Source organism: Eretmochelys imbricata, chromosome 1 (genome assembly GCF_965152235.1).
Source record: "Eretmochelys imbricata isolate rEreImb1 chromosome 1, rEreImb1.hap1, whole genome shotgun sequence".
Taxonomy (NCBI): Eukaryota; Metazoa; Chordata; order Testudines; family Cheloniidae; genus Eretmochelys; species Eretmochelys imbricata.
Genome location: NC_135572.1, coordinates 21,638,917 through 21,783,095, shown reverse-complemented (window position 1 = coordinate 21,783,095; position 144,179 = coordinate 21,638,917). Strand labels below are relative to the sequence as shown.

The 144,179-nt window shown below is 45.7% G+C and overlaps 2 protein-coding genes across 10 annotated transcripts; one reads left to right on the top strand and one right to left on the bottom strand.

Moving 5' to 3' along the window:
* Positions 1-68,824: 68,824 nt before the first annotated feature.
* CCDC90B (coiled-coil domain containing 90B) lies at positions 68,825-97,470 on the top strand. Of its 9 annotated transcripts, none has more exons than XM_077807747.1 (11): positions 68,825-68,960; positions 73,873-73,992; positions 75,353-75,401; positions 76,568-76,671; positions 79,180-79,281; positions 84,101-84,142; positions 84,225-84,296; positions 84,382-84,435; positions 86,160-86,274; positions 87,651-93,101; positions 93,132-97,470. In XM_077807747.1, exons 2-10 carry the CDS (start codon positions 73,963-73,965, stop codon positions 87,704-87,706), a joined length of 624 nt encoding a protein of 207 aa, XP_077663873.1. In that variant the 5' UTR covers positions 68,825-68,960; positions 73,873-73,962; the 3' UTR covers positions 87,707-93,101; positions 93,132-97,470. The 9 variants fall into 9 exon arrangements, with proteins under 9 accessions (XP_077663873.1, XP_077663849.1, XP_077663825.1 ...); XM_077807723.1 differs by having other exon boundaries at positions 76,568-76,674; XM_077807730.1 differs by lacking the exon at positions 68,825-68,960 and adding an exon at positions 69,990-70,063 and having other exon boundaries at positions 76,568-76,674.
* Positions 97,471-99,061: 1,591 nt separating this feature from the next.
* ANKRD42 (ankyrin repeat domain 42) lies at positions 99,062-128,058 on the bottom strand. Its single transcript, XM_077807670.1, has 12 exons — positions 128,019-128,058; positions 125,171-125,334; positions 123,256-123,363; positions 122,139-122,258; positions 121,278-121,413; positions 118,172-118,372; positions 117,040-117,165; positions 113,046-113,151; positions 112,123-112,292; positions 109,133-109,259; positions 103,274-103,436; positions 99,062-99,157 (listed from the first exon to the last, which is right to left on the bottom strand). The coding sequence occupies exons 1-12, from the start codon at positions 128,056-128,058 to the stop codon at positions 99,062-99,064; spliced, it is 1,557 nt and encodes a 518-aa protein (XP_077663796.1).
* Positions 128,059-144,179: the final 16,121 nt, after the last annotated feature.

The window sequence follows — 144,179 nt, the reverse complement described above, 5'->3', positions numbered from 1 at the left end:
CTGCCTCTGCCGCCCCGGTCTTTTAAATAGCTGCTGGAGCCCCGCCACTTCCCCAGGGCTCCAGTGGCTATTTAAAGGGCCAGGGCAGTAGAAGAGGGGAGCCCCGGGCCCTTTAAATAGCCCCCAGAGCCCCGGGCTGCTGCTGCTACCCGGTGGGGGGGGGCAATTACCTTACAGGATAGGCTGGGGCTGGCTCTGACCCCCCCTCAACCCCACCCCTTCCGCCCTAGGCCCCGGCCCTTCTGAGGGTCAGAGCTGGCCCCAGAGTACCGGTAAATCACTCAACTTACTTTCACCCCTGACTAAAATACCCACCTGCTGAAGTGAAAAAACAGATTGACAGAGCCAGAAGAGTACCCAGAAGTCACCTACTACAGGACAGGCCCAACAAAGAAAATAACAGAACGCCACTAGCTGTCACCTTCAGCCCCCAACTAAAACCTCTCCAGCGCATCATCAAAGATTTACAACCTATCCTGAAAAATGATCCCTCACTCTCACAGATCTTGGGAGACAGACCAGTCCTCGCTTACAGACAGCCCCTCAACCTGAAGCAAATACTCACCAGCAACCACACACCACACAACAAAAACACTAATGCAGGAACCTATCCTTGCAACAAAGCCCAATGACAACTCTGTCCACATATTTATTCAAGTGACACCATCATAGGACCTAATCACATTAGCCATGCCATCAGGGGCTTGTTCACCTGCACATCTACCAATGTGATATATGCCATCATGTGCCAGCAATGCCCCTCTGCCATGTACATTGGCCACACCGGACGGTCTCTACACAAAAGAATAAATGGACACAAATCTGACATCAGGAATCCTAACATTCAAAAACCGGTAGGAGAACACTTCAACCTCTGTGGCCACTCAGTAAAAGATTTAAGGGTGGCAACTTTGCAACAGAAAAGCTTCAGAAACAGACTCCAGGGAGAAACTGCTGAGCTTGAATTAATATGCAAACTAGATACCATTAACTTGGGTTTGAATAGAGACTGGGAGTGGCTGGGTCATACACATATTGAATCTATTTCCCTAAGTTAAGTATCCTCACACCTTCTTGTCATGCACATTGTGTAAAGAGTTGTCACTTTGGATGGGCTATCACCAGCAGGAGAGTGAATTTGTGTGGGGGAGTGGAGGGTGAGAAAACCTGGATTTGTGCTGGAAATGGCCTAACCTGATGATCACTTTAGATAAGCTATTACCAGCAGGACAGTGGGGTGGGAGGAGGTATTGTTTCATATTCTCTGTGTATATATAAAGTCTGCTGCAGTTTCCACGGTATGCATCCGATGAAGTGAGCTGTAGCTCACGAAAGCTCATGCTCAAATAAATTGGTTAGTCTCTAAGGTGCCACAAGTACTCCTTTTCTTTTTGCGAATACAGACTAACACGGCTGTTACTCTGAAACCTGTCTAAATGAGCCATCTTAATTATCACTACAAAAGTTTTTTCTCTTGCTGATAATAGCTCATCTTAACTAATTAGTCTCTTACAGTTTGTATGGCAACTTCCAACTTATCTGTATGTATATTTATATATATATCTTCTTACTTTTTGTTCCATTCTATGCATCCGATGAAGTGGGCTGTAGCCCACGAAAGCTTATGCTATAATAAATTTGTTAGTTCCATTACCAACCAGCTGATGACAGGGGCCTGTTGGCACAGAATGCCCTCAGAATTGGGGAACTGTAGCAGTCTAATAGCCCCCTTCTCTGCTGCACTGAATCAGTCTCCAGGTCTTATGACTCAAAGAAAATCTTCAGATGTAAACCAAAGCAGTGCTACCTGCCTGACAGTTGGAAACAATAGCATTGTGAAGTGTGAATTGTCCCTATTCCTTACTCATGTCAGTCAAATTACACATATGCTTAAGCATGTGCAAGATCAGGATCTTAGACTTAAACTGTTTGAGGCAGGGACTGTCTTCCTGTGTTTCTACAGCACCCTAGCACAATGGGGCTCCAGTCCCTTGGGTGCTACTGTCATACAAATAACTGTTCTGTATTGTGAGATTTGTATGATCAACATGTTACCACAATATATTGCTTTGTATTTCTATTACCTATGCTTTGAATGCATTAGATTTGGGATAAGGCTTAAGAGCGCTTTAGGGACTTATTCTTGTTGTTCGTACAGTGAAATACAATTGCAGATTTCATGTAACTGTTTGACAGCACAGATTTAGTTTTAACAGTGATATGTTCAATTAATTTTTAAAGCAGCTACTAATAGAACTTGCCTGTAAACTAGCTGTTTAGTTTAGTAGGATAAATAGTGACAGGGTTGTTTTTTCCAATTAACCCAAGAGTATCATAACAATTATGTATGAGTATTTGCTGTTGTATTTCATTTCCTCTGATGTTTGAACGATTTCTCTGTTTTTCATTTTGGATCCCTGCAGGTGACTCTCGCAAAGTCCTTCTGCACCAAATAATGAATTGAGGACTGGCCTGGGAGTCAGACCTGTGTTCTATTCCAAGCTCCGCTATGGAGCTGCTGTGTGTTCTTAGGCAAGTCACTTCACCTCTCTATACGTCAATTTCTCCTCCCAGCCTTGTCTCTTTGGCTCCTAAGCTCTTTGGGGCAGAGACAGTCTCTCACCAGGTCGATGTAGAGTGCTGAATGCAACAGGCTGCCACTGTTGATTAGAAACTGTAGGTGCTACTGTAATGTAAATAAAACCTACAAAGACTGTCCCATGTATAATATTTGGTTCCCAATTTGCATAATGCAGTTTGTATTATAGTAACTCTCTTTGTATGCAGCTTAGTTGTTGAACATTACTATCCACTGATCTTTTCAGAGTAAGAAACATTTTTTAAAAAAAATAAAGGAGTGAGGGAAAATTATGGAAAATGCAGCAAGGTGTCCTAATTAGCTGTAATGTCTTTCAGATGCCTGTGAAGTAACAAATGATGGAAAGAATATTGCTGGGTAAATTAGCAACTGCTCAATACAGCTCACACTATCCTACTCCAAGGGAGCTTACCTAACAGGGACACGCTCAGTGTAGAAAAAAATATAAAAGGGCTGATTTTTCTCTCACTCAGGTCAGTTTTACATTGGTGTCCCTCCATTGACTTCATTGCAGTTACTCCGTATTTCTCTGGTACAAGTGAGATCAGAATCTAGCCCAGGGTTATGTAAATTATAAAGAGAATGTCACCTCATGAACCCAAAACATTATTTTGAGTAGATTGCTAATGCACAGATAAAAGGGTAAAGGGAATGAGGCTACAGATGCTTATTAGCAGGTGCTGCCTCTCTTGCATTCACTGCCATTAGTACAGTAAATGTTACTGAAACTAAACATTGTGAAGGTTAAAATTTCTCTCTTTGAAAAATTATAACCATGACCAAAATCAGACTTTTACTGACTTTCACCTATCCTATGCTGCTAATAAAATAATAATGTGCTTGCATTATAGCAACTTCCATGCCAAAAAATTCCTTAACTATTAGCTTTGGGGAAATATGCCACACACACCCCTGCAGTGCAGTCATCTCCATGGTATAGGGCAATTACCAGACAATAGGCTGAACAAAAAAGCTAAAAAAAAAAAGGATATATTTTGGCCAAAGACATTTTGGCAAACTCCGTACTCTTATGAAAACTGTCGCGCAATCTCTAAAGACCTTACAGAGCAGATAAGATCTCCATTTGTAAGGTCTTGTCCAAAAGTAAACTGCACAGAACTCAGTTTAAGTACTTCAGAAGGCTGCAGGGCTCAGATTAGGGTTGCCAGTTGTCTGGTTTTTGACAGGAACACCCGGCCAAAAAGGGATCCTGGCGGCTCTGGTCAGCACTGCTGACAGGGCCATTGAATGTCTGGTTGATGGCGCCACGCAGTAGGACTGGCAGGCTCCTTGCTAGCCTCCGCACCGCGCAGCTCCCAGGAAGCAGCCAGCATGTCCTGTTCCTAGACTTAGGGGCAGTCAGGGGGCTCTGCGTGCTGCCCCTGCACCGTGCCCGCAGGTGCAGCTTCCATTGACCAGGGCAGGGCAGGGGACGAATTAGCATGACTCGTGAGCACTCAGCAGGTGCTGTTCAGGGGTCGTGGCGTGCACCTTTCCTGCTGCTGCCAGCCCTCTTCTCCTCCTCACACTCCTGGGCTTAAACTGCAGCGCGTGCCCCTGCAGCGACCCATGGTCTGATGCCCCATCGCCAGCATCCAGGAGTTCGAGGTATGTATCCCCATCTCTGAGTGCTGGGAAATGGGGCTGCTGGAGGGGAGGGAGGAGAATGAGATCGCCCCTCTCGGAACCCTGTGGGCTGTTGGGACTCCTGCACTGCCTCCCCCGTAGGGCCCTGAGAAAGTGTATGAAAAAGTGTCTCTGTGTAGGCAAGTGTGTGCATGCAAGCATTGTATAAGTTTGTGTGCAAGTGTGTAAGAGACTGTGTCTTTGTGTAGGGAGGTGTGTGTAGTGCCGCATGTGTGTATACCTGTGTGAATAAAATTTGCAGCCTAACTCTTTGACTTTTATTCCTTTTGCTGGCTTGTGCACACAAAAATTGATGAAATAAAATATGTGTGTATTCATTTCATAACAAATTTTTAAAAGAGAAGGAAACTCAAAAAGAAATGTATTATCTCTTAAAAAGTGAATGTTGTTGACTAGTAATTGCAGAAGAGCCAATGTATCGTACATTTCTCCCCAGGCTACATTATGAACTTTTTCCTGCAGACTCTCTCTTTTTATGTGTATGTCCAGCACCTACCACCCTGGAGCCCTGATCTTAGTTGGGGCCTCTAGGCACTAAACAACAATTGTAATAATAAATAATGCGGAAGTATATGTGTTAGTGCGTGCTAGATGTGTATACATGAATACACGTGTGTATCTGCATGTAGGTGTGGGAGTCAGTTTTTACAGATTTATTTATATAGGTATCTGGACAGGTGTGCATTTCTGTGGTTGTGCTCTATGGATATGTATTTGGGCTTCAGGAGTTGGCCTTTAATGGATCCATTGCAGCTATAATAATGTGTGGTCCTAATTCCACACATAAAATTACAATATAGGCATTTATGAAATAAAAATATATTTATTGGTCTATCATTTCCACAACTTACCACCATTGACAAATGTGAACTGTAGTCCACTTTCTCATCAATGGAACACAATTGGTGCACTAATGTTGCACTATGCAAAACATTTATCTGGATGATGTGGCATGAACAGATCAGGTTTTGTACTTGTCAAGAACAATTTTTGACAAGTCATTAAGAAAATAGAGCTAGGGGTGGAGCAGCTTCTTAGTTTCCCTTTTGGATTACCCATTATCCCCTGAGAAAGTAAAATAGATCCCCAGTTTCTGTTTTACAAGTTATACTCTTACTAGCTGTCGTACTCCCCTGCATTTGAAGCTTAAATTCACTTTGACCTATTCACCCTTTTATCATTCATTCGTTTTGGAGAGCAACACCAGCATGTAGGAGTGTATGTATATGGCATTGTCAAGGTTCCTCCCCCACTCTGAACTCTAGGGTACAGATGTGGGGACCTGCATGAAAAACCTCCTAAGCTTATCTTTACCAGCTTAGGTCAAAACTTCCCCAAGGTACAAAGTATTCCACCCGTGGTCCTTGGAATGGCCGCTACCACCACCAAACTAATACTGGTTACTGGGGAAGAGCTGTTTGGACGCGTCTTTCCCCCCAAAATACTTCCCAAAACCCTGCACCCCACTTCCTGGACAAGGTTTGGTAAAAAGCCTCACCAATTTGCCTAGGTGACTACAGACCCAGACCCTTGGATCTTAAGAACAATGAACAATCCTCCCAACACTTGCACCCCCCCTTTCCTGGGAAATGTTGGATAAAAAGCCTCACCAATTTGCATAGGTGACCACAGACCCAAACCCTTGGATCTGAGAACAATGAAAAAACATTCAGTTTTTTACAAGAATAGAAAATAGAAGTAAATAGAAATGAAGAAATCCCCCCTGTAAAATCAGGATGGTAGATATCTTACAGGGTAATTAGATTCAAAAACATAGAGAACCCCTCTAGGCAAAACCTTAAGTTACAAAAAAGATACACAGACAGAAATAGTTATTCTATTCAGCACAATCCTTTTCTCAGCCATTTAAAGAAATCATAATCTAACACATACCTAGCTAGATTACTTACTAAAAGTTCTAAGACTCCATTCCTGGTCTATCCCTGGCCAAGCACAGCATACAGACAGACACAGACCCTTTGTTTCTCTCCCTCCTCCCAGCTTTTGAAAGTATCTTGTCCCCTCATTGGTCATTTTGGTCAGGTGCCAGCGAGGTTACCTTTAGCTTCTTAACCCTTTACAGGTGAGAGGAGCTTTCCCCTGGCCAGGAGGGATTTCAAAGGGGTTTACCCTTCCCTTTATATTTATGACACGCCCCCCAAATCTCAGCTAGGGTGAAACACTGGCTGGGATTTCTTCCTGGAGCTCTAGGAAAAACAGAGTTAATAAGACACATGCATCTCTAAATATACTACCAAGTACATAAAGACTAACAATATTTTCCACATCTCAAGGACGATTTTAACCAGTTGATTCTGGGAAACTTTCACGGGAGAGTGCATCAGCCACTTTGTTAGAAGCTCCTGAGATGTGTTGGATGTCGAAATCAAAATCTTGGAGAGCTAAACTCCACCGAAGAAGTTTTTTGTTAGTTTCTTTGACGGTGTGAAGCCACTTTAGTGCAGCATGGTCGGTTTGCAGGTGGAAACGCCGTCCCCAAACATATGGGCGTAGCTTTTCCAGAGCGTAGACAATGGCATAACATTCTTTTTCAGTGACTGACCAGTTGCTTTCCCTCTCAGACAGTTTTTTGCTGAGAAACACTACAGGGTGGAATTCTTGATCAGGTCCTTTCTGCATTAAAACTGCTCCCACACCACGCTCGGATGGATCTGTGGTTACTAGGAACGGTTTGTCAAAGTCTGGGGCCCTTAGTACAGGGTCAGACATGAGTGTCGCTTTAAGCTTGTTAAAGGCCTTCTGACACTTTCCGGTCCACTGAACAGCATTTGGCTGTTTCTTTTTGGTTAGGTCTGTCAGTGGGGCAGCGATTTGGCTGTAGTGCGGTACAAATCGTCTGTAATAACCAGCCAAGCCTAAGAAGGATTGAACCTGTTTCTTTGACTTTGGGACAGGCCACTTTTGGATAGCATCCACTTTGGCCTGTAGGGGGCTGATAGTTCCTTGACCCACCTGGTGTCCAAGGTAAGTCACTCTGTTTAGGCCTATTTGACACTTCTTAGCCTTAACAGTTAGTCCTGCCTCCCTTATGCGCTCAAGGGCTTTTTGTAGATGTTCCAGGTGGTCTGCCCAGGAATCCGAAAATATGGCCACATCGTCAAGGTAGGCGACTGCATATTCTCCTAATCCCGCTAGGAGACCATCTACAAGTCTTTGGAAAGTGGCGGGTGCATTTCGCAGCCCGAAAGGGAGTACATTAAATTCATACAGCCCGAGATGTGTGATGAAGGCTGACCTTTCCTTGGCAGATTCATCTAGCGGTACCTGCCAGTACCCCTTTGTTAAGTCCAAGGTAGAGATGAACTGGGCCCGTCCCAGTTTCTCTAACAGTTCATCTGTGCGTGGCATTGGATAGTTGTCTGGGCGAGTTACAGCATTTAGCTTACGGTAGTCCACGCAAAAACGTATTTCCCCATCTGGTTTGGGAACTAGAACCACTGGAGATGCCCATGCACTTTCAGAGGGGCGGATTACACCCATCTGTAACATATCCTGGATCTCTCGTTCTATAGCAGTTTTAGCTTGAGGAGACACCCGGTAAGGTTGGACCCTAATTGGGTGAGCATTACCTGTGTCAATGGAGTGGTATGCCCGTTCAGTCAGTCCTGGGGTGGCTGAGAACGTTGGCGCGTAGCTAGTGCACAGCTTCTGGATCTGCTGTCGCTGCATACGCCCAAGGGTCATGGAGAGGTTCACCTCTTCCACACCACCAGCACATTTCCCTTCGTAGTAGACACCTTCAGGCCACTCAGCATCATCTTCTCCCTGGGCTGTAAACTGACAAACCTTTAATTCTCTGGAATAAAAGGGCTTTAGAGAATTAATATGGTACACCTTAGGCTTTCGGTTGGAGGTGGGGAATGCTATGAGATAATTAACAGCTCCCAGGCGCTCCTGGACCATGAATGGCCCTTCCCACGATGCTTCCATTTTATGGGCCTGGAGCGCCCTTAAGACCATGACCTGGTCTCCTACTTTGAAGGAACGCTCTCTGGCATGTTTATCATACCAGGCTTTTTGCTCTTTTTGAGCATCCTGTAAGTTTTCTTTAGCAAGGGCTAAAGAGGTTCGGAGGGTGTTTTGTAGGTTGGTTACAAAGTCCAGAATGTTAGTTCCTGGAGAAGGTGTAAATCCCTCCCATTGCTGCTTCACCAACTGCAATGGCCCCTTAACCTCACGGCCATATACAAGTTCAAATGGGGAAAACCCTAAACTGGGATGTGGTACAGCTCTGTAGGCAAAGAGCAACTGCTGCAACACTAGGTCCCAATCATTGGAGTGCTCATTTACGAATTTACGTATCATGGCCCCCAAAGTTCCATTAAACTTCTCCACCATGCCATTTGTTTGATGGTGGTAAGGAGTGGCAACCAAGTGATTTACCCCATGAGCTTCCCAAAGGTTTTTCATAGTTCCTGCCAGGAAATTAGTCCCTGCATCTGTGAGGATGTCGGAGGGCCAACCTACCCTGGCAAAAATGTCTGCTAGTGCCTGGCATACACTTTTAGCCCTGGTGTTGCTTAGAGCTACTGCTTCCGGCCATCGGGTGGCAAAATCCATGAAAGTCAGTATGTACTGCTTTCCTCTGGCTGTCTTTTTCGGAAAAGGACCCAGAATATCCACAGCTACTCGCTGAAATGGAACTTCAATGATGGGGAGTGGTTGTAGAGGGGCTTTGACCTGGTCTTGGGGTTTTCCCACTCTTTGGCACACCTCACAAGACTGGACATAGGTAGAAACATCCTTGCCCATTCCCTCCCAGTGGAATGACCCCCCCAAACGGTCTTTGGTCCTGTTCACCCCAGCATGGCCACTAGGGTGATCGTGGGCTAAGCTCAAGAGCTTGGCCCGGTATTTAGTTGGAACTACCAACTGTCTCTGAGGATGCCAGTCTTCCTGGTGTCCACCAGAAAGAGTTTCCTTGTATAAAAGTCCTCTTTCTACAACAAACCTGGATCGATTAGAAGAGCTGAGAGGCGGTGGGTTGCTCCGTGCCACCGTCCAAGCTCTCTGGAGGCTTTCATCTGCTTCCTGTTCGGTCTGGAACTGTTCCCTTGATGCTGGGGACATCAGTTCCTCATTGGATTGTGGACCTAGGCTTGGTCCCTCTGGAAGCGATATAGGGGATGGAGCTGTTTCTGTTGACTGTGAACCGCTCTCCGCTGGTGCACTAGGTTGGGATTCAGGCTCCGGCTGAGCCTCTTGTGTAGGGTTATCGGCTGCTGCCAGTTCAGGTTCGGTGGGGCCCTCTGGTGTTGAGGTTGCAAGTACTGGATTCAGTGCTGGCACGGGGTCTGGTGTTGGTTGTTCGGCTGGTTCCGGTTCTGGGACTGGTTCCGTCTGGGTCTCTGGGACTGGATCCACTACTGCTGTTGCAGACATTGGCCTGGGGTCCGGGTCCATCACCTCTGACTGGGTCCTGATAGAAGTTTCTGGAACAGAGCTAGGCCTCACGGCTTGTTTAGCCTGGCTGCGGGTGACCATTCCCACCCTCTTGGCCTGCTTCACATGATTGGCCAAGTCTTCCCCCAACAGCATGGGGATGGGATAATCATCATAGACTGCAAAAGTCCACATTCCTGACCAGCCCTTGTACTGGACAGGCAACTTGGCTGTAGGCAAATTGAAAGAGTTGGACTTGAAGGGTTGAATCGTCACTTGGATCTCTGGGTTGATTAAATTGGGGTCCACTAAGGAAGCATGGATAGCTGACACTTGTGCTCCGGTGTCCCTCCACGCGGTGACCTTCTTCCCGCCCACACTCACAGTTTCCCTCCGCTCCAAGGGTATCTGGGAGGTATCTGGGCCTGTGGACCTCTGGTGTGATTCCGGTGCAATGAACTGTAATCTGTTGGGGTTCTTGGGGCAGTTGGCCTTTACATGCCCCAGCTCGTTACATTTAAAACATCGTCCAGCTGACGGGTCACTGGGGCGAGGAGGGTTGCTGGAGAACGGGGTGGCAGGACGATAAGGGGTCTGGAGGGTTCTTTGGGAGGTAGGTGGGGCCTTGGGCGGCCCCCGGTAATAGGGTGTGGTCTGGGGTGGTCCCTTCTGGTCTCCGCTCCAACTGCGACCAGTTTTCTTCTTCTCTGCCACCTCCACCCATCTGGCTCCAATCTCTCCTGCCTCGATTACAGTTTTGGGTTTCCCATCTAGGATGTATCTTTCTATTTCCTCAGGAACACCCTCTAAGAATTGTTCCATTTGCATTAGGAAGGGCAAATTTACTGGAGATTCAACACTTGCTCCTGATATCCAGGCATCCCAATGTTTCACAATGTGGTAGGCATGTCGGGTAAATGACATGTCTGGTTTCCACCTTAGGGCTCTGAACCTCCGACGAGACTGCTCGGGTGTTATCCCCATTCTGACTCTCGCCTTGGATTTAAACAGTTCATACTTGTTCATGTGTTCTTTAGGCATTTCAGCTGCCACCTCAGCTAAGGGTCCACTGAGCTGCGGCCTCAGCTCTACCATGTATTGGTCAGTAGAGATGTTGTACCCAAGGCAGGCCCTTTCGAAGTTTTCTAGGAAGGCCTCAGTATCATCGCCTGCCTTGTAGGTGGGGAACTTTCTGGGATGGGAAGTGGTACTTGGAGAAGGATTACTAGGGTTTGTTGGGATATTCTGCTGAGCCTTTATCTTCTCCATCTCCTCCACATACTTCCTCTCTTTTTCCTTCTCCTCCAGTTCTTTGTCCCTCGCTTCCATAGCTCTCCTGTGAGCAGCCGCTTGGTGTTGTTCTGCTTCTCTCGCTGCCTCCCTTTCTTGTTCCTTCTTCAGCCGCATGAGTTCTATCTGTCTTTCATGTTCCCTTTGTCTTTCCTCAGCCTGAAATTTGGCTAATTCGAGCTGTAGTCGAGCCGCGGATTTTGCCATTCTAACCTCTCTGTTTTTAACTAACTTTACACCCGAGGTTTAGAAATAAACAAACAAAACTTGGCTGTAAAATTTTGCTGTGCTGGAATAGAATACCTATTCTCTGATAGTGATTGTCAGCCTACAGAAAAAGACAATTCCCTTGTCTCTGCTCTGGGCCCAAATTAAAGCAAAAAAATTCCAACTACTTGGAAACCTGCTTATCCAGCCCAAAGAAAAAGCAAATGGGTAGAACACACACCCCCTATTTACTTTTAGGAAGAAAAGAAAAAAAAAACCTCTTGGTTGGAAGACTGTGAATTTCCCTGCAGGAGTTAAGTACCCTGCCTCCAGGCAAAGAAAACCTGCAATTCACAAGATAATCCCCTTTTGTCTCTGCTTGGCCACAAAGCAGAGAAAAACAATCTGCTTTCAGTTTCAACTGCTTTCTGGACTTCCTTTCCAAAGGAAAAAATAATTTCTTTTAAAATCTGTATTTCTAGTTCAAAAAATCTCAACTGGATCTCAAAATGATTTCAGGTTAATCCCACCACTATGCCACCATGTCAAGGTTCCTCCCCCACTCTGAACTCTAGGGTACAGATGTGGGGACCTGCATGAAAAACCTCCTAAGCTTATCTTTACCAGCTTAGGTCAAAACTTCCCCAAGGTACAAAGTATTCCACCCGTGGTCCTTGGAATGGCCGCTACCACCACCAAACTAATACTGGTTACTGGGGAAGAGCTGTTTGGACGCGTCTTTCCCCCCAAAATACTTCCCAAAACCCTGCACCCCACTTCCTGGACAAGGTTTGGTAAAAAGCCTCACCAATTTGCCTAGGTGACTACAGACCCAGACCCTTGGATCTTAAGAACAATGAACAATCCTCCCAACACTTGCACCCCCCCTTTCCTGGGAAATGTTGGATAAAAAGCCTCACCAATTTGCATAGGTGACCACAGACCCAAACCCTTGGATCTGAGAACAATGAAAAAACATTCAGTTTTTTACAAGAAGACTTTTAATAGAAAATAGAAGTAAATAGAAATGAAGAAATCCCCCCTGTAAAATCAGGATGGTAGATATCTTACAGGGTAATTAGATTCAAAAACATAGAGAACCCCTCTAGGCAAAACCTTAAGTTACAAAAAAGATACACAGACAGAAATAGTTATTCTATTCAGCACAATTCTTTTCTCAGCCATTTAAAGAAATCATAATCTAACACATACCTAGCTAGATTACTTACTAAAAGTTCTAAGACTCCATTCCTAGTCTATCCCTGGCCAAGCACAGCATACAGACAGACACAGACCCTTTGTTTCTCTCCCTCCTCCCAGCTTTTGAAAGTATCTTGTCCCCTCATTGGTCATTTTGGTCAGGTGCCAGCGAGGTTACCTTTAGCTTCTTAACCCTTTACAGGTGAGAGGAGCTTTCCCCTGGCCAGGAGGGATTTCAAAGGGGTTTACCCTTCCCTTTATATTTATGACAGGCATTGATGAAACAAATACTGGAACACTGTATCAGTTTCTGGTGTCTACATTTTAAATAGGATGTTGAAAAATTGGAGGGTATAGAAGAGAGCCACAAAGATAATTTGAGGACTAGAGAAAATGCTTTACCATGAGAGGCTAAAAGAGCTCAATATGTTTAGTTTATCAAAAAGAAGACTGAGAGGGGACCTGAGTACGGTGTAGAAGTATCTTCATGGGGAAATAATATCAGATACTATAGGGCTCCTTAATTTAGCAGAGAAAGGCATAACAAATGTCTGGAAGCTGAAGCCGGAAAAAAATTCAAATTAGAAATAAGGCACACATTTTTATCAGTGAGAGTGATTAACAATTGGAACAAATTACCATGGGAAGTGGGAAGTTTCAATTGCCACTCTCATTAAAACTGTTTTTGTTTTTTATTGTTTGTATCTTCTTTACACTTCAGAAGAAGTTTAAAAAGTTTAAGTTTACAGTCGTGTTTAAAATCTCTCCCTGGTGAGGTGAAGGGTATCTGAATCACACATTCCATCTCCCACACTCAGACTGTTGCAGCTCCTGGCCTTCTCCTGGTGCCTGTTTGGGCCTTGCAGTGAAAATGAGTAAGTGAGCCAGGGTTGAGGAGAACAAGCGACAGAGGGAGGGGGGATGGAGTGAGCAGGGGAAGGGGCGAAGAAGGGGTGGGGCAAGGGTGTTTGGCCTTCTGGAATTAGGAAGTTGGCAACCCTAGCTCAGATGATGCTGCCATGATAGGCTCTAGGTCAGTGTTTTTCAAAGTTTGGATTGCGACCCAGTACTGGGTCGTGGCATGTAGGGCACTGGGTCGCCTTGCTCAGCACCCAAAGACCCTAGTGGCTCTGGTCAGCACCACTGACCAGGACACTAAAAGTCCCATCAGCAGTGCTGCCCAGCTAAGTCAGGCTAGTGCCTACCTGTTCTGATATCGCGCTGTGCCCCAGAAGCAGCCAGCAGCGGGTCCGGCTTCTAGGCCAGGGGGGCCACTGGGCTCTGTGCACTGCCCCCACCCCGAGCAGCTCCGCACTTCGGTTCCTAGCCAATGGGAGCTGGGGGGACAGCGCCTGTGCTTGAGGGCCGTTCAGAGCCACTTCCGCGCCTCCGCCTAGGAGCCGGACCTGCTGCTGGACGTTTTTGGGGCGCAGCACGGGCCATGGTGTCAGGACAGGTGGGAAGCCTGCCTTAACCCCCGGCTGTGCCGCTGACTGGGAACCAGCAGCATCCCAACCCTGCAGCACAATCCCCTGCCCCAGCCCTGAGCCTCCCTCCTAACCTGGAACTCTTCCTGCACACCAAACCATTCATCCCTGGCCCCACCCCAGAACTTGCACCCCCAGCCCAAAGCCCAACCCCCTCCCACATCCCAACTCCCTGCCCCAGCCCTGAGGCCCCCCCAACGCAGAGCCCCTCCTGCACCCCATACCCCTCATCCCCTGCCCCAGCCCAGAGCCATGATCCCCTCCCACACCCCAACCCCCTGCCCCAGCCCAGAGCCCCCTCCCATACCCTGAACCCTCATTCCCAGCCCCACCCTGCAGCCCTCACCCCAAGCCTCTGCCCCAGCCCTGAGTCCCTCTTACACTCCAAACCCCTCATCCCCAGCTCGGCTGGGTCACAGGCATCAACAATTTTATTCAACTGGGTCCCCGGAAAAAAAGTTTGAAAACCACTGCTCTAGGTTATCATTCATTTGGGAAGCATTGCAAAAGGGAAACATGGTGGTGCATTTGGAGGAAATGAGCCAGATTGTGGCAGGTACTGATCTGTATTGGGAGCAGTCTGGGTGGTTCTGCCCCAGGAGGATCACTGGCAAGGATTGTGCACAATCAATCTTGGTGCTTCCCAGCACAGATCTAGGGAGTTTGGGGGGCACAGCCTGGCCTACCCAGACATACCTACCTCTCTTCCCACAGACCACCTCAAGGACATGCAGTGCAGGTGCTTTCTCTTTGAGTTTGAGGAGTTGAAGTGTTCCCAGCCCTGGCCTAGAGGGTGAAGTGACATTTCTTGTGCCCACCTCAACTGCATGCAAGTACCTGGGAAAATCTGGCTCAGAGTATTAAAAATCCTAAAACTGTATAGAAATGCATCAATGGGTGAGTCAGAACCAGGTGTTATGTGATATTTGTCATGCACCTTTGACCCCACATCTTCTCATTAATCATCTCCCCTGGGATTTGACAAACTTCTGAGCCGCTCCAGACAGCTGCCATTGATCTACTGCTATACTGGCCCAAAGAGGAGGACAGGCAGTAGTCAGTCCTGGGCCAGTGGCAGATTTAAAGTTTGATATTACATGTCCCCACGAGCCTGGAAAAATTATATTCCTGGCACCAGAATGGGAGATTCCCAAGGGGGGAAGCAGCATTTCCGACCCTAAAACTGTGACATTATTCTGGATGGAAGATCTAATTTAGGTTTATTTTTTACAGGATTCTAAAATGTGCTAGTTATAATTTCTTACAGTCGGACTCATGGCAGTTAAGGCACCTAGCTTTACAGGCAGAGCGATATGAGAAATCAGACCCATAAAACTCTTAGAAGCATTCTATAACAGTTCTTCTGTTAAATGCATGGTATATACAGAATACAGGCTTGTATAGGAAAAAGGCTTTATTGGCATGTGTTTGGGGCACCCTGCATCTTTCCATCCTAGCTTCACCACTCAAGTAATGCAACCATTCCTAAGAAGAGCCTGTACAACGGTTTTACCATGCACACTTTCATGCATTCTCTCTTTAGTAGGAATAATGGGGGTGATTCACCTCTCACTTACACTAGGGAGTAACTCCTCCGGCATCAGTGGAGTTACACAAGAGTAAAATTAGTTTGAGATGAGCAATGGGCCCCAAAAGTGCTTTTTTTCAGCTGAGGTTAACTGAAATTGCATGAGAAGGAGAATTCCAGTTCCCTGGAAATTTCACCCACACAAAGGCTCTGGAACAGGGTATCAGGGTATACTCATTAGACCATCAAAGCAAATGAAAGTGTTGCATGGAAGGCTGTTGCATAAGACAAACTTGCCTAGGGCTATCTGCAATTTATGGTTCTGATATTTGTAGACGCTCAAACCACTACACTATTTACTTGCATTGTTCATTTAAACAAGCACAAACAGCAGGGTAGTTCCTGGATCCAAATTCAATACCTTTTTTTAAATGTATCTTGACTGACGAAGAATGAGCTGTCATAGACCAAGCATTGCCATCAAAGCTGGAAAATGTGTATTGTTGACACTTGCCTGAACAGCTGCCACAAAGAGCCTAAAAGGGAAAATAATTAAGTGTCACAACATGGCCTAACATTGAAATGTGATGTGTCTCTTTTTTATTGTCTCAGAAACAGAATAAATCTGGAAGACGGCCTGAGTGGCAATGAAGTTAAATGGGGATAGACCTTCATGATTGTAGAGGGAAAACAGCTGATGATTTTGATTCCCAAGAACAGGAAAGAAGTCTAAAAGAAATGCTTTTTAGTCACTTTGGCCCTCTCTAGGGGGTCTTCTCCGTGCAGGGCTGTTGATCAAGAAGCAAGTCAAATTACCCTCTTGAAGGTGTAGCTGTACATACCCCCTTCGGCTGTGATCTTATCATAGCTCATAAGCTAAGCAAGGTCAGACCATAGTGCCTAGTCAGCAACTGGGTGGAAGATCAAAGGAAAGCCAGGGTTTCTAGGAAGCAGTGCTGATTAAGGGGTGGCTCTGTTTCCTCAGAGTTGGTAATGCCCCAGCACAGCGTTGGGGGGTGCTGTACTTTATGGAAATGCCTTGTGTAAAACTGCAGTCTTGATCCCCAGTTACTGAAGTGTTGGATCATATTAAAGAAGTTCTGTATTAAAATCACAAATGAGTTTGATTCCCCATAGTTTCAATTCCAGGGTATTACTAATTAAGAGGTCTCTTGGTTTTTGGTACTGTTTCTCTCCCTCTATGTGTGAAACTTGCAAGCTGCTAATTGTGTTAGTACATTCTAAGACAGAGTCTGTTCATGCTCAAATAAATTGGTTAGTCTCTAAGGTGCCACAAGTACTCCTCTTCTTTTTGCGAATACAGACTAACACGGCTGTTACTCTGAAATCTGTTCTCAAAGCAATTCACAGAGAGAGAGACTCAAAGCAATACTCTAGCAACAGAAACAGCACCCAGAGACTCCCGGCCCTTTTGTTGTATTAACAATTGTGATTAAAATAGAGATAGAGGATGTATGTGGATGGATGCTTGGTGTGGATAATAACTGAATGATCAGGGAGGTGCTAGCCTAAGAATCCAGTGTCCATCGGCTGAAGAAGGCGTCAAGTGGAAATAACCAGAGGACCCCCGGAGGGCAGGCTGGAATCCAGCCAACAGCCTCAAGAATGGGAGAACCAAAGAACAAGATAACATCTAGCAGCAGGGAGCTGTCAGGAATGTGCTATCTGCTGATTGATTCAGCAACAGCATGATGAAGCAATTCCCATAGACTGGCATAGGAAGAAATTCCTATAAAAATAGACTCTAAAAAGTGAGAACTTTGGGGTCTGATTCTGCAAACCAACTTCCAGGAGCATCAGATGAGCATCTGACAAAGCCCTGCTCCCTCCTCATGTCCAGGCCACCTGGCCAGTGGCTTGGCATGAGCAACTCTAAGGCTGGTAACTATGATAACTACCTTGCAGAACCTGTGTGTGTGTGTTTGTATGAATGAATGTGTTAATAAATATGAGATTGAATGGAATGTTATAGCTATAACTAACTGCTTACTAGGATTCTTTCTGTATTCACAATAAATGTGGTATTCTGCCTTTTTCCCTTTAATAAGATCCTGCTGGTTTTTATTTTATTGGTATAACAGAAGTTCCCATGGCATTCTCTGCTAGGACAGTTTACAGATTAGCCTCCTTCCAATATGGGTAGTTATACAGAGCCTATCTAAACCCAACCTGCCGCCTTAGTTAGATGGGGTGTCTGTCTCTGATTTCCCACCCTCTAATCTCCAGTGGCAGTCTTCCAACACCTCTCCCTCCTATTCATCACTGATTCGGTGAGCTTCAGTCCATGAAGTGCTCTGCTTTCTCCTTTCCTCCTTGACTTCACTCCACTCTCAACTCCAGAGCCTTCACCTTCAGCATTACACTTGACCCTTTTTTCCTCTCTCACACCACTCCACCTCTCCCTCTACCTCCAGCCTTGGCTTGCCTGCTGCATTCAGTGCCTCCATTCCTGCATCCATGCTACTGCGTGCTTCCTCCCTCCCAGAGCCACACTCATCACTCCCCACAAAACAGGTCTCTGTGATCCCTGCCTCCAGTACTGTCTTCTACCTCAAATTAATCTCAGGTTCCTGGACCCATATCATGTGCAGGCAGTCTGCCTCCGAACTCAATTGCATCTGTAGTGCAGGCATTATGGGTGTCCCAAATGACAGAACAGAATGCCGGTCACCGTGCCCACCACGCCACCAGTGCCAGTCCATGGCTCAGGGGTGACCTTCCTCAGTTCACACCCACCCCTCACTCAAGGGAATCTTAAACTCCACACAGGCTTTCATGAGTCCAGTGACAACAGCCCTCCTTAGGGTCTGGCTTATTAACTTAAAGTTTAAAACTAAACACACATGTCTTCCCTCCAGCTGGGCACAGCTCAAATGTCCTTGGCCTGACAAAAGCCCTTCCTGCCTGAGCAGGTCACTCCCAGGCCTTCCGCACTGGGGCAGGAAGTCTCAAGCTCCTCCCTGCAGGAAACTTTTTCAGTCTCCCTGACTTCCTGAGCATTCCCTCTGCGCTGAAGCTTCCTGCTGCTCTCTAGAGCACCCTCAGCTCCACCACACCCAGCAGTTTCTACTAATTAACCTCAGACCCCATCCTAGGTGCGGCAGGCCAGGCTAATTGGATGGGGCTGGCCAGCTCTAGGCCAGGCTACCCCATCACAATACCTCAGACTTCATTGCACTTGCACAGTTTAATTAGGAGATCAGCAGGTGAAGGAGCCTTGCTGTGGCTTAGCTCACAGACCCCTGTGAGACCCAGAGATGCACCAAGGAGCACTGACGAGGGCCAGTGGAGAGAAGCAAAGAGAGGAAATTAGAAGGGTGGCTACACGTTGCATAACAAATGCCAAGTGACGGTATGAATAGATGGCAGTGCAGGAAGCCCTATATCTGTGCTGGCCAAATTAAGCCATTTGGACAGGGCTTTTATGTGCATAACTTACTGCATAAAGAGACTGTCCATCTTGTACACAGACTGCTTGGCTACATTTGCCAAAACTGATTGGGGGTTACAGGTCAGGAGCCTTCCTGGTTCCCATCAAGCTGGTGCCACACGACTGCACACATCACCGCTGAAACAGAAAAAGAGTGATGTACTCCTTCATGTAAAGCTCCTTGCCTGGTACTAGATGACAGCACATCTTTGATGTGCTCATCTTCTCTGACTCCTTGTTGATAGCTGAAGAATCATGATGTTGAAAACATCTTCATAAATCTTATAGTAGGTTATTAGACAACCCAAACCTGTGCCATGTTGGGCTGAATGTTTTCAGTCACACAGGCTAGCTGGAGGAAACCTTACCTAAAGGCACTGAGTCAAATTCAACTGTGGCCTAAGTGGGTCCAACTCCATTGGAATCACACAAGGCCAGATTTTTGAAAGGTATTTGGATACACAAAGATGCAGATGTGTATCTACTTGGATTTCCAGAAGCACCTAAGATGGAAGTAAGCAGGCTTTTCAAGAGCACCTATGTGCTGGTCTTCATTTTAAGGCACATAAATACCTTAAAAATCTGGCTGATATTTACCCCCCATTCATTCTACTCTTTCTTGTTTTTCATGTAACATTTTAAGATGGCAGATGCTATGTGGAATTTGTTCTTATGTTTTTGTTTTGTTTTGCCGACAGTCCAGCCTCAAACCCTATCAGAAGAGAACCTCTGGACAGAGTCCCTCAGGCCCGGTTGTTGAACTTGCATTCCTTGTATAGCCACAACCCACTGTCTATCAGCTCAGGGTGACCAACTTTCTGCAGGCTATATCATAACACAATTCATATGACCCTTCATAGATACAGAGTTATATTAACAAACTATTATCTGTCATACAATCAGAACACAAACTGCAAATAATGCAACACTTAGTATGGAAGAATGAGTAAGCAAATTATAACTTTTGAAAATAAACTTTGGAAAGAGCAGCTAGACTTTCTCTGATAGCAGGAAACTCTTTAGCTAGGTGGCTTACACCAGGAGCAGAAAGACTGCATTTCATGGCTCTGCATCTACAGTTGAGCAGCACTTTCTGAAGGGTGATTCCACAGTGAGATGTGCCTTTCACTGGGGTTCCCTCACAGCCTTCCTTCCTTCATTTTTAAAAAGAACATTAAAAGTCCTGGTGCACGCACTGTCCCAATACAAATGGACCAAACTGTCCACTGGAGTGACTTCAGATTCACATGTGTAACTGGGAAGAATTTGGGACCTTTGCTAGCACTCTCAGCAGGAAAGCCGAAGACTGAATGGGTGTGGAGAATATCATCTCACTCTGTAAAAACAGCCTCTTTAGGTCCAGGGGGTTAAGCTTGTACCATTGTCCATGCTGTACTTCTCCTGTAGGGGTGGCATTCAGAGAGATAGCACAAAGCCTATACATCTCTTATGTCCTCAAAATAATGTTTTAAATGCGTTGTGCTGTCCCGGGATGAATGGTCAGGCCTGTCATTCTGGCACCATTGACCAGCACTAAATTCACACACAAAGGGGCCGGATGGTGCTTGACATCCAGTGTTTTCCACTCAAGAGACTTTTTCAAGAAGAAAGTAAAGGCGCAGTACATCTTAACCGGTATGAATAGTCTGGCTCCAATGACGCTGTCAGCTGAGTAAGGACAGCAGGATTGGGTCCCCCTCCTGTCACCTTAAGAGAAGATTTGTAATTTTTCCATCTTTTTCCTGTTCATTGGAAAGCTGCCATTTTCATTTCTTCCAGCCTAGTGGCTTCTGCGTTTTCACTGCAGAAATGCTACGGGATGTAAAATAACAGCCCAGGGAGAGAAGCAGGAGGAATCGAGTCTGGATCGTAATTGAATGTTTCAGACACAATTGCCACAACCTGCATTTTCTCAAAGGAGGAATTCCTGCTTCATGCCATGGACTCACTCATGTTTCAGTAGCCGAGCGAGTTACCTGGGGTGGGGTCTAGAAATATGGGATCAAAATCCAGTTTAAAATTCCTTTTTATTAAATCTCTGAAATGAAGTTTCTACCAGTAATTCTTCTGCGAGTAAGTGAAAGTGGGGATTTCACCCTAGATATACATGTGCCTTGTACATGAGAATGGATTCTTTTGAATGGCAGCGCCCACTGAGGTTGTGCCCACGCCCCATGCCTCCTCATGCACCCATGTCAGGGCAGAAAGCATGGAGGAGCCATCATTCTCCCTCAGTTCCCTCTTACGGCTCATGGCCATGAGGCAGAACTCAGCAAATGTCCAACCTGCTACTTTAAAACTGTTTTTTCACAACTTTGTGTCTATCATCTTCACACTCCCTTCACACTGTGTGTTCCAACCATCACGCCTCCTTTGCAGTCTCTTCATGGCAGGTTCACTTCTCACCTGCCCCTCCTACACTCTCCTCCCCTGCCCTGTCCTCCTCGTCCTCTTCCTTTTCTTTCCGTTTAGCTGATACCCTCCCCAGTGAGCCCTCCCTCCCAAAATATAAACAGTGGAACTAACATGACATGGCTGCCTGTGTGCTGTACCTCCCCTCCCCCCATTGCCCAAAAACGTCCAATATTTTTGGATAGTGGGGAAGGACAATACTTTGTCCTTAGGAATGCCTTTTGTAGACTTTGATTTTTCCTGCACTGCTAAAACCACCAGGGACCCTGGGGTTGGTTGGGCATAGAAGTGATCAGAGCACTTTGGGAGTACCTGTATCTCTTCTCCACTCATTTAGACGTGGGAGAAAGAGTGGCCCGGGTTTGCCATAGTCCTTTGGCCAGTTCCAGGCTCCCTTCGTTAATAGAGAGGGTGATGCTGGCTGGCATCGTGGCACTCAACATACCAAAAAGTTTGAGACTTCTCTTGTCTAAATGTAGACTCAGTATCCAGGGTCTCTGCAATATGGGACAGCTTTAAAAAGCTTTAAAGTCGTTGAACAGTGGTGTGGGGGCCGATGTCACTGCCTCATCTGGCAATAAGGACAATTCTTTGGGTGGAGATGGGAGTAAGGTTACTGTAGTCTCTCTGTTGTTTCTTGCTCATGACTCCCATGTCTGCTTCTAGTGTGGACAACCTGGCTAATGATGCCACAGGGGAAAAGGTTCTCCTTCTCTTTCTGGACACATATGAGGAGGATCTGCTCCTGGACATGTGAGATGACAGTCGCCAATATGGCCAAAATAACATGCCACATGGGTACTGGCTTGGTTGGCACTGACCATCCCAGTGCCACTCATGCCCCATCTGGGACAGAGCTCTGACTAAGGGCTCCCCATGGACTAAGGGTTCCATCATGGATACTGGTACCAAAGTTAGTGCCAAGGCTCTTGTTCTTTGTGCTGTTCCTGATCTGATTGAGAACTCAGAGCTCCATCCTTTAAGCAGTGAGGTATCATGTCTTCCTTCCGTGACTTTTCTTCCTGGTTTGAAACCCTACTTGGGATTTGTCTGGATCTGTGATTGAACATCACCCTTATGTACGGGCACAGGTGCTGGCTTTACCGCCTGGAGTATCTGTGCTGGGCTAGCTTGGACAAATATCGGATCTGTCGGTGCCAAGGCTGTTGGTGCTGAGGTTTTCCGCGCTGAAGACTTTTCCAATGCTGACATGGTCAGTGTTGAAATCACCTGTGCTGGTTCTGCTGGTGCTCTGTTAGTCTTCTTTCCATTTCCCAATCCCAGGGTATGATGTGTACTTGAGGCAGTGCTGACTAGAGCTGGCTTATCCAGCCTCACTCTGGTAGAGAGACTGTCACCTCAGGGTCCAAAGTGACTGGCATGGACTGTTCTAGCAGGTATAGCTTGAACTGAGTGCCTCTGGATTTGCAGGGCAAGGAAGAAAAGAGCTTGCACACAGAGCATGTCTGGGATGAGGGTCTTCCCTCCACTAGGAGAAGAGGGATTGGTTATGTCTGTCCTTGACAGGGATGAGCCTGTCCCAAGATGGGCAGGATTTGAAACCAGAGGCTTTGAAGTCTGCCATTATTATTTGTATGATAATAGCACCTATGTACCAGTCATGGACCAGGAACACACTGCACCAGGTGCTCTACAAATACAGAGAAAAAAGATATTCCCTGCCCCCAAAATTACATGGGAACACAGAGATGCCCCAGCAGAGGTAGAGAACTCATCCTACCGCTTTCAGAGTAACAGCCGTGTTAGTCTGTATTCGCAAAAAGAAAAGGAGGACTTGTGGCACCTTAGACACTAACCAATTTATTTGAGCATAAGCTTTTGTAGCTATAGCTCACTTCATCGGATGCATACTGTGGAAAGTGTAGAAGATCTTTTTATACACACAAAGCATGAAAAAATACCTCCCCCCACCCCACTCTCCTGCTGGTAATAGCTTATCTAAAGTGATCACTCTAAAGGAAGATGATGTCTGTCTATATCTGTACCAGTTTTTTCATGCAGTTGATAGATTTCCGCTCCATACGGCTGAGGCTGACAGCCAGACTATCCACAAAGAAAGAAGCCCAGGTCCAACTCACATCATCACAGAACTGAGATTGTGGAAGGTGTTCAGCTGCACCTGTATTCCTCTCTTTCAGCTTTCCAGGTATCTCCAGGTTGAACAGGTCCCTGCTTTCACTGTGTTATTCCCAGAAAAAGACAGTCTGCCTAAGCACAATTCTTTTCACTTCTCCTCAGAGACTAATAACAGTGTATTTGCCTACAGTTATAAGTTACAACACAGTTCTTTCTAAAGAAGCATATTTTATTCTTAAGGTGAAAGCACTACAGAGAAAAATTATTAAAAACAATAAAGAACCTACATGCCTGCTAATAACCTTACCAACGATCACCCCCTCATTCCACCAAGGACTCTGGCAGGAGTATTTCTTTAGCCTCCACCAAGGGGTTTTCAAGTTCATCATACCCCTTTGCTCTGAACAAGAACAGCTCATGACTCTGTGAGTCACTCATTTAATGCTAAAGGAGCACTCAAGGAAGACACGGCCATTGCAAAGAAGCTCAACGAATTCTTTGCACCAGTCTTCACTGCAGAGCATGTGAAGGAGATTCCCACACTTGAGCTATCCTTTTTAGTGACAGATCATCCCCTGGTTCTTGTCACACAGACAGAAAGCAGAAGACCAGAAGTCTGAAGTGCAGACAATGTCATGTTTATTGAGGTTAGTTCTAAGCAAACATATTCATAGCTCTACATGCCAGCAGAGTCTGTTTCCCAGTGTTTCATTCCCAGCTCTGACACCGCAGAGCATATATCCCATGTCCCCCCCAGCTCTGACACCACAGAGCATTTACCCCATGTCCCCTTTCCCAGCTCTGACACCGCAGAGCCTTGCCTGTGTCCCCGTTCCCCATTCCCATTTCCCTATTCCCCATTCCCCCCTCCTCCTCTTAGCAGGCCCAAATATACCTGCAGTGCATGCCCCTAGTCACACCACCTACAACTTATCATGTTCCATTTTGGAGGGTCATGAGTTGGGATCTTTGTCTCATGTCTTTTGTATCCCATGGGAGGGGTAAGGAGTGAGGCTGTGTTCTGGGCAAAGCCAGGCTTTTCTTTGGCTGTTGTGCTTCTTATGCCTCCCCCCAAACCCCCTTGCCCCTCCTAACTGGTTTCTTGACCATGGCTTAAGAAAAGTTCTATCTCAGTCTGACAAACAAGCCTATATACTAACACTGTCCCAGATGGAGGTGTCAGTCGAGGAGGTTTTGGAATAAATTGATAAAATAAACAATAATTCCCCAGGACCAGATGGTATTCACCCAAGAGTTCTGAAAGAACACGAATATGAAATTACAGAACTGTTAACTGTGGTATGTAACCTAACACTTAAAACAACCTCTGTACCAGGTGACTGGAGGATAGATAATGTAACTGATTTTTTTAAAAGGTTCCAGATGTGATCCTGACAATTACAGACCAGTAAGCCTAACTTCAGTACCAGGCAAATTGGTTCTAAATTAGCGGTTATAGCTCAAGAAAGGGATCTTGGAGTCATTGTGGATAGTTCTCTGAAAACATCTTCTCAATGTGCAGCATTGGTCAAAAAAGTGACCAGAATGTTCGAAACCATTAGAAAAGGGATAGAAGATAAGACAGAAGATATCATAACACTACTATATAAGTCCATGGTTCACCCACACCTTGAATACTGTGTGCAGTTCTGGTCACCCCATCTCAGAAAAAGACATTAGAATTGGGAAAGGTACAGAAAGAGACAACAAAAATTATTGGGCTATGGAACAGCTTCCAAACGAAGAGAGAAGCTCTGGCCAACATAGAGCTGTCTACACTGGTGCTTGGGTCTGTATAACTTTACATTGTTCAGGGGTGTGGATTATTCACACCCCAGGAGTGAAATAAATTATACCAAAGTAATTTGTAATGTAGACATAGCTTTGGATTCCCTATGCTCTCAAGACTGCCAAGTGCATTCCAACCTGAATTGTAAACTGATGACACACAAAGGCCCTGATCCTGCAAACACATGTGCTTGACTTCAATGGGACTATGCACATGAATGTAAAATTAAGCACATGTGTGTTTGCAGGTTGGAGCCAATCCAGATCCCCATGAAATCAACTGTTGTCTTTCCACTGACTTCAGAGTTGGACAAGACCCTGAAGGTACTGCTGTAGTGAAGTACTGCAACATCCCCAACTCCCTGTTTAGAAAGTTATAAAAATTAAAGTGAACCTATTGATTGTTCATCACAAAAAAAATTAGTTCTATTTACCATGAGTTCAGTATTTGATGTGACCAGGATCTCCTTGGCTGTTGGCCAGTCAAAATGTAATCATGCCCAAGTGAGTCATAGAACAACTTCTGCATATCTTGCAAACAAGCAAGCTATAAGGAATGTTTGTCAAAATAGCTAATATTCACAAAAAAATTAGTTAAATTCATAAGTACAAGTTTTCACAGTGGAAACATAATTCTGAGAGTTACATGCATCTGATCTGAGAGCAAGCATACCACATGACCTACATGTCCAGTCAAACCAATTTGAAATCCAACAGTCTCAGTGAACTGTTTGAAAACAATTTACAGAGCAAAATCTATTCTCTAAAATTATGCAGCAAATGATTTTAACTAAGGTATAAATTTTGAGAAAATTGCAACCAATTGACAAATAAAAGTTGTAAAATCCATTGCGTAAATTACTCATTATGAATTGCTTGCCCAGCACCTGTGGCTACCCCAGTGATGGATAAAGCAGTTCTAGTGAATAAATATGGGCTCCTGCGCCATGAATAAAGCTCCTAGGCTCTATGATAGTACAAATAAATAATTTGTGAAGGACTTTGGGGGGGAATTGTAAGATATTTGTATCTTAAATTCTTTAAAAATGTCTTGAAAGCACAAGTTTCATACAAAGGACAGATCAGGGATGCCTTGAGACAGCTTTGGTTTTTATTACACTCTGATGTGCTATTAAACCTCATTAATGCAACTCTTCTTGTGCTGGCAGCAATGAGCGCGATACTGGTAAGAGCCCCTGAGGTCTGAGATACAGATGAGCAACATTGTTTTTCAGTGAGATCAGCTTCTTAAGCTAACAGCTCACAAAACAAAGTGAAGGAACTCTGCCAGCGACAGCCTGGAAGCCAGATTAGCAGAGAATGTGCTTGCAGCAATGACATAGTCCTTTCTGTACCTAAACCCCATGGTGGATGGGTGGAGGTCTACATGTACTGTTCAAGACATAACACATGCTGGGACACCAGATCTTTGTTTGTTTTAAATCATTTTAATTTTGTTTCCTCTAAAAATATGACAGAGCAAATTCCCAGGTAATGTAATCTTTTAAATATATCATTACAATGCAATGAATAATGCAAACTTTAAAAGAGAACCTACCTCAAAGTACAGTTCTGCTCTAAATAAATGACCCATGGCTTCCATGTCTGTTGCTGAATGATTCTATATTAAATTTGCCCACTTAGAAAAAAAATGTTTTACTTGTAAACTGCGAGCATTGCAACGTCAGACTGGGATCGGGAAGTCAAACTGTGTGGATTTCGTTTGTTTTTTTTCATTCATCCATCATCACCAGTAATAAACATTCTGCAAATGGAACTTAGTTAACTCATCTGTTGATGATACACAAGCCAGAATAGAATGCAGTTCACTTTCTTGTAGCTGGATGAATGCTGCAGTGCTAACAGGGGTTAAAACGTATGTGCTTCCTTCACTTATTTAAAACAGAGCACGGAGAGGGTTGAGTGTCTGGTTTTTACATAAATCACTTTTTTTATCACAGCTTCACTTTAAAGAACAATAAACAATGTTAATTATTGAATAAGCTGCTGTCTAAATAACTCTGCATTTTAAGAAAAAATGTGGAAACATTATGTATGCCTGAGGAATACATAAACTAATTCCCTTCTTCTATTTAGCTAGAGCTTAGAGAGATTTTTCAAAGGCATAACTGGCAGTTAGGTGCCTCCCATTGATTCTCAATGGGAATTAGTACCTAACTGCCATTGGTGACTTTGGAACCTCTCCCTTAATCCTGTAAAACACCTTACCTCGCCTATTTTACAGCCACCTGGCTAGTTGGTGCTATTGGTCCTGTTTTAACTCCCATTTGTGAAAAGGAGTGCTTGATTCAGCATGAACCTAAGATAGGGTCAAAGAGGGGATGTGACCCTGTTTTTGTTGTATTTGCCTTGACCTTTAGAAGGTGCCTTTACCCAATAAAGGACTTAGACTGCATCCACCAGAAGTTGGAGTCTCAGGGTTGAGTTAACGTAAGAATCACCTTGTAACTCCTGTAGACTCTTCCCGAAGCTGAGTGAGTTCTTTCAGGCCTTGGCGTCATCAAGACTTGTTCTGGATGACTCCAGTGCCCATGCTGGCCAACTGTCCTTGTAAAAACCATTTGTGTCCTCCATGAGATCCTCTTGGGTGGCTTCTGGCTCAGCTCATATCAGAGGGCACATGTTTGATTTTACCCATAGAATGAGAGTGTAATCCATATGTGTGAAAATAACATGTTTGTCAAGGTCAGATCATCCTTACCGCCACTCTGAACGAAGGCCTATCCTCACTGCGGTGGGTGTGGAGGACCTTGAACAGTCTGCCCTAGAAGACTCCTGAGCCCCACTGGGTTCCAGGCATCTCTGAGGATTTTCTTACTCTTCCATTGACTCACCGCTGATATTTGAGTGGAAAGTTGTGATGACTTGGCAGCCACAGACAATGGCAAGTGGGAATTTAGCTGATGTAGCGGGCTTGGAGCAGCTATAAAACCTTTCATCACTCACTCCCAGCAGATCTGTTCTGCACATTGGTCTGTGCACAAGTTATAGGATTTTACTCCAAAACCCCTATTGGGCTGGACCTTGGACTGCTGAGCTGGGCTCAACCAGCTCTGGGATGTGTGCACAAAGTTAGCTGTCAACTACCTTTACATGCACCCCCATCCTATGTCCAGCTGGCCAATGAACCATTCTCTGGCATAACTATAGCAGCCATATGGCTGCTCTAATTTACAGGGGCTGCCACAGCCCCAATTTAAAGGGCCATTCTGACAAATGGGATTATGGAGGCCAAGCCCCTTTTCTCCTGTACATGCCCTATTGCTGGGGAGAAGATGGTACAGAAGAAGCGATGATTCCCCTATGCAGTCTGAGGATTTCCCTACACAGGGAGAATGCTCAGGGGGCTGGATTTGACTGCTTTGTGTTACTGGAGTGACCCAGAGCAGAGGCCAAAATCTGACCCACTGTCTTCAATAAGAATTTAGTGCAAAGAATGATTGCAGGGTCAGGACCAGTTTCCCTCAAGTTCTTGCACACCCAAAACTCCCATTGACTTCATTGGAAACTTTCAGCACACAGCCATGAAAGCTCAGACCCCATGCTAGTGGAAATGAGCTTGCTATTGTTCCGTGATACCATTATTTACTGTGTTCGTGAAAATGCAAAAGACATTGTTAGTTTTCTTTCTGTGGCAAGATGCTCAATTCAGACTCCATTTCCGTGAATGTAAAATAATGGGCAATAACTTTCAATGAGTATCCTTACTGCAAAACTAAAGTCAGAACCATATTAGAATTAGCCTTAGTCCTCTCTTTTCTCAAACCTGAACATTTCTACACTATGGTAAAATTTTGTTCCCAATTGATCCGTTCTGATTTCTGTATATTGATAGAATCAACTAGCAGAAACTTTCTTTTAAAATCATGGAAATATTTCTGTGTATAGAAGGTGTCACAGTTATTCTGCAAACCTTCCAACCACTCCTTTAATAAGTCAAATAGAGGAACTAACTTGATGCACCCCGTGCAAAACAAGCCACCTGATAATGAAGTGCACAGATGCTACGCTGATCTCTATAAGCGCACACATAGGTGGATCCTTGTATTCCTCCCTCCCATCTCCCATGCCTGATGCTATTGTGCCAAGTCTTAGACAACTGAAGCCTTGGTCACGCAATTGGAACTGTGTGGGCAGGCCACTGCACATGGACTAAGTCCCACTGATGGCAATGGGGGTCTATACAGGAGCAAGGGTCCACCCAGATCCAGTTGCAGAGCTCAGGCCCTTAATTGTAAGCTCCTTGTGGCAGAGCCAACAGCTCAGATCCTTGGCTAAATCAGTGTGCCACCACTGCAGTCAGTGAAAGATTGGGGGAGGGATAACTCAGTGGTTTGAGCATTGGCCTGCTAAACCCAGGGTTGGGAGTTCAATCCTTGAGGGGCCATTTAGGGATCTGGGGCAAAAATTGGGAATTGGTCCTGCTTTGAGCAGGGGGTTGGACTAGATGACCTCCTGAGGTCCCTTCCAACCCTGATAGTCTATGATTCTATACTCCCAGCTGAGGAGCTGGCCCTGATCACATATCTATGGTGCTATGTACTATGTTCAACATAAGAGCCTAATTAATGCCCATTTATGCTACTCTGGCAGAATAGAGGGGGCAGAAGCAAACCCTAGAGAATGTGCCCTACACCAGGCCCTCCCTGGCAGGTGTGGAGCTGGTTTAAAGACTCTTTGCTAGCCCTGCTCCCAGTTTCTGGTGTTAGCAGGTAGATTGGGGGCATGGTTGGAGTGCACTGCCCTATGGTCATTCTGTGCTTCCCTGGGCCCACAGGAGTCAATGGGAAGCACAATATAAGTTAGAGCAGTCCCAAGCTCCCTCTAATTTACACCAGAATCATACAGGTCCCTGCATGACCCCAGAACATAAGAAGCAAAAGATGTCTTAAAGCCGTCTTTGCCCTCCACCTCCATCCCTACCCCACACCCAGGAGTAGAGTGATGGAGAATCATGCCCAACAGTGATAAATACTGTAATGTCTTGTACGTACACACACAGCTTGCTTCTCTCCCTAACACTATATGTTGTTGTTTGTTTCAAAATGGAAATTTGGAACCTTAATGAGTTGGCAATATCCATTTAAATTCCCCCCCAAGCGAGAAAGTTAATTTGTGCAGCATCTGTAGCTTTCTTCCATGTGCATCTATATTAAGACATAAATTTAACAGTATTTACAAGTGTGTGTAGAAATACTAATAAGTACAGTATTTGCTGTTAAATTCATGCCTTAATACATATGCGCCAGGGAACAAGTAATGGTTGCGTAAGCCAGAATGTGATGTTATGATTGCCAATTTTAATGTAAGAATTCCAGTTATGGTTCACTGAGCAACTATAATTTGTCCCCTTTGTGCATATGTATTGACATTATTTTAATAGTACTGTACTTATCAGTGTACATATGTCTTAATACATGCACAGGGGGACAAGTTACAGTTGCTGGGTGAATCATAACAAAACTTGCATTAGAATTCATAATGTAACACTGTATTAACAGTGAACTTGGGGGGAGGTGTGACATATCAGGATACAATTCAGACCGTGGGGAGCTGTGTCACCCCTGCCCTGCAGCCTTACAATGCTTTGTTGAAGTAGCTCCCACTTGGGCCGCTCACAAACAGCCTTTCAGCATGCAAGCCACACCCTGAGTCTTTGTATGTAACTGCAGCCTGCCAGTCACACTTGGGTTACACTCCGTTTCTCATCAGCCTGGGTTATACTGCAAGGGTGATCCCAACACACCCCCAGTCTCAGCTTTACCCCCAGAAATGTATGTCTTGTACTGCCCAGCCCACTCCTGGACAGTACAAAATATTTTAAGTCCATTATTTCTTAAAGGGACTAATATGCCACTTTATTATCTCAGGTTTCAGAGTAGCAGCCATGTTAGTCTGTATCCACAAAAAGAACAGGAGTACTTGTGGCACCTTAGAGACTAACAAATTTATTAGAGCATAAGCTTTTGTGGGCTACAGCCCACTTCATCGGATGCATAGATAGATAGATAGATAGATAGATAAGTTGGAAGTTACCATACAAACTGCGAGAGGCTAATTTGTTAAGATGAGCTATTATCAGCAAGAGAAAAAAACTTTTGTAGTGATAATCAAGATGGCCCATTTAGACAGTTGACAAGAAGGTGTGAAGATACTTAACATGGTGAAATAGATTCAATATGTGTAATGACCCAGCCACTCCCAGTCTCTCTTCAAACCCAAGTTAATGGTATCTAGTTTGCATATTAATTCAAGCTCAGCAGTTTCTCGTTGGAGTCTGTTTTTGAAGCTTTTGAAGCTTTTCTACAGGCCATTATCCTCTGATCCCACTGAGGATTACCAAAAGAAACTACACCATCTGCTCAAGAAACATCCTGAAAAAGCACAGGAATAGATCTGTGCAGACACATGCCTAGAACCCCGACCAGAGGTATTCTATCTGCTACACAAGATCCATAAACCTGGGAATCCTGGACGCCCCATCATCTCAGGCATTGGCACCTGACAGCAGGATTGTCTGGCTATGTGGACTCTCTCCTCAGGCCCTATGCTACCAGCACTTCCAGCTATCTTCGAGACACGACTGACTTCCTGAGGAAACTACAATCCATCGGTGATCTTCCTGATAACACCATCCTGGCCACTATGGATGTAGAAGCCCTCTACACCAACATTCCACACAAAGATGGACTACAAGCCGTCAGGAACAGTATCCCCAATAATGTCACGGCAAACCTGGTGGCTGACCTTTGTGACTTTGTCCTCACCCACAACTATTTCACATTTGGGGACAATGTATACCTTCAAGTCAGCGGCACTGCTATGGGTACCTGCATGGCCCCACAGTATGCCAACATTTTTATGGCTGACTTAGAACAACGCTTCCTCAGCTCTCGTCCCCTAACACCCCTACTCTACTTACGCTACATTGATGACATCTTCATCATCTGGACCCATGCAAAAGAAGCCCTTGAGGAATTCCACCAGGATTTCAACAATTTCCATCCCACCACCAACCTCAGCCTAGACCAATCCACACAAGTGGTCCATTTCTTGGACACTACTGTGTTAATAAGCGATGGTCACATAAACACAACACTATACTGGGAACCTACTGACCGCTATACTTACCTTCATGCCTCCAGCTTCCATCCAGGACACACCACAAGATCCATTGTCTACAGCCAAGCTCTAAGATACAACTGCATTTGCTCCAATCCCTCAGACAGAGACAAACACCTACAAGATCTCTATCAAGCATTCTTACAACTACAATACCCACCTGCTGAAATGAAAAAACAGATTGACAGAGCCAGAAGAGTACCCAGAAGTCACCTACTACAGGACAGGCCCAACAAAGAAAATAACAGAACGCCACTAGCCATCACCTTCAGCCCCCAACTAAAACCTCTCCAGCGCATCATCAAAGATTTACAACCTATCCTGAAAAATGATCCCTCACTCTCACAGATCTTGGGAGACAGACCAGTTCTTGCTTACAGACAGCCCCTCAACCTGAAGCAAATACTCACCAGCAACCACACACCACACAACAAAAACACTAACGCAGGAAGCTATCCTTGCAACAAAGCCCTGTGCCAACTCTGTCCCCATATTTATTCAAGTGACACCATCATAGGACCTAATCACATTAGCCACGCCATCAGGAGCTCGTTCACCTGCACATCTACCAATGTGATATATGCCATCATGTGCCAGCAATGCCCCTCTGCCATGTACATTGGCCAAATAGGACAGTCTCTACACAAAAGAATAAATGGACACAAATCTGACATCAGGAATCATAACATTCAAAAACTGGTAGGAGAACCCTTCAACCTCTCTGGCCACTCAGTAAAAGATTTAAGGGTGGCAATTTTGCAACAGAAAAGAGACACGGAGTCTATGTGGAAGGATGTTCCCTGCTGTGTTTTTCCACTTGTTTGAACTTTCTTTGTTTCCCTCCCTGTTTGATGACTCTGTTTACTGCTGAAATGCAAATTAACCACAGCCCACATTCCTTTGTTTAGGATAGACCGATTTGCCAACTTCTGTTTGGGCAGGGCTGTGGGGTTTGGAAGCTGTGTTAATAACTCCATATGGGGGGATTTTATAACTTCATATACAATGTTGCCACACATGTTTTACCAGGACAATACTGACCAGCAAATTATGAGTTTTCATATGATACTTCACCAGGCATACTTTGTACAAAGATTATTACACTAGTGTGGAGGGTGTGAATGTGTGTGTATTCTGTCACAGGAGGGTATAATTGAATATGGTTTATTAGCCATCTTTCCTCTCTCTGAAAAATAACCATCCATCCTTAATTTACAGTTATACTTGTCATAAGACATCCTGCTTTATAATGTGGCAAGCAAATAGAACTTTTGCATTTAATAAACTAAATTATTTACAAGCTGGGGAGGGAGTCTCCCAATCAAGGGTTAAAAACACCGCCAAGTGTTGCTGCCAAAAAACAAGTGGAGTGAACAAGTGAGAGAGTCACCTGGTCTTAGAGTTGTACCTTGGAAGCTGTTGCTGCAGTTTGCAAGTAAGTGGGCTTACTGGGGCGCTGGAACGTGGGGGGGGGGGGTCAGGAGGGCCATGGCCCCCTCATTTTTAAAAGTGGGAGGGCTATGCTGGCCCACTTTTTAACATGGCCATTTTGGGTGGGGGTAGGGGGAAGCATTGCCCCCCAAACTGCAAGCCTGGGGCAGGTGCAGAGTGGCACCGGTGGGGGCTGCATTTCATGGCGGTGGAGCTGACAAGGTGATCAGCTCCCCTGCTGCAAAGTGCAGCCCCTGCCCATGGCACCAGCCTCTTCCCGGTGGGGGGTGAGGTGGGCCTTAGCCCCCCCTTGCCCTGAGGACCTTCCCCTCTCCATGGCCCCACCCCGCTCCTCTTCTTCCCCCTAGGCCCCACCCCCTGACCAGACCAGAAGCTGGAGCTGGGCCATGGTAAGAGCCAAACAGGGACCCTGGGCTGCTCTGTGGAGCCCCAGACCATCCACCTGCCCTGAGTGGGGGGCCAAGGGGCCCAAAACAGCCCCCAGCCTGTGTTCCCACCCTCTGGGGCATGCTGCCCAGCGCAAGAGAAGGGCCTGGAGCCACCCACAGTGGCCCAAGCTCCCTGGGCAGCTCTTATCATGGCCTGTCTCCAGTTTCTGTCCTGGCCAGGGGGCAGGGCCTCAGGGAAGAGGAGGAGCAGTGGGCAGGACCACAGAGGAGGCAGAGCCTCAGGGGAAGAGGAGTAACGGCAGGGGAGAGGCAGAGCCTTGTGGCCCCCCATTTCTATTGAGGTTCTGGCGTTCCTGGGGCTTATGCTGTGTTTTTGCACTTTAATATCTAGCCCTGCTCACAGCTTTGTTGTGCAGGAACACATTTTATATGAAGCAGCCTAGACAGTGTATGTTGTATCAGTGTCTCTCTACGCTCATTTCTCTCTCCGAAAAGGAAACAAACCCACACCTTGGACCAGATCTTTGGCCCACACAGCCCAACTGCAGGGCTCAGGTGCAAACATAATATAAAGCTTACCTTTGCACTTCTACAATCCAGGCCCCCTGGCAAAATTTACAGCAGCTTGAAGGCTCCTCTGAATTACACCATCCAATGGCTCCACGAAACTGAAGTGGCACTCAGAGTATTTCTGGGAGGTAAGGAAGCCCCGACATGGTCCCTAGACTTCAGCCAAGCCCCCAATGCAGCAGGAAGGGATGTGGCATAACAAGTGTTAAACTGACTACGTCACCTACAATGGGGTGAGCCTCTCAAGGCCAGATGTGCTGGTTCTATAGTCAGGACCAGCCAGCATTGTGGTGAAAAACAGCTACATCCTGCTGAAGCATCAGCTCCATGAGTCCAAATCTTCCTGACTGCTCAGGAGCTGTGACAGGATCCAGAAACAAAGTCCCAGGGCCTCGTTCTCCCTTGCTGTGCACCTTTTGTGCAGCTATTTACACCTGTGCGAAATGAAAGTGGAAAAACTATCATCAGTGGGAGTGAGTTGGGAATTCTGATTTGGTAGAATTTTACATCCGCTTAGCACTGGTGCAGGGCATTTTCTAATGCTGTCTATATGTCTCACTGGCTACACATGGAGAAGTTAGTTCAACTATTTTTGGACTGGCTTCCTCACTTATTGATTTGTGGGCATGCAAAATGCATTTGTTCCCAGATTATAGTGCTGGAAGAAAGATGTAGCACTTGGCCTTGCCGCACTGCATGATCTTAATTTTTTACATTTCAGGAGCTGAACATTGTCATGCCATAAATTATCTTGTCAGTTGTGATACTAACCACCACTGAGCTCATTCATTATGCATGGCACCCCCTTTGGATTTAGCATGGAAAACCTGCAGATTGAATTGCAAAGTCTGTGGAAATGGGATGAGTAGCATGCACAAGCACATCTTAATGGAAGTGCAACTAAACTGGCTGGTTTCCGACTGCTTAAGTTAGCTGGCCTAAAACTTCTGACATTACAATATCTGCCTTAACGGCAGTAAGTGTAACATAACAGAAAAGGAGGACTTGTGGCTAACAGATTGATTTTTCCACTGAATGCATCTGATGAAGTGAGCTGTAGCTCACGAAAGCTTATGCTCAAATAAATTTGTTAGTCTCTAAGGTGCCACAAGTACTCCTGTTCTTTTTGCGGATACAGACTAACACGGCCGCTACTCTTAAACCTGTAGCATAACAGTATCTCAAGTAAGTGTAGTTCATTGCATTGCTTGTACATGTCATTGAGCTCTGTTACTATTCAAAGGGAAACTCCATTTGTTTAGGCCTCAAATGTAGCTGCTTCTTTATTTTATTTTTTTTTGTTACATTTTTTAGTGTTTTACAAAACCTATTAGAAAATTTTTTCTTTTTTTTTTCTTTTTTAATTTCATTGAAAACTTTACTTTTCCGAATTCTGAATTCCCTTTACAGTGTTACAAACCCAGCATTTGGACTCCTGTAGCTTAGCTTCATATTCGAGTGAAGCCTCGTGATCATTTTCCACCCCTTCTAGTTATCCCCTGCTGCAGAAATCTCTTTGCTGAATGAACACCTTTTTTCTCCAATTCCAGATGTGGTTTGCTGAAGCCACCACTTTTTGATACCTTGTGCAACAGAACCCAGTGAATGGCTCATATGTTTCAATACCTCACTCAAGTTCTCTACAGAGAAAGTCATCTCTTCTAATCTCTCTGTAACTGAAACTAAATTCAGCAATTAAGAAAGCCCTTGTGTTAATCACAAACAAAGATGACAAATTTCACAGGTCAGTTGTGATGAAAATATAATTTCATAGGCTTTTCACAACTGACTAGAAAAGCCAGATGGACAATTTTGCTGATTATTCCTGGTAGAAGCGAGTGGGGAAGAACCAAATTGGATGCAAAGGGGAACCCAGTCAATAGTGAGAACTGCCCCACTTTTGTTAGTTAGGTTATTACTTTTTTTTTCTATGAATTTTAGTGCTGGTGGAAGATACTGGCCTGACAGTTCTAGAGCCCCAAATCCTCTGCTTATCCCGAGAACAGGGACAGCAGCTGTGCTAAGGAGCTCCTTCACCAAGGAGCCCCAGACTTTACAGATGTAGAGGAGTGAGAAAGTACTTTATTTTCCACAGCAGAACAGTTCAGACTCGCTGCCTCACCCTGTTGTTCACCAAATATCTTTCCTCCCTTCATTCACCTTAGAATATCCATCAGCTGCAAAGCCTTTCAGTGCTGACCTCACCAGTGCCCAGGACACTGGGCCCAGTGGCCTCCCTCATACCCTCTCTTCATGCTGGGAACAGCAACAACTGCTAGGAAGACCTTGGATGGGGTGGACTTTGGAGAGCTCTTTGCCCAAAGTAGCCAGCACCAGCTGCAGCTAAGAGCTCAGGGGATATGTCAGGGCCTTCCAGCGCCTCTCACCCTCAAGCTCCAAAGGGAGCCTCCTCACATGGGGAGCAGCAGCTGAAGGGAGCTTGTACTGCATAGACTTTAGAAAGCCCTAGCCCCTCACATCTCCTTCCCTAAGCCAGCCTCCCTCTCTCTGTTGATTGTACTCCTCCTCTTCTTTCATTCCCCCTTCTACCTCCCACCACTTCAGTTTGCGCACACACCCTTTTCCCACTCCTCCTTTTACTCCCACAATCCCTTCCCTTCCTGCCATTCCTCTCCCCAACTTCAGCTCCAAGTGCCACCAACAAAATACACAGATTCATAAATTACATAATGTAGAAGGAACTTGTGCCAGTCAACAGCCCACCCCAACCCCAACCATTCTGCTTCTATGTTGCATTCCTTTCCTCCCACCTGTAGCCTGTTTGGGGCAGGATCTATGTCTTCCTCTGTGTTTGAACAGCACCCGTTGGGGCACTTCCACAAAGTGTGACATTAATTAATAATTATGATAAGCTGGGTGACAGATATAGCAATTTCCGGCAATATCCTGGACAAGCCTTATTGAATTAAGTTTATATATCACTGTGAGCCACGCATTTTATGTAATCCTGTGGGTGAGGGGACTACAGGCTTCAAAGCACTAAGAACAATGGGTAGCGGTTAGGCAAATTCACTCAGGTTGTAACACCTCCAAAGAGGTACCACACCTGGAGAGAAGCTCACGTAAACTGATTCAAACTGGATCCTCTAGGGACCAACAAAGAAAGGGCTTTTGGTTAAATAGCCTGAGTTAAAACTGACTCGGGGCCTTCTCTCAGATCTACCCAAATGCTAATGCTAATAAGCTTACCAGTGGCCTCTCGGATCCACCCAAACGGACGAAGGAGAGCACCATAATCCTTAGGGACCAGAGCCAGAGTTCTTGTGGAGATGGAAGGTGCGGGGAGTCAGCTGGTAAGCTTTTTTAGCATCCATATTGGTTCTTTTATTGTTTTTAATGTGTTTTCTCTGTAATCTGTTTACATTAAGAATAAATGTGCTTGCTTGGAATGAGCTGTGTGTGCAGTTACAACTGTCCACAGCCTCTGAGGAGAAAGCAAAGAACAGGATCAGGCCTGCTCAGGGAGTCTGGCCTGCTGGGAATTCACAGTGTAGTCAGGGAACTGTGCGGCCTGTAAATACCCAAGTCAGGAGGGAGAGAGACACAAATCTCCACCCAAGACAGGTGATAGCTGGAGAGTCAGAAGCCTAAGAGTGAGGCCCTTGCTGGACCATGGAGGGGTAATACAGATGAATTTCCCTCCACTGTGACAATCTGCTTAGATACAGTGATGAAAACATCACAAATACATGGGCCTGGAGACTTGAATGTCCTCTGGTGATAATTCAGTGGAGAGCCCATCCCTGGTGGTCATGCCATTTAAACCAGTGGAGTTGCGTCAGGAAGGAATTGGCACTTTGTGTTTGAACTTTGTCTCATTTAGGGCCCTATCTTGCACCACTGAAGTCAATGGGAGTTTTGGATGGGGTCTCTATGCACTTCTGAAACAAATAATGAACGGTTCTGGATGAAAAGTGGCACATGTCACTCCCTTCCCTATTAGCAGGCGTGCCACTTGTGCATAGACCCCATTGCGTGCAAAACCAGAAGGAAACTAACTGACAGCTTTTAATTCATTAAATAAGAGTTTATTGTTCTGTATTTAGCATTGTGTCAAACTAACTCCTTTCCTTTACCTGGTGTTTTTTTTAAAGCTTTTATTCCCAGTTTTAGATCTCATTGTAAATTAACTGATCCCAGCTCGCATTTGATATTCATGACACAGATAAATGACAAATGTCTCCTAAAACAGGATCAGTAGAAACCTCTGTGAATCACATTAGTCTGCAAGGGCTCTTTATTTCCCAGAGCAAATAAAAAATGGCAATTGTACGTGATCTGCAAATTGGAGAATGAAAACGCTGTTATCTTTAGAATAATATGCTAGCTGCCCCCACCAGTCAGGGTGAGGGACTTGCAGCAGCTTACTCACTTTGGACTTCTTTATTGCAGTGCCTGGATCCCAAAATGATCAGTACTGTAGAAAAACCTGAGGCATAGACAGGAGCAGAGGAATTGCCCTACTGGATCAGACCAGTGGGATCTCTACTCTGGTATGCTGTCTCCAACAGTGGACACTACATAACGCTTCAGAGGAAAGTTCAAGAAACCCTACAGAGGACAGCTATGGAGAAGAACGGAAGAACTTTCTTCCAAATTTAATATGTACCAAGACATTCCCCAGTACTCTAGTCTTGTGAGATCTGCCAGTGCACCAGGTAGCCAAGTCACTGACTAGTTCTCACAGTTACTATATACCCAACTATCTATGGTTCTTAGGATCCAGTCCTCTATCACTACAGCTTATGTCTCAGAACCATGACCCCCTCTCCTGGAGTGACCTTCTTGGAAGGTGGCTTTTATCTAAGGAAGATTGTCCTCTGCCCTGCTCCCACCCCCATTCGAGCTGGGTTGACTCCTATCAGCTTTCTTAAATATGAAGATTGGACCTACCAGTTCCCAGGTCGGCCTGCTCCACAGTGTCTGCTATATGCCGTTTCTGCTCCACCAGTTCAGCAACTCTGGCCTCAGGATGCTGCATTTGGGCTCTGAGGGCCATGAGTGGCTTGCACCAGGTACATACATACATACATACATGCATTAACTGACCACCCGCCAAGTAGTCGGAAAGCTTTAGATAGTAGCTCAGGGCTCCAAAGGTGAAGGCACCTCAGTGATGTGTAAGAGTACAGCTCTCTGTCCCACTCTGGTAGCTGGGACCACCTAGAGATTATGACTGCTATTTGCTGTGAGCTATCAAAGTTGGGTCTCTTAGCTCCAGGCAGGAGGACGTCATGCTTTTGCATCCACAGGTCATAACCAGTCAGTTAAAACCCCCTCGCCAAAACTTAGCTTCTAACTGAAAGATATAACCCAGTAACATCATAAAAGCCCCAGTAAAACTACGGAGATGAAAGACTAGTAAAAGATTAATTAGGACTGGGAACCACCTAGTTTATGGCTGGAGTAGATACCTGGTGGAACCCCTGAGAGAGGGCCGTGAGAGCAGCCTCCCCTCCTGGCTCTGGAAGGAATTGCCCACCGAGTTTTGTACTCCGGTTTATTGATCTCCTACAAGAGGGGCATGAGTATTGACTTTCCTTTGCTCTGCTATTTTTTCATGTAACCCTTCTAAAACTTAAAACACTCTTGTTACAATCAAGCTTGGCTGTGCAGTGTAAATGCACTGTTCAAACATCAGCAAAACGTTTCTGCCACAGGCAGCTTAGGAAATGTTTTTATGGCATAGCAACTTAGAATTACCGCACAGGCAGGCTCCTGAGCTGAGCTGTTTAACCTACTCTTTACCTGCAAAGCTGGAACTAACATATCTGGCCTCCAGTTGCTATAAATTGAAACTGCTCTGGGTCCATTTGTCGTGCACCATCTCCTACAGTGGATTTACTGCTGTGCCATACTCAGAGAGTAGCTGATTTTAGTTTATTTTAAGTTGGAAACACAGTTTGGAATGCATTTCCTGAGCAAGCCATGAGGAAACATAATTTATGAGCCAAGTTGGCCATGAAGGGTCAGTTATTTAAAAACAATGATCTGCCCATACTAAAAGGGACTGTGAAGTTTGGCTGTAAGGCCGCGTTAGGAAGCTCATCACATCTATTTAACTGCATTGCTCTTCTCTCTCATACAGCTGCCCTCTTGCTGCTGTGATTAGACTTACGGTTGATCTGTCTGTAGACCAGGCTCTGGTTATTCCATCAGGTCCCTTGTTTATTTCAGATGTCTGGCTTTTTGGAAACATCAGTGATGGAGCCCTGATGTGTCTCTGAGTATTTGTATAAAAGCTCCCAGGAACCAGCTGGACACAACAGTGATTCTGGCTGGGGAAATGGAAGACATCCACAAAAATAACAGGACTAGGAAGACAAAAAATAAGGGAAGGAGGAGGCTAAAATTGAATCAAATATCATGGTCAGAGTCAGAGGGATAAAAACTCTCCTATCCCAAGCACATCTCCATGCCAGGAAAGGATAGGGTCACTGTCTCCAAAGAGTCAAAAGCGTTATAGGGTCTGTTGATACAAATATTATTGGATAAGCTCACCCCGATGTACACACATGCAACTCCACTGAAGCAAATGGAGGAAGACTGGTCTTGCGTTTAAGGCACTGGTCTGGGATTCAGGAGATCTGGGTTCAGTTAACATCTTTGTCAATCTTCCCATTTGACCTTGGATAAATCCGTTAATCTTTCTGTGCCTCTGTTCCCCATCTGTAAAATGAAGATGATCAGACAGAGATGGAAGGGGGCGGGGGAGAAGTATTGTCTGTTAGAATCACCAGGGCAGAAACTGTTTCTTACTTTGTGTTTGTACAGCACCTAGCACATTAGGGCCTGAATCTTGGTGTAATTTAAGTAATAACATCTGAATTTGGCCAGGGGTGTCTATTTGACTTTTTTTAAAAAGTTCCTGAAAATACTGCAAAACTAAATCTCATTGGTGAGTATATTTGAGGAAGCCATATGAATTGCAGTAAACAAAGCTTCTGTGTCTTCCAGAAGGCAGAACCTGGCTATAAAGCTCTTGTTGGACACACAAGTGTCCTACATTTTACTGTAAATATAGTTAAAATATAGGTCATTTTCTGCAATGGATGCATGTCCTCATTTATACACCGGGTGATCCTACCTCTGAGTAAAGAGTTCTAGGGAAAAAAAGATGAGACTATTGGAATATATTCAAGTGGCTCCAACCAGTTATTTATTGGAAGATGGAGATCACCCCAGGCTTGCAAAAAAGAGATGAAATTTTACCTGCCCATGTTCAGAATCTACTCACCAACCTTTTACCATAATGATGACGATGAGTCAGGAGACCTGAGTTCCATTCCTGGCTCTGCCATTGACCTGTGGTGTGATCTTTAACAAGTCACTACATTTCTCTGTGCCTCTGTTTCCCCACTCACTCTTTGTCTTGCCCATTTAGAATATAAACTCTTCAGGGCCAGGTCTGTCTCTAAATGTAGTGTCTATCACAGTAGGGATTCTGATTAAGGCTGGGGCTTCTAGGTGCTATGGTAATACAGATAAATAATAGTAGTGTGCTAGGTCTATATTAATACATTGGTTGTGCAGTTGTATTTATTGCCAAAGGACAAGATCAACAGCAACAAACAACGTGTCAGAATCATTTGAAGAAAGTATTGCCTTCTTTCCCCATCACAGGGGCTCCTATGCAGACTAAAAACAGATAAACAAAGGACAATGAGATTCTCTATATTCAAAGAATATCTCAGTCTCTTCTGGGGGAAGAAATAGGTTTGCTTGTAATTCTACAGGGATTTAAACCCAGTGACTTGTAAAGCCATCAGCTGTGATCTACTTTAGTGACTTCTGCAAACTTCACTCCGTCCTCTATTCTGAGTCATAGTCGTTCAGTTTAGACTTTTCAATATGACCAACCCAGCCTGCTTCCCAGAAGGATGCTTTAGGAGTGCAATCTTGTAATGCTGTTTGGTACTTTTAGTTAGTGTTCTTCACCCAAGCAAGGCTGGCTGTCAGGAGTAATTAAAAGTTAGAGATGGAAAAAAACCTATAAAATAATTTAATTCACCCCCTTATCAATGCCCAGCTTTTTCCTACAGTGTATTTTTTAATTCTCTTTCCTGAGGGAGCTTCCATGACTTTTCTTGTCAGGTTCTTTGAGTCTTCCAAGAAACTTCTTATTAAGACCTTACTTTAATTTTATCTCATTACTACTAGCACCATGAGTTATGCCCTCTCTATTCCTCTTTGCCGCAAGTACTAGGACCAAGAGCTTCTTCAAAACAGGTAAACTTAAAGTCCCAACTTTGCGGGAATTTTACCATGGCTAGATGATGCGTACTCTTGGGGTTGGTTTTCCCACAAATGCTGGTTTACCTATGTCAGCTAATGGGACTAATGAGGCTTAGCTATGTAGATTCCCTAGCACAGAGCATTTACAGTCGTGGTAAAGTCAAACAAAATTGCTTCTTTGGAAATTGCCTAGGTACGCCAGCAATTCCCAATGGACTTCTTAAGTTCCAAGATACAATTTTTGTCAAAAGCAAGGGGGTGAGGGTGGGGAGGGATCACAATATAAACAGTATTTCAGGATCCTTCTTTCTGAAGCCTTCGTTCAATACTCTGTATAAGATTTGTCTCTGGTCTGCTACAGAAGCACAAGTTGGCCTTGTACACGCACACATACACACACAACACCTGTGTTAAAAGAAAATTATTCAGGGTGCAAAGTCAAGCACTCAAAAGTTAGAAAGTGCCAGAATTAAGGTTGCCTGTGTCCAGCCCGACTGGCCCCTAGTCCCAATCTCCCTCCTCAGGGTCCTTGTCCAATCTCAGTATTGTCATCTTCACCTACCCCTAGCTCCTTGTCCCTGCCTTTTTGCCCAGCCAGTCCCAGATTTCCCCCTGCACCTCAGCTCTTCGTCAGATCTCTCTTCCTTCTCCCCTCACTTTCAATCTCCCACCCCATTCATTATTAGTCCCGATCTCCTTGGCCAACCAGTCCTAGTCTCCCTGTGGCTGTTCATCCAATCTCAGTCTCCCGCATCAACTGGATCCCAGTCCCCTTCCCTGTCCCCTGGCTCCCCATCTCTGCACCGGTTCCCAGCCTCTCCTACGCATCCCAACTCCCACTCCCAGTTCCCCTCTCCCCTTGCCAACCTCCCATCCCATTTTCCGCATACACACGCCCCAACCTCCTTGTCCCAATCCCTTCCCATGCCTCCCTTTGCTCTCCACCCAGGTTCACCTCTTTTCCTGTCTTCACTGAATCAGGCAGCTTCCTACTGTCTGTGCCCAGCAGGGAAGTCACTGGTGTTCTGGGCTACTGCAGGCCTCGCTGGCTCTGGGGACCTGAACTGAGAGATATTGCAGGGAAAGTCTTCCTCAGCCAGGGCGTGGAGCATGCCAACTTTTGCTGATGAAGTCTAAGAAGGGTCTCAACTGGGGTTCAAGGCCCCAGGGGGTTCGCGAGCCCTTTCAAGGGGGCCCCGGGGCCCCGCAGCTGAAGCGCTGATCCCTGGTGCCTCCTGCGGCCAGTGGCAAGTGAAAGTCTGTCTGTCCACCTGGGAGATATATTGTGAGATTTAACAAAACGAGGGCCAAATTTTCTGCTGGTATAAAATGGTCACAACTGGATTGATTTCAGTGGAGTTTTTTTCATTTACATCAACTGAGAATTTGACCCTAAACTGTAAAGCATTTTGAGATCCTCAGATTTTTCAACAAATAAATCAAATACTGCTTTGTTATACTAGTGAAAATCCACTGAAATCAGTGGAATTGCTCCCCATTTACCAGTGTGAATGAGAACAGAATTTGCCTCTCTCTCTCTGTGTATTTTTGTGATGAAATCAACTTCTGGGTTATAGCGGTGTAGTTACCACTTTAGTAAGATGTGAACTGAAGGTCAGTTTCAGGTTCCTTATTTTGGAATTTTACGCCCTTGCATATTTAATTAACTTTTGTGTAAGATGACAGAAATGTTCCACGTAAATTGCTGTACCTGACACAGAAGAGAACAATGACCTCTTTTAGCTTTGTTATGCAACCACACATATGACTTGCTACTGTCATTGCTGAAAGACTGTGGCATCTTGCAACAGGCATTAGCAGATCTAGCCATCAAGGCAATGATGAGAAGACAAATCTCCTTACAAGCAAATGCTCGAGAGCGTAGTTAATAGCCCAGTGGGTTGCAGGACATACAACTGTGATGAGCATCTAGACCTGAGCAGCGGCTATAAAGATATGCCTCCCTGACATCTAACCACTCCATAGTGCAGTACCCCAGCATGTTGATGTCTGCTCCAAACTGGGTTTGAAACAAAGGCGTTACCTTTTTGAAGTTTGCCTTTTAAATTTTAAAAGACCTCAGTGGCATTTGCATGAACTCGTAAAGAAATACTTTCTCTGCATTTCCAAGCTCATAAATACTTGACCGGTATGAGAAGAGCTCTTAATCCTGTTATAATCTATTCAAGCAACGATCTGGGAAAATAATGGCATGCAAGCTGTTCCCATGATACACAGCACTGTAGTGTAGGTGGATGCTGTCTGCGCCTGCATTAAAATGCATCAGGGTTTATGTATTCCAGGAGAGTTTAGAAGCAGTGTGAGTGCAGCGCGTATTGAACTGAAGGCAAAGTATTTTGGACTTTATTAGCATTTACTAGTGACTTCTGGAGCCCTTGAAAACTACTTCCCCTGGAAACATTGGGAGCTGGGAACTATTTCCATGATGACTTGTAAACAAGGTCAGAGTGCACTATATAACTGACTTTTATATGCTCATTTATGAAGTGATGCCAGATTCTCCTCTCGTCCTTGCTCCTTCGAGAGCCTGGCTAGGCAGGGGCTGCAATGTGCTGTGAAAGCCTGCCAAAAGTGCTAATGTCGGGATGCAGAGTGAGGGCAATGGCTGGTCACTGGGGAACAGATGGGGATTGATTCAGAGAGACAGGAAGGAGTACAGATGTGTAATTCTGCCAGAACATATGCCATCACATTGTGCAGCTCAAACAGGGAGTGTTCTTTTCACAACTAGTTTTCCTCCTCATAATTTTGTCACCTTCAACCAGACTGTGATGGGGTATAAAACCCCATGCTGGGCCTGGAGGAGTTAAAAGGCAATACTGGCCCAGGTAGGTCTGTCACTCTGGACCTGCCAAGCATGTTCTAACTGGAGGAGCAAAGGAGCTCAGAAGCCCAGGTAAAGGGTGGTGGACAGGCTGCAGGAAAGAAGAATCCTTCTCTGAGGCCAGGTCTATACTTCCTTTGGTATAACTGTGTTGCTCAGGGGTGTGAAAAATCCACACCCCTGAGTGATGTAGTTATACCTAACCTAACCTTGCTGTGACCAGACAGCAAGTGTGAAAAAACAGGACAGTGGGTGCGGGTTAATAGGCGCCTACATATACACAAAGCCCCAAATATCAGGACTGTCCCTATAAAATCAGGACATCTGATCACCCTAATCTAACACTCCACCCCACCCTTGTAGATAGCACTATGTCGATGGGAGAACTTCTCCCACTGACATAGCTATCGCCTCTCACGGAGGTGGAGTAACTAAGTCGACGGGAGAGAGTGTGTAGGTTAGACCTGCCCTGAGAAGCCAGACAGAAGGTTGAGCCTCAGAGGGGACCACAGAGGTGGATAAGGCCACAGGCAGAGCCTTCTCCAACCACCACCCACTTTGAGAACCAGCAGGTCCTGCAAGGCCCTGCTCATTTGGACTCTTTTTTTGTGTTGAGAGGCTGACTGGACTATAGGAATTGCTTAATTTGTACCAGCGCTTGCCAGAGCTGAGCCATGGCACCTCTAAGCTTGGCGGTTCATAGCTCTGGCACCTCTGGAGTTGCTGCATCAGTTATGAAAGTTAAAAAATTGCTTGAGCCCTGGCACCTCTTTCATTACAAATTAAGCACTGACTATAGGGGCCACGCCCCAGACTGAAGGAACCCATTGGTGAAGAAAACTTGGATTTACTACAGGAAGAACCCTGCCAGTATTGCTTCCCACAGGGCTCTGGACTAGGGCCTAGTAGAGACAGAGGGCCCGGGTCCCCTTACCACACCCCCTTAAGGACTGACAGCCAGATGCTGGTGGAAAGCCAAAGATTCTCAGCTTAAACTCAGGAACATATTTCACTACCTCCCTAACAGAGGGCAAGGGGCTGGAAGTTGGGTGCACTAAGCAGTAGGCTGCCCTGCCTTCTGAGCCGCCTATCATATCAACTCTGGAGTATCTCTTCAGCTGATGCAAATCAGCTTAGCTTCATTGACTACAGTGACTCCATTGTCTTCAATGGACCTACGATTATTTACACCCCCTGAAGCTCTGACAGTATAGATTATATAACACCATTGTGTTTTACCTTCTTTCTAATCCTGCCTGTGATCGGGTGTATTATTTCAGTGCCATAACCCGTCGTGTTCTAGTGAACATGAGTGGCTCATGGTGTCACAGCATGGAGTGGAATGATGCAAAAATAGATGCATCTGGTTTGCTCCCAGCTGGTGCCCCAGCTAATGTAATTATTGATACAACGAAAGGCGGAGTTAGGGCTTTTCAAACTAATATGATTTTCATATAGCAAACAGTGCCCCCCATAGTCTGACCAGCCATAGCCCATTGATAGCTCGCCACTCAGATTAAGTCTGAAAGGAATAGCACTAATCTGAGCCAAGGTGCAGCACGTCTAGCTCGTGCTGTTAGGTTGGGGATGTTTGAGGACCAGTCTTTCCTACCCCTAGGTTACAACCCAGTATACTCTCTGTGTGGTCCATGGCTGCATGTTTGATTTTATTTGTTTAAAATATTCTTGTCTAGCCAAGGTGTGGCCTGTGATATATGTTAGAAAGAAGAAAACTCTCCAAAAGGCTGCTTTAAATGGGTGCCTTTCTTTGCAGAACATGGACGGTATTTATCTTTCCATTAGAATTTTTCTTTCTCTCCCTTTGTCCCTACCCCCACTCCAACCTCTGCTCTTTGTTTCACATTGTCCTCTTATCAGAGCCTTAGAGTTGAACTTCCAACCCACAATGGTTCAACTGGATGAAATATCTATCTGCCCATCCTTATGTGATACCCAGTAAAGGATTAAGCAGCACTCAGGAGTTGCTAGGTAACAATGACCTGGGTTTGTGGTATGTTCAGCGAATGACCGTGTTCCAATAATGTAATTCTGCTGTCTAATGTTTTGCTAGCTGTGTGTTGTCACTCAGTGACAACTCAGGTGGAATTCTATGGGTAGGTGAGAAAGGACTCTGGTACCTCCCAAGGCTGCTTGGAGCTGCTCCAGTTTGGGATGACATAGGGCTTCCCTTGAAGAAGTTCCATTGCCCTAAAGTAATTTCTGGCTGCCAGAATAGCACTTGGGAAACCACTGCAGCTGGGCACCATATTTTGCACTTGCAAAAGATGTCCAAGGACGCATGCACCTTCACTGAGTGCACAGTTACAGCATTGGTACACAGAGACTGTTATTTTGCACACACAAATGGGTCACTGGATGCATGATCCTACCCACTGATGCCTTAACCTTGGCTATTTATGGTCACAAATGCAGTAGTTATGTGTGTGTAATACAACATCTTTGGATAGGCCACTGGTAATGGAGATCAGACACAGGACTTCTGGATCTAAAGGCATAAACATCTATTGCCTAAACTAAATAAACCTAAGCTGTATTATCTCAAAGTTAGTAGTGGAATCATCAACTTCTATGTGTGGCTCAGCCACTAGTGGGAGACAGAGCATCACACAGAGTCATGGGTCCCATCCCATTGTAAGCAGTGTCAGGATGAGCTCCACCCTGACATCTGGTGGTGAGGTGTGGCAAGTTGTGGAAAAGAACTTTAGGGGCCGATCTCATTTGCATAGGCACATCCACCACGCCTAGAATGAGACCATAGCTGCCCAAATGGTCACTTTGGCTGCTGTGGGATCCCCAGTGTCTCTGTTATTGGGGCAGGAAGAATAAATTGTTATTACCCTGATTATGGGAACTGTGCTTGGAACTGTACGTGGCCTTTTGTTATGATGGAGGGATTCACCATCAACAAAGTAGCACTCGCTAGGCAAGGGTCATGGGTTCCAAAACTGTGTGAAAGGAGAGAGGCTGGGGACAAGTATTAATACTTGGTGGCATGGGCCCCTTGGTGAGGGCCTTACATGCTAATTGCACTTCCTCCTCTCTCCACTGTGGAATATCAGAGCTAATTTTGATTTCATTAGAAGTTTAGTTATAGGCTGCTGAGCTCACTTTGGGCTGACAGTGCACCAGCACTGGGGCTCCCCTACTACAAGCTGAATTCACCTAAGAGCTGAAATCACTGAGTGTTGTGTTAAGTAGTGGGGGAGCCTGAAGATATATTGTGGAGCAGTTCGACGCGGAGCAGTGTGTGGATGGCAGGAGCTGCTTGTGGGCCGTGGAGCTGAGCGAAGGAGTTTGTGGGGCGGCTGGCGGAGCGGAGCGCAGCTGAGCGAAGGAGTTCGTGGGGCGGCTGGTGGAGCAGAGCGGAGCGAAGGAGTTCGTGGGGCGGCTGGCGGAGCGGAGCGCAGCTGAGCGAAGGAGTTTGTGGGGCGGCTGGCGGAGCAGAGCGCCGCTATGGGGCGGTCAGCTTCAGATCATGTAAGGTGCCTCTTACCCCCGTCCCATTTCCACCCAGGTTGGGAGGTAAAGCTCCGCAGATAAACTTTCGAACTCTGGGGCTGCCCTGACCAGGGACAGAGACTTTTGGGTCATTGGACTTTGGGTGATTTGGGGTTGCTGGACTCAAGAACCAAAGGGAAAAGGGCATGCCTCAATTTGCCTGGGGTGGGTTTTTTTTGCTCATGGGTTGTGTTATGAATCCTGTTGGTGGTATTTCCCCAACATAATGCCACATTGTTTCTCTCTGTTATTAAAAGGCTTTTGCTACACTCAGACTATGTACTTGCGAGAGGGGAAGTATTGCCTCTTGGAGGCGCCCAGCGGGGGTGGTATATATTTGTCCCAGGTCACTGGGTGGGGGCTCGAGCCGGTTTGCATTGTGTTATTGGAATGGAACCCCTAGATATTGAACCCGGCCCTTGTTGCTGCCAACTCTGACGGGCAGAAGGGTTACACCATCTACTGGAGCATAGAAGTACAAAGCATCCATACTGGTATTACAAATGTCCCATGACATAGCCAGAGGCATTGCATTACGTGTGCAAATGGGGGTGCACATTTTTTGTACATGGACATCCTCTTAGAAGAACTACTGCTAGTAAAGAGGAGAGAGCAGAGATTTTAATGCATTGTAACAGGGCGCAGGTGGGCCACTCTATCTTCAGCCACTTCTGCGCCACAAACCAGCCAGAGACCTCTGCTTTGGTGCAATCACCCCTGCTCTTTATTTACAGTACAAATTCCCACCACCTTGTAGCTACAGACAGCTTCAGGCTCACAGTCTCAGGGACTGCTAGCTTCTGTAGCCAGCAATAGAGCATGGCCTCTAACTCCCTGGCTCCTCCCTTTCCTCTCTCCCTGGCTTCCTTCCTGGCAGCCTTTATGTAGGTCCTGGCTAACGAGGCTGGCAGTTGTTCCCTGTTTGCCACTTAGGCCTGGGCTTACTCAGCCAGCTCCAATTCCCCTTTCCTGACTGGAGCTGGCATGACAGAGGTCTGGCTCAGGGTTTCCTAGCCAGCACCCTGTCACACCCATGTATTGGGCAACTTTCACAAAACATCAAAGGGCCAGACAACAAAGCCAAAGTCCAAAACTTTAGAGGGAGAGTTTAAAAGCACCTAAGGAGTTTGGGAGCATAAATGCCACAAAGTCAATGACCCTTGTGTTCCTAAGTCCCTTAGGCATTATTAAAACATTTTCCCCTTTAACATCAAAGGACCAATCGACCAAGACTAATGTTTGCAAAGCTAAGTACTTCAAGTTAGGCACCTAAATCCACATTTACACACTGAAGCAAGTGTCTGCACTGGGAGAGGCAGCTGCTCAGTGTGAAGGATGTGGGGCTGACCTGTGATAATTTACGAATACTGCATGTGACAGGGTTACTGGGATAGTCCCCACGCATGTTTATGGTATGCTCGTTTGGATTAGTTTAATAGCGAGACTGTGAGGAAACTAGGAGGAAGGCAAGACAATGGCTCCAGATAAACAACCTCGTTGTAAGTGTAACCCTTCTGCCAGGCCAAGTTGATAGCAGCAAGGGCCGGGTTCAGTACACAGGGGTTCCCTCTCATTAAAGCAAATGCAAAACTGGCTCGAGCCCCCACCCAGTGACCTGGGAAAATCTTACACACCCCCTGGGCGCCTCAAGGAGGCAATACTTCCCCTCTCGCAAGCACGGCGTCTCGGTGTAGTAGAGAATCTTTAATAACATGAGGTAAACAACATCAGCATTAAATTGGGGAAACACCACAACTAGTGTTCATTAACCAAACCATGAACACCGACCCACCCCAGAAAAATTGGGCCACATCCTTTCCCTTAGGCCCTTGAGTCCCAGAACCCAAACGTCTCTTGAGTCCAGCAATCCACAAATCACCCAAAGTCCAAAAAAGTCCAGCCCCGGAGTTCAAAAGTTCATCTGCAGAGTGTTACTCCCCAGTCTGGCCGAAATGTGCCTGGGTGTGGGGGGGGGAAAGAGGTAAGGGGCACCTTACGTGTCCTGAAGCTGACTGCCCCACAGGGCTCTGCTCCGCTCCACCACGACCGGCTCCACTCTGCACAGCTCGCCGTCTCACGAACAGCTCCGCTCAGCTCGCCGTCTCACGAACACACCGCCGTCTCACGACCAGCTCCGCTCAGCTCGCCGTCTCACAAACACACCGCCGTCTCACGACCGGCTCCGCTCAGCTCGCCGTCTCACAAACACACCGCTGTCTCACAAATAGCTCTGCTGCACACTAGATCTTCCGGCTCCCCACTACTTGACACAGTGCTCAGTGATTTCAGCTCATAGTAGTGGGAGCCTTAGTGCTAGTGCACCATAAGGCTGAAGTGAATTCAGCACAGTACCTGTAACAAAACTCTTAATAGACCCAAAATTAGCTCTGACGTTCCACAGTGGAGAGAAACAGAGGTGTAATTGGTGCTTCAAGCCCTCACAAAGGGAGCCTACTCCACCAGGCACTAATACCTGTCTCAAGTCTCTCTCTCTCTCTCTCTCTCTCAATTCACAGAGTTTTGGAACCCATGTCCCTTGCCTAGTGAGTGCTACTTAGTTGATGGTGAGTCCCTCCATCATAACAAAAAGGCCAAGTACAGTTCCAAGCACAGTTCCCATAATCAGGGTACTAACAATTTATTCTTCCCGCCCCAATAACAGAGACACTGGGGATCCCACAGCAGCCAAAGTGACCATTTGGGCAGCTATGGCCTCATTCTAGGCGGGGTGGGTGTGCCTATGCAAATGAGATCAGCCCCTGAAGTTCTTTTCCACAACTTGCCACACCTCACCACCAGATGTCAGGGTGGAGCCCACCCTGTCTCTGCTTACATAAGCACAGTGGAGATGGTCTCTCAGCTAAAGTGCGGTTCAGCTGGAGCGTTATCTCCTGGTTACAGGGGCGTGCACAAGGGGGATAAGCAGGGGCACGGGCCCCTAGTAATTGGTAGGGCACAGAGCTCCTCCGGGCCCGGGGCTGCGGTGGGGGGCACAGAGCTCCTCCGGCCCCTGGGCTGCGGTGGGGGGCACAGAGCTCCTTCGGCCCCGGGGCTGCCTTGGGGGGCACAGAGCTCCTTCGGCCCCGGGGCTGCGGTGGGGGGCACAGAGCTCCTTCGGCCCCGGGGCCCCTGCAGGGGGCACAGAGCTCCTCCGGCCCCAGGGCCCCTGCAGGGGGCACAGAGCTCCTCCGGGCCCGGGGCTGCTGCGGGGGGCACAGAGCTCCTCCGGGCCCGGGGCTGCTGCGGGGGGCACAGAGCTCCTCCGGCCCCGGGGCCGCTGCAGGGGGCACAGAGCTCCTCCGGCCCCAGGGCTGCGGTGGGGGGCACAGAGCTCCTCCGGCCCCAGGGCTGCTGCGGGGGGCACAGAGCTCCTCCGGGCCCGGGGCTGTGGTGGGGGGCACAGAGCTCGTCCGGCCCCGGGGCTGTGGTGGGGGGCACAGAGCTCCTCCGGGCCCGGGGCTGTGGTGGGGGGCACAGAGCTCCTCCGGGCCCGGGGCTGCGGTGGGGGGCACAGAGCTCCTCCGGGCCCGGGGCTGCGGTGGGGGGCACAGAGCTCCTCCGGCCCCGGGGCTGCGGTGGGGGGCACAGAGCTCCTCCGGGCCCGGGGCTGCGGTGGGGGGCACAGAGCTCCTCCGGGCCCGGGGCTGCGGTGGGGGGCACAGAGCTCCTCCGGCCCCGGGGCTGCGGTGGGGGGCACAGAGCTCCTCCGGGCCCGGGGCTGTGGTGGGGGGCACAGAGCTCGTCCGGCCCCGGGGCTGTGGTGGGGGGCACAGAGCTCCTCCGGGCCCGGGGCTGCGGTGCGGGGCACAGAGCTCGTCCGGCCCCGGGGCTGTGGTGGGGGGCACAGAGCTCGTCCGGCCCCGGGGCTGCTGCGGGGGGCACAGAGCTCCTCCGGGCCCGGGGCTGTGGTGGGGGGCACAGAGCTCCTCCGGGCCCGGGGCTGCTGCGGGGGGCACAGAGCTCGTCCGGCCCCGGGGCTGCGGCGGGGGGCACAGAGCTCCTCCGGCCCCGGGGCTGCCTTGGGGGGCACAGAGCTCCTCCGGCCCCGGGGCTGTGGTGGGGGGCACAGAGCTCCTCCGGCCCCGGGGCTGCCTTGGGGGGCACAGAGCTCGTCCGGCCCCGGGGCTGCTGCGGGGGGCACAGAGCTCCTCCGGCCCCGGGGCTGTGGTGGGGGGCACAGAGCTCCTCCGGGCCCGGGGCTGTGGTGGGGGGCACAGAGCTCCTCCGGGCCCGGGGCTGCGGTGGGGGGCACAGAGCTCCTCCGGCCCCGGGGCTGCTGCGGGGGGCACAGAGCTCCTCCGGGCCCGGGGCTGCTGCGGGGGGCACAGAGCTCCTCCGGGCCCGGGGCTGCGGTGGGGGGCACAGAGCTCCTCCGGCCCCGGGGCTGCGGTGGGGGGCACAGAGCTCCTCCGGGCCCGGGGCTGTGGTGGGGGGCACAGAGCTCCTCCGGGCCCGGGGCTGCGGTGGGGGGCACAGAGCTCCTCCGGCCCCGGGGCTGCGGTGGGGGGCACAGAGCTCCTCCGGGCCCGGGGCTGTGGTGGGGGGCACAGAGCTCCTCCGGCCCCGGCGCTGTGGTGGGGGGCACAGAGCTCCTCCGGGGCTGCGGTGGGGGGCACAGAGCTCCTCCGGGCCCGGGGCTGCGGTGGGGGGCACAGAGCTCCTCCGGGCCCGGGGCTGCGGTGGGGGGCACAGAGCTCCTCCGGGCCCGGGGCTGCGGTGGGGGGCACAGAGCTCCTCCGGCCCCGGGGCTGTGGTGGGGGGCACAGAGCTCCTCCGGGCCCGGGGCTGTGGTGGGGGGCACAGAGCTCCTCCGGCCCCGGGGCTGTGGTGGGGGGCACAGAGCTCCTCCGGCCCCGGGGCTGCGGTGGGGGGCACAGAGCTCCTCCGGCCCCGGGGCGGGGGGCACAGATCCTGCCCCTCCAAAAGCGGTCACATTCCTGCACACACCCCTGCCTGGTTAAAGCACCCAATGACAAACCAGGAGATCTGGGTTCAGGGCCTACTTTGTCCACCGATTTACTGTGTGGTCTTAGCCAACTTCCTAACCTCTCTGCACCTCTGTTTTTCCATCTGTAAAATGGGGAACACAATGCTTCCTAACCTCACAGGAGTGTTGAGAGGGCTGTTTGATAAGTGTCTCTAAAGCTCTTGGAGATCTACATATAGAGCATAGGAGTATAAAGCATCCACACTGGAATTACTTAGGGTCTAGAAAACAAACAACTATTAGGCCTTGAATTGTGTCCTGCAGCCAGGGTAGTGCACAAAGAAACCTCTTGGAGCTTGGGAAACGAATGAAAATATATAGATTACATTTCTAGAAGATTTTAAAAAGTCAACCACTCAATAACTTCCACCAGATCCTGACATCTTGGAGATTCTTATTGCCTGAATTAGTCCAAGCAACAATTTCTCTCTGCAGGTGATGAAATATATACACATTACTTGTGGTTATTTTAAAGTTATGTCATGGAGGCCTAGAGCATATGGATAGGTGCCCTCTTCAATGTTTGCATAAATCTAAATACATAAAAAAGAAAGTGATGGAGAGCGGCTCATACACCGCATGTGCTTGGCAGCGTCTGCCTGTAGGCTGCTGCCCTCCTATGGCAAGTCACAATGGCATCCTCTTCATTCTCAGCCAGCATCTCTGGAAGGAGCACACTGCGTTTCTGAGATGATGAGCCAAGGTTTGGCTGCGATACCTGCTGTTAAAATGATAGCCTCCAAAACTCAACGTGCTAGTTCACTATGTGAAGATAAAAACAACGGTTCCTTAGAAAATCAGCACCCTGAGGCATGAATCATCTCTGTTCTGCGAGGGAGCATTTCTTTCGCGCAAAGGGACTGTGCAGAACTGAAAGAGCGATTGTCATTCTCAGGTTGCGTGTGCCGTTGTTATTGTTGAACGGTAACTTCTCCGGGCTATACAGTTGGCTCCAGTGCTCCTCCTCTCCCTAATGACAGAGGGTTTTTTCAAGAGCTTGTATCTTGGCAACATAGGATTGTTGACTTGGAAGCTCACTGTTTAAAATAAGGCTACATTCATTCCAGCAACTCTGCTGAATCTTGCATCTGTTACCATGGTAGGACTGGGAAGCTAACCCTTAGGGCAAGTACCATGTGCTTGCTTCTATTATCAGCATTTTTCCTGTGTGCTCCTTTACTGCCTGCCATTCTGAAGTCTCTGGCAGTATCCCTCCACTCCTCTCTCCCCAGAACTATCTTCATGCCCTGGAGAGGCACGCTGCGACTCCACGCATATGTAACCCTTCTGCCCATTGGAGTTGGCAGCAACAAGGGCCGGGTTCAATATCTAGGGGTTCCATTCCAATAACACAATGCAAAACCGGCTGGAGCCCCCACCCAGTGACCTGGGACAAATATCTACCACCCCCGCTGGGCGCCTCCAAGAGGCAATACTTCCCCTCTCTCAAGCACAGAGTCTGAGTGTGGCAAAAAGCCTTTTAATAACAGAGAGAAACAATGTGGCATTATGTTGGGGAAACACCACCAACAGGATTCATAACACAAGCCATGAGCAAAAACCCACCCCAAGCAAATTGGGTCGTGTCCTTTCCCTTTGGTTCTTGAGTCCAGCAACCTGAAATCACCCAAAGTCCCAAAAGTCCAATGACCCAAAAGTCTCTGTCCCTAGTCAGGGCAGCCCCAGAGTTCGAAAGTTTATCTGCAGAGTTTTTACTCCCAACCTGGGTGGAGATCGGAGGAGGGGGGAAGAGAGGTAAGGGGCACCTTACATGATCTGAAGCTGACTGCCCCACAGCTCCATAGGGCTCCACTCCGTTCTGCTCTGCTCCACCAGCTCCACGTCCCACAAGCAGCTCCCGCCGTCCTATGACCTTTTCCACCAGCCTGTCCACTAGGCACTCCAGCCATCCCACAAACTGCTCCACAATATATCTTCAGGCTCCCCCACTACTTAACACAACACTCAATGATTTCAGCTCTTAGTCAGTTCAGCTCTTTAGTGAATTCAGCTTGTAGGAGAGGAGCCTCAGTGCTGGTACACCCTTAGCCCCAAAGTGAGCTCAGCAGCCTGTGACTAGACTCCTAATAGAATCAAAATTAGCTCTGATATTCCACAGTGGAGAGAGGAGGAAGTACAATTAGCACATAAGACCCTCACCAAGGGACCCATGCCACCAAGTATTAATACTTGTCCCCAGTCTCTTCAAGTCACAGAGTTTTGGAACCCTTGCCTAGCGAGTGCTACTTAGTTGACGGTGAGTCCCTCCATCATAACAAAAGCTCAAGTACAGTTCCAAGCACAGTTCCCATAATCAGGGTAATAACAATTTATTCTTCCTGCCCCAATAACAGAGACACTGGGGATCCCACAGCAGCCAAAGTGACCATTTGGGCAGCTATGGCCTCATTCTAGGCGGGGTAGGTGCCCATGCAAATGAGATCAGCCCCTGAAGTTTTTTTCCACAACTTGCCACACCTCACCACCAGATGTCAGGGTGGAGCTCATCCTGACTCTGCTTACACATAAGTAGCTCTTGGTATGAGGATGCAAAGCAGGACCATGGTACTGAAAGTTAATCTCGTAGTCCTTCCACGATAGGGTGACCAGACAGGAAGTAGGAAAAATCAGGACAGGGGGTGGGGGGTAATAGGAGCCTATATAAGACAAAGACCCAAAAATTGGGACTGTCCCTATAAAATCGGGACATCCGGTCACCCTATTTCACGATCATAATTCCTTCCTTCGCTGAATGGAGATCAGTGTTTCAGCAAGGACATATTCAGGTTGGCATTATAAGTGCCCTTTGGAGTGACTGGGAATAAAGATTTTTCCATTTTAAAAGGCCTTCCGTCCCCTTCCCCTGCAAAGACAGTAATGGCCAAGATTCTCAAACTTGACTAGTGATTTTGGATTGCTTGAATTTTTAGGTGCCCAACTTGAGACATCTTCACAGGGCCTGACATTCAGGCCAGAGCTGAGCTTCCACTTTCGGAAAATCAGGCCCCTTTAAAACATCTCAAGTTGGGCACCTAAAAATTCAAGCAATCCAAAATCACGAGTCACTTTTGAAAATTGTGACCTTTGTTGTTAGTCAATAGTTTATGCTGACATCGCTCTTTTCATTCAGAAAGAGCTCACAGCCCTTCATGTCCAATGCCGTATACATGCAGCACCATTCCTGTGTGGGAGGTGGTAATATGGCGACCAAACGCTCCAGTCGTTCGGGTGTCTATCCTAGGACCTGATCCTGAAACCCTTGCTGAGGCAAGTAAACTTTGCTCAACTTAATCATCTTATTGACTTCTCGCATGGTTAAGAATTATTTATGTGAATAAGGGTGTCACAGGGTGACTGGCCCCAGTAAATGAAGTCATCCAGCACCCAGTGCCAGAACAGGTGCTCTCATTTGGCCAATTCAGAGGCAGGGACAGCACCTGGGCGCTACAAAAGATCATTGAAGGGAGGCTTGGTGAGTCAGAGCAGGTTGGTTCAGTCAGGAAGGGCAAGTGAGAGCTGCCAGAGACCAGGGGGACTGAAGGAATCTTGGAGGGAGGCAGAAGGTGGGTCCTGGGGGAAGACTCAAGGTAGGAGAACAACAAGAGGAATATGTTGGCTAGTATCCCCAAGCCAGAGAGGGCTTGAGGGCTGAAGGCCAGGAAGCAGCAGAGGGCACTGCCTGCTGGCTCTAAGCTGAAGAGCTGGACCCGAGGGCTGAAGGCTAGGGAGCAGAGGAGGGCCTTACCAGCTGACATCTCCAGAGCTGGACCCAGAGGAACCATGAGAAGGCCAGGGGGAGTGAGGGATGCTCCCCTGACAAGGATGCTCCCAGCAAAGAGACTGTGGGGGTTCCTGAAGGAAAAAGTGGGGTTGCACCGCAGAAGGAAGGTAGCTGTCCTGGGACAAGGACAGGAGAGGATTGACAAGGAGGCTGGGCATGGTCACAGGTGCTAGTGTGTGGTATATGGAGCATCAACAGGGGACATGTCTTGAGTTTTAATGGCTGCACTGGGGTGAGAAATGAACATCATGTTTGGGACTTTTGTTGTAGGCTATTTGAACTATGCTGCTTATAATAAACCAGCCTCAAAGAGGGGTACTATTAAGACAAGAAAGCCTGAAGTGAAGTTATTGGGTCACCTGAGAGGGAAAACTGAGGCAGGCATGCCTGTCATGCTACAGCCTGCCACAGGAGGGTGCTCCAGGTGGGGCTACTCTATGCAAAGGGTTTCAAGACGACACCTGTAGTCTGTAGGTGCAGTGGGACAGGAACCAAATTTTCCAACTTGGATTGCTAAAGTCAGCCACCTAAATCAACAGAAACACTCTGAAAAAACGTGGCATGATTTTCAAAGATATTGACACCTGCAATTTCAAACTGAAGCCAGTGGAAGCTGGAAGCACTTGTGGCCTCTGAAAAACAGGTTGGAACAGTTCAGGGCAACTGCACCTATATTCTTCCTCTGTGGTCACTTGAGGGCACCCACCCGAGGTTCCTGGCTCCTCAGCTATCACCTCTCTTAGGCAGGTTTCAGAGTAACAGCCGTGTTAGTCTGTATTCGCAAAAAGAAAAGGAGTACTTGTGGCACCTTAGAGACTAACCAATTTATTTGAGCATAAGCTTTCATGAGCTACAGCTCACTTCATCGGATGCATACTGTGGAAAGTGTAGAAGATCTTTTTATATACACACAAAGCATGAAAAAATACCTCCTCCCACCCCACTCTCCTGCTGGTAATAGCTTATCTAAAGTGATCACTCTCCTTACAATGTGTATGATAATCAAGTTGGGCCATTTCCAGCATAAATCCAGGTTTTCTCACCCCTCCCCCACCACCACACACACACACACAAACCCACTCTCCTGCTGGTAATAGCTTATCTAAAGTGACCACTCTCCTTACAATGTGTATGATAATCAAGGTGGGCCATTTCCAGCACAAATCCAGGGTTTAACAAGAACGTCTGGGGGGGGAAGGGAGGCGGTAGGAAAAAACAAGGGGAAATAGGTTACCTTGCATAATGACTTAGCCACTCCCAGTCTCTATTCAAGCCTAAGTTGACTGTATCAAATTTGCAAACGAATTCCAATTCAACAGTTTCTCGCTGGAGTCTGGATCTGAAGTTTTTTTGTTGTAATATCACAACTTTCATGTCTGTAATCGCGTGACCAGAGAGATTGAAGTGTTCTCCGACTGGTTTATGAATGTTATAATTCTTGACATCTGATTTGTGTCCATTTATTCTTTTACGTAGAGACTGTCCAGTTTGACCAATGTACATGGCAGAAGGGCATTGCTGGCACATGATGGCATATATCACATTGGTAGATGTGCAGGTGAACGAGCCTCTGATAGTGTGGCTGATGTGATTAGGCCCTATGATGGTGTCCCCTGAATAGATATGTGGGCACAGTTGGCAACAGGCTTTGTTGCAAGGGTAAGTTCCTGGGTTAGTGGTTCTGTTGTGTGGTATGTGGTTGCTGGTGAGTATTTGCTTCAGGTTGGGGGGCTGTCTGTAGGCAAGGACTGGCCTGTCTCCCAAGATTTGTGAGAGTGTTGGGTCATCCTTCAGGATAGGTTGTAGATCCTTAATAATGCGTTGGAGGGGTTTTAGTTGGGGGCTGAAGGTGACGGCTAGTGGCGTTCTGTTATTTTCTTTGTTAAGCCTGTCCTGTAGTAGGTAACTTCTGGGAACTCTTCTGGCTCTATCAATCTGTTTCTTCACTTCCGCAGGTGGGTACTGTAGTTGTAAGAATGCTTGATAGAGATCTTGTAGGTGTTTGTCTCTGTCTGAGGGGTTGGAGCAAATGCGGTTGTATTGCAGAGCTTGGCTGTAGACGATGGATCGTGTGGTGTGGTCAGGGTGAAAGCTGGAGGCATGTAGGTAGGAATAGCGGTCAGTAGGTTTCCGGTATAGGGTGGTGTTTATGTGACCATCGTTTATTAGCACTGTAGTGTCCAGGAAGTGGATCTCTTGTGTGGACTGGTCCAGGCTGAGGTTGATGGTGGGATGGAAATTGTTGAAATCATGGTGGAATTCCTCAAGGGCTTCTTTTCCATGGGTCCAGATGATGAAGATGTCATCAATATAGCGCAAGTAGAAGCATTCAGTGGAAAATACACTTTCTCAAATAAATTTGTTAGTCTCTAAGGCGCCACAAGTACTCCTTTTCTTTTTGCGAATACAGACCTACACGGCTGCTACTCTGAAGTTAGAAAGTGTCGCCCTGTGTCATTTATCTGTCTGAGAAGCTCACTGCACAGCTGGGGCCGTAATAATAAACCACCTGCTCATCAAGGCGCCTAGCCTGGATTATGGAGCAATTTTAGGGAAATGACTGGCTTTGGACAAAGCAACTAGATCTACTAATGCTAACAGCTGATCTCTTTATCTGTACATGGGATACAGCATGGTCACCACTGTGGCCACAGAAAAGGATTAATTTTTAGCCCTCCTTAGAGAGCAAAGCTTTCAATTGCTATAAAGACCTTTAATGAGGGGGAAGTAATGAGGGATCTGTGCTGAAGGGAACAATGTGCTGGGCTGTTCAAAGTGAGAGGGAACTGTTCTAACCTGTATCTGTTGACTCAGCGGGTACAGAAGTGAAGGAGATTTGGTTAGCACCTGTTGCTCTATTGTACAACTCAGTCAGGCAGCCTGCTCAGAGATGACAGTGGCATTCTGGGCAGGATCTGTAGAGTAAAAACTGGCTTTCCCTTTTATTATCTCTCTAAGAGGCTGTCTAAATTGTCAGGCACCTACAGGAATGAGTCTCCATGGTATACAAACTGACACTGGTGACTGCATCTCAGTCTTGTCAGATGACAAGTCATCACATACAAACAGGCTGCTCTATCTATAGGCAAGCCAGGCACTGAGGGTGGCAGATTTCCTGGGGCAGCAGATTTGGCCCTGCCATCCCTCTGTCCTGGTTGCAATGTCACTTGTTCAGACTTGCCCCTGCTACCCACCCACCCCCCCATCATGATGAAAGGGTGGCTGGACCAAATTTGAGTGGTGTGAGGGACGGCATACTGAAGTGTTGCCTAGGGTGGCAGATTGTGTTGAGCAGCCTCTGCATACAAAGCAGGGCTAAATCTGTAAAATGTAGAGTTTAGTAGTATGGGAACACCTAGAGGCCCCATTCTGCTAGGCACAGTACAGATACATAGTGAGAGAACAGTTCCTCCCCAAAGAGCTTACAGTCTAAACAGCGAGACAGACAAAGAGTGGGAGAAAAGAAGCATAGATCATTTTATAGATGGGAAGCTGAGGCACAGAGAAGATTTGGCCAAAGTCACGTAAGGGGTCTGTAGCAAATTGGGGAATTGAACCCAGATCTCCTGAGGTGCAGTCCAGTGCCTTCAACACAAGATCATAAGCCACAAAATTCAAATCCAGATCCAAGTTCTGAAAGCTCCAAAATGCAAGTGTGCTAGGACCCAGGGTTTTGATTTCATCCATTATAACGATTGGAGCCGGATCTGGGTTTGCTTATCAAACATCAGGGGATGTTTCGATACAGTATTTGGATTTGAGTCCATCGCTAGTAAAATTAGAACGCTGCCTTTTTTCCCACGGTCTGTCTGGTAGGTATGTATGAGGCTGAAACATTGATTAATATTCAGCCCTGATGTAGGTGGGTATAATTCCACTGACATCAAAAGAGTTTTATCGTCCATTTGCTGCAGAGCTGAATTTGACCTCTTAACTCTTTTCTATTTGCTGTGCGTCTCAGTGAGTCCGAACAGGCACATCGGTGCTCCTAGCCAGATTGTTCCATCACCATTCTGATGAGCTTCCATAGGGTACGCCATGGTTGCACACATGCTCAGGAGAGATCCAAATCCAGTTCAAAGGCTACATACCCAGAATGTTTTCCAGTTCATGGCTCTTTCATAGCAATGCTGATATCTGAGCTCATGGAACAAACTCACTGAGGTGGGAGAATGTGTGAATATTCTTTTCCATGTGTTTAATACTAAGCGAGGACCATATGAGGCTTTCCTCACTTTTCCTCACAATTGATATTGTTTATACTGATTTCTTAACCATTGTTACCTGATGATATTTAACACAGACTGTAAAGTCATGTAGCATCAGCATAAAACAGGAGTAACTCCACTGATTTAAATGCATTTACTCCAGATTTGTTCTATTGTAACTGTCAAGGTTCCTCCCCCACTCTGAACTCTAGGGTACAGATGTGGGGACCTGCATGAAAAACCTCCTAAGCTTATCTTTACCAGCTTAGGTCAAAACTTCCCCAAGGTACAAAATATTCCACCCGTTGTCCTTGGATTGGCCGCTACCACCACCAAACTAATACTGGTTACTGGGGAAGAGCTGTTTGGACGCGTCTTTCCCCCCAAAATACTTCCCAAAACCTTGCACCCCACTTCCTGGACAAGGTTTGGTAAAAAGCCTCACCAATTTGCCTAGGTGACTACAGACCCAGACCCTTGGATCTTAAGAACAATGAACAATCCTCCCAACACTTGCACCCCCCCTTTCCTGGGAAATGTTGGATAAAAAGCCTCACCAATTTGCATAGGTGACCACAGACCCAAACCCTTGGATCTGAGAACAATGAAAAAGCATTCAGTTTTTTACAAGACTTTTAATAAAAATAGAAGTAAATAGAAATAAAGAAATCCCCCCTGTAAAATCAGGATGATAGATATCTTACAGGATAATTAGATTCAAAAACATAGAGACTCCCTCTAGGCAAAACCTTAAGTTACAAAAAAGATACACAGACAGAAATAGTTATTCTATTCAGCACAGTTCTTTTCTCAGCCATTTAAAGAAATCATAATCTAACACATACCTAGCTAGATTACTTACTAAAAGTTCTAAGACTCCATTCCTGGTCTATCCCCGGCCAAGACCAGCATACAGACAGACACAGACCCTTTGTTTCTCTCCCTCCTCCCAGCTTTTGAAAGTATCTTGTCTCCTCATTGGTCATTTTGGTCAGGTGCCAGCGAGGTTACCTTTAGCTTCTTAACTCTTTACAGGTGAGAGGAGCTTTCCCCTGGCCAGGAGGGATTTCAAAGGGGTTTACCCTTCCCTTTATATTTATGACAGTAACTGAGATCAAAATCCAGCTGCTTGGGAATATGAAAACCTTAGCCAAGCTAAAAGAGATTCTTTACTGTGATATATGTCATCATGTGCCAGCAATGCCCCTCTGCCATGTACATTGGCCAAACTGGACAGTCTCTACGTAAAAGAATAAATGGACACAAATCAGACGTCAAGAATTATAACATTCAAAAACCAGTCGGAGAACACTTCAATCTCTTTGGTCACTCGATTACAGACCTACAAGTGGCAATTCTTCAACAAAAAATCTTCAAAAACGGACTTCAACGAGAGACTGCTGAATTGGAATTAATTTGCAAACTGGATACAATTAACTTAGGCTTGAATAAAGACTGGGAGTGGATGTGTCATTACACAAAGTAAAACTATTTCCCCTTGTTTATTTCCCCCCCTACATTCTTGTCAACTGCTGGAAATGGCCCACCTTGATTATCACTACAAAATGTCACTGTCCGTCCCCGTCCCCCGTCCCACGCGCTCTCCTGCTGGTAATAGCTCACCTTACCTGATCACTCTTGTTACAGTCTGTATGGTAACATCCATTGTTTCATGTTCTCTGTGTATATAAATCTCCCCACTTTATTTTCCACTGCATGCATCTGATGAAGTGAGCTGTAGCTCACGAAAGCTTATGCTCGGATACGTTTGTTAGTCTCTAAGGTGCCACAAGTACTCCTTTTCTCTTTTACTGGGTCAGAAGCAGACAGCATGTTGACAATAGTCATGGCTTCTACGTGATCAGGGAAGAGACTAACTCCAGGAATGGAGAGCATATGAGCAGACAAAGTGTAAACACTCCTTTTTTTTAAATACTTCTAATATTCATTGTTGCTGTAACTTAATGTGCTAAAACGGGGCAGCTCCATGACTGGTGGAGACAGAGAGAGTTATGTGCATTCATTAGAGGGGCAAAGATTTCATCTCCTCACACCACAATTTGCGTGACTGAAAGCTGAGAAACAGCTACAGATTTCATGCAAAGTAGCAATGTGTGTCTGGTTTCAGAGTAGCAGCTGTGTTAGTCTGTATTCGCAAAAAGAAGAGGAGTACTTGTGGCACCTTAGAGACTAACCACCTGGCAGGAACAGAAGTGATGCTATAGCAGGGACTGTTGGAGAGTAGACGGGCAATGCTGAGAAACTGAACGAGTTAATGAAATGATAGTTGCTGGAAGTTAAATAATTCACCCACTAGATGTCTCTATCTGCTGTACAGCATTCCAGACACAGTGTGGCTCCTGAAGATAAACAAAGCCAGATCACACTGGAATTTAGGGGGACCAGATGTCCCGATTTTATAGGGACAGTCCTGATTATTGGGTCTTTTTCTTATATAGGCTCCTATTACCCCGCACCCCCCGCCCTGATTTTTCACATTTGCTGTCTGGTCACCCTACTGGAACTAGAGCAGTGTGGATGCCTGTTCCTTAAGTGTCTGTAGAGTTATCATGTTTAAGATGATCTGTGATTCCATACATCACAGCAGTTTGTAAATAAGAGATGAGCCTCTCACGTGATCTGTAGGAGACCACAGGAAATTTGATTCCCTCTCTGCAAAGCCATCGCCATATAAGTACCCAGGTAGGTACCAAGTACTGAGCTCTGCTTGACTCCATTTAAAATTCTTATCTGCTCCAGAACTAGGTGTCTGGGAAACCACGTAAGGATTCACAATGGAGGTAGCACCATAACTGAACAATTAAATGTGTGCAAGTGGCTGTGCATCTACTGGTGCATGAGTGCATCTGTGTGGGTACTGCCCCTTTGCACAAGTGTATGCATGTGTGGGTGTGCATGAGTGAAAGTGTGCTCGTGCGGCTGTGTGCACGCAAGGGGGTGTGCATACCGGTGGAGGCGTGCGGGGACGTGTGCGTGCGAGGGAATGAGTGTGCAGACGTGGGGCTGTGTGCATGCAAGGGGGTGTGCATACCGGTGGAGGCGTCTGGGGGACGTGTGCGTGCGAGGGAATGAGTGTGCAGACGTGCGGGGGTGTGCACGCAAGGGGGTGTGCATACCGGTGGAGGCGTCTGGGGGACGTGTGCGTGCGAGGGAATGAGTGTGAAGACGTGTGGCTGTGTGCACGCAAGGGGGTGTGCATACCGGTGGAGGCGTGCGGGGACGTGTGCGTGCGAGGCAATGAGTGTGCAGACGTGTGGGGGTGTGCACGCAAGGGGGTGTGCATACCAGTGGAGGCGTGCGGGGACGTGTGCGTGCGAGGCAATGAGTGTGCAGACGTGCAGGGGTGTGCACGCAAGGGGGTGTGCATACCGGTGGAGGCGTGCGGGGACGTGTGCGTGCGAGGGAATGAGTGTGCAGACGTGCGGCTGTGTGCACGCAAGCGGGTGTGCATACCGGTGGAGGTGTGCAGGGAGGTGTGCGTGCGAGGGAATGAGTGTGCAGATGTGCGGGGGTGTGCACGCAAGGGGGTGTGCATACCGGTGGAGGCGTGCGGGGACGTGTGCTTGCGAGGGAATGAGTGTGCAGACGTGCGGCTGTGTACACGCAAGGGGGTGTGCATACCGGTGGAGGCGTCTGGGGGACGTGTGTGTGCGAGGGAATGAGTGTGCAGACGTGCGGCTGTGTGCACGCAAGCGGGTGTGCATACCGGTGGAGGTGTGCAGGGAGGTGTGCGTGCGAGGGAATGAGTGTGCAGACGTGCGGGGGTGTGCACGCAAGGGGGTGTGCATACCGGTGGAGGCGTGCGGGGACGTGTGCGTGCGAGGGAATGAGTGTGCAGACGTGCGGGGGTGTGCACGCAAGGGGGTGTGCATACCGGTGGAGGCGTGCGGGGACGTGTGCGTGCGAGGGAATGAGTGTGCAGACGTGCGGCTGTGTGCACGCAAGGGGGTGTGCATACCGGTGGAGGCGTCTGGGGGACGTGTGCGTGCGAGGGAATGAGTGTGCAGACGTGCGGGGGTGTGCACGCAAGGGGGTGTGCATACCGGTGGAGGCGTCTGGGGGACGTGTGCGTGCGAGGGAATGAGTGTGCAGACGTGCGGGGGTGTGCACGCAAGGGGGTGTGCATACCGGTGGAGGCGTGCGGGGACGTGTGCGTGCGAGGGAATGAGTGTGCAGACGTGCGGGGGTGTGCACGCAAGGGGGTGTGCATACCGGTGGAGGCGTGCGGGGACGTGTGCGTGTGAGGGAATGAGTGTGCAGACGTGCGGGGGTGTGCATGCAAGGGGGTGTGCATACCGGTGGAGGCGTCTGGGGGACGTGTGCGTGCAAGGGAATGAGTGTGCAGACGTGCGGGGTTGTGCACGCAAGGGGGTGTGCACACCGGTGGAGGCATGCGGGGACGTGTGCGTGCGAGGGAATGAGTGTGCAGACGTGCGGGGGTGTGCACGCAAGGGGGTGTGCATACCGGTGGAGGCATGCGGGGACGTGTGCGTGCGAGGGAATGAGTGTGCAGACGTGCGGGGGTGTGCATGCAAGGGGGTGTGCATACCGGTGGAGGCGTGCGGGGACGTGTGCGTGCGAGGGAATGAGTGTGCAGACGTGCGGGGGTGTGCACCCAAGGGGGTGTGCATACCGGTGGAGGCGTCTGGGGGACGTGTGCGTGTGAGGGAATGAGTGTGCAGACGTGCGGGGGTGTGCACGCAAGGGGGTGTGCATACCGGTGGAGGCGTCTGGGGGACGTGTGCGTGCGAGGGAATGAGTGTGCAGACGTGCGGGGGTGTGCACGCAAGGGGGTGTGCATACCGGTGGAGGCGTGCGGGGACGTGTGCGTGCGAGGGAATGAGTGTGCAGACGTGCGGGGGTGTGCATGCAAGGGGGTGTGCATACCGGTGGAGGCGTCTGGGGGACGTGTGCGTGCGAGGGAATGAGTGTGCAGACGTGCGGCGGTGTGCACGCAAGGGGGTGTGCATACCGGTGGAGGCTTGCGGGGACGTGTGCGTGCGAGGGAATGAGTGTGCAGACGTGCGGCTGTGTGCACGCAAGGGGGTGTGCATACCGGTGGAGGCGTGCAGGGAGGTGTGCGTGCGAGGGAATGAGTGTGCAGATGTGCGGGGGTGTGCACGCAAGGGGGTGTGCATACCGGTGGAGGCGTGCGGGGACGTGTGCGTGCGAGGGAATGAGTGTGCAGACGTGCGGGGGTGTGCACGCAAGGGGGTGTGCATACCGGTGGAGGCGTCTGGGGGACGTGTGCGTGCGAGGGAAGGAGTGTGCAGACGTGCGGGTGTGTGCACGCAAGGGGGTGTGCATACCGGTGGAGGCGTGCGGGGACGTGTGCCTGCGAGGGAATGAGTGTGAAGACGTGCGGGGGTGTGCACGCAAGGGGGTGTGCATACCGGTGTAGGCGTGCAGGGACGTGTGCGTGCGAGGGAATGAGTGTGCAGACGTGCGGGGGTGTGCACGCAAGGGGGTGTGCATACCGGTGGAGGCGTGCAGGGAGGTGTGCGTGCGAGGGAATGAGTGTGCAGACGTGCGGGTGTGTGCACGCAAGGGGGTGTGCATACCGGTGGAGGCGTGCGGGGACGTGTGCCTGCGAGGGAATGAGTGTGAAGACGTGCGGGGGTGTGCACGCAAGGGGGTGTGCATACCGGTGGAGGCGTGCGGGGACGTGTGCGTGTGAGGGAATGAGTGTGCAGACGTGCGGGGGTGTGCACGCAAGGGGGTGTGCATACCGGTGGAGGTGTACGGGGATGTGTGCGTGCGAGGGAATGAGTGTGCAGACGTGCGGGGGTGTGCACGCAAGGGGGTGTGCATACCGGTGGAGGCGTGCGGGGACGTGTGCGTGCGAGGGAAGGAGTGTGCAGACGTGCGGCGGTGTGCACGCAAGGGGGTGTGCATACCGGTGGAGGTGTGCAGGGAGGTGTGCGTGCGAGGGAATGAGTGTGCAGACGTGCGGGGGTGTGCACGCAAGGGGGTGTGCATACCGGTGGAGGCGTGCGGGGACGTGTGCGGGCGAGGGAATGAGTGTGCAGGCGTGCGGGGGTGTGCACGCAAGGGGGTGTGCATACCGGTGGAGGCGTGCGGGGACGTGTGCGTGCGAGGGAATGAGTGTGCAGACGTGCGGGGGTGTGCACGCAAGGGTGTGTGTATACCGGTGGAGGCGTGCGGGGACGTGTGCGTGCGAGGGAATGAGTGTGCAGACGTGCGGGGGTGTGCACGCAAGGGGGTGTGCATACCGGTGGAGGCGTGCGGGGACGTGTGCGGGCGAGGGAATGAGTGTGCAGACGTGCGGCGGTGTGCACGCAAGGGGGTGTGCATACCGGTGGAGGCGTGCGGGGACGTGTGCGGGCGAGGGAATGAGTGTGCAGACGTGCGGCGGTGTGCACGCAAGGGGGGGATTACGAGTGGAAGTGTGTGCGCGTGTGACCGCACCAGGGCGGCGCGCCCAGGCCGCAGGCTGCGTCTCCGAGGTGCCGGGCGGCCCCGCAGACTACAATTCCCAGAGCGCCCTGGGGCGCCCGCCGGGAGTGCCGGAGCCGCCGGCGGGGGCGGGGCGCTGTCCGTGGCTCTGCGGCTCGCGGGCCCCGCGCGGCGGAGGAGGCGGATGAGGGGCGGCGGGCTGGGCCGGAGGCTCCTGGCCTCGGGGGGCGGCTGGGGCGCCGCGCTGCCGGCCCCAAGGAGAGGTGAGAGGCGCCCCCACGGGGGGGGGATGAGTTTCCCCGGTGGGCACTGGCCGGTGTGAGCCCCCCCCCCCCGGTCAGTACCCAGCGGGGAGAGCTCGTAGCCCCCCCCCACCCCCCGTTGCCACAGGCATGAGTGCGGGTCACCCTGTCAGCAAGAGCGGGGGCCTGGCCTCATTGTGTTTCTCCGTGCCGAGGGTCTCCCCCATCACGGACCAGGGCCCCAGCAGGGTGCTAGGCGCTGTACAAAAGAACAAAATCGCAGCCCCCGCCCCAGAGAGCTTGCAGTCCAAGCCTAAGGCAAGAGACAATGGGCGAGTATGGAGGGGGAGGCCTTGTCTACACGGCCATTTACAGCGCTGAAACATTCTCGCTCAGGGGTGTGAAAACACACACACACACCCCGAGCGATGTGGGTTTCAGCGCTATAAAATGGCCGTGTAGACCGTGCACCGGGGTAGCTATTCCTCTCCTAGGGGTGGTTTTTTTGCAGCCATGTGAAAGCATTGCCGTGGCAGCGCTTTAAGGTTGGTAGTGAAGACATACTCTGAAATAATACTGGTCAGCATGATTGGCAGCAGTCCCTGCTCACTCTGTGTCAAACTGCAGTCTAGGTGTTTTTGTGTTGGTTTTTTGGTGGCATCACAGCAAAGAAGGGATTTGAAGGAGGACAGTGAGGTGGATTTGCAGATTTTTATGGGAATTTCCTTGTAGGCATGAGGAGCAGTGAGAGCGAAAGCAGGAAAGTGCTCATTTGAAAATATAAGTGGTTGACTGAGAAGACTGGGCTTACTGGCAGAGCAGAGGTGGGAGTCGAGCTCAGTAGTGTATGAGAATTGATAAGTAGCATGTGGAGTGATGTGCAAGCACGTTGGAGGACAGGGTTAGAATTCAGAATTATTTTGACAAACTGGGAAATTGGTCTGAATTCCACAAGATGAAATTCCATAAAGATAAGTGCAAAGTACTACACTTAAGAGGGACAAATCAGCTACAAAATGGATTATAACTGTCTAATTGGTAGTACCGCTAAAAAGGATCTGTGAGTTGTAGTGAAAAATCACAAACTGAATGTGCACCAGCAATGTGATGCAGCTGCAAAAAAGGTCAGTATTCTGGGCCATATTAACTGGAATGTTGTTTGTAAGACTCTTGCTATTTGGCACTGGTAAGGTCCCAGCTGGAGTACTCTGTCCAGTTTTGGATGCTACACTTTAAGAAAGATGTGGACAAAATAGAGAGTCCAGAAGAAAGCTACAAAAATGATAAGATTTAGAAACCAGACCTTTGAGGAAAGGTTAAAATGAGCATGTTTAGTCTTGACAAAGGAAGACAGATGGAATACCAGATAACAGATTTCAAATATGTTAGAGACTGTTATAAAGAGGATGATGATCAATTATTTTGTATACCCATACAGGCAGGACAAGAAGTAATGGGCTTGATCTGCAGCAAGAGAGATTCAGGTTAGATGTTAGGAAAAAAAACCTTTTCAACTATGAGGATAATTAAGCTCTGGAATAGGCTCCTAAGGGAGGCTCTAGAATTCCCATGAAAGGCCTTTAAAGTGAAAGTAAATTGCTTACATTTGAAATGTTAGAGAAGGGGGAGCCAGTGGAGGGAGGCAAAGAGAGGGGTGAAGTACTCAGTGTGATGAGCTAGAAAGATGATCTTTATAGGAACATTTTGAATGGCTATAAGCAGGGCAAGAATGTCAAGGCCAGCAAAGAGGATGTGAAATGAGAGCCTGGACGAGCTTTATAGCTGTGTGGGTGGATAGGAAAGGCTGTATCTTGGAGCTGTTGTGCAGAAAGAATTAGCAAGATTTCGGTGGAGCCAGGACCTAGAGAGTGGGGGCTTGTGCAGGGGTCCTGTGGAAAAAATAGTATACCATCACATAAATAAAGACTATCAGAATGCACACAGGCAACCTTAATTCTGACATTTCCTAACTTTTGAGTGCTTGACTTTGCAACCTTAACATTCTCTTAATGGTTTGGACTTTTTTTGCATGTAATGTAATATGTTCAGTGCTGGTCAAGAAAAAAAGCACTGCAAGACCAGAGGGGACTGACTGAGTGAGGTAGGTATGTATAATTAATAGGCTGACCCCAAGCCCTGTGATGCCCGCAACTGGGGCTGACCCCCACCCCCGAGCCCCATGCTGCCTGGGGCTGACCCCGAACCCTGTGCCACCCCCTGACCTTGGGGGCTGACCCCCACCCCCGAGTGCCTCACTGCCCACAGTGGGGTCTCCCCCTCCCAGCCCCATGCCGCCTGGGGCTGACCCCCGCCCCCAGACCTGTGCTGCCCAAAACTGGGGCTGATCCTCCCTCTCCCCCGCCCCCCGACCTGAGCTCTGTGCTTACCCCTGCTGAGGCTGATCTCCCTTCCCCCCAGCTCCCTGCCTCCCCTGGCTGAGGCTGATTTCCCCCAACTCTGGGTTGCCCAGGGGTCAGCTCTGAAGCCAGCACTGTCCGCCAGCAGCAAATTTGTCCACTTTCCTGCTGGCGGGCAGTGCTGCCTTCAGAGCTGCTCCCTGGGCAGCAGCTGCCACTATGCTCTGCCTTGCAGCTGGGACAAATGCCCAGTTTTGGTGAAGAAGTAGGGACGGCCGGGACAGAGCTGAAAAAGGAGACTGTCCTGGCCAAAATAGGATATATCGGCTCCCTAGCCAGCCCAGGCCCTGTTGTTCCTGGTTGGCCCCTTGGTCCCAGAGGACCAACCCCCCTGCATCGTGCCCCATTGCCCCTAGCTGGCCGCTCTCTCTGGGGTACCCCATAGAGAACATGGGCCTGGTGGGCTCAGCCTCCCTGCACCAGCCTCTCCTCCCTGGCAGTATGGTGAGTCCCTGAGGTAAAATCCACCCTCCCTTGCAAACAAGGGCTCACTCAGCTGAAGGGAACCCACCTAGCTTAGTAAAAGGAGGCGAGCCTGGCGAGCCCAGTACCAGAAACCACCCATCCAGAAGCAGCAGCAAGACACCTTCCTCACCCTTCTCCTGCACAAGTTACTGCTTGCTCCTCCCCATTGTTGCCCCCTGTCCTCCAGGCCCTCCTCCTGCACAAGTCATTGCTTACTTCCCCCCTCCTCTGTCCGCCCCAAACACTGAATGCTTGTCTGGGTGATGGGCAGAACAAGAAGTAGGCCTGAGTTGACTTGTAGGCTCTAAAGTTTTACATTGTTTTATTGTTAAGTATAGTTATTCTTTTTTACGTAGTTCTACATTTATAAGTCAACTTTTATGATAAAGAGATTGCACTACAGTACTTCAATGAGGTGAATTGAAGGTTTTTTTACAGTGCAAATGTTTGTAATAAAAAATAAAGTGAGCACTGTACACTTTATATTCTGTGTTGTAATTGAAATCAATATATTTGAAAATGTAGAAGACGTCCAAAATATTTAAATAAATGGTATTCTATTATTGTTTAACAGCGCGATTCGTCGTGATTAATTTTTTTAATTGCTTGACAGCACTAGTTAGAAGTGAATACTTTATAGCATTGGACAGCTGGGAATTATTAAACTTAAATATTGTATATTGCCACATAAGCAATTTACATGCATTTCTTAAATAGAATTGTACCTTTTCTCTATCCCAATCATCTTAAATTTAATATAGGCTTTGTATAGATTAGGAAGTGAGGTCAGGATTAATTAACCACAGCTAGTTCCCTAGTGTAGATGCAGATTAACATTGACTTTGATTTAGCTGGAGGAGGTTGGCCCTATGTGTTAACAAATGCTGATCTGATCTCTATTTCTTTTCCTAATCAAAGCCATGACAAGACTAGGACAACAGTTTAGTGAAGGGAGAGAGTTAGTGGTAGGAAGGAAGGATTTGTACAAGAAATGGGTTTTCAGCAGGGATTTAGATGTGAAAGACAGGTTTTGCTGGATAGCAATTAGGAGACTATTTGAAACAGGTTGGAGAAGGAGATGCACAGAGGAGTGAAAGCTTCTAGGAAATTAGAGATGCAGGCATGGGTAAATCACAAGAACTGTTAAAACTTCAAATCGCAGTTCTTTATATCCTCTGGGATGTCATCTTTCATGCAGTAAAATCAATTATCTCTAACTCAACAAATCTGTGATATGTTAGGTGTTAAAATCATGTGTCAAAGTCTGTTGCCTAATTGGTTAGTTGGTAAACCAGTAAATTCTTCCCAAGCACTGGCACTGCATAATTATTGGTGATTTATTTACATAGCACTACTGTTTTGTGTGTCACTAGCAGATGCAGTCCCTTTGCTGATAGGGTGCTGGGGAAGAAGTTGGTGTGAAGAATGCAGCTGGTGGGTGTGTAGTTTTCTGACAGGGCCAGCTGAATGATGCTAATTGTGCAACCCATTTCTTGTTGGCTACATTAGAACAGTTATACTTTTAAAAGTAGAAACATAATTTAAATGCCTTCCTTTAATAGTTAATACATTACCGATAATCATCAAAAAGAAAAGGAGTACTTGTGGCACCTTAGAGACCAACCAATTTATTTGAGCATGAGCTTTCGTGAGCTACAGCTCACTTCATCGGATAATCATCAAGTTATTCAATCACAGTATTTTGATCTTTGGTATACCCGGAAGCTTGGATACCTGAATTTGGGATTGTTGTTTGGGGTCCTAGTGGTGGAGCAAACCTTTGAAAAGACAATGAGGACAATTATGAGATTTAGAACATTTAGGGGAAGGAGAAAATGCTGGCTAGACTGACTACTTCCCTCTGCGTTATAATCAAGCCATTGAAGGAGGACCAACACTCTTTGTTGTAAACATATTCGTGCACTGGGGTCCTCCTTTCCACTATGAAAGATTATGCAGCAAAAACTCTTTAATGTTATTGCATTCCATGATAAAATTAACAAGGAAGCGAATGAGTAAACAACTTCTTAATGGCTTCTTGCCATTTTCAGGTTTTGCTGCCACAGCCCCTGTGAAGTCGTATGACATGAGAAGAGTTGAAATAACCCCACTGGAACAGAGAAAGCTAACCTTTGATACCCATGCATTGGTACGAGAGCTGGAAGTGCATGGTGAGCAATACCTATTAAGTAACTCAAGTGAAATCATACTGCTACTTTCCCAAAAGTATTAAGGGGTTCCTATTTGTCATGCATGTCTGTTACTAGCTGCTACAGTGTAAATGGAAGCGTTGCATATAGATTGTTGTCTATACAGCCATAAAAATAAACTGAGTAAGGTAACATTTACTTACCTTGTAGGTTTGTGGAAGCTTATATGTAGTGCCTTCCATCAGAGAAACTTAATGCACTCTGTAAGTGTAAAGTATCACTAAAATATAAAGAATAACTGTGATGGTCGTATTAAAATCACCTTTTAAAATATACATTCCTTCTTCCAGTTCCTAATAAACCCTTAATGTATTGAAATTGAAATTTTAAAAAAATCTAATTGACTTTTCCCCCACTTGCTTTTTGTGTACATTTTTTTTCATTTCACTCAGCTTGGACAATGTAGAAACACTGTATAAAAAAAAAAAAACATATCCAGTTCTCATACGCTAATATGATAGTGCAGTGTTGGGGATTCAAACACTTCAGAGGAATACTTAAATCCAGGTTGTATTGGAATTTTTTAAAAAGAAAATGTCATAGAAACATTTTGATTTTACGTTTTGTTAAATTTTGCATACGTCAGGTTAGGCCCCAAATTTAGGTTATGTAAAAACAATGTTTCTTTAAAAGGTTTGATTTAAAATGACAGAGGTGGGAGACTGAATATATTGTAGCATTCTATCCTTCACTTGCCTTTTTATACGTTAGTATCATATCTCATATAGCCCTCCACTGGGCTCAAAAGTGATTCATCTTGCATATCACCTGTGCTGCATTGCTTGGGTGCAGTCTAAGATTTACCTGAACACTCAACTTTACATTTTCTTTCTCAAGTTTGTTTGTCCCATCTTTGATATGGTCTTGCCTTAGATAAAAAAACTCAGATATTACAGTGATCAAGCTCTAAACATAGAGGTTATAGGCATTAGAGGAGGGAAGAGACCTATTGAGTCCAACCTCCTTCCAGTATAAAATATTTACAGTACAAATAGATATCATGACATTCTCCGAACTTCCATGCAGCTTGGGTGTGGATTGGGCTGGTAATTAGAAAAATGAGCTAGTTTTTTTAAAAAATAATTGAGACTCCAGGGAAGCTAAAGCTTTAGAATCATACCAAACTACACATAAAGTGTTAGCACTGGTAAGTAAAAGTCCTGACGGCCAAATTTTGGCCTGGTGTAAACAGGTGCAGTGCTCTTGAAGTCAACAATGTTTCACATGCTTATGCCCAGTCTGAATTTGCCTCAAAGGATGTGGAGCAATTTCAGTCTATGTAGGATTCCCTTATTAATTTCATTCTTTTTTTTTTCCCTAGGATGCACACTCTGTAGCAAAGGATAAACCTGGTTTATTAAATAGTATTTGTGAGTGTCATAAATATAAAGGGAAGGGTAACCACTTTTCTGTATACAGTGCTATACAATCCCTCCTGGCCAGAGGCAAAACCCTTTCACCTGTAAAGGGTTAACAAGCTAAGATAACCTTGCTGGCACCTGACCCAAAATGACCAATGAGGGGACAAGATACTTTCAAATCTGGAGGGGGGGAACAAAGGGTTTGTCTGTCTGTGTGATGCTTTTGCTGGGAACAGATCAGGAATGCAGCCTTACAACTGCTGTTAAGTTCGTAAGTAATCTAGCTAGCAATGCATTCATTTCCTTTTGTTTAATGGCTGGTAAAATAAGCTGTGCTGGATGGAATGTATATTCCTATTTTTATGTCTTTTTTGTAACTTAAGGTTTTGCCTAGAGGGATTCTCTATGTTTTGAATCCGATTACCCTGTAAGGTATTTACCATCCTGATTTTACAGAGATGATTCTTTTACCTTTTCTTTAATTAAAATTCTTCTTTAAGAACCTGATTGATTTTTCATTGTTCTTAAGATCCAAGGGTTTGGTCTGTGTTCACCTGTACAAATTGGTGAGGATTCTTATCAAGCCTTCCCCAGGAAAGGGAGTGTAGGGCTTGGAGGGGATATTTTGGGGGAAGACATCTCCAAGTGGGCTCTTTCCCTGTTCTTTGTTTAAAACGCTTGGTGGTGGTAGCATATGGTTCACGGACAAGGCAAAGTTTGTACCTTGGGGAAGTTTTTAACCTAAAGTGGTAAGAATAAGCTTAGGGGGTCTTTCATGTAGGTCCAACATCTGTACCCTAGAGTTCAGAGTGGGGAAGGAACCTTGACAGTGAGAAAATACTGTACATTAGGAAAAACTAAATAGCCCGTGGCAGTTGAACAGGTTGCAGATTATGCTCCTTTTGCATGCGGCACCTGCAGAAGGTCATTTGTTTTTGTAATTCAAAATATAATGGATGCACTTCAGACTCAAAGCTGAAAAAGTTCAGAATTTTGAAAAGTTGGTGATCTTAAAAGTTTTGGTAGCTTGGTGGTTGAATCCATGTCACTGGCAGTGTGACTTGTAACTTACCTTTGCACTTGCATACTGAACTTTATGCTTGTGTAACTTTTGCTTGCCTCTCCATACAATTTTTGATTTCATCTTAACCTGTCATCCTTCAACTGTCTTCCAGGTTTTGGTAAAGAACAAGCAGAGACCATTGTATCAGCATTAACAACTTTGTCAAATCTCAGCCTAGACACAGTCTACAAGGATATGGTGACCCAAGCTCAGCAGGTGGTAAATCAGTGATTTATTGTTTCCTTGTCATTTTATATGTCCATGAAGCATCATATACACAAATGGTGCTTTATAACATATAGTAGTTTATATTTTTGTCTTTTAAAATATAAGAGAACTAGTATAGTGGATACTTTACTGAGGCAAATTGTCCTAAAATCCTAGCTGAGTTTAAATTAGAGAGGAATAAGTGATATCTTGCATTTACTATAGCACCTTTCATCCCATAGAAACCAAAAGTTCTTTCCAAAAGTAAGAATGATCTACAAATGCTATGCAGGGATTGCTTCATCTGCTACTGAAAGGCAGCCTGTGGGGTGAGATAGCAACTGTTTAACAACGCACAGCAACACTGCACAACAGTTTAGGACAGGAAGTGAATTTCAAGGAAGATTATTCTGATTGTTAATCATGATATGGATGCTTTAGGTAGAGGAAAGTAGCCTGTGTCTTTTATTTAACAATAGCATAGGTATACGGTATTGGCCTTGGTTGGTTTTTTGTTGATAAATTAAAAACCACCAAAACTGGTTCATGATGATCTTGACTCTTTCTGCATATTTGGCTCATGGAACTGGTCCTGTTATACAGTTCAAACATACACTGATGCTTCATGCAAAGAATCCTATTGATTGTCTTATTTAACTTGTAGGTTCAAGCTAGTTCTTGTAAAATTATGTGATTGTAGTAAGCCAGTAAAATAATTTGGTATGTCTGGGTGTACGGGGGAGGATAATTAATTTCATCATCTCAAATGTGTGAAATTAAAAGGATCTAAGAATTTTACTCTTTGCGAAGTAGACAATTGGACCAGTGTAACTAGACTCCGATACAAAATAATAGTTTAAATAATTAATCAAGAAGACACTAGACTGAGAATTATATACCACTTATGTTCAGTGAGAATATGCAATTAAGCACAAATAGCACAAATTACTTCTCAATTATTAAGCCATGGAGTTTTATAGCCAACCGATTTTTTTCCCTTAGTTATTTTTTTAATTTTAAGAACTTTTACCATGAATAACTGAATTATGGGAGTAGAGGAGAACCCAAGAACTTGTTTTTTTTCTGTTCTTTTTATCTTTTCCTTTAATATGGAAACCCTACTGGCTTTGAGACCCTGCTGTGTCTAAAGAAGTATAAATGTACATTGCCTAGATCCCAAATGTAGCTTCCTTTTATAACGTGGGGTAGCTTAGTGAATGTTATAATCAGACTCAGAAATTTTTTAATTTTTTAATTCGGTGTGTGGAGATAATAGATCCAAACATAAGCACAGCCAACGTACTGTAAGGAATTGTAGGAAAGTAATACAATGTGTGTTCAACAAAGTAGGGATCAGACCCGATGGAGGTTGTTCATACCTCTGAAATGTTCGGCACTCTGAACAAAACATTACGGCTATTCTTTCACATGTTTACAACTGAACATTGACTTAATACAGCTTTGAAATTTACTATGCAGAAGAAAAATTTTGCTTTCCCTTAATTTTTTTAGTAGTTTACATTTAACACAGTACTGTATTTGCGTTTTTTGGTGGGGTCTCTGCTGATGCCTAATTGCGTACTTCCAGTTCCAAATGAGGTGTGTGGTTGACTGGTCAGTTTGTAACTCTGGTGTTCATAACTCTGAGGTTCTACTGTAATTTTGAATTGGAAGTGAGGAGTACTAACTCTCTTGAATCCTGAATTGGGGCTGGGCATTTTCCTTCTCACTAAGCCCAATAGCCTCGAAAGCAGGCTCCCACATAATTCCATGTCACTAATATTTAAAGGAACAGTACAATGAAACTGTCTAGGACCTGTAAGTACTACAAGATCCTGAGGTCAGGTAGGTTTTTTGTTCATTTCAAATCTAAGGGTTCGTATTATTTTTTAAAATTCTAAGTTGAAGTGAATTTAGTGCTTGTGCAAGTGGCAGCTTGAACAGTGCTGGAAGCTGAACTCTGTCCACACAATAGGTAAGTCAGTGAGATTTCCTACAACGCCTTGCCAATGTGCCTCATCACATTGGGGTGAGAGAGTAGTTTGGTATCCATAACCATTCAGTCCTTGGCCTCTCCGCCAACCCTTATAGCAAGGAGGACTCATTAGTGCTAAATATGATTATGTCCACTAGGAACTGGACTGAGACCGTTAGCTTATTTCATATGGGCATCAAAAGTACGTGGTGACTGAAGGTTCAACCAGGGAATTCTGATCTATTTTATTGACCAACTTTGTGGGCCAAATACCTGTGGCTTTTCTACCTTAGTTTTAGAATTGTTTTATAAAACAGCAAAAGTAAAGGTTCTGAATCCCTCGAACAAACTCCAGCTTTTCATTGTCTGTTACTATGTGACGTTTTTTTTATGCCTGACAGTCACCAGTTAATGATTTCATGCACATCAAGACTTTGCTTTCTGTGACCTAAGCAAGTCTCTTTCTTCCTGTTGCAATGCAATGCTTGAAAAGGTCTTAGCATTTCTTAGCAGTTCTGAGTGATTACTATATTATTTCCTAGGAAATAACTCTGCAGCAGATAATGGCGCATTTAGACTCTATTCGGAAAGATATGGTCATCCTAGAGAAAAGTGAATTTGCAAACCTGAGAGCAGAGAATGAGGTACTACTGAATCTTTCTAACTGAACAGATAAATTGCAAAATATGTTGAGAAGTATTCTTTTTGGAACCAACTGTTTAGATACAAGCAATCACTGATACTTTCACCAGTGCTGAAAGCTTAGTTTTCTTGTTCTTTAAAAATTAACAATCTGTCTGTGACTCTTTCTGCCTTGTAAGTGGCATGTTTGGTATTCATATAAACATAAATTTGGGATACAGATTCATACAATTTCCCCAGAAGAAAACAAACCCATATTTAAATCCTTGAATGGTCTAATGTACTTTTAAGGCCTATTACCATTATTTAATGCTGGAAAAGTGTGTAGTTCTTTGAGACACAGAATTCAACAAAACTTTGACGTAGGGTATGTCTACACCATGAAATTAGGTCGATTTTATAGAAGTCGCTTTTTAGAAATCAGTTTTAGACAGTCGATTGTGTATGTCCCCACTAAGCGCATTAAGTCGGCGGAGTGTGTCCTCAGTACCGTGGCTAGCATCGACTTACAGAGCGGTGCACTGTGGGTAGCTGTCTCACAGTTCCCGCAGTCTCCGCTGCCCATTGGAATTCTGGGTTAAGCTCCCAATGCCTGATGTGGCAAAAACATTGTCACGGGTGGTTTTGGGTACATGTCGTCAGTCGCCCCTCCCTCTGTGAAAGCAACGGCAGACAATCGTTTCACGCCTTTTTTCCTGGGATACCCGTGCAGATGCCATACCACGGCAAGCATGGAGCCCGTTCAGCTCACCACTGCTGTTATGAGCATTGTAAACACCTCGCGCATTATCCTGGAATATGTGCAGAACCGGGCTAAGAGACGCCAGCATGAGGACGATTGTGAGGAGGACATGGACACAGATGTTCCTGAAAGCATGGGCTGTGGCAGTGGGGGTGGTTGATACAGTGGAATGCCAATTCTGGGCCCAGCAAACAAGCACAGACTGGTGGGACCGCATAGTGTTGTAAGTAGGATGATTCACAGTGGCTGCGAAACTTTCGCATGCGTATGGCCACTTTCCTTGAACTTTGAGTTGCTTTCCCCTGCCCTAAAGCGCCGGAATACCAAGATGAGAGCTGCCCTGACAGTTGAGAAGCGAGTGACCATAGCCCTGTGGAAGCCTGCAATGCCAGATTGCTACCAGTCAGTCGGGAATCAATTTGGAGTGGGCAAGTCTACTGTGGGGACTGCTGTGATCCAAGTAGCCAATGCAGTCACTGATGTTCTGCTATCAAGGGTAGTGACTCTAGGAAACGTGCAGGTCATACTGGATGGCTTTGCTGCAATGGGGTTCCCTAACTGTGGTGTGGCAATAGACGGAACGCATATCCCTATTTTGGCACCGGACCACCTTGCCAACCAGTACGTAAACAGCAAGGGGTACTTCTCAAGGTGCTGCAAGCACTGGTGGATCACAAGGGACGTTTCACTGGCATCAACGTGGGATGGCCGGGAAAGGTGCATGACGCTCGCATCTTTAGGAACTCCAGACTGTTTGAGCAGTTGCAAGAAGGGACTTACTTCCCAGACCAGAAAATTACCGTTGGGGATGTTGAAATGCCAATAGTTATCCTTGGGGACCCAGCCTACCCCTTGCTCCCATGGCTCATGAAGCCATACACAGGCAGCCGGGACAGTAGTAAGGAGCAGTTCAACTATAGGCTGAGCAAGTGAAGAATGGTGGTAGAATGTGCCTTTGGACGTTTAAAAGCTCACTGGTGCTGTTTGCTGACTAGGTTAGACCTCAGCGCAACCAACATTCCCATTGTTATTGCTGCTTGCTGTGTGCTCCATAATATCAGAGAGTAAGGGGGAGATGTTTATGGCGGGATGGGAGGTTGAGGCAAATTGCCAGGTGGCTGATTTTGAGCAGAGAAGAATTTGAGCATTTTGAGAAGAGCACAGCAGGGCGCGCTGCACATCAGAGAGGCTTTGAAAACCAGTTTCATGGTTGGCCAGGCTACGGTGTGACAGTTGTGTGTGTTTCTCCTTGATGCAAACCCGCCCCCTTTGTTGATTTTAATTCCCAGTAAGCCAACCACCCTCCCCCCCTTCAATCACAGCTGGCAAAGGAAATAAAGTAACTGTTGTTTTGAAACCATGTATTCTTTCTTTATTAATTAAAAAAAAAGTGAGATAACTGACAAGGTAGCCCGGGTGGGGTGGGGTGAGGAAGGAGGGAAGGATAAGGCCACATTGCTTATTGTAGCCATGCTACAAATCAAAACTGTTTGAATGACAGCCTTCTGTTGCTTGGGCCATCTTCTGGAGTGAAGTGGCTGGGTGCCCGGAGCCTCCCTCCCTGCGTTCTTGGGCGTCTGGGTGAGGAGGATATGGAACTTGGGGAGGAGGGCAGGCAGTTATACAATGGATGCAGCGGGGGTCTGTGCTCCTGTTGGCTTTCCTGCAGCTCCAACAGACGCTTCATCAAATTCGTTTGCTCCCCCATTGCCTCCTGCCTCTGCTCTTCGCGCTCACTTAATGCTTTCCTGGCCTCTGCCACTGAATGTCTCCATGCATTAAGCTATGCCGTATCAGTGCGGGAGGACTGCACAAGCTCGGAAAACATGTCATTGCCAGTGCATTTTTTTCGCCTTCTGATCTGCAATAACCTCAGGGATGGAGATGATAGCGGGAGCATAGGAACATTCGCACCTGGGGGGAGATAAAAAGGGAGAGTAAAATTTAAGATGATACATTTCTGAGAACAAAAGGGAGACTCTTTCACAGTGGATCAAGTAATTCACAGCAGACAGCACATGTGCTTTAGGTACGAGGTCGCATTTTGCCTTTTATATTGAGTGCCTGCTGGTGTGGTTACACATCACACACGGCTGGGCAACAGAATTCGGTTTCCAGGCAGCCATGGTAAGCCTTTTGGTATGCGGGGTTGGCTTCTTACGCCTTCGTAACATATGGGAATGGTTTCAAACTGCAGCGCCATCCTTTCCCATAGCAAGCAATGCAGTTGGGTTTCACATTTAAAAGGAGGGGCTGCAGTTTTCGGGTGGATGTGCAGCACACACCTCTCCCCACCCCACCGCATGGCTATTCTCTGGGATGATCCCTTTAGCCAAGCGCAAACAACCCAGCATGAACGGGGTCCTTTTACTGTTCCCTTACAAAAATTCCCCTGTTTCAATCAGGTGACCATGAATGACATCACTCTCCTGAGGCTAACACAGAAAGATAAAGACAGAATGTTGCTTGAATGCGACCAAAACCCAGGATCATTTGCTGCCATGCTTTGTGCTGCAATGATTCCAAACTATTTGCTACTGGCTTGGCGTGGTAAAGTGTCCTACCGTGGAGGACGAAATAAGGCAGCCCTCGCCAGAAACCTTCTGCAAAGGCTTTCAGAGTTCCTCCAGGAGAGCTTCATGGAGATGTCCCTTGAGAATTCCTGCTCCATCCCCAGACACGTTAACAGACTTTTCCAGTAGCTGTACTGGCTGTGAATGCATCCCAATTCTTCAGGGCAAATCAAACATTAAACACTATTGCTTTTAAACCCTGTACTGTAGTTACAAATGTGCACTCACCAGAGCTTCCTCCTCCGGCTTCAAGATCGGGGATCCTGCCTTGGGAGGGTAATAGCTCCAGGGCGATGAAAAGCTCCTTGCTGCCGGGGAGAACGGATTCACCGCTTGCCTGCTGCGCATTCTCCTCCTCCTCTTCCTCATCCACAAAATCCTCCTCCCTGTTGCGTGAGACTCCCCCCCCCCCCCCTTGCAGGTGTCCACAGACAGTTGTGGGGTAGTGGTAGGGTCCCCCCTAGAATGCCATGCAGCTGATCATAAAAGCGGCATGTATGGGGCTCTGCCCCAGAGCAACCGTTTGCCTCCTTTGTCTTTTGGGAGGCTTGCCTGAGCTCCTTAACTTTCACATGGTACTGCTGCGTGTCCCTGTTGTAGCCTCTCTCCACCATGCCCTCTGCAATTTTGGCATATATATTAGCATTTCTTCTTTTTGATCGGAGTTCGGTCTGCACAGATTCTTCTTCCCCATACAGCAGTCAGATCCAGTGTCTCCCTTTCGGTCCATGCTGGAGCTCGTTTGCAATTCTGGGGGGACTGCATGGTCATCTGTGCGGCTGAGCTTGCCACATTGACCAAACAGGAAATGAAATCAAAATTTCCCAGGGCTTTTCCTGTGTACTTTGCTAGTGCATTGGAGTTCAAAGTGCTGTCCAGAGCAGTCACATTGGAGCACTCTGGGATAGCTCCCAGAGGCCAATACCATCAAATTGCATCTGCACTACCCCAAATTCAACCCAGCAAGGTCGATTTTAGCACTACTCCCCTTGCTGGGGAGGAGTACAGAAGTCAATTTTAAGAGCCCTTTAGGTCGATGGAATGGGGTTGGTTGTGTAGATGCATTCATTTTTAAATCGACCTAACCTCATAGTGTAGACCAGGGTTTAGATATTTTTACTTCACTTTCCTTTTCCTGAGAGTATTTTGTATATTCATGGATGTGTTTCCACTATTCTTAGGATATATGAGCCAACATTCAGAATGACAAGATGCTTAGGTGCACTATCCATAGACATTGATCCACCCACTTGGTTTTAACCAAATTTTAAATAGCTCTAGATACCAGACGTAATTGATATTAGAAGTTTGACTACTATTAACATGTCTAATCTGGGACAGACAGGTCCATCCATGAAAAGATTTATTCCTGAAATACCATAATTTTCAGTGATCCACTTCAGTCAGTGTAACAAATATGTGATGGCAATGGTCTGACTATCCAGCTAAAATGGTTAGTCACTTACGACTTCTGTAAAATGGTCTTTTTTTTTCCTTTGTACCTAGAAAATGAAAATTGAGTTGGATCAAGTTAAACAGCAGCTAATGGTAGGTAAACAGCAAGTACCTATAGAGTCTAATATTCAGGGAAGTGTGTAATTAGTTTATTTTATCTTTGTTTCTTTTGAAGAATGAAACTAGTAAAATCAGAGCTGATAATAAGCTGGACATAAATCTGGAAAGGAGCAGAGTGACAGATATGGTAAGCTGTTTTTAAAAGATGTCTCTATCAATTGTTTGCCATATTCCATTACTGAGATTGTAATTTCTCCCTTCTTAATCTGTAGTTCACAGATCAGGAAAAGAATCTGATGGAAGCAACTACAGAGTTTCATAAAAAAGTGAGTTAGCGCTGTTCTGTAATAATAATTGACAATTTTATATTATGGACTCAGTCCTGCCTTCATGGACCCAAAATTCTGACTGGAGTTAGCAGGATTTTGAGTGTACAAGAAATGGAAGATACCACATGACTTAAACCTGTGTTTCTTAAGCACGCATTAAAATACTCATATACACATGTACAAGTATGAATATCACAAACTGGATCATGTTCTAAAGCATCTAATCTGCTTCCTTTGAAATAACTGTTTGCATAAAACTTTAAAACATTATGCATGACTTTTTAATGCTGGTGGTTGTGCTCTTGTATTTTAGCTGTATTCTGTATTAACATTTCTAGCACAAATAACTCTATACAGTTTATATTTATTTTAATGAAGACTTGTACTCTCAAAGAACATCAGGAACCTAGGTCCTTTACGCCTGGTCAGAATTTTCAAACCTGCTCTCTATGATGTTCTGTCCGTGGCGTCCCTCCTTCTCACTCTTCATGCTTCAGTCACTCACATGGTTGCACCTCCCATCGCTACACCGGTGGCTCACGGGTCTGCCTCTCCACTCCTGACCTGTCTCCCTTCACCCAATCCTTCATCTTTAGCCTGTTTTTATAGTTGTTTCCCAGGTGTCTGATCATCAAACTTCACACAGCCAAAACTGCTCCTGATCTTTCCTCTCAAACCCTCCCCATTCTCTAAGTTCTCTGTAACTGCTGACAACACTAGCCTTCTCCATATCACTCAGGTCTTTGACTCCTCACTCTTTTGCCTTGCACATCAGTACTATCTAACTTCCCACTTCTTCCATAATATTTCTAATGGAATTTGTAGGTACTTGGCACTTCAGAGAAAATAAGGCCACTTTAATTAGGTGCTTAAACATGGTCAGCATTGCAGTTAAACTGATACAGAACTTACTGTACCATGTTTCCATGGTAAAATATATGGAAATTAATTAATTTAACTCTCTAGACAAAATAATTGGCTGTTATTACCCTTCCTGCCATGTTGTATATGTTTTGTAGCCAGTAACTGCTCTGTGGAAGGTCTTAAATATGCTGTTTGAGTGATGAAACAGGTCTCTCTCCTTAATGAAGGTTAGAAGAGGTGTGATGTGCTAAATCAAGGTCACTGCTAGGTAGACAGTATAACATAAAATATAAAACTCTCAAGCTTCTGGACATAGCCAATTGCAAACTGACTGGGGTTAGAAAGAAATTTCCCCTTTTGGACAGATTATTTCTTAACTGTCAGCTGTAGAGTTTCTTGTACCTTTCTCTGAAGAATCTGTTACTGGCCATTGTCGGGGCAGGACGCAGACAAAATGGAACATGGGTCTGAATTCATAAGGCAGTTCATGGAAGGGGAGGGGAATATTTTTTTAAAAGTTAATCAAAATATACATCCATGTTGAATGCTCCCCATAGACAGATTAGTTGGGGCATTTGACACACATCATGTTGAACTCAATTTTAGCTTTTTCTTTGCTATTCCCCTTTGAAAACCACTCTTCAGTTGCATTACATACTGCTCTGCTCATCTTGTAAGCTCACTTATAGGCTACACATCTTAATTCAACAAGGGTTTTGAGATTTTTCATTTTAATAGATGTTTTCTCTTTACGTAGAATAGCTGACAGCATTGCCGTCTGTTTTGTTTTGTTTTTTTAAGTTGAGGGAGCAGGAGATGAGACCCATACATATGCCATGTCTTGTAATGTATTTCAGGATTCAAATACCAACAGTGCTATTGCAGAAATCAGTAATAAAATTGATACACAAATAGCCTCCTTAAAAACTCTCATGGAATCAAATAAACTGGAGACAATACGTTATTTGGCAGGTATGTTGGTGGGGAGGGGCATTAATACTGTAGTGTGTTTCAGAAATGTCAAATTTGATTCAAAATGCAGATTTTAGGAAGCTCAGTTCTTGGAAAGCTCCTTTGGTAGCCTGGTCATAGTTCCTGAGTTCTTTCACATTAAAACATGAGCAGCAAACAAAATGAGCATGTGTATATACATAATTATGAAAATAAGACCGTAGATGTATCTCGCAAGAGGACAAATTAAAGATATGGTCTCTAGGCCGAAAAGTTTAGTCTCCAGTTGGGTGTGGCAAGGGATCAAGTAAATGATGGGAAATATTGAAGCAAAAGGAGGTCAAGAGGTCATTTGTTCTGCTAGTGAACATCTCTTGTTTAGCTTTTATCATAATTTATAAAAGGATTATTTGACATAAGACCATGGGTAGGCAGAAAACTTGAGAGGGACTTCAGTGGGATCACGATTGGGCCCAAAATTGGGATAGAAGGACATGAGTACAGGATATAAAAACTGCTTCCCATGACATTCATCCTTGCTGCAGTCAGCAAGCCCCTGCTGCAGAGATGCCCCAGTGAAAACCATCCTGGGCCCCCTCAGCCACCAAAGAATTGTTCTGGGGCTTAAAGCTAGTCTATAGGGAGTGAAGTGGTATATTCACATATCCATATGGTCTGATGTGGTGGTAGTTTGAGTTGGCTTGCTCAAAAAAGTCTTAAAAGCTTATGACTTCTATTGCATGCACTTACTGATCTGTAGGGAGATCTCGACCTTGATCAATGTACCTTAACTACAAGTAGCAGTAAACTTTCCAGTCAAGTTTTCAAAGAAACATGCTTTCAAATCTGGTAATTTATGTAAGCTTTAAAGAAAACAAATTGAGCTTAGATGAGATTCATTTCCCAGTCTGCCTGTAGACAGTAAAAATTACACAGAATTGGAGCTGGGTGAAAGGGAAGTAACCAAACAATTGTGGAATTGAGAAAGCAAGTCCAACAATAAGAACTGAACATGGTTAACCCCCTCTAAACCTTTGCTAAACTGCTGGTTCAATAAGTATAGAAGGACAGTTGTTGAGATTTCACACACTCTGCTCTTAGCTACCCTGACATTGTACCAGTTATATGTATTGTCAACTGAGTTCTCTCTTAGTTTAAACATCTTTTTGATTTGTGTACTGAAAACATGTCATAACTGCCCCAACCCTTAAAATAGTTTCTGTACAGAAAGGGTTGAAACTTAGAGAGAAGCACTTTTTTAAAATAAAATCTGTTTTAGATTGTCTCATATCATCTAGAGTTCTATACATCCTTCTGTCTGTGGCAAAAATGAATTCCTTGCATGTAACACAAGGCGATATTGAGTGTTATATTAATTATTTCCTTTCTTTTTATAGCTTCTGTTTTCACTTGCCTAGCAATAGCACTGGGATTTTATAGATTTTGGAAATAGACCCAGTGGAACTACTGCACTACAGATAGAGGAAGAAAAGGCCACCGACATCATGGAACATCTGTTTGGTCATACTCTGTTCGCTACTGCGGGTATTCGTAGTGCCTTTGTTCTTGTATTGATAATGTGTACTAAAAAATATTCTCTGTAATAATAAAGGTCAAAATAGTTAGGGGCAATAATAGGAACCTTTCCTTAACTTCTAATTGATTCTTCAGTGGCCCTTTTTTCAAAAACCTCATACAGAAGAAACATTGAATCTGTGTTTATATAAAATCAGAATGTTTTTTGGCATAAGAATCAAAGAACATGTCCTATGATTGATTTTGGAAAGGTTCTGTTCTCATGAACATTTATCCCACTCTCACGTCCCCGCCAAAGGAAAATGTTTACCATCTGATGTGACCAAATGCAAGGAGCTATCCTACTCTGAGACTTCTGTGCATCTTAAACTACTGGAGCTGCAAGTTTACATTCCATCCCGATTCTCCTCTCTCCTGCCAGGTGAGATGTGTCCCCCACCTTTATAAAATTGTTAAAATAAAGCCTTTTCAAAAGGATCCCTTTCCCAGCATAAAGCTGAGTCTTATAGATTAAAAATAACTAAAATGCTCACCCCTTCTTTGACAGTTTCCTCCACCCATACAGCCAAACGATTTTTTAACTCCCTTGTCTGAGGGGAAATGTCACATATGGCAATGTGTGTGTATAACTCCCTGAGCAAGACAAAGGTTGGCTTTTGACTCCTTTCTGTTGCTGGAGATACAGAACTCGCCTATATGGTCCATATCCTTTACCTGAAAGCAGAATCCGGCTTGAAATGTGGAAATCTTTCATTTCTTTCATGAAACTGCTGATGCTCCTGCCTCCAGATCCCTCTTGAAAGCGGGTGAGCACCATAGTCCTTGGGAAATAAATTGGTCCCATTGACTGTTCTAAACCAAACTTAAATCTTGATCTCTTTACCTTCTGCCAATGGCTGATAAATTTCAACATTAAGACATGACAGGATGGGAGGATATTTTTGCAACGTTTAAGCAACCAATAGTATTTTAGTTAAGTCCTTGTCACAGGAGATTATTTTTCACCACAAGTGTAATTAAGTAACAGTGTTATACCAATAAAATAAAAACCAGCAGGATCTTATTAAAGGGAAAAAGGCAAAATACCACATTTATTGTGAATACAGAAAGAATCCTAGTAAGCAGTTAGTTATAGCTATAACATCACACACACACACGTACGTACATACATACGTACGTACGTTCTGCAAGGTTGTTATCATAGTTACCAGCCTTAAAGTTGCTCATGCCAAGTCAGTGGCCAGGTGGCCTGGACATGAAGAGGGAGCAGGGCCTTGTCAGATACTCATCTGATGCTCCTGGAAGTTGGTTTGCAGAATCAGAGCCCAAAGTTCTCACTTTTTAGAGTCTATTTTTATAGGACTTTCTTCCTATGCCAGTCTATGGGAATTGCTTCATCATGCTGTTGCTGAATCAATCAGCAGATAGCACATTCCTGACGGCTCCAAGATGTTATCTTGTTCTTTGGTTCTCCCATTCTTGAGGCTGTTGGGTGGATTCCAGTCTGCCCTCCGGGGGGTCCTCTGGTTATTTCCACTTGACGCCTTCTTCAGCCAATGGACACTGGATTCTTAGGCTGGCACCTCCCTGATCATTCAGTCATTATCCACACCAAGCATCCATCCACATACATCCTCTATCTCTATTTTAATCACAATTGTTAATACAGCAAAAGGGTGGGGAGTCTCTGGGTGCTGTTTCTGTTGTTACAGAGTATTGCTTTGAGTCTCTCTCTGTGTGAATTGCTTTGAGAACAGACTCTGTCTTAGAATGTACTAACACAATTAGCAGCTTGCAAGTTTCACACATAGAGGGAGAGAAACAGTACCAAAAACCAAGAGACCTCTTCATTAGTAATACCCTGGAATTGAAACTATGGGGAATCAAACTCATTTGTGATTTTTAATACAGAACTTCTTTAATATGATCCAACATAATCCCCCTTTTGACACTAAGATTTATAATCGTCAGTGTCACTTTCTATGTAGCCTATTCAAGAGAAAGTACTGTGAGGCAATTTGAGTTTGTGATTCCAATTCATGCCACATACATGATCCTAGTGATGTATCTTTACTATAAGGTTCTGGGGCAACAGGCAAGGTGAGGCACACCCACATTTAAGGAGTCCATTCAGTACAACCTCTAGTGTCCAATAGCTTCCCTCCCTCCCCAGCCCACTGGCTCAAGGTCCAGGGTAGCCAGAAGGATCCCATGTGTAATATGGGGAGTGGGTTAACCTTCAATACCTTTGCCTCCAGGGACTGTTGGTGTGCAATTTTGACAACAATTTCTCCCATTAACAAGTCTGGTTTACAATACTGGAAACATATTGCATCCATTCATATTGATAAGTGTCAAACAATGATCTCTTTCTTTTTTAACAAATGCATCAAACCCTTAATATTTCCCAATATGACCCAGAACATTTTGTGTTCCAAAGTAGCTAGTGCAAGTATCTGCATTTCAGTGCATCCCATAGCTATGGCTGTGTAGTTTCCTATTTCTAATATTTTTTTTTCTTATGGATAAGCCATGTGGTAGTATTAAGCCATTACTAAAGATTCCATCGGCCTTTTAGGTTACGCAGACCAATTTGGACCAAGTCTACATTGGCATGTACTTGTTTTTGTATCAGGCTGTCCTGTAGCTGGGACAGAAAGCTTAATTTATTTTTAAGTTCCTGCAGGTCTTCGGTATTTTTTTTTTTTTAAACACACAACAGTGCTAGCAATAAGACAAAACACAAGACAAAACATTGAACACAGAACACAATTTCTATTGTGACAGTAGATTCATGGTATTGGGTTGTTGCTGGCATCAGCTTTTCCTGATTTTCTGAAAGACAAAAAGAACATGTTTCTACCCCTTTTGGGGTGGCAGATTATTGCTTAAAATATTTCTTTTACAAATACCCTTGCTGATTGCAGGCAAAACAGAGGAATTGCCCCCACATTTTCCTGTTTTTGTTCTATAGGCAGGCCAGGTTTCAATGGCTTTTATTTTTTAAGGGTTATGGGGAAATTATCCCACCGTTTAGTCATTAAATCCCTGAGTTTTCCTTCTTATACAGCAGACCAAGTTTATAATGTTTTTCCTGCTGTGTTAAGCTTTAAGTTTTATTTACAGGTAATAACTGAGAAGCATCATTACCATACGACCTTAAAGGATTTTTCCAAAAATCATACACACTATACGTTGTTACAGGGATACTTATTATCATTAAATTTATTAAAATTATCTTGTTATCCCATGCCTTTTATTTAGACAATTTGTTTGCTGACCAGGTATGTCCTTTATCTGCAGCTCCTTTGTGCTGCTAGTTCTTTCCTTCCTTTATCATTTAGGTAATTTGCATTTTCACAGAAACTTCCTGCTTTTGAATTTAAAGCCATCAGCAGCTCAGAGAGTCTATCTTAAAAGGGACATAATCAACTTTCACCAGAGTTTTGATTACTTTTAACTTCTGCTTCCAAAACACACAGCAATCTGAAAAAGAAAACCCAACCTATTGTGGCTCCCTTTGGAGCCCTAATAGCATTTTAATTAAGTAGCATGGTATGTTTGCATTTCTTTTGCCCCTTCTATAATATACCCTGCACATGTTCTTGGGCAAATGCACATTCCTTCCGTAGTTTAACTTCCATAACATTATCCAGATCCATTTTTACATAAGGTGTCACTATTTCTTTTTTTGCTTACAGAGTTTTCATGTACCTTTATCAAAGTGACAGTCTGATTACTCAGAGCCATTTTAGGACTCAGTGTTTCTAACATTGCTTCTTTTTGTTTTGTGCACCTCACCCCTGCTGTTGCTTCAGAGAGGCACTGTCTTTTTTTAATTTTTTTTTTTTTTACTACAACTCTCATCTGCTATTTTGTTACAAAAACAAACAAACAAAAAACAAACAAAAAGAATCCAACATTTTTTTTTTTTATATTCTCCTGATTTTGACTGCCCTGCTGCAGCCATAACTTAAAAACATTTTAAATTTTGTAAAACATTGAGTTACCTCTTTAAGGGTTAAATGCCAAATCCCAAAGCCAAACAACACTAATTACCTGTGTCTAGGAAAAAGGTCTGTCAGTTTTGCAACTTTGAATTAAAGAGTCAAATGGATTTTTAGTGGCATTATTTAAAACAAAAACAAAACTAACTGGTCCTTAGAACTTTACATATTTACACACACACAGACAGATACATACACATTTTCTTTTCCTTAACATCCCTTCCACACTGCTCTGTTTTTTACATCTTACATTCCCTTTATACATTTGAGGCAGTTAAGTTCCAACAGAACCCTCTTATGTTCTTTTAGCAAATTTGACTAAATTGTCCAGTCAAATGATTTTAAGTTTATTTTTGCCTGGCTAATTTACAGACATTCCTTTGGAAAAGGGCCCATTTTTCTTTCAGAATGGCTGCAAAGAAACCAAGAATGCTCTTTCTCTAACACTTTTCCTTTTTAACATTTTCGGTTAAAAGTTGTTTGGGTGAAATACAAAGTTTAACTGCTTAATTCCCTCCAGCCTCTGCAGAGTTAACTTTTTTTTTTACACTCTCTTTTCTCTTTGTACTTATGCCTGGGGGTGCCGTACATAGGACCTTCTCCCCCTTTACCTGCCTCCCTCCAGCCTCTGCAGAGTTAACTTTTTCACTCTTTTTGTATTCCTGGAATGCCTCTTTCACTATTTTCAGCTGGCTTTGGGTATTTGTAGCCAGCACCTTCCAATTGTCTGCTCCCTTTTCCATTTGTGCCTTTTCCTCTTTACATGAAGACAAGCGGAGGGAAGAATCCTTACATGCCTCCCACAACAACCAAATTGCTGCTGCATCTCTTTTGGCAGCACTAGAAGGTTTGTATATGAGGGTATACTGAGCCAATCTATCCTCTATGTCCAAAATAGTGCAGACATCAGCTAGGGCTTGTTTAGTCCAAGGACTGTGCCCAAATTTTTGAAGGATTTGTTTAAAAGGTGTAATTTCTTTAACAAAAGGTGAGGTTGGAGTTCCTTCTGATTCCATTGCTCCCTCTGGTACTGGCTTACCCTGTTTTCTTTTAAACATCTTAACATGGATATTTCAATCTCTTTGTCACTGCTGGTATTACTTAGCAAGTGACATAGCCTAGATTCTGAAATCATAGCTTAATCTATGCGTTTTTCCCCTGCTACCTTCCCAGAGGCCAGCAGGTCCAGTTAACCTATTTCTCCCAGCTACCTTCTCGGAGGCCAGCAGGTCCGGTTAACCTGTTCTTCCCTGCTACCTTCTCGGAGGCCAGCAGGTCCCCTGCTACCTTCTCGGAGGCCAGCAGGTCCCCTGCTACCTTCTCGGAGGCCAGCAGGTCTGGTTAACCTAATAGAAATGCCTAGCTCACTAGAGCTGGCGGTGTGCACACCAATATTTACAATAACTGAGGTTTTTTACCAATATTCCCCCTTTCGCATTTCTCCACCAAAATGTTATACCAATAAAATAAAAACCAGCAGGATCTTATTAAAGGGAAAAAGGCAAAATACCACATTTATTGTGAATACAGAAAGAATCCTAGTAAGCAGTTAGTTATAGCTATAACATTCCATTCAATCTCATATTCATTCACACACACACACACACACACACACACACACGTACGTTCTGCAAGGTAGTTATCATAGTTACCAGCCTTAGAGTTGCTCATGCCAAGCCACTGGCCAGGTGGCCTGGACATGAGGAGGGAGCAGGGCCTTGTCAGATGCTCATTTGATGCTCCTGGAAGTTGGTTTGCAGAATCAGACCCCAAAGTTCTCACTTTTTAGAGTCTATTTTTATAGGAATTTCTTCCTATACCAGTCTATGGGAATTGCTTCATCATGCTGTTGCTGAATCAATCAGCAGATAGCACATTCCTGACGGCTCCAAGATGTTATCTTGTTCTTTGGTTCTCCCATTCTTGAGGCTGTTGGGTGGATTCCAGTCTGCCCTCCGAGGGGTCCTCTGGTTATTTCCACTTGACGCCTTCTTCAGCCAATGGACACTGGATTCTTAGGCTGGCACCTCCCTGATCATTCAGTCATTATCCACACCAAGCATCCATCCACATACATCCTCTATCTCTATTTTAATCACAATTGTTAATACAGCAAAAGGGCGGGGAGTCTCTGGGTGCTGTTTCTGTTGTTACAGAGTATTGCTTTGAGTCTCTCTCTGTGTGAATTGCTTTGAGAACAGACTCTGTCTTAGAATGTACTAACGCAATTAGCAGCTTGCAAGTTTCACACACAGAGGGAGAGAAACAGTACCAAAAACCAAGAGACCTCTTCATTAGTAATACCCTGGAATTGAAACTATGGGGAATCAAACTCATTTGCGATTTTAATACAGAACTTCTTTAATATGATCCAACAACAGTGCCAATGCTTAGTTCCATTCTTTACAGGTAACTATGTTCCTATTGAGTAAATTTTAACTCTGAGTAGTCTCTGTACAGGGGGGAGAGGTTTTGTATACAGTACTGTATAGAGGCATTTTCAGGTGACTCTGGTTTACTGTTTACAAATTGAATTTGCTAGTGTCCTGTGAATTTTATATTCTGTGTATGAAATTATGTATTTAAACACTCCCTTGTAGCATAATAAAATTAAGTTACATTGCTGTCCAAGAACATGGAGTACAATTTACCAATTTGTAAAACTGAGATAACATCTTACAGTAAGAATAGTTATTCTCCTAAGAGCTGAGGCTACTCTATTTGTATACATTTCTGTGGTGACCTAGAATCCTATTTTCGATGTCTCCAACTCAAGGAATATTTCCAACACAACTCTGAACAACATACTAACCCACAGAGACCTTCCTACCAAGACTACAAAAAGAAGGATTCTGGGTGGATTCCTCCTGAAGGTCGAAACAACAGACTGGACTTCTGCATAGAGTGTTTCCGCCAATGTGCACGGGCTGAAATTGTGGAAAAGCAGCATCCCTTGCCCCATAACCTCAGCCGTGCAGAACACAATGCCATCCACAGCTTCAGAAACAACTCTGACATCATAATCAAAAAGGCTGACAAAGGAGGTGCTGTCGTCATCATGAATAGGTCTACCAATGTGATATATGCCATCATGTGCCAGCAATGCCCCTCTGCCTACATTGGCCAAACTGGACAGTCTCTACATAAAAGAATAAATGGACACAAATCAGATGTCAAGAATTATAACATTCAAAAACCAGTCGGAGAACACTTCAATCTCTTTGGTCACTCAATTACAGACCGAAAAGTCGCAATTCTTCAACAAAAAAACTTCAAAAACAGACTCTGAGAGACTGCTGAATTGGAATTAATTTGCAAACTGGATACAATTAACTTAGGCTTGACTAGAGACTGGGAGTGGATGGGTCATTACACAAAGTAAAACTATATTTCCCCATGTTTATTCCCCACCCCCCTCTCCCCCACCTCCCCACTATTCCTCAGATGTTCTTGTCAACTGCTGGAAATGGCCCACCTTGATTATCACTACAAAAGGTTCCCCCCCCCCCGCTCTCCTGCTGGTAATAGCTCACCTTACCTGATCACTCTCCTTACAGTGTGTATGGTAACACCCATTTATATATGTGTATATAAATCTCCCCACTGTATTTTCCACTGAATGCATCTGATGAAGTGAGCTGTAGCTCACAAAAGCTTATGCTCAAATAAATTGGTTACTCTCTAAGGTGCCACAAGTCCTCCTTTTCATAGAATCATAGAATATCAGGGTTGGAAGGGACCTCAGGAGGTCATCTAGTCCAACCCCCTGCTCAAAGCAGGACCAATCCCCAATTAAATTTTCTTTTTGCGGATACAGACTAACACGGCTGCTACTCTGAAACCTGTACTCTATTTATGTATTTTCCTTGTATGTGCTCTGTACCTAGAGAATTAATTATTTTTTCATCCCTTTGTATGATAGATTTAGGTGTGTTACAAGTAAAGGTTTTAGAGAATCACTTGAGCCTATTTTAAACACCATATTTATAGTTAAGGGTCTACTTAAATCACAGAACAATCACACATTTTTTGCAGGTTGGTCATGGCATAAATAGCAAATTTCGCAGATATTTATGCAGTGACCAACCTACAGTGGATTTCTCCACAGCGTTTCTCAAACTGGGGGCCCCAACCCAAAAGAGGGTTGCAGGCCTGTTGCAGGGGGCTTATGGTACTGTCACCCTTACTCCAGCAGCCGTGCCGCCTGAAGCTGGGCGGCAGGAGAGTGGCAGCTACTGGCTGGGTGCCCAGTTCTGAAGGCAGCTCCCCCACTACCAGCAGCAGAGAAATAAGGGTGACATGGCATTGCCGGCCTTACTTCTGTGCTGCTGCTCCTGGTGGCGGCACTGCCTTCAGAGCTGGGTGCCCGGCCAGCAGCCACTGCTCTCCACTCACTCTCCCTTCAGACTGGGCAGCCAGAGACCAGATTTTCATGGTACATGACTTGATTTTCATGGCTGTGAATTTGGTAGACCCCTATTTATTCATCTTCCAGTGTACCTCAACCATTTCCGTTTGCAGCATCCACTTCTAACTGATCCACAAAGGGCTCTTTGCCGTGATGAATACTACACAAATATTTGACACCAAAAATGACTGGTAATCACATCTGCAGTTCTCTTCCACAGATCGTGATTCATTTGCTCTCAATAGGTAGAACCCAGGAGTTGCATTTCTCCCTGTCATTACCTGCTCCTCAGTAATGGCTAATCAGTTTTAAGATTTGGTATCTACCAAACTGACATACTGTAAGGAAGGATAGTTACATGTCTGAATTGGGCATAAAGGAATCTGAATTTAAGGCATCTGGAAGAAAGGGCAAGTTACTCCAAGTTAGACTCTCCTCTGAAATTGACCTATAATCTTTATTACCCAAAGAATCCTCAAAATAGAGGAATCATCACCTCCTGTTCCTTAAATATCCCTCCCCATTATGTGACTGTTTCTCACGTGAAAGGCAACACTTCTATTCTTTGTTCCCCCTTCGTAATCATTTTAGTCTTCCCTAATTGCATGGAATTGAGTAAATTTCTACTGTGGAAGTATGTGTTTTGTTGAATGGAATGTGTCTCATTTGCATGTGCAGCAGTCTCATTAAAACCAATGTAAGTTTTGAGAACAGCTTGATGGTAGGCTTAGGCTTAATGGTTGCAGGGGTAAATTGGGATCTAGGGAGCATTAGTTGTTTGGAATTTTCTGTCTGATTATTGTATGTTTTCGGTCGTAGAACTTTTTATTTTATTCACCAGCTTCCCTCAGCTTTCAGAGTTGTGTTTTCTTGGCTGCTTTCTTTCTTGATTCTGCAGTATCTTTGTATATGGAGGGCTTGAGTTAAATTTAAAAGGTCTTTCTCCACTGCTCATCCTACTTTGCTGGAATGGCCATTTATTTTGCAAAAGTGTTGACGTCAATGTGAGTCATTGGGCAGCTAGTCGTATGCTTGGAGCCTATGTTTTATGTTGCATCTTCCTGACCTGCTGCTGCTATTTGCTACAAGGGCCACTCCCCAAAACTTCCCCTTAGCCTGTGATGAACCTTGCATCCAGGGCAAGTATATCCTCGGCCATTAGGCACTGGGAGCCCATACGTTTGTTTTCCCATTCAAACAAAGCTGATTTCTCCTAACTAACCATCGGAGGAGGCAACACCGCTGTATTAAATGCATTTGCTGGAAGTTTGTGTGTGTGTGATTTCTTTATATTTGTTCCTGAAAACTATTCTAAGTATATTGGTAATAGTGTCCAGTTTTTGGCTTCTTATGCTAAGTTTGGGTGAGGGGGCTGTAGTTTGTAGAGTTGTGGGAGGACTGCAGAAAATATTTTGGAAAATACCTGCCCTTTGATGTAATATGATGTGTTCAAAGGGCAAAAGATTTTTCTCTCTGGAAGTATTTTGATGACCCCTGAGGAAAAATACCGTCAGCCTGGGGTGATGAGTCAGAAAACGGAACTCCCTCAAATGCAGAGAAATCACCCTAAACTTCCCTTCAGTTTGATCGCAGGATTTTCACAAGAGATTGAAAGGAAGAACCTCTGAGCATATCCCTGCTACATTTAATTCATTTGTAGTGTGAAATCTGAGCTTATATTTAATACCTCTGTACAGATCAGCCAAAAGTCAGGATTGTTCTATGAACTTTTTAATTTATTCAGAAGTATAACTACTTTATGTGTCGCTTTGGATTATAAAGTATTGCAAATGCAGCACAGTCATGACCAAGGGCCAAATTCTTCTACTTCTTGTTGGTATCAATGTTTTTTACACAGCTGTAATTTGGTCCTGAGTGTGTCTCAGGGGTCTGGATAGTAAAACTGTCAACTCCTTTGTCCCCTTTAACTGAAAACGTATTCCTTAAGCATGAAATCAGCGTAAGGGAGTTTGCTGTTAAGTGATGACCACGTGAGGAGTTGGCACAGCCGGATTATTTACACAAGCAGATATTTGTAGGGTGTATATACGGTCATTATATAGTTGCCCCATAAGTTGCCCTGTCTCTTTTCCTTCTGTCATTTGAATTACTTTTTCATATAAGTGACATATGAAAGATGTCAATGTCCATGTCTTAGTGAAAGACATGGAAGAGTTTGGATAAACAAGAATACTTGGTCTGGAGGTTCAGTTAGAGCAAGTCTTTGCAGAAGTACTTAACGCATTTATCTCTTCTGAGTATATGATGAAAACCACTTATTATGGATAAAATTTTCAAAAGCTCCTAATTTTCATTGAAAGTCCAGGGGCCTTAGGAGCCTAGCTCACTTCTGAAAAATTAAGTGCTCTTGAAAATTTTACCCTATATGATTTGCTAATTAGTCACTACCCTGTGCCAATATAAAAAGGAAAAAAAAAAAATCACCATTGCAGAAAACAGTGTCTCTTTCCACAATAAGATTTATCTTTAAGCAAAGAAACTGGTACATAGCTAGTTAAAACCACAAAGATCGGAAACCATACGTGATGTACAGCATTAAGCTGTAAATATACTATATGCACACTTCTGTAGGACCTTGAGGGTTGTCTTCTACAAGTGTCAAGGTAGTGCTATTACATAACATTTCCACTCCCTCCTGTGAAATGTGACTTACACAGATACCTTTTATTCCTCTCTGAAAGTTAACCCTTGTTTGGCATGAGTTTAGCTCATGGCAATATTGTCTGATGTGGCCCTGTCCTGTCACTCTTAGCGTTGCATTTCCTATGTGAACACCCTTCTCTAACTCTGTCAGTCTGACAAGATGGATACAAAACAGCAACTCTCAATTCGCACCTCAGTATCGTCTTACAAACACTCCGCCGGGGCTGCCTGGTGGCTTTTTCTTCATTTTCTTTTTCTCTTTGCCTAAATTAGAGGCAGCCTCGCCTTCCTAAAAAGAGAATATAAAAGCCATTAAACTTCAGTCACTCACCTACACCTGCTTCCTTAGCAAGGGAGGATTTTAAACCACATAAACTCCTTTGTAAAGTCACAAAATGCTGTCTTACAGGATAAGATATATAGTAATAGCCAGGATCATGGCTTATTCTAACACTCAGTTATTGAGCCTGTAGTTTGGAAAACAAGCCACTGGAATGACCGTTTTCTTATATCTCACTTTTCTTTCCTTCTTCCCCTCCAGCCACCCTTACCACCCCTGCCAGCAATGTCTTCACCCCTAACTAGCTGATCTGATCTGCCTGCCCCCCCACTATTTGCCTAAGGTGAGGCATGAAGCAGATTGAGGTGCCACCTCCCTATTAGACAACACTCCCTTTCTGGGATAGATACATCTACAGCTCACAGATGTTCAGCTTCATGCTCCTGTCATTTGTTTTAAGAGAGGGGTGAAGACTTGAAAAAGTGTAGTGGTGCAAACTGAACAGAACTTTTATTTCAGCTGTGGTGTGGTTCAGTGCTGTCCGCAGGGCACCAAGAAGCTTGCAGAGTATTCTGTAAGTGCCACAGACGTAACACTTTTTTCTGAACAGTCATTAATACTTTGGTGTTTGTTGTTAACAACCAAGTCTCAATTTCAAACCCAAGCTTGTTCTTTTCATTAGATGCACTTAAAATACTGTAGACGTTTGGGAACTTTCTGAAAAATTACCTGCTTTCTTTTTTTGTGTGCATCTTTTAAGTGAGAAGGTCAATTGCTGAGTGGGGACAACAGGGAGGTTTGTGTGGCACTCAGAGATTGCATTAACTCTGCGTATCCCAGAGACTGAAATAGAACTGGGGCCTTAAGCAGTCTCTATTAAACCAGCGCAAGCACCCAATCCCTCAATGTTAGTGGAGCCGGAAATACCCCTGAAAGTTGAGTCAGGTGTATATCAAAATGAAATAATAGCAAGAATATCGATTTCACAGGTAGCATTGTGACATTTTGATTCATGAGGCTATGGATAATACAAAGAATACAAATGTGGTACTTTAGTCAAGGTACAGCATGCCGACATTTACGGGGTCGGACAAGATGCTAGCAATGCTGCCCTGGTTTACTGCAGTACTTGGGATTGTCTCCATTGCCATCTACATTGGTTTTAATTCTGAAGCCAAGCAGGAGGAGATGGGAAATTCCAAAGATGAAAGCTCAATCGCTCACCTCTGATGTGGGTTAGAGGTGGCAGAGTCCTCTTGTGGAGCATAGCAGTATGAAACCAGAAAGGACCCCTCTGCCTGATGCAGAGATGGATTTGAAAATGAATCTGCCTCAGTGAAAGAAGTTTCCGCTCCCCTGTCTGAGAAGCTATTGAAGTGGCTACCACTGTTAAACTGCAGCCCAATTGTGCCCTTTCAGAGAACTGATATAAGGGAGTAAAATATACCCCTCATGTAGCTGTATTGAGTGAAATGGACTGATGCAGCTGCTAGAGTAGCCCCAGGTTTTCCAAAACTCCCTGGTGAGCTGATGTCCTAGCCAATGCCCCGGGGTTGGGTCATGGAAGCAGAAAGTGATGGCTTTTCAGCAGCACTGGGGGGAGGGGGCAGCAGGCAAGGAGAGGAGCTTAGATGGGATGCAAAGGTCAGGGGCAGTTGTGTGGGAGCAGCCATGGGTGAGGGAGAGAAGGGGGGAAGCAGCCATGAAGCAGGAGACGGGAGGAGGGCGTGAGGGGAGTAGAAGCACTCATAAAGAGAGTAGTGTTGAGAGAAGCTAGTTGAATAGATGTGGGATTAGCTATGAGATAGAAAGCCTGGGGGTTAGTGAGAAATGGGACAGTTATGATTGCAGGTTATGCAGTTGGCTGAATGCAGTTATGAATGGGGCCTGTGGCATCATGAGATTGAAGGAGACAGAGATTAGGGTTGGGCACAGACATGGAGCAATTTTATAGCCCTCAGTGGCTATGACATGAGTGGCATTTCCACATAAAACCCACTCCTTTTTAATTGCCCAGTCTTGCTGCCAGTCTCACCAGAGGCCATAGACAGAGACCCATGGAGACTGAGCTAACGTCTCACCACAAGAAACAGTGGGCAGCTCCAAGTTAGGGCTGAGGCCTGGGACAGAGCACTGTGGGAAAGCTTCTGCTGCTGCAGTCTGTGCAATAGCTGCCTTGTGGGTAAATGAAGAACTCTGTCTCTGATGCTGTTAATCAGGCACCAGCATGAAATTGCGTATTGATGCTTGACAAAGATTGGGGTGCTGGTGAGTTGAGACCACTAGCTATCATGCGGAGAAAAACTGTCTCATTGTTTCCTTGTGATTCCCCCATCTGTCTGTATCCCCCTGTTGTTGTCTCTTTCTTATAGATAGATTATAGGCTCTTTGGGGCAGGGACTGTCTTTTGTTCTGTGTCTGTGCAGCGCCTAGCACCATGGGGTCCTGATCCATGCCTCAGAATCCTAGGTGCTATAATATACCAATAATATTATAGAAGTGAAAGCTTATGGTCAAATAAATTGGTTAGTCTCTAAGGTGCCAAGTACTCCTTTTCTTTTTGCGAATACAAACTAACACGGCTGCTACTCTGACACCAATGAATTAAATGTGATTTACAGAAAATAACTGAATATTCCTAACTGCAATTGTGATGTAATATTAGCCTCTGGCCAGCAGATGGCAGTGGAAGATTTAAACTAGGGGTTCATTTATATATGTGGAACTCTGCTGGCAAGTTTCAGGCAAGGATATGTGCACACAAAACAGTAGTGAAGCTACAGAGGGGTAGTACTTAGCCCTTCGGTCCCTGGGGATGAGAGTACTTTATTCCTCCTTAGCAGGCAAACAGGAGAGGTGGCAGCTGGGAATGTGGCTGTGGTCTATTTAGTTTACCCTATTCCTGACCCTTCAGTTCTCATTGCTTTGCAGAATGTTGTATTGAAAATGCATAACTCCTCTATAATGACAGGTTTTAGAGTAACAGCCGTGTTAGTCTGTATTTGCAAAAAGAAAAGGAGTACTTGTGGCACCTTAGAGACTAACCAATTTATTTGAGCATAAGCTTTCGTGAGCTACAGCTCACTTCATCGGATGCATACTGTGGAAAGTGTAGAAGATCTTTTAATATACACACAAAGCATGAAAAAATATCTCCTCCCACCCCACTCTCCTATTACCAGCAGGAGAGTGGGGTGAGGGGAGGTATTTTTTCATGCTTTGTGTGTATAAAAAGATCTTCTACACTTTCCACAGTATGCATCTGATGAAGTGAGCTGTAGCTCACGAAAGCTTATGCTCAGATAAATTGGTTAGTCTCTAAGGTGCCACAAGTACTCCTTTTCTTTTTGCGAACTCCTCTATAGTTGGTGGGAGGAAGCTGGAGCTTTAAGCTGCCTGAATGGGGAGTGCTGGGGCTTTGGCTACCTGAGAAGACAGATTTGGGATTATGCAGTAAACACATTATCTTTGTTTTTCTGTTACACTAACCACTACTGAAATAGTTAATGTTGAAATTTAAATTGCCACCACTGGCTTCAGAGTTAAGACATTGAAGCAGTTCACACCTGACTTAGCTGGTGTGGCAGGCTGTCTATGTGCTCCAGAATACAAAACCGCAAAGATTTATAACTCTGTTTTTGTGGGAAAGGTTTTCTTTGCCTGCAGGGCTAGAAACTATGGGGAAAAGGGGGCAGAAAGCAAGGACTGTGGACAAGAGTTCTGTCGCAAGGGGTGGATTCTGTGCTATATGCCAGGGCTCCTACATAATTGTCTGTTGTTGTTGGGGACGAGGGGAGTTGGCTTTTTTCCCCGCATTTTCTGAAGCAGCCTGTGGGGCAATTATCATGTACCAGAGTTCAATGTTGTTCATATCTAGGGGGTTGGGTCCAGGCCTATGGCCAATACTAACATCAAGGAAGTAAGCTGTGCACCTGTCCGGCTACAAGTGGTGGCTGTAAGGAAGAGCAATCCTTTCTGTCTGAGCATCCTCTTTGCTCTTCGGAGATGCTGACCCAGGTGGACACAACAGATGCTGCTGGTGTCTTTGCAGCAACGGAGCTATATGTTGCTAATGAACCTTATACCTTTTCATGTTGTTTTTCACACGTTCCCCAAAGCAGTCACCTGAGGGCAGACACTCATCCCTGAGATGGTGGGTGTGAGCTGCAGTTTCTCCAGACACTCTTTAAGGTGGCTTGTCTCTGCTCGGTATTCATCTAGCTGACGCTCCAGCTTCTCTCGACGGACACGCTCGTACTCCAGCTGGGCCTCCAGTTCTCTAACCATCCTGCCAAACGCAAAAATCAGGCAAGCCAACTCTGATGAAATGCTGTTAACCATGTCAGCTCCTGTCTCTGTTACTCTGTGTGGCCCAAAAGGAGGGTCCAGGCACTATCCTGATGCTACAAGGCAAGATAGCTTATGGAGGCCTGGGGGTGATACACCTGGAACTGCCCTTCCTGCTGCTCCAGAAAGGAGTACTGGGTCCCCAGCACCTGCTGCTAACACTAGCATAAGTACAGGAAGGCCATATTCCAAACTTTGGTGGCCTTTTATCAGCTAAGATGATTATTTAAGCACTAATAGTGTGCTCTGTGTTGTAAAAGAGTTTAATGGAGACATGCTCCCTGCTCCAATGAGTGTGAAATCTCTTTGGGACTATGGAGGAAAAACTACACAATTAGCCAGTGCATGACCTCGCACCCTGGAGAACTCTAAATTGGAATCCTGCTCAGCTACTGCACTAGGTGGGGAGAAGAGAGAGAAGCTCTTTGCTGCTGTAACAAGCCAGGTCTACATAGATGTAAGCAGGGTCTGAATGAACTCTTCCCTGACATCTAGTGATGAGCTGTGGGGAGAAGACTTGAGGAACGGACCGTATTTACGTAAACACACCTATTCCAACTAGGAATGCAGCCGATGGAGCTGCTTTGCCAAAGTGATCAATTTTAACTGGTGATGAGTTACAAATCACTTTACATAAGATCGGCCATACTGGGTCAGACCAGTGGTCCATCTAGCCCAGTTTCCTGTCTTCTGACAGTGGCCAATTCCAGGTGCTTCTGAGGGTATGAACAGAACAGGTAGTCATCAAGTGATCCATCCCCTGTTCCAATTCCCAGCTTCTGGCAAACAGAGACTAGGGACATTTCAGAGCATGGTTTTGCATCTCTACACATCCTGGCTAATAGCCATTGATGGACCTATCCTCAAGGAACTTATCTAGGTTGGCTGGTTTGTTGGTTTTTTGAATCCTGTTATAGTCTTGGCCTTCACAACAGCCTCAGGCAAAGAGTTCCACAGGTTGACTGTGCATTGTGTGAAAAAAATACTTCCTTTTGTTTGTTTTAAACCTCCTGCCTCTTAATTTCATTTGGTGACCCCTGGTTCTTGTGTTATGAGATGGAGTAAATAACACTTCCTTATTTACTTTCTCCACACCAGTCATGATTTTATAGACCTGTATCATATCCCCCCTTAGTTGTCTCTTTTGCAAGCTAAGAAGTCCCAGTCTTATTAATCTCTCAGATGAAAGCTATTCCATACCCCTAATCATTTTTGTTGCCCTTTCCTGAACCTTTTCCAATTCCAATATATCTTTTTTGAGGTGGGATGACCACATCTGCACGCAGTATTCAAGATGTGAGCGTACCATGGATTTACATAGAGGCAATACGATATTGCCTCTGTTAAAGCACTGACGTATTGAAACCAGGAGTAATGAAATGTTGTTATTCTTATTGTACGAGTAAAGGGCATCAGAACTGTACTTAACCTGCCCCTGATTGAGGGGGTCACCCTAAATTGAACCTCACTCGTTAAGCAGGGGGTAGGGATAAACCCCAGTGAAGTGGAGAGAGAGTAGGGAGAGGTGTTTCTACCTGGCGGTGTTGGCTCTGCCTCAGGAGTTTTAGACACCAGTTGACCCTCCTCTCATCTCTCCACTGTTTAAAGACAGAACTGATTAGACTCAGCTGAGAACCTTGTTTTGTTCTGTAATCACTGGAGCTGAAATCACTTAGGCTATGTCTATGCTAGAGAGCCTACAGCATCACAGCTGTGCTGATGCAGGTGCACCGCTGTCAGATCTCTCCTGTAGCTGCTCTGTGCCAATGAGAAAGAGCTCTCCTGTTGACATAATAAAACCACCCCCACGGTAGCTACGTCAGCAGGAGAAGCTCTCCTACCAACACAGCGCTGTGTATAGTACCACTTATGCTGGCGAAACTTATGTTGCTCAAGGGATGTTTTTTCCACACCCTTGAGCAACATAAGCTTTGCCAATACAAGTGATAGTCTAGATATAGCCTTAGATCTGGTGTGGGACAATGGTGTGGTGAAAGAGACTGGACAGCCTGCTCTAGCAGTGAGATTCCCCGCTACCTGCTGACATCATGGAGAGCTGGGTTAAGTGGTGGAACTTCAGAACGTGAAGAGGCAGAAGAACAGCGGCCAGCAGAGGCAGAGACTGACAGTGGGGTCAGAGAGCAGCCAACAGCAGCCAGCAATGACAGCAGAGTGAACCGCGGCGATGTCAGCACAGAGACATCGCTCCATATCTTCCCCTCACCCCATCTCGGGATGGGAGGTGAACTCACATGAACACACCCCTGAACTCTGGATCTTTGCTGACCAAGGACAGCAACTGTGAGTGGGGTGCAGTGGAGGGAGAGGGCAGTGGCATGTTAGAGGAACATTTGGATGTCAGACTTTCACACCACAAGGTGAGAGACTGAAGCAAAGGACACTGCCCAACGTAGTCTGGGGTGGGTGTTTGCCCATGGTCCTGGGGTTTTGAATCGTGGCTGTGGGGTTTTCTCAAAGTAATGCTGGGTTCCTTTTCCCTTTTTATTAAAAATTTTCTTTGCGATACACAGACTCAGTGCTTGTGAGAGGGGAAGTACTGACGCTTAGAGGCAGCTGGGGGTTCTGGTTGGTTTTCCAGATTGCTGGGTGGGGGCTCAAGCCGGTTCTATTTTCTGTTGTTAGGAGAAATGCCTTGGCGTTGAACCTGGCCCTTGTTGCTATCAACACCACCTGGCAGAAGGGTTACATACGTAAAGACTAAATCACGTGCATGGGCGATAAGTCACTCAGAACCATCGGCTGTCATCACAGGCCCGAGCAGAAGGACAATAACCCTTCGCTGGCAGCAGACTAGTACTAAAGTTTATACTCAACATAGACCAACCACTAGAGGGCAACATCATCCCACACACTGGAGCAGACCTGACAGCCTATAAAGCAGTGTTACCCAAACAGTAGGTTGCAGGAAGGGTCTAGGTCAGGAGTGGCCAAACTTCCTGACCCTCGGAGCTGCATACAACAAATCTTCAGAAGTTCGAGAGCTGGGGTGTGCCTGCCGGGGTTTGGGACCTCAGCCCCGCAGCAGCTGAAGTACCAAGCCCCAGCACGTGCACCCCATGGGGCAGAAGCCCGAGCCCCACCTCTCCACTCAGCAGAAGCCCCTACCCCACCACCCCACTGCAAGGCAAAGGTCCCAAGCTCCCCCTGCCCCCCAGGTCTGGTAGGTGGAGAATTGGGGGTGCATGGGGTGGCTCTGTGAGCCACACTTTAACAGTAAAAGAGCCACAGTTTGGCCACCCCTGGTCTAGGTGTTGCTCTCCCCGTGTGCTCTCATTTCGCGTGAGGAGTGGGACTGGGCAGCAGGAGCGTGGAGGAAGTGCCTCCTAGGCACGCACAGGCAGGGATAGGCTGTTGACTGTCCTGTCATTGGCTTTGGCCACTTCCTCTGCACAGCTGCCCGCATCCCGCTGCTCTCACTTCCCCTGAGCAGCAACAGCAGGGAGGAAGCGAGTGGATAGTCAGCAGCCTGGTAGCAATCACAGCCCAGCTGCAGGGAGAGGGGGACTGCAGAAACAGGTGGGCCTGGGGGAAGTCGAGCAGAGGCCTTGGAGGCTAGGCTGTGGTGGGAGAGAAACGGGTAATGATGGGTCCCCAAAAGGGACAAAATGCCGTTGATGGGTTGTCTTAGTAAAGAGTTTGGGAGCCTTAGAAGTACCTGCCAGGCTACATGCTCAGCTCCTGGCCACAACTAACAGGACAAGAAAAATAACTGCAGAACCAAAAGGTTCATACAAAATGGTGAAGGTTCTTCCAAACAGGTTCCTTAAACAATGGGCGCTCAGGTGGCAGACCTTGCATGGCAGTAGATGGTTCCCTTAAACTGTTTCCAAGTCTAAAGCTAAATCCCAAATGAAGGAAGAGATTCAAAGATGAACCAAAATGTGCATGTGGTTTACTATGGGTGAAGCTGCAGCAAGAGCTACTAAGCAATCCCTTTTCCAGTTTAGACATTCACATTTCATATCCTGTCATTCTTATTGTGACCAGCTGTCTAATGTCAAACTGAAACGTCCGGTCTGAGTCTGTTCTCCCTCACGCAACCATGAATCAACACAATCACACTGGTGTACGTTAGAAACACACAGGCTCTGTAAATTTAAACAGGGAAGAAATATAGTAAGTATTATCCCCATTTTACAGAAGGAAGACATGAGAGTTTGCCTGCCTGTCAGGTATGCTGTGCATCCACAGTTCCCACTGAAATCAAGCGAAGTGCAGATACTCAGCATGTCTGAAAATCAGGCCATAAGTGACTTGCTCTGCCACTATGATATTTGGGGCTGGGAACTTGGGGCAGGTATCCTGATGCCAAGTGCCTTGCTGACAAGTGTTGAACAGAAGGAGCCAGATTGTTGCCAAGTCTATATGCTGACAAGGGGGAAATATGTCCTGAAATATGTCCTGAGTGGCTCCTTTGCTTGTCTATTTCACCCCAACCATTTATAAAACAAAACATTTTAAAATGTGCGAGTGGGCACTGAAAAGCCATTGGAGTGAATTTAGAAAAGCCAGGAATTAACAGCCCTCGAGAATAAAGGTCACTGGCCATGGAGGCAATAGCAAGGGCAAGCTTTCCCCGCACTGCTCGGCCAGCATGTCTTGAAATATCCATGGAGGAATCCTTTGTATGGAGACAGTATAGTCTCCATATGCCCATTCAGTCCTTGGTTACTCTGCAGATATTGTCAGTAAAGGAACCAATCAGTGCCAGTTGTAATGGCGGCTTTTGTGATGTGGATGCAACTGGACTGAAAATACAAATTCATTTTTCACAAGCCAAACAAGATAGTCATGCCTTTTCGCTCACTACCAACCTGGGATGGATGGATTTGAACACTGACTTAGAGCTGAAAGGGACCCTGTTAGCAGTCCGTTGAGTCATATCCTTTAAAGTTTTAAGTTAATACTTTTAATCCCACTGGTGACATCTTTTGCTCCCCCCAAAGCAACAGAGTCTCTGCCAGCCCTGCTATCCATCTGCTATCCCGCTGTAAGTCAGTTCTTTCCCAAACACGCACCTTTTATCAGTGACTAACAAGAGGCATTGGCTCGGGGATCCCAACAGACTGTAACAGAGAGAGAGAGAGAGGGACAGTGGATCTGCAGGGATTCAGGCCCAGATTTTAAAGGTATTTAGGTACTGCTTTGCACCTGGGACATAGGATCCTAAGTGCCCACATCACTTTTGACAATGACACTGAGTGGAGCCATGCGTAACTACCTTTAAAACTCTGGGCCTTGGACAACGGTAAGTAGCCAGGTGTCCAGGAGGAAGTTGAAATAACCTACAAAAAGTGACACCGCCATTTAATATTCCAAAATCATAGCAAGACAATATTGCACTTCCTTTAAACCATTTAACAGAACACTTCTGTATAGTAATGAGACACTGGGGAATCAGGTAAACATTATGGAAGTGGCTAGAAGCCCAAGTATGCCTTTGCTGAGGTTTTTCAGACCTAGTAGCCATCTAAGTTCTTAACCATAGGTTCTGCATTTGAAACATAATAAATAAATACAATATTAAGTAACACTAATACATTGCATTCATCTAGCTCCTTGCATCCATGGATCTCCACAGATTTTACAAACATTACAGAGTTAATTGAATCTTACTTTTCAGCGTCCCTTTCTTCTTTCTTCTTCTTCCTCTCCTCTACAGTTATTCCTCCCAGCTGTTTGTAGTTGCTGTAGGCAATTTCTAGAAGTTGCCGAAGTTTTTCAATCTTTTGGTAGGCTCTGACTGCAAGACAGACAGCTAACTGGGTAGCAGACTGGGTAGCTAACATGAGGATGTGCGTGAAGAAGCTTGGTTTTCTGAAGGTTGGGAGATGTTTTTTCGCAGTGGGCTCTATTAGACTGTGGAACAATCTCCCAAAGAAAGTAGCAGAATCACCATTACTGAATAGATTTAAAACTACATCAGACACATCACTCAAAAAAATACTGTAAGGAACAATCCTGTGCTGGCTTTCCAGAGATGGACTAGATTGACCTAAATTATCTTCTGTTCTAACTTAAGAACATAAGAATGGCCATATTGGGTCAGACCAGAGGTCCATCCAGCCCAGTATCCTGTCAGCCGACAGTGGCCAATGCCAGGTGCCCCAGAGGGAGTGAACCTAACAGGTAATGATCTAGTGATCTCTCTCCTGCCATCCATCTCCACCCTCTGACAAACAGAGGCTAGGGACACCATTCCTTACCCATCCTGGCTAATAGCCATTAATGGACTTAACCTCCATGAATTTATCCAATTCTCTTTTAAACCCTGTTATAGTCCTAGCCTTCACAACCTCCTCAGGCAAGGAGTTCCACAGGTTGACCGTGCACTGTGTGAAGAAGAACTTCCTTTTATTTGTTTTAAACCTGCTGCCCATTAATTTCATTTGGTGGCCCCTAGTTCTTATATTATGGGAACAAAAGTAAATAACTTTTCCTTATTCACTTTCTCCACATCACTCATGATTTTATATACCTCTATCATATCCCCCCCTTAGTCTCCTCCTTTCCGAGCCGAAAAGTCCTAGCCTCTTTAATCTCTCCTCATATGGGACCCATTCCAAACCCCTAATCATTTTAGTTGCCCTTTTCTGAACCTTTTCTAATGCCAGTATATCTTTTTTGAGATGAGGGGACCACATCTGTACACAATATTCAAGATGTGGGCCTACCATGGATTTATATAAGGGCAATAAGATATTCTCCACCTTATTCTCTATCCCTTTTTTAATGATTCCTAACATCCCGTTTGCTTTTTCGACTGCCACTGCACACTGCATGGACGTCTTCAGAGAACTATCAATGACGACTCCAAGATCTTTCTCCTGAATAGTTGCAGCTAAATTAGCCCCCATCATATTGTATATATAGTTGGGGTTATTTTTTTCCAATGTGCATTACTTTACATTTATCCACATTAAATCTCATTTGCCATTTTGTTGCCCAATCACTTAGTTTTGGGAGATCTTTTTGAAGTTCCTCACAGTCTGCTTTGTTCTCAACTATCTTGAGCAGTTTAGTATCAGCTGCAAACTTTGCCACCTCACTGTTTATCCCTGTCTACAGATCATTTATGAATAAGTTGAATAGGATTGGTCCTAGGACTGACCCTTGGGGAACACCACTAGTTACCCCTCTCCATTCTGAAAATGTACCATTTATTCCTACCCTTTGCTCCCTGTCTTTTAACCAGTTCTCAGTCCATGAAAGGATCTTCCCTCTTATCCCATGACAACTTAATTTAAGTAAGAGCCTTTGGTGAGGGACCTTGTCAAAGGCTTTCTGGAAATCTAAGTACACTATGTCCACTGGATCTCCCTTGTCCACATGTTTGTTGACCCCCTCAAGGAACTCTAATAGATTAGTAAGACATGATTTCCCTTTACATAAACCATGTTGACTTTTGCCCAACAATTTATGTTCTTCTATGTGTCTGACAATTTTATTCTTTACTATTGTTTCAACTAATTTGCCCGGTACTGACGTTAGACTTACCGATCTGTAATTGCCAGGATCACCTCTAGAGACCTTTTTAAATATTGGCGCTACATTAACTATCTTCCAGTCACTGGGTACAGAAGCTGATTTAAAGGACAGGTTACAAACCATAGTTAATAGTTCCGCAATTTCACATTTGAATTCTTTCAGAACTCTTGGGTGAAGGCCATCTGGTCCCAGTGTCTTGTTATTGTTAAGTTTCTCAATTAATTCCAAAACGTCCTCAAGTGACACTTCAATTTGTGACAATTCCTCAGATTTGTCACCTACAAAAGACAGCTCAGGTTTGGGAATCTCCCTAACATCCTCAGCTGGGAAGACTGAAGCAAAGAATTCTTTTAGTTTCTCCACAATGACTTTATCATCTTTAAGTGCTCCTTTTGTACCTCGATCGTCCAGGGGCCCCACTGGTTGTTTAGCAGGCTTCCTGCTTCTGATGTACTTAAAAAACATTTTGTTATTACCTTCTGAGGTTTTGGCTATCTGTTCTTCAAACTCCTTTTTGGCTTTTCTTATTACATTTTTACATGTAATTTGGCAGTGTTTATGCTCCTTTCTATTTACCTCACTAGGATTTGACTTCCACTTTTTAAAAAGATGCCTTTTTATCTCTCACTGTTAAGCCACGGTTGCTCTTTTTTAGCTCTTTTACTGTGTTTTTTAATTTGGGGTATACATTTAAGTTGAGCCTCTATTATGGTGTCTTTGAAAAGTGTCCACGCAGCTTGCAGGGATTTCACTCTAGTCACTGTACCTTTTAATTTCTGTTTAACTAACCTCCTCGTTTTTGCATAGTTCCCCGTTCTGAAATTAAATGCCACAGTGTTGGACTGCTGAGGTGTTCTTCCCACCACAGGAATGTTAAATGTTATCATATTATGGTCACTATTTCCAAGCGGTCCTGTTATAGTTACCTCTTGGACCAGATCCTTCCATGATTAAAATATTTTTCTTGATTTCCACAATTTATTTTAAAGCTCATTGGTACTGACAAAAGATTCTGCAGCAGTAGGGAGCAACTCTGCAACTAAAAATATTTTGTTCTAGGATTCTCATTCCTTCCCACCTATTCAAGAGAAGAATCAGTAAAGAGAGACAGAACTTACTGCGAGCGTCTCTTTTTTTTGCTTCATCTGGAATGAAATCTTCCGTGGTGTCTGTGCTCCCTTCCACACCATGTCTGTCGAAAAACCTTTCATCGTTGTCATCTATTTCTTCATCAGAATCGTCTCCCATTGCCCGTCTCAAAAGCTCCGCAGCTGCCAACTGGGCGAATCTGCACAACGCAGTCAATAGTTCATAGCCAGTGAAAAACACACGCACCTCTGAAAAAGCAGCCCAAGATCCACTGCTGATTAGAACACACGCACTTGAATATATGTCAAATAGCAGCAGCTCCCGTGCGTTCTTCACACTCCCATTTACTTCAGTGGTAGTTGATGTGGGACTTTAAGGTACACAGGGGAGCCTATACCTCTAGCGCACAAGCTGCAGCCAGCTAAAATGGGTTTTGCACCATTTTGATGAGGCTACACTTCTGCCTCAGTAATATCCGGTGGCAGTTAATTGCACAGTTTAATAAGTTGTGCAAAAATGTATTTCCTTTTAGTTATTTTAAATTTATTTTGCCTTTTATTTGAATCAAATAAGCACCTGTATTATATTTAAAGGTAAACAGGAGTGGCCAGCTGGTCTTCTGCAGTGTTCATTATTTTGTATACCTCTATCATGTCTCCTCTCAATCTTCTCTTTTCTAAACTAAACAGGTCTCACCTCGCCTTATACAGAATTTGACCCATCTCTAGTTACAATATAAATACCCTCAATAAAACCCTTTGCAACACCAATAGAGCCAAAAGGCTGTTAACCCAAAGTTGAAATTCATGGGCTTGATTCTGCTCTCACCTACACCAATGTATATCAGGAGTAACATTACCTGAAGTCAACAGAGTTACAGTCGTATAAAAGCAGTGAGTGCAGAATCAGCCCCTATACAAATAAATTATAGCTCAGAGATCTGAACTGCTACCTTTTGGCTACGTCTTTTGGAGTCTCTCCAGCTTCATTCGTAATGTCACAATCAGCTCCTATATCAATCAACCATTGCAAGCAGCTTATGTGTCCTTGTCCAGCAGCTAAGGAAAAAGAATATGTACTAAAGTCAATTATACACACTTTTATTCAAAAATGCCTTTTCCCTAACATGACTTGACACCCTCTAAAGTATGTATAGTTTATACATGTCACTAGCAACCTATGATGGAAATATTAGTTTATAATGGGCCAAATGCTACCCCGGAGTATAAGCCTGTTTTTATTTTCATTTCCTCTTTTATGTAAAGTAAATGTTATTGGCTGATCCTCAGTTCTGTAAGTGGTGCAACGGTACTGAAGTCAGGAGAAAGTTCTGGCCCCATAGCTATCAGCCTGGAGTTTGATCTTAGGATGCCTCCTGAAGGTACACTACCTAAGCTCATCCACTACAGGCTGGTCAGTTTGGTTCTTATTATCTGGTGTCCCCAAGTATGTTCTCAGCTGTGTGAAGTATTATGGCTTCTGTAACACTGGGCATCCATTAAAGGTTCCATACAGTATCCTAAGGATGAGTGTTGAATGGACAAGAGCTTTGATTGCCTGGGAGAGAATTCTGTTACTGGCTCATGGCTCTTGCAATGCAGCATAATATGAAGCTGCAGATCTACCATATGTTCTAAAACTATGGTGCGGTATTTTATGCTACTTACGGGTTCCTTATTTATCTACTATGCCTCCTGGTTATGATTAGGCCCAGATCCTCAAAGGCATTTAGGTGCCTAACTCCCATTAATTTCAATAAGTTAGGCACCTAAATTGTTTTCAGGATCTGGGCAAATGCTTTTCTCAAATGTCAATACAACCCCTGAGAAAGCACCAAATGATAGCTGCCACGTGCATGTTTATTTTATCTGGGTGGCAGGCTTTTGGAGAGAGAGTGTGAAATGTCAAGCAGTTCCATTCTTTTTGGTCCTCCCCAACCATAGCTTTGTATCCCTACAATATTTCTCTCTTTTCACGGTTTTTCTAGCCATCAATGTCATGGGATACCATCTGTTTGCTCCTTATACTGGCTTTCCTTCACCCATCTAGAGCTGGTACAAACACTTGACCTGAAATGTTAACACCATTTACAACTTTCTCTTGCTCCTGTTTATGAAGTAACACGTTGGCATCAGGGTGCGGGGAGGAGAGCTTTGCTTGGTTCCCTTTGAGAACTACAGCATTGACAGTTATCAAAGGGAAAATCCATCTCTTTTAGCTTCCCACATAGCATATGATGTCAGAAGTAGGGCATCTGACTCATAATTAACAGTGCTGCAAAAGGGATGATCTGAATCAAGCAAGTGGTAATTTTTTAGTATATATTAGAAGAAAAACATTTGCCTTAGGGATAGCATCAATCTGAGGAGTTACAATCAAACCTTGTAGGACTGGAGAATTATTCCTGGAAAAGATTAAATATGTTTTTAAAAGAAAGTGACAGATTTTATGATTGATATAGAACAATTTACAATAATATAATCCTAGGGGACACAGAAAGGAAAACACAAACAGAGTAGGACCCTGACTCAGCAAACCACTTAAACACTTGTTTATCTTTAAGCACATGAATAGTCTCATTGGAAGTCAACAGACCAAGTGCTTTGTTGAATCAGGGTCTGCAAGGGAAAATGTGTAATGGAAGTTTGTTTGTGTAGACTGTACTGGTTGGGGTGTCTGTCTCTTTTAGAGCCAGAACCCACTCTGTGCCTCCCTCTAGCTCCACAAGTATATAGGCAGCTCCTCCTAGACAGCTATGATCTAAGCACAGGGTTCCGTTTTGGCCAGGACAGTCTCTTTTTTAAGCCCTGTCCCAGCTACCCTGACTTTTTTGGCAAAAGTGGGCATTTTCCCCGTTTGCTCCTGCCAACTTGCAGCAAATGGGACAAATGCCCACTTTTGCCAAAAAAGTGGTGTGTGGAGAAAAATGTCAGGGCGGGGGGAGTGGTGATGCCAGCCCCGCACATTGGAAGAGGCAGGGCTCGAGTGGGGAGCAGGTAGGGCTTGGGTGAGCAGCGATGCCAGCCCTGCGTGGGCATGGAGGACTGGGCTCCAGCAAACAGCTTGGGCCAGCCCTGCACAGGGGAGGGATGAGCTTTAAAGGCAAACTGCAAAAAATAGCTCACACCTTCTGCATCACTCTGCTGCAAAGCAATGTGTTAGATAGCCCTGTATATACAGCATCATAGTCCTCCACAGCGTACTACCGTATGTCTATCATGTGGTTTTGTACATTGCACATCACCATAGTGTTCGAGTGCCTAGAAAGTAAAGATGCAGTTCACAGTACAGTACAGTTCCATAGCTACATACACAATATTTCTAAAAGTTACATCTAAACAGATTAGAATTGTTGAATTTTTTAAAAATTTAAAATTTTTTTTGGACTTCAACTTGATTATTCTCATTTTTTAGCAATTCCCACCTATGCATGCATGCACCACCAAAAATGGATATAACTTACTGTGGGAGAATGTACCCCTATATTCACACCCTACACACTACTGTAATAATCTTTGTACAACGTATGCCTTATGAGGTATCATTTGAAAACTCATAATTTGCTGCTCATTATTGTCCTGATAAAATGTGTATGTCCACATTGTATGTGAAGTTATAAGATTCCACTATATGGTGTTAACACGTTCCATACTGAGGTTGGCAAATAGATCTGTCTCAAACAAAGGAATGTGTGCTCTGTTTAATTTGCATTTAAGCGGCAAACAGAGTCCTGAAGCCAGAAGGGAAACAAAGGAAGCTCAAACAGGTGAGGAAAAAGCAGCAGGGAACATGTTTTTTAAGAGGGGGACAGAAACTATAAAAAGGAGGGACAAATATCTCAAGGACCCCAACTCTCTCTCCCTGCATGTCTCATTGACAGCACCTGAAGCGACAAAGGAAGCATTCACTGGATACAGGGAGAAGGGGTCCTAACCTAAGAAGTTTGGTCAGTGAGACTGATGAAAGCATGTGGTGAGAAAACAGTGCTTTGAATTTAACATAGTTTGTTAATTTAGGCATCAGCATTTTAACTTTGTTTCTTGTAATCATTTCTGACTTTCATGCCTCATTACTTGTACTCACTTAAAATTTCTCTCTTTGTAGTTAATACATTTGTTCTGTTGTTTCATCTAATCCAGTGTGTTTAAATTGAAGTTTTTGGGAAACTCCGTTTGGAGTGGCAAGTTGTATATATATTAAAGAAATAACAGACTTTATATAAACTTGTATTGCCCAGGAGAGGGTGGAAATTTCCTGGGTGGAAATCAAAACTGGGAGCGTGTTGGGGTCACCCTGCAATATAACCCAGGCTGGTGAAAGCCATATGTGGCTGGCAGGCCGCAGTTACACACGAACACTCAGGTGTGGCTTGCATGGTGGAAGGCTTTGTGAGCAGCCCATGTGGGAACTTCTTCATCAAGGCATTGTAAGGCACCCCAGGTTGCAGGGCAAGGGTGGCACAACTGCTCATATAGTTTAGATTGTACCCAGATATATCACACTTACATCCAGCTGTTTGCAACCTGGGATGCAGATCCTGGACTAGGCTTAACAGGCTGCTGACTGAAATGGCCAGAGTGGCTGCCACAATGCAGAAATTTGGCTTACTTCAATCTTTACAAGGTGACTGAAGGGCAGTGATGAAGATGGTCAAATATGGTGGGGAAATGCATGATTAGGAAATTGGAGAGTGCACTGCACCATCTTGCTACCCTTGGTGATGCAGCAGTAACAATCTAGACTTCAACTTGTGATGCATACAAAGGATGACAACCACCAAATATGTATTTTTGTCTGCATAATCTCTGCTGGCTGCCCTTTGGAGCTCTTGGGAAAATGAGATGCTGTAGTTCATGAGCTTACCTGATGAGCAGCCACTTAAATAAGTAAGCGAACAAGTCAATAACAAACAGTAATGAGCTGCAACACAGTTCCTAATTACTGACCTTTGTGCATGAGAGTGGATCCCTTATCATCCCGCTCATTAATATTGATGATTCCACTTTCCACTAATCTTCTAAGTGTCACCAAGTCCCCTTTGAAGGCAGCAACATGACCTGGAAATGCTAAATCTGAAAAATGGAACAGACATGAATCCAAGTAAATGCCGGTAACTCCAATAAGTAGGCAAACAAGCTATTTTTTCACCTCACCTTTCATAGTTTCTCTCTCTAAATAATAATTTAAACATGGAAATGTCATACTTGTTAGTGAGGTTAATGCACCCTTAATTGGTTGAAACACGGCTGCAGAACATAGCATTATCATCACAGGCTTCATTAAGCATGTCTTGGCTACTGGCTACAGGCATCTTATATAATTTTACAGAGAGGAGATTCACTTCATATTTCTGTAGTAATAAATATACCTTTGGTTGAAAGTTAATGGACTAATAATGCTGGGAACTGAAGCTGTCTCCTTATTTTCAAGTCAATGGTCCTAGGTAGGATATACAATGTATTAATTTTTCTTGGTGGAAAAATTATCCATTGAGGCACTTTGATTTTTCTTGTTAGTTGATATGATTAATACTAAGAAAAGACTAATAGATATGGAATGAGTGCTTGAAAAATCGAGCAAGTCTTCCCTTCAGAATAATCATAATGGGCAAGCTTCTGCTATCCTTTCTCTTGAATAATACTTACTTATCAAGTAGTCCTATTGATTTCAGTGGGACTATTGCCAGAGTAAGGTATAACTCAAAATGAATAAGGGAACCAAAATCTTGTCCTAAATATGTAACTGCCTGGAAATTTGTGGACATTGGAATATGTGTCAGATTGTAAAAGGAATATGAACAGCTTTGTATAACTAAAGCAAAAGGACTGCATAGTATAGTGTTGCTGTTTTGTTTTCATTATGAGAAAATCGGAGACATGACAAACATGTAAATAAAGTTAACAACTATCGGAAGCTTCAGCTGTTTCTCACACTGCTTATACACAGTTCCACTTGAAAGTTAGAATCACCTGCTGCCCAGATCATTTGTATCACTCATTTCTACAGAGTTATTGTTGCATTGTGGCATTTTCTGTTTTACAAGCTAGTATCTCAGAAGCTTTTCAGGCACCTACTCACTTTCCTGTTCTTCTGGATGATCTCTCTCATGTTCCACGCTGTCGATGTACTGTACAATATTATCCTTATAGAATCTCTGTGCCAAGTCCTTTGGGGTCTCCCCATGGTCATTCCTGGCTTTCAAGGTGTGAGACACACTGGCCATTTTACTAACCAAGAACTTAAAACAATGCAGGTGGCCCTCCATTGCTGCCAGATGAGCTATTGCACAAAGGAAGAACATGGCAATATTAAACCTGAGCACAGCCACCTGCCAAATGAAGAGGTACTTAGCTAAATTGTTGTTACTGTTCAGCCCACTGTTAGAGTCTGATTTAGACTATTGATCAGATGTCAGATAACCAAGGGTTATTCAGGTTTTATTAGGCAAAGACAAAACAGCACAATACATAAATGTGAGGATTAATATCTCACCAGTCCAGAAAGCAGCTTCTCAGCAGCTTCAAACCTGCTCCAAAGTGTGAGCTTAATTCACCTTATTTATATTTGACGTACATAGTGCAGTTATTTACAACAAGCAGAAGATTAATCTAATTTCATATCTTTTTTTTAAATACAAAATCATAAATTCCCCTATAATTTCATTTCTATACAGAATTCCTCTTCCTTTTCTGTCCTGGATTGTTGTATAGTATTGCTGTGTACAGCAGCTGCTACGTTCTACCCCAAAGGTGGCTCCTTTGTATTGGTGGGTTACATGTTACCTTGCTGATGTTACAGGGTACTGTACGGCTTCAATATTTAATGTTTATAAAGAGCGCTGGCAGCCATAATGAAATGAGCTATGGAAGTGCAAAAAATATGCTCATTGCATTATAAACTGTCATGTTTTCCATTCCCATCAGTGGGAAAGGGGAAGGAGGAACTGAATGTCAAATAAAAACTTACTAGTTACCTAATGTCACTGCATGAAAACATTCTGTATAATATGGCTGATATGCTACTGACAGAAAGATGGAATATTTCACTGTAAAGTCCATTATTGTAAAGAAAAATGGTTTCTCTTCAATTAAGAATTCTATTACCCTTGTAATAGCTAAAACATTATATCCAGTTCAAGCACCACTAATGTATTTCATATAAGTAAATTCTTGCCATGTGTAAACTAAAGGAACTATCTAACAAACTATGCACAGCCTTCCACTCCATGCAAATCCTATGAGGCTCTGCAGTAAAAAAGCCTGCTGCATAAGGCCAGAATTCAAGGGGTGAAATCATGGCTCCGTTGAAGTCAATGAGAATTTTGCCATTGGCTTCAGTGGAGTCAGGATTTCACCCAAGCAGATGCAGAGTTTCCCAGGAAGAGGTGAATTCAAAGGAGCCATTATATTGTAGGTAGGGCTGGTAGCACTGCCGATTCCCTATTATCAAGGGTGGCCCGATACTTCTTATTATAAGATCCTGTTTTCAGTTGCTTATAACTTTGCCAAACTTCAACCATTTAGGCTGAAATTTTCCATGCCAGGCATCTGCCTCAGGCTGATTTTTTGTTGTTGTCATTTAATTTCAGCCAAATTATGTTGTTTTGCCCATTTAAAAAAGTCTGTTAAGGTTTTCTTTGAAAAGGTCTATAACTCGCACACTTTGGAGCAGGGATTTGAAATTAGGCAGGCCCGTGGCCTTTGTGTCAGGGATATGCCTTTTGCCATCCTTACCTTGTTCTAGCCCCTTCTCCCCCCCTGAATTTGGCCAAGTTATAAGCCTTTAAAAAAATCGCAATTTGCACATGCTCAGTAGAGACTTCTTAGATTTTAGAAGCTAAATTCCCTGAAGATTCTGTCCGTACTGGGCATGCTCCAATCCAGGGCTGAGCAGGACTTTCCCTGCATCTGCTGCAGGTCATGCTGATTCTGGGTCCAGATACGTGAACTGAGAACTGAGAGACTGTTTCTCCTGTGCTCTCAGTGACTCCCCATCATTGGGCCAAGGCAATATACAGGAAGAAGCTGCCTGATTCAAATGCAGAGGGGACAAGAACCAGATGTGGAGAAAGGCAGGAGGAGTAGACTGGGACAAGGAGCCTGGGAGGGGAGACAAAGATTGGCTGGGCCAAGAGAATGGGAAAAGGAGCTGGCAGGGGATGACACTGATATTTGATGAGAAGCCTGGGGAGGGAGACTGGGGCTAGGAGCAGGGAGCCAGTGGGAATGTGTGTGGGGTAGTGAGTGGAGGTTTGGGTGGAGAGAGAGACAGATCAGGGAAAGACCAGGTGATGGAAGACTGGGACCAGCTGGACAAGGGGACTGGACATTGTGGGGAGACTGGGACAGGTATTCTGGAGGAGTGAGACTAGGGGCTTTTTTAGACAAATAGTGCGTGACAAGATGGAGCGTAAATCTACCTCACACTTGCCTGCCATGCACTAACTGTCCATGTGGACCCTGCCACCATGCACTAAAAGTTCCTAGTGCACTTTGATCTACTTCTGTTTCAAAGCAGAGTAGCTCATAGTGCACTCAGGAATTTTTAGTGCGCAGCAGCAGAGTCCATATGGGAAGTTAGTATGCAACATGCTAGTGCGATGCAGATTTACACCCCAGCATGCTGTGCATTAAATGGTCATCTGGACAAGTCCTAGGACCTGCTGGGCAAGGAGACTGGGACTAGGATGAGACAACTGAGAAATGGAGACTGAAACTTTGTATGTGATGAGAATGGGACTTGGATGAAGAGCCAGGGATGGGGAAGAGACAGAATTGGGACAAAATCAGATGATCCAGAATCTGATCTCAGTCAAATGTAAATCTGAAATAACTCCAATGAAAACACTGGGGTACTCCAGACTTATTCCAGTGCCACCAAGTTCAGAATATGGCCCAATAGTTGCAACTTGGGATATAGGAATGAGAAAGTGCCATAGAATGTATCTGATGAAACTCATCACTGGTTGCCATAAAAAGAAGTCAGCATTAGCTAACAGTTACCATGCATCAGCGTTATGGATAACATAAATTCCCCCAATTCTTGGAAGATAACTGTGGCAACTTTGTGAAATCTGTTAGCAAATATTGCTAGTGTATATGACTTGTCATTTGCTAAATATTCACATAACAGAGCAACTAAAAGCCAAAAGTTAGAGCTGTAGACTTCTTTTTCCCCAAGGTACCTGGAAGATTTCCATTGTCATCCGCGTCATTTATAGTAGCTCCCCATCTAATAAGAAGCTGCAAACAACCCAAGCGGCCATGAAAAGCAGCATAATGAACTGGCTTCCAGTCATTCTTATCTGAAACATTTGCATCCTAGAATGAAAGCAGCAGGTTCATTTATTTAGTTCCTATATGTTTCGTTGGAAACAACATGTACATCAGAGATTACATTTGTAAACAGAAATCAGGAATTTATAGTAGGTAACCAAATCAGTTATGAAAACCTATATTACTTTTAAGTAACTTTAAATAAAGATGCTATGAACAAATGATTCCCATTTATAGGCATATAGATACATACTTTCCCCTACGTTTTTTGGTTTTATTTAAAAAATTAAAACACATACACACACATTATATATATAACATTTTTGACATACTCTGGCCATGTTGCTGCTCACTATATGTTAGATATAAATTTGCCTTTTTTTAAAGCTAAAAAATATTATGATTGAAAAAGATCATGATAATAAAAGCTTCTGATCTCTATTTAACTAAGTCACTATCAGCTAATGAAATGTTCTACTTTTCCAAAGTATTCATTCTCTCTAAATTCTTGGATCATTTTCCTTATGTGCCTCATAATAAATAACTAACATTAATTTAAACTAGTATGCTCTCACCAATAGCACACACACAATAACTAAACTACAGGTCAAATCCTACAGTCCTAAGTCCCATCAAATCAATAGACGTTTTTGTTTGCAAAAGTATACCATGATTTGGCCCTCCTGTAGGGAGTTGTAATGGTATAATTCAAGTGTACCATTTCTCAAAAAAAGAAAAAAAAATCCCCGCAGAAGATAAAATTTCCTCACCATTCCACTCCGGAGTATGGTTTGTAAAGTGTATGATTGTCCATGGGCTGCAGCTAGGTGTGACGGAGTGCATCCTCGGTCATCTTGAGCTGTTAAGTTTACTCCATTCATTACAAGGGCCTAAATAAATACAAAGCAGAAATTCAGTTTACAAAATTAAATAGCAAATGTCGCCTGGGAGGATTACTTTATACTGTCAGCAGGGTAACTTCTGGGTGAAGTAGGAAGGAGTATTAAATAAGTACATGGATGTTGTCTTCTCTCATAGCAATGAATGCAGTATATTGTGCTGTCCCATCTCTCTGTCTTATATCCACCTGTTGTCTCTTGCCTTACACACAGATCATAAGCTCTTCGGGGTAGAGACCATCTTTGCATTCTGGGTTTGTACAGCAGCTAATATAATGGGGTCCTGGTCCCTGATTGGGGCTTCTAGGCACTTTCACTGTACAAACAATAAAGAACATAATAATAATGTATAGGTAGATCTATCTTGTGTATTATTTATAATCAGAAATGTTTCTAATTCTGAAAATATCTAGCTGAAGTTTCCAAAGCTATCTAAGGTAGGGGTTCTCAACTTTTTTCTTTCTGAGGTCCTCCCAACATGCTATAAAATGCCATGGCCCAACTATGGCACAACAACTGGTTTACTGCATACAAAAGCCAGGGCCTGCATTAGGGGGTAGCAAGCAGGGCAATTTGCCTGGGGCCCTATGCCACAGCAGCCCCCATGAAGCTAAGCTGCTCAGGCTTTGGCTTCAGTCCCAGGTGGTGGGGCTCAAGGCCTCAGGCTTCAGCCCCATGCGGGGGGGCTTTAGCTTTCTGACCTGTCTAATGCTGGCCCTGTTTGGCGGACGCCCTGAAACCTGCTCACGGCCCCCCAGGGTGCCTCGGACCCCTTGTTGAGAACCACTGATCTAAGGGATACAGATGTCCAGTTGGCATCTAAATATCCTATGCAGCTTTGAAAACCCCACCATGATATACAGTATGAATCTTGTTACCACTTCTTTTCAGAACCCTGGAGTAAATCCTCAGCTGGTGTGAACTGTCACAGTTCCACAATGAGTGAGGATCGGCCCTATTTACTTTTGATGTCAATATTTACACTTACCTGCATACAAGTATCATGACCTCTGATAGCAGCGAGGTGAGCTGCTGTCCAGTCTCTTATAGCTAAAGCTGTTATATCAGCCCCATGCCAGAGCAGCCAGTGAAGACACTACCAATCAAAACAAAGACATTCATTTGTTTTAAATATAGGTTATTATCATGGATCCAGTATACAGTTCTAATAGGGAATTCACTGCAAATTATCAGTTGATATTATGTTTCAAAGCATTATCGGAATTCTCCATTATTACAATAAATCACAACAGAGCATGCATTAGTAAGTTGTTGCTGCATTAGAAAGCTACAGCTTCATTCCTTCATCCATCCAAGAAATATACCAATCGCGTACTAAAGCGGACCCAAGCATGCCTTACTGATCTTATAGTATGGCTTATGTAATTTTACATTTCAATTTTAAAAGATTTAAGATGTAACCTATAGGGCTATTTGTGTAATGTTTCTTTCCACTATGAAAGTGAAAGGATACATTTAAAAATTCGAGAAATGGGCACAAACATACCTCTCTACAATTCTGATTATGTTTATTGCAAACAAAGAAAAATATCAACCCTTTGCCTTCCCACATTTTTCTGTTTAAACTCCTGGACTTGTGGTACCCTTTCTCTCCTCCCATCTTCCCATGACCAAGCCTCACTTTCAGAGGTATTATTTTGTGCTCTAATGGTCACTTCCAGCAACTCTAGGTGCCCTCCAGAGCATGAGATAAAACTTTATTTGTTAGGTGTACAACATTTTCTCCAGCAGCAGTTTAAGCCAGGCTCCATCACTGGTTCCTCTATTGTCTCTCTAACTGGGGCATTGGAGAAGGTTGGCTAGATGAGACTCAACCCAAACAAGACCATGACTTGACTTACAGGGTGGGGGAATCATTGGAAAAATGGCAGAAACTATAGAAACAGCCCAGACTGATGGAATATGAGCACAGTTTGTTTCTAAAGACCAAAAACCTGGGGGTCTTGTTAGCTCCCTGGTGGTTTCTGGACACGTGGAAAGCAGCAATGTATTTCTTATTACTTGCATTTAGCAAGCAGTTTCCTTTGGTATATGGATCTTACCACAGTTACACATGCATTTGTCGCTTCAAGGTTAGATTGCTACGGTGCATTCCACATGAGGTTACAACATGACACAGCTGCTAGTTCAGAATGTGGTAGCCCAGTTTTTAATCTCTGGAAGCTCATAACACTTGTGCAGCGGTTGTCAACTGATTTACGGGTAAATAGTCACGGTGTTGATTTTGATCTGTAAAACTCTAAATGGTTACAGTCCTGTCAAGTCCTTCTTCAGCCACCTGATGTACCAATGGAATCTTAGTTTGAGTACAAGAGGGAACTGGGCTGGTGGCACACTTCTCAGTTGAAATCAATGGCTCTTAAATTCGCTTTTCATCTAGTTGGCCAGAGCCCAGATTTGGTTACTTTTAGGATTTTCTGTAAATGTTACATATTTCCCTGGGCTTTCCCTGAAGTGAAGGGGAGGAGGACGGAACAGGTTGCTTGAGGGATGGAGGAAGGCATGAGTCTGTAAGGAAGACTATAAATGGAGCCTATGTTAGGACTGGGAAAGTCTCCTCTGGGTTTTTCTGTAATGTACTATGAAATCCTGTGACGCTGAATACATATAACATGCCTAGGGCATGGAAAAGGCACAATAAGTCTAGAAAACTGAAAAATAATATATTAATTTTTGCATCATATTTAAAGTGTATATGCATCATAAGTTCCTGCTTTACTAGTGCTGAATGGATTTACTAAGCAATAAATAGACAAAGAGATTATTGATTCAGCCAGATCAGCATGAGCTTGCAAGCCTGTGTTCAGTCTCTCCTATCCTGAGAAGGAAAGCATTGATCCATAAGAACCTTGTTGTGTCCTAGATCTAAAAAAATGTTTTACCTCCAGGCTTCCAGAGTGCGCTGCACAGTGCAAAGGTGTAAATTTATGGACTAAATCCACCTCATTAATACTGGCTCCGCTTTTTACCATTGATGCAAGTTGTTCTACATCACCGGCTTTCACTGCCTCATGTAGATTAGCATAATTTGGCTTCTTCTTGACAGCTGTTGAAGAATAACAAAGGGTCATTAACCACTTGGATGACATTGTGGGGACATGAAACATGGAATGAATCAGAAGATGCTGACATGGAAATGTTTATTAGTTTTGAAGATGCTCATCAGCAATATAATGAACCTGATCTTTACTCTGACAAAACTCCCCATCCCTAGTAGCCAATATAAACTTTTTCAGAATGAGGGCTGTAGGACTGGATGCTATGTCTGTGAGAACCTTTATCACACGGTCAAACCTACTGAAACATCAAGTTATCATTTAGCATATTTTGATACCAGAATGACAACTACTGTAGAGAGTGATTCTTTGTCCAGTAAAAACGCTTAGCTCTTACATAGTGTTTGTCATTAGCAGCTCTCCAAGCACATTGCAAAGGAGGTAAGCATCATTATCCCAATTTTACAGAAGCTGAGACACAGAGAGACAAGCCCAGGGTCACCCAGCAGGGGAGCCAGGAATAGATCCCAGTCCAGTGCACAATCCATTAGGCTACACTTACTCTATTAATCATCCTGTGTTGCTTGGTATTACTAATAGCTATGGCATTTCTACGGTAGCCATCAGCTTGTTATTATGGCCTGCAATCCTGCTCCCATTGACGTCTGTGACAAGAACATAAGAACGACCATACTGGGTCATACCAAAGGTCCAACTAGCCCAGTATCCTGTCTTCCGACAGTGGCCAATGTCAGGTGCTTCATAGGAAATGAACCGAACAGGTAATCATCAAGTGACCCATCCCCTGTTGCCCATTCCCAACTTCTGGCAAACAGTCTCAATGACTTTGGTGATGCAGGATCAGGCTGTAAATTTACAGACAGTATCATCCAGAGAATCTGGCACTGGAGTGGGAATCAGGTGACATCAGTTCTCTTCTGGGCTTTTCCACAAACTAGTTGTGTGACCTTGGGCAAGTCACTTAGGGCCAAAATTTGCAAACCTAAATAAATGGCCTGGTATGAGCCCATGTATGGTTCTAGACAGTTAACTTCAGACAGCTAAGTTTAAAAGTAACCCAAAATGGCTAATAAGATGTCAGCAAAGAACCACCTTCCACAGCAGTGGTATCAGAGTGCACTATTGTGTTATTTCATTAGGTTTGCCAAGGTGATGAGGATCCTCACAGATACAGGATCCAATGCTACAGATCACACAAGTTTCAGAATGTGGGGCTTAACCTATTTGTGCCTCAACTTCTCCCTGTGCAAAGTAGGAATAATAATGGTTACTCAACACTGTAGAGCAATTTTAGATGCTAAAGCATATACATGCTAAGTATTATTAGGAAATCACCACACAATTTATGTAAAAAGTGCATGAATGTCCCTAACAAGTGTTCTCTCTCTATCTCTGCACATTATTGCTATTTATTTATTTGTATTGCAATGGCACTGAGAAGCCTCAGTTGTGAACCCAGAGCTCCACTGTGTTAGGTGCTGTATAAGCACAGAACAAAGAGATAGTCCAGGCCTCAACAATCTTGGGGGCTTACTTTTGGCTGGTGGTTTTGGGGGTTTTTTTTGTTTTCTTTTGGAGAGGAGTTATTTGTTTTTGTTTATTTTCAAAAACAGTGTCAGCAGTATCATTAGGACAGTAACCCAACAGACCTCAATGGAACTATACTGATTTACATCAGCTGAGAATCTGACCTACTGTATTCAATGAGAAGAACATGTGGGCATTTTGACAATGTTAATGCAATGAGTTTGGGTTAAATAATCTCTTCCATAACACAAACACACAGAAGGGCTGGCAAACATGGTGAATTTTGACTTGTGGCATGTCCTTGGAAACACCTAATTGGTAAAGAGGGAGAAGTTTGCACTCCCCATTTTCTATGGAATGGACAGTGGCCCCCTAAAACTGCAGATATACTGAGATCTGCAACCTGAAAGGTAAAGGTAATCCAGATGCCCAATACCTCTGTACTACTTCCCAGCTAACCTCCCAATTTGTCACATTGTATTGAACTTTTTATTGAAACTATTATCAAAGTGGTTATAGAGATTGTTCATTAACAGAAAGCCCAGTTTTCAGCAAACAAAAACATCAATAACCAATTTGGTGAAAATTTCAATACCATTTTTGAGGTAAAAAAATCTGGAAAAAATTTCAAAATATGAACAATAGTTTCATTCTGAACCCCGTGAAGGAGAAACAACGTTGAGACTTTGATTTTTTCTTTGTTGTTAATTAGTAAAAAAAATATGAATCAGCTACACACTGAACCTCTAAGGGGGTATTTCACAGTGCACACAGAAGGAAAGATCTTATGATAATAGCAATCATAACCTCTCTGTCTGAGCCACTTGCAGATTTTAATCAGGAACCTCAGTGAGCCTCATTTATTAGTGAGTCATCAATGGTACAGCCAGGAATAAAACCCAGGTGTCCTGACGCCCCAGGGCCATGCTTAACCATATTTTTAACAGTTTGTCAAGCAGGATAAACGCAATGCAGTCACATCCCTGTGCTATGACATGCCATTACCCGATGCTGGAGTAGGGCTTCCAGTCTACACAGATCAGGGTGGGGAGGAAGGAGCATTCAGAATAACCTGCATGCCTCCCCCCTGCATGCCTCCCCGCAAAGTCATGAACCCTGTGGCTCCAGCCCTTGAGGAAGCAGCTTCATAGGTGCTGGGAAGGGGCAGGAGCTGAGCCAGGCTCACCAGCTGGAGTGGCAGAAGCAGCAGCCCCGTTCGTAGGCATGTTGGTCACTCAGCCAGGAGGGAGCCTTCCTCACTCACATCCTCCTCCTCTCTGTGCCTGCCCTGGCGGCTGCTGCAGAGGGGTTGCTATAGAAACAGTGTACACTTCCTGTGCTGATCACTTCCTCCCCTTGGCTGGGTGTCCCTGCAGTATGGCTGGGGAGGGGGGGGCTAGGGCCAATGTCACACGGGAAAGGGAAATGTCGGGCTGGGCTGGGCATGGCTGGGAGAGGAAGGTAGTGGTGTGGGGCAGGTCTAAGGTCTGTCAGTGTGGGAGGAAGACAGTGTCTTCTGGGGGGGTATTAGGAATCTGTGAGCGGGAGAAGAGGGCAGTGTCTGGGGGTGTGTGAGGGGTGTAGGTACCAGGGGTCTGTGAGCGGGAGAGGAGGGCAGTGTCAGGGGATGTGTGAGGGGTGTTGGTACCAGGGGTCTGTGAGCGGGGGAGGAGGGCAGTGTCAGGCTGTCTGTGAGGGGTGTAGGTACCAGGGGTCTGTGAGCGGGGGATGAAGGCAGTGTCAGGCTGTCTGTGAGGGGTGTAGGTACCAGGGGGTTGTGAGGGACGGAGTAGGGCAGCGTCAGGGTGTTTGTGAGCTGTAGGTACCAGGGGTCTGTGAGTGGGGGATGAAGGCAGTGTCAGGGGGTGTGTGAGGGGTGTAGGTACCAGGGGTCTGTGAGCAGGGGAGGAGGGCAGTGTCAGGGTGTTTGTGAGGGTTGTAGGTACCAGGGGTCTGTGAGTGGGGGATGAAGGCAGTGTCAGGGGGTGTGTGAGGGGTGTAGGTACCAGGGGGTTGTGAGCAGGGGAGGAGGGCAGTGTCAGGGGGTGTGTGAGGGCTGTAGGTACCAGGGGTCTGTGAGTGGGGGATGAAGGCAGTGTCAGGGTGTGTGTGAGGGGTGTAGGTACCAGGGGGTTGTGAGCGGGGGAGGAGGGCAATGTCAGGGGGTGTGTGAGAGGTGTAGGTACCAGGGGGTCTGTGAGCGGGGGAGGAGGGCGGTGTCAGGTTGTCTGTGAGGGGTGTAGGTACCAGGGGATTGTGAGGGATGGAGTAGGGCTGTGGCAGGGTGTTTGTGAGGGTTGTAGGTACCAGGGGTCTGTGAGTGGGGGATGAAGGCAGTGTCAGGGTGTGTGTGAGGGGTGTAGGTACCAGGGGGTTGTGAGCGGGGGAGGAGGGCAATGTCAGGGGGTGTGTGAGGGGTGTAGGTACCAGGGGGTCTGTGAGCGGGGGAGGAGGGCAGTGTCAGGTTGTCTGTGAGGGGTGTAGGTACCAGGGGGTTGTGAGGGATGGAGTAGGGCTGTGGCAGGGTGTTTGTGAGGGTTGTAGGTACCAGGGGTCTGTGAGTGGGGGATGAAGGCAGTGTCAGGGGGTGTGTGAGGGCTGTAGGTACCAGGGGTCTGTGAGCAGGGGAGGAGGGCAGTGTCAGGGGGTGTGTGAGGGCTGTAGGTACCAGGGGGTTGTGAGCGGGGGAGGAGGGCAATGTCAGGGGGTGTGTGAGGGGTGTAGGTACCAGGGGGTCTGTGAGCGGGGGAGGAGGGCAGTGTCAGGTTGTCTGTGAGGGGTGTAGGTACCAGGGGGTTGTGAGGGATGGAGTAGGGCTGTGGCAGGGTGTTTGTGAGGGTTGTAGGTACCAGGGGTCTGTGAGTGGGGGATGAAGGCAGTGTCAGGGGGTGTGTGAGGGCTGTAGGTACCAGGGGTCTGTGAGCAGGGGAGGAGGGCAGTGTCAGGGGGTGTGTGAGGGCTGTAGGTACCAGGGGGTTGTGAGCGGGGGAGGAGGGCAATGTCAGGGGGTGTGTGAGGGGTGTAGGTACCAGGGGGTCTGTGAGCGGGGGAGGAGGGCAGTGTCAGGTTGTCTGTGAGGGGTGTAGGTACCAGGGGGTTGTGAGGGATGGAGTAGGGCTGTGGCAGGGTGTTTGTGAGGGTTGTAGGTACCAGGGGTCTGTGAGTGGGGGATGAAGGCAGTGTCAGGGGGTGTGTGAGGGCTGTAGGTACCAGGGGTCTGTGAGCAGGGGAGGAGGGCAGTGTCAGGGGGTGTTGAGGGGTGTAGGTACCAGGGGGTTGTGAGGGACGGAGGAGGGCAGTGTCAGGGTATCTGTGAGGGGTGTAGGTACCAGGGGTCTGTGAGTGGGGGATGAAGGCAGTGTCAGAGGGTGTGTGAGGGGTGTAGGTACCAGGGGGTTGTGAGCAGGGGAGGAGGGCAGTGTCAGGGTGTGTGTGAGGGGTGTAGGTACCAGGGAGTTGTGAGCCGGGGAGGAGGGCAGTGTCAGGGTGTGTGTGAGGGGTGTAGGTACCAGGGAGTTGTGAGCGGGGGAGGAGGGCAGTGTCAGGGTGTGTGTGAGGGGTGTAGGTACCAGGGAGTTGTGAGCGGGGGAGGAGGGCAGTGTCAGGGTGTGTGTGAGGGGTGTAGGTACCAGGGAGTTGTGAGCGGGGGAGGAGGGCAATGTCAGGGGGTGTGTGAGGGGTGTAGGTACCAGGGGTCTGTGAGTGGGGGATGAAGGCAGTGTCTGGGTGTCTAGATCTCAGGGGTGGGGGATCTGTGAGTGTGGGGAGGAGAGCAGTGTCAGGGTGTCTGGGGAGTCTAGATCTCAGGTCTGTGAGTTGGGAAGGAACACAGTTTTATGGTGTCTGTGGGGGGTCTGTAAGTGGGGAGAAGGGCATTATCAGTGTGTCTATGACGGGTGTACATATCAGGGGTCTCTGTGAGTGGGAAAAGAGGGTAGTGTCGGGGGGGGGTCTAGGTATTGGGTCTGTGGGAGAAGTAGGGCAGTGTCAGGGTGTCTGTAAAGGGTGTAGGTCTTAGAGGTCTGGGAGTGGGGGAGGAGGGAAGTGTCAGTTGTGTGTGTAACAGGTGTCTGGGGGGGTGGTGGTAACTGTGGGGATGGATGTGGGTCTCTCTAAAGAGACATATCAGGTGTGTCTCAGGGAAAAGGTGGTTGGAGGTCTCTTTAAAGGTGACCTGTTTGATAAAAAGAAAAGGAGTACTTGTGGCACCTTAGAGACTAACCAATTTATTTGAGCATAAGCTTTCGTGAGTTACAGCTCACTTCATTGGATGCATCCATGCCTGTCTGGCATGATGTGAACTGTAGCTCACGAAAGCTTATGCTCAAATAAATTGGTTAGTCTCTAAGGTGCCACAAGTACTCCTTTTCTTTTTGCGAATACAGACTAACACGGCTGCTACTCTGAAACCTGTTTGTCTGATGGATCTCTGTAAAGTGAGTGAGGTGTATGTAAGTGGATGACTAGGGAAGCAATATGGCATGGGATCTCTGTAGGGAAGTCCCTATGTGGAGAGATGTTTGTGTGTGTGCATGTGTGTCTCCCATTTTGAGTAGAGCGGGCTGTGTAATAGAATGCTAAACTATATTATACTGTTGAACCACTGGGTGGTGCTGTATGTAACAAACCTTATTTAAACTAAGCTCAGCCCTGGTGAGTATTTTGCTCAGAAAGAAGCTCTGTGACCCTCTCATGTCTGGTACAGGAGCATGACATAGTGTCAGGTTGGTTCCTGTGCAGAGTTCCTCAGAGAGGTGCATGTAAATGAGATCAGAGTTTATTTCACTCTGACAAATATAAAACTTTTAAATCTGTTATGGAATGTCCAGCCAGCCACTCTCAGTCCCTATACAAGCCCAAATTAATGGTGTGAAATTTGCAAATGAATTTTAGTTCTGCAGTTTCTCTTTGAAGTCTGTTTCTGAAGTTTTTTTGTTGACGGATGGCTACTTTTAAATCTGTTATAGAATGTCCAGGGAGATTGAAGTGTTCTCCTACTGGCTTTTGTATGTTACTATTCCTGATGTCTGATTTGTGTCCATTTAGTTATTGTCCGGTTTGGACAATTTACATGGACAGTGCTGCTATGGCAACCTAGTCAAAGTGATGAGGATGGCTAAGATAACCTAGTGATGAGGATGGCTTCTGGGTCATCTTCAGTCCTCTTCTTTGTGTGTTTTATTTGAATGCTTGGAGCTGGAGCAGTGTTTGAAGGTCTTGCTGCAGGATTTGCATTTGACTCTTGAAGTTGTAAGAGGGTCACTATTTGTTGGACAAGGCATTGTTGCTGTTCTTATTGCTGCACTGCCAACTCCTGAATGAGTTGCTGCTGTTGTTGTATCTCCTGTTGTTGCTCCTAGATGGCCATTTTTTGGAACACCTGGTACTGTTGTTGCTGCAGTTGGACTACCTGGTGTTGTTGGCTGTCCAATAGACACTTCAATAATTTAACCTTACCTCTTTTTAGGTCTCACAGCAGGTCTAGGATGTTGCCTGCTTTCTCTGCCAAACTATGATGGGGGCTGGGCTTATGTGTAGTGCCACCTAGTAGTTACATCACTGGGTATCAACTCTCCCCATCTCTGGCCTTCCTCGCCAGCAATCATTCCAGTGCTGTGGTGGTTCAGCTTTTGGTAGGTAACGACTTGACCCACAGGGCCACTTCACCAACTGAAGTATGCCCACTTCTGGGTTAATGAAATGTATACAGTCCAACATCCCCACAAAAGAAAGGGTCTTCAACCCACGTCGCCTATGAGTGCCACACCCTTCACTCAGGGTTTACAACGTCTCTATCCTCTCCTCCTGTCTAAGGGAGAGAAAAGAGGTTTATCCACTCAGATCACCTTTCAGGTTCGAGTCAGAGTCATCAACATTTCTAAAGGGTCTGGGCCACTGCTCAAGATCAGAACCTCGGTGGATCTTTCCCACAGTGAAAGCACTCTTGGGTTTTGGCTGTGATGTCAAAGATGTCTAAAATGGCCACCTTGACTGATGCATAGTCAGGCCTGGCCATGGCACCAAGACCATGATATGGGGCTTTTGCCAGCCCCATCAGGGAGGGTGCTAACAGTGTGGAACCAAACATTTTAGCACCTGGGACGAGCAAGCATATTTGCTCCCCAACTAGAGCCTTGCCTGGGACTATTTATTTAATCCCACCATGCCACCCCATGGGAACGTAATGGGATTAAAAGAATAGTCTTCCCACCCCACAAATCATAGAATATCAGGGTTGGAAGGGACCTCAGGAGCTCATCTAGTCCAACCCCCTGCTCAAAGCAGGACCAATCCCCAATTAAATCATCCCAGCCAGGGCTTTGTCAAGCCTGACCTTAAAAACTTCTAAGGAAGGAGATTCTACCACCTCCCTAGGTAACGCATTCCAGTGTTTCACCACCCTCCTAGTAAAGAAGTTTTTCCTAATATCCAACCTAAACCTCCCCCACTGCAACTTGAGACCATTACTCCTTGTCCTGTCCTCTTCTACCACTGAGAATAGTCTAGAACCATCCTCTCTGGAACCACCTCTCAGGTAGTTGAAAGCAGCTATCAAATCCCCTCTCATTCTTCTCCTCTGCAGACTAAACAATCCTAGTTCCCTCAGCCTCTCCTCATAAGTCATGTGTTCCAGACCCCTAATCATTTTTGTTGCCCTTCGCTGGACTCTCTCCAATTTATCCACATCCTTCTTGTAGTGCGGGGCCCAAAACTGGACACAGTACTCCAGATGAGGCCTCACCAATGTCGAATAGAGGGGAACGATCACATCCCTCGATCTGCTCGCTATGCCGCTACTTATACATCCCAAAATGCCATTGTCCTTCTTGGCAACAAGGGCACACTGCTGACTCATATCCAGCTTCTCGTCCACTGTCACCCCTAGGTCCTTTTCTGCAGAACTGCTGCCTAGCCATTCGGTCCCTAGTCTGTAGCTGTGCATTGGGTTCTTCCGTCCTAAGTGCAGGACCCTGCACTTATCCTTATTGAACCTCATCAGATTTCTTTTGGCCCAATCCTCCAATTTGTCTAGGTCCCTCTGTATCCTATCCCTGCCCTCCAGCGTATCAACCACTCCTCCCAGTTTAGTATCATCCGCAAATTTGCTGAGAGTGCAATCCACACCATCCTCCAGATCATTTATGAAGATATTGAACAAAACCAGCCCCAGGACCGACCCCTCGGGCACTCCACTTGACACCGGCTGCCAACTAGACATGGAGCCATTGATCACTACCCGTTGAGCCCGACAATCTAGCCAACTTTCTACCCACCTTATAGTGCATTCATCCAGCCCGTACTTCTTTAACTTGCTGACAAGAATACTGTGGGAGACTGTGTCAAAAGCTTTGCTAAAGTCAAGAAACAATACATCCACTGCTTTCCCTTCTTCCACAGAACCAGTAATCTCATCACAGAAGGCAATTAGATTAGTCAGGCATGACCTTCCCTTGGTGAATCCATGCTGACTGTTCCTGATCACTTTCCTGTCATGTAAGTGCTTCAGGATTGATTCCTTGAGGACCTGCTCCATGATTTTTCTGGGGACTGAGGTGAGGCTGCCTGGCCTGTATTTCCCAGGATCCTCCTTCTTCCATTTTTTAAAGATTGGCACTACATTAGCCTTTTTCCAGTCATCTGGGACTTCCCCCGTTCGCCACGAGTTTTCAAAGATAATGGCCAATGGCTCTGCAATCACAGCCGCCAATTCCTTTAGCACTCTCGGATGCAACTCGTCCGGCCCCATGGACTTGTGCACGTCCAGCTTTTCTAAATAGTCCCCAACCACCTCCTTCTCCACAGAGGGCTGGCCATCTACTCCCCATGTTGTGATGCCCAGCACAGCAGTCTGGGAGCTGACCTTGTTAGTGAAGACAGAGGCAAAAAAAGCATTGAGCACATTAGCTTTTTCCACATCCTCTCTCACTAGGTTGCCTCCCTCATTCAGTAAGGGGCCCACACTTTCCTTGGCTTTCTTCTTGTTGCCAACATACCTGAAGAAACCCTTCTTGTTACTCTTGACATCTCTTGCTAGCTGCAGCTCCAGGTGCGATTTGGCCCTCCTGATTTCATTCCTACATGCCCAAGCAATATTTTTATACTCTTCCCTGGTCATATGTCCAACCTTCCACTTCTTGTGAGCTTCTTTTTTATGTTTAAGATCCGCTAGGATTTCACCGTTAAGCCAAGCTGGTCGCCTGCCATATTTACTATTCTTTCGACTCATCGGGATGGTTTGCCCCTGTAACCGCAACAGGGATTCCTTGAAATACAGCCAGCTCTCCTGGACTCCTTTCCCCTTCATGTTAGTCCCCCAGGGGATCCTACCTATCCGTTCCCTGAGGGAGTCGAAGTCTGCTTTCCTGAAGTCCAGGGTCCGTATCCTGCTGCTTACCTTTCTTCCCTGTGTCAGGATCCTGAACTCAATCAACTCATGGTCACTGCCTCCCAGATTCCCGTCCACTTTTGCTTCCCCCCACTAATTCTTCCCTGTTTGTGAGCAGCAGGTCAAGAAAAGCTCCCCCTCAGTTGGCTCCTCTAGCACTTGCACCAGGAAATTGTCCCCTATGCTTTCCAAAAACTTCCTGGATTGTCTATGCACCGCTGTATTGCTCTCCCAGCAGATATCCGGAAGATTAAAGTCACCCATGAGAACCAGGGCGTGCGATCTAGTAGCTTCTGCGAGTTGCCGGAAGAAAGCCTCATCCCCCTGGTCCAGTGGTCTATAGCAGACTCCCACCACTACCTCACTCTTGTTGCTCACACTTCTAAACTTAATCCAGAGACACTCAGGTTTTTCTGCAGTTTCATACTTGAGCTCTGAGCAGTCATAGTGCTCCCTTACATACAGGGCTACTCCCCCACCTTTTCTGCCCTGCCTGTCCTTCCTGAACAGTTTATAACCATCCATGACAGTACTCCAGTCATGTGAGTTATCCCACCAAGTCTCTGTTATTCCAATCACGTCATAATTCCTTGACATCACCAGGACCTCCAGTTCTCCCTGCTTGTTTCCAAGGCTTTGTGCATTCGTATATAAGCACTTGAGATAACCTGCTGATCGCCCCTCATTCTCAGTATGAGGCAGGAGCCCTCCCCTCCCAAACGTTCCTGCCTGTGCTTCCACCCGGTATCCCGCTTTCCCACTTACCTCAGGGCTTTGGTCTCCTTCCCCCAGTGAACCTAGTTTAAAGCCCTCCTCACTAGGTTAGCCAACCTGCTCGCAAAGATGCTCTTCCCTCTCTTCGTAAGATGGACAAATGACAAACGTCCCAGCCAGCAGCTGCTGCTCTCCAGCCACCTAGCTCTGAAGACAGCACCACTGCCAGCAACAGCACAGAAGTAAGGGTGGGCCATGCCACCCTTACTTGTGCGGTGCCTTCAGAGCTGGATGACTGGAGAGTGGTGACAGCTGGATGGCTGCTCAGCTCTGAGGGCAGAGCCACCGCCACCAGCAGCATGGAAGTAAGAGTGGCATAGTATATATTGCCACCTTTACTTCCATGCTGCTGCTCATGGCAGAACTGCCTTCCATGCTGGGTGGCCAAATAGTGGTGGCCACTGCCAGGTCACCCAGCTCTGAAGACAGCGCTGCCGTTGGTAACAGCGCAGACATAAGGATGTCAGGGTATGATATTACTCCCATTACTTCTGTGCTCAGAAGTAAAGGTGGCATGCTATGGTATTGCCATCTTTACTTCCGGGCTGCTGCAGATGGCAGAGTTGCCTTAGAGCTGGTGGCCAGATCGCGGTGGCCATTGGCTGGCCACCCAGCTCTGAAGGTAGCATCACCAGCAGCAGCAGCACAGAAGTAAGGGTGGCAGGGTATGGTATTGCCAGCCTTACTTCCACACTGCAGCTTGTCACTGGGTCAGCGGGCATCCTACCCAAACATGCTGACTTAGCTTTTGGTTCTATAACCATTTCCATGTATAGTCCCTCTGGTCTACTTCCGATACAGCAGTCCGGGAGTTTCCGGGGACTCTGGGTTCCTCAGCCTGCGCAGCTCTCAGCAGCTCCGTCCTCTCTTGGGCATCTTCAGGTAGCCAGGTATCTGCCTGGATCTCAGCAGGCCTGGCTTCTGCAATCGGGCTTCTGCAGCTCCTGGGCTGGAGTCAACGATGTGTGTCCACCCCCCTTGATGTTCAGCCCTGACTGAGCCGAGCTGCTCCCTTTTATACTAGTGCTCCAACTGGAGCATGCGCAGCAGGGGTGAGAGGGCATGGCTTCCTCAGCCCACAGTGAGGGGTTAACCCTTCCCTGTTCAGTGTGGGGAGAGTACACCCCATCACAGAGGGTGACTATTTGTTGCATGAGGCATTGTTGCTGTTCTTATTGCTGCTCTGCCAATTCCTGAATGAGCTGCTGCTGTAATATCTCCTGTTGTTGCTCCTGGTTGACCATTTGTTGGAGCAGCTGGTACTGTTGTTGCTGCAATTGGGCTGCAGGTTACTGTTGACTATCTAACAGCCACTTCAATACTTTTACCATATCTAGCCTTTTTCTCTTTTTTAGGCCTATCAGCAGGTCTGGGATGTTGCCTGCTTTCTTTGCCAACTGTGATGAGGGCCGGGTTTATGTGTGGTACCTACCGCCTAGTAGGTACATCACTTGGTATCAACTGTCCTGTCTCTGGCCTCCCTTGCTAGCCATCACTCCAGTGGCAGTCCACCTTTTGATAGGCAGTGACTTGACCCACAGGGCCACTTCACCAATTGAAGTTCACCCCCTTCTGAGTTAAGAGTCCAGTACAGTGTATACAGTCCAACATCCCCACAGAAGAGTCTTCAACCCACATGTTGCCTGTGAGTGGCACACCGTAGACTCAGGCTTACAACATCTCTATCCTCTCTTCCTCTCCAAAGGAGGGGAAAGGGTTTTATCCCCCCTCCACGAAAAAGGGTGGTTCGTAGGGGAGCCCAGGCCCTCCCTCTCCAATCGGCATATGGTCAAATGCCTCATCAGTGATCCTCCAGAAGTTAGAGCCCAGGGCTCCCTAGTCTTAGGGCAGGGCTAGTCCCTTCTCTCAGGCCTGGGGTAGCTGCTGCTTGCAGAATCTTTCTTGTAGCCAGGACTTCTGCTGCATCCTTATTCAGGAGCTCTCAAGGTAAAGCCTCTCGTTCTCTGCTGTCTCGCTCCCTTCTAAACTCCTTGTAAACAGGGACCTTGGAAAGCCAGTTGACCCAGTGGTTGCAATATTTGGCTTCTTGCTTGACCTCCTGTTTCTGTGTACAATCAGTCTTTAAGGCAGGTAGCAGTAGGGGGACCCGGGCCCTTGCACTCCAGCATGTCCCAGCCCAGGGCCCTGTGTAAATTAACCCCGGAATAGGGGACCTTCCAAGGGGGAGTCTACATTTGCTGCCCTGGGCTACTTCCTGCTGTTGCTCCTTCAGTTTGGGGCATGGCCCCTATAGTCCAAGTACCTGTGGTGGCTTGTCTCTAAAATGATCCCTCATAGACCCTGTGCAGCATCCTGCTGAGGTTCCAGGTTCCTCCAGGTGGGGCAACACCCACCAGGTCTCTGCGCTTCTGTCACCCAGGTTCCTCTAAGGATGGGTGCTCCTAAGTCTCTTTCTCCATGTCCTTTGACCTGGAAGACAGTGCTGGGTTCCTGATGGATGCCTTGGCTGGCAGGCTAGCTCCTCTCTCTTCACCAGTCAGCCCCAAACTGAGTTAGGTTCTCTTTTTTTCTCTCCCCTCCAGGCCTGGCATTAGCTGCAGGTATCACAGATCGGGCTAGCTGGGCCCAAAGGCTCTCCTTAACCCCTTCTGTGCTAACGGTTGGTTTCTCTGCTTCACCACACTCCTCCAGCTAGAGGAGGTTCTGTAGTTCAATGGGGTGAGATCACAGCGGCCCAGGACTGCTATCTAACCCTCCTGGCCCAGTGTGGGGTTTATACACCCCATCATAGGCGTCCTAAGAGGCACAGCCCTTGCAGCGCCTCAGGCATCTGGCAAAAGGAATGGATGGTGTGGAGTTGGCACATTACCTTGTCCGTGACATCCTCCTGCTGCAAGAGAACAAGAACCTGTCAGAGACTTGGATGCCCTTAGGAATCAGGAGGGATTAATGGCAATAGAAACCAGCAGCATTTCCACCCATCATCTGCCCGGGTCTCCGGGGCAGGTATACTCTCCTGACTGCTGGGATGGACTCTTGCCTTTCTCTCTAGTGACCTCCAGTGCTAAAACAACCTCCCCCCATCCCCTCATTGTAGGGTGAGCATCGCCTTCCATTTCCTCAGCCTCCCTCTGATAGGTGTTCCATCTCCAAACCCACCTGGGGACTCAGCTCATGTTATCAGAATCTCTCCTCCACCATCCACTCAACCAAGTCATGGCAGGGATGGGGCTCTAGCAGCGTGGGTGGGAGGGTTTCTGGCAGCAGTAATATGGGATGGGGGAGGCTGAGCTCTTTCCCCAAGTGACCCTCAGTGACTAATGGTGAAGCTGCAGGTTGGCAGCCCTAGTGAATGAGGCTGATCAACAGCCCCTGTGGATGGAATCATCCAATTCTCCCCAGAGCAGGTCCAGCCTGGGCAGCAGCAAAGCAATTTCCCCCAGCTCACATGCCTCACCCCTGCCCAGTCAGTTTGCCATGGCCAAGGTAATGTACCAGCTCTGCACCATCCTGGCCCCCCAAAGCTGCCAGTGATAGGGGCAACTCTAAATGACGTATCTGGTGACATGGACACTAGGCCACTGGGAACTGGGCTGAGGCCCTATGGGGCAGGAAAGGCTCATAGACATCTCTAGGGGATTCTCTTGCCTATACCATGAGCAATGGCAGCTTCTCCTGGTGGTGTAACTCTTGTAATTAAATAGACTTGCTAAAGAGCTGGTTCTGAACTGCTCAGGGACAAGCTGTCTCCATCCTGCTTGTGGAGGTGAATTCATCTCCCATCCCAATGGCACCAGCTCTGACTCTCATTCCCCACCAAGGTTGTTGCTGCCCAGCCACTGAATGGCATTAGGATGGGAATGATTTTCCATAGCCTAAAGGTGAAAGGCAGTGGGTCCCACCCCCAAACTCCTGAGCCTAACCCAGCTGCTTACCTCATCACCCATCAGCTGATCAGCTTCCCCCAGAATGGAGTAGGCTAGGACCAGCCCAGCCTGGCTGATCTGGAGCAGAGGGTTGCAGATGGCCAGAGTTGCTGTTTTGAGGAATGATCTTCTCTGTACCTCCGAGAAGATATTTCCGAAGACCTGAAACCAACAGAACATGAGTCTTTAGATGACTGCCCAGAGCCAGGCTCCAAATCCTGGGCTGGAATGGTATTTCTGTCTGGTGACTCAGCTGCAGGCACTGACGGATCAAAAGCCTAGTGGCTCTTTCTGGAGGGGGAATCACAGCAGGGGCCATGATGTGCTGGGAATGTATCTGTGTGGGTGAGCAGGCATGCTCTGGAATGCAGCTCTCAGTGACAATGGGGACCCTCGATTGCCTCCAGCAGAGATACTTCCTGGAAGTAGTTGCTTGAGGCATGGGACTTTTGGAGCTGACAGACCAAAGGTCTAGTCCCCTCCCCTTAATGATTTCTCTAGTAACTGGGTCTGGCGACTGAAGCACACGGGTTTGTTCCAAGGAGAATCTAAACTGCAGCATGACAAGGACAATGTGACCTCACCACAAAGACAATAGTTCCCTGGTGGGGGTGGGTGGGTGTACTGCTTCCTGACTTATGATGGCAAACCCCACCCATTTTCTGGGATTCCAACAAGGATCTGGTCAGGCAATAGCTGGGTGTATCCTGCCCACTCACCAACCCAGTGGCTCCCCTCTCAGAAACTCATGTGTCAGCCAGGGAGACAGGGACAGGAACTGGATTCCCAAAGACACAATCTTGCAGTAACTCACTCAGGATTCTTTTCATGCCACGTAGCAATGGATCCATGGAACACATGAAACCACTACCATTAGCAATGCTCCAACCCAGGACCTTTAATGCCATCCTCTCCCACTGGGCTGAACAAGGAAGTCGATGAGCTAAAAATAAGTAGCAGGATCTTGTCCAGTCTCCAGTATGCAGCCACTGCAGGGACACCCAGCCATCTAGCTATCATTATCTTAACAACAGACAGACAGACAAAGGGAAAGTTTTTCCCAATTTTAAAAAGTTCTAGCCCTCCCATTGGCTCTTTTGGTCAGGTGCCCACTCCCTTCCTTTTATCTATGGACTTTTTTAACCCTTTACAGGTAAAGCAAGTAGAGAACAGCTACTAACAGGGATTTTGTAGCTAACTTCCCCCTCCTCCCCTCCCCCCCGCCCACTTCTTTTATCACATAGCCATTAACATCAAAGGCAGTTTTTGGTCCCAATCTTTTCCTTGCTGGTTTACCACTTTCCTTAGGGCAGTTTTTATTGTCCTGTTCGTTCTTTCTACCTGCCTGGAGCTTTGAGGATGGCCAGCTATATGTAGCCTCTGTTTAACACTGAAAGCTTGACACAATCCCTTTGTAATTTCTCCTATAAAATGAAGTCCCTGATCAGAAACTATTTCTATAGGGATCCCCTGTCTTATAATAACTTGATCCACTAGAACCCTAGCTGTAGTTAATGCTGTATTATTTTTCAAAGGGATTGCTTGAACCCATTTAGTGAAAGGATCAATTATCACAAGGCAATATTGATTTTCTCTTGCAGTTTTTGCAAGTGGTCTAATAAAATTGATTTGTACCTTGCCCATGGGCCTTCTGTTCTCTGATGGAATGGTCCTTTTACTACTTTGGTATCTGCATTATTAGCTAAACAGGGTAAACAATTGTTCACATATTGCTCTACATCCGCCCTCATACTTGGCTACCAACCTGCCATTTGCAGTTTATCAAGGGTTTTATCTATTCCCATATGCCCATTATTATGTACTAAGGAGATTATTTCATTGGGACTACCCATACAGACATATTATCTGTTTTAGTAGTTAACACTAATCCTGTTTCATGCTGCCAAATTTTCCATCCTTGGTGTTTCTCTTTTGACACCAATTTTTGTATCTCAGAATCTTTCCTTTGTAAGGCTACTAGATTAGTTTGTTCCATCTTTTCTCATTCTATTTTTGTTATAGGTGCTAACTGGAACTTTGGTTTCCATACCATCCCTTCGTTGGCATCCTTCTTAGTTTGTTCATCTGCCTTCCTATTCCACTGAGCCCCTTCAACATTCTTCTTGTGGGCCTTTACTTTTCCCATTAACACAGGTTGTATTCTTTCTTGTGTCAATTCCCATAAATAAATTTCAATTTTTCATCATGACTTATAGGTTTACCATCTGCTGATTTCATACCCCTCTTTTGCCATTGAGGCGTCTAACCTATTATAGCTCTTAATACCCAGTCTGTGAAAATAGCCACAGTCACATCTATTGGTGTATTCTCCAGCGCCCCATTACTGCTACAATTTCAGCAGCTTGTGCCAAGCGTGGTAAACGTTGTCCTTCAGAAACCTTCTCATCTGATATCCTTACGGCCGCATAGCCCATATATGCCTTGCCTCTCTCATAAAAACTAGACCCATCCACAAACCAAGTAACTTTTATGGTATCTATGACCACACTTGAGATTGCTCCACCTTGGAACATGGCAGGTCCCTCAGGAGGAGTTTCTGGCAAAGGACACTCATGCTGTTCTCCTTCTATCAGAAGATCATAAGGAATAGGAGATAAACTTGGAATCTTTTCTGTGGCTATATTCTTATTTAACAAGGCTAATGTCCATTTTGCTAATCTGGGACTGGAAATATGCCCATCATTAATTTTCCCTGTCAGCACATATTTCACAGGTGAATGGGATGTTTTCAAAAGCATTGGGGACAGTCTTATCGATATTCACAGTGTTGTGAAGCCCAAACTAATGCCAATACCTCCTTCTTAAAAGGAGTAAATCCTTGTTCTTCTCCATCTAAGATTTTAGATGCATATGCCACCAGTCAAAGGCCCGTACCATGGTCTTGGCTTAAAATAGCACTTATTCCAGTATTTGTAGTAGCCAATTGCAATACAAAAGGCTGTCCTACTTTTGGATATGCTAAAGCTGGGGCTTGTGCTAATGCCCTTTTAAGAGGAGTAAATGCTTCCTGTTGTTCTAAACCCCTTTTCCATTTGTGACCTTTTCTTAACAATTGATACAACGGACTGGCCTTTTCTGCATAGTTTTCTATAAACTCCCTCAAGAAATTAGTCATCCCTAAGAATGACCTTTAAATTGATATACCTGTTGGAGCTGGTAATTTTTGCAAAAATTCTACCCTTTGCCTATCTGGTGTCCGCCCTTCTTGTCCCAACGTTATTCCTAGATAATTAATTTGTTGCTGACATATCTGAGCTTTCTCTGGACTAACCTTGAACCCCGTTTCTTTTATTTTTTGTAATACTTGACCTAGTATTTCCAAATTCTCCTCTTTTGTTTTTGTGCTATTAATGATATAATCTACATATATGATATGATATTATCCTTATTAGGCATTTTATCCCACATTTTCTTTACATGCATATGGCAAATGGTGGGGCTATTATGAAATCCTGGGAGGGTTCTGGTAAAACAGAACTGTTTTCCCAGGAATGTAAAGGCAAATTTATACCAGGAGTCTGGATGTAACAGTATGGCAAAGAACGCATTTGCCAGATCCAAGACGGTGAACGACCATGCTCCTCCCATAATGGAAGCAATCACTTCAGGATATTTGGCAACTACTGGGGCAGTCATTGAGGTTACTTTATTAAGGGGCCTTAGATCGATGGTAAAACCTGCAGGTTAACCATCTGCTTTTAAAACTGTCCAAATAGCAACATTATTTATGCTTTGTTGTTCTACTATGACACCCTGCTCCAAGAGTCCTTGGATAGTCTTCATCAAGCTAGGTTCTGCTTCCTTGGGATAGTTATACTGTCTTTGCGGTGAGGGATCAGTCCAATTAATTAGTACCTCTGCTTCTATCTTTCCACACTCTGCCTTATTAGTAGTCCAGACCGGTTTATATTTTTGTGCAATTTTTAAAACTTCTATTGGCCAATTTGGCCATTTCATTTCTTCTGTTGCCTTAATAGTAGCTAATCTATACCCTGCTTCAATAACAATTGGTTGATCTACTATACTGGTCCTATTGGAAGGTATTTCCCATAATACCTTATTTACCAAATCTACTGTCACTCTGAGCTTGCTTAATACATCAACCCCAATTATTCTATCGCCATCCAGATTCATTAAACCAAACTGTTCTCTTCCTTGTCTTGTTCCTAATTGAAAAGAAACTGGAACACTAAACGGTACCTTACACATTGCTTCATTAAATCACTGGAGCTTCTTGATTATTACAGGAGATCCAAATAAATTCTTATTCCTTGTATTT

Excerpts from the sequence above, each read along its gene's own strand:
- CCDC90B (XM_077807691.1), top strand. The coding sequence starts at position 68,882 with ATGAGGGGCGGCGGGCTGGGCCGGAGGCTCCTGGCCTCGGGGGGCGGC. Across the intron at positions 76,675-79,179 it reads TGACCCAAGCTCAGCAGGTG|GAAATAACTCTGCAGCAGAT; the intron begins GTAAATCAGTGA and ends ATTATTTCCTAG. Across the intron at positions 79,282-84,100 it reads ACCTGAGAGCAGAGAATGAG|AAAATGAAAATTGAGTTGGA; the intron begins GTACTACTGAAT and ends CTTTGTACCTAG.
- ANKRD42 (XM_077807670.1), bottom strand. The coding sequence starts at position 128,058 with ATGCCTACGAACGGGGCTGCTGCTTCTGCCACTCCAGCTG. Across the intron at positions 121,414-122,138 it reads CCATACTCCGGAGTGGAATG|GATGCAAATGTTTCAGATAA; the intron begins GTGAGGAAATTT and ends CTTTCATTCTAG. Across the intron at positions 99,158-103,273 it reads GGATGAGTGTCTGCCCTCAG|GAAGGCGAGGCTGCCTCTAA; the intron begins GTGACTGCTTTG and ends TTCTCTTTTTAG.